Below are 144,179 nucleotides of genomic sequence, written 5' to 3' on the forward strand. Positions count from 1 at the left end.
CCTCCTTGTTCACCTGATCTGAACCCCATTGAGAACCTGTGGTCCATCATCAAATGTGAGATTTACAAGGAGGGAAAACAGTACACCTCTCTGAACAGTGTCTGGGAGGCTGTGGTTGCTGCTGCACGCAATGTTGATGGTGAACAGATCAAAACACTGACAGAATCCATGGATGGCAGGCTTTTGAGTGTCCTTGCAAAGAAAGGTGGCTATATTGGTCACTGATTTGTTTTTGTTTTGTTTTTGAATGTCAGAAATGTATATTTGTGAATGTTGAGATGTTATATTGGTTTCACTAGTAAAAATAAATAATTGAAATGGGTATATATTTGTTTTTTGTTAAGTTGCCTAATAATTATGCACAGTAATAGTCACCTGCACACACAGATATCCCCCTAAAATAGCTATAACTAAAAACAAACTAAAAACTACTTCCAAAACTATTCAGCTTTGATATTAATGAGTTTTTTGGGTTCATTGAGAACATGGTTGTTGTTCAATAATAAAATTAATCCTCAAAAATACAACTTGCCTAATAATTCTGCACTCCCTGTATATACTTCGGAGCTGCAGAAAGCTCCAGCAGTCTCAGCTGTTAAGTTACAGCCAAGAGCTGAAGTTCCTGAGCTCCTGGCATCTGCCTGCATATGGAACTGGAGCAGGTTCCATATGTTGGCAGATGCCAAATCGTAACAGACGGTGATACTGTGTGTGTCACACTTTTTAACGATCATCTGCTGGTGCCGGCGAGAGATGTGGGTGGGAATTCAAGAGGCAGGTGGGTAGTCCAGCAGCAGAGGGGGAGGGAGTAGGATGGCTCTACTCTACAGAAAAAAAGATAAAAGGGTGAGGGATGGGGAGCTACATTACAGAAAAAAGGTGGGGGGTAGATCCCTAACTAACAATTGTGGGAGGCGGGGAGTTGGGGTGACCACTACACTACAGAAACTTGAAAAAAACAAAAAACATTATATTAAAAAAAGCTTTTTATAGGTACTGGCAGACAGCTGCCAGTACATAAAATGGTAGGCACTAGTTAGAGAGGGAGCCTTAGAGAGCTGTTTGAGAGGGATCAGGGAGGTAGAAGGGTAAGGAGGAATCCTACACTGCATAAAATAGAATATATATATATTGTCACGCCGCCCGGCCACCGCTTTGTCCATTGCCATGGCCGTTGCCATGGGCGCTGCTGTGAGCTTTGGGTGCTGGCGATGATATCATCGCTGCACGCCTCTCTTCCTGATGCCGGTCCGGATTCCTCCTATGGTGCGAATCCTGCAGCTATGTAAGTACCTCATTTACATTCACCTGTGCCCAAGTATAGGTGTTGCTTGGTGTGCTCCTGGGTGCTGTGTTACTTTATGCTGGATTGCCATACTGTTATTGAACTCTGCCTGTCTGACCACTCTGCTCACTTAACCCCTGAACTGCTGGATTGCCATACTGTTATTGAACTCTGCCTGTCTGACCACTCTGCTTGCATAACCCCTGAACTGCTGATTTGCCATACTGTTATTGAACTCTGCCTGTCTGACCACTCTGTTTGTTTAACCCCTGAACTGCTGGACTGCCAAACTGTTATTGAACTCTGCTTGTCTGACCATTCTATTGGTTTACCCCTGAACTGCTACAGTGCTGGATTGCTTTCCTGTTGCCGGACTCAGCCTGTCTTGACCATTTTCTGAAATCTTCTTATTTCCCCGAAGGACTACCCTGTCTACCATGAGTACTGCTTACCTCATTTTACTAACTTAATCTGCTCTGGGATATTTCCTATCATTCCACTTGACGTCTGATAGAGAGATATCCCACGAGCATTACATTATACTTGGGCAATGGACTCAAATGAGGTAGCAAGAGTAGTCACTCTTCAGGGACAGATGCTGGAAACCCATACATACACTTGTATATTTTGGATTCTAAACTAGAGGCTATATCTTCTATGTTCTTCTCACTGGTTGCAAAAAAGAACGCTACTCCTGTTGTTGCACAGCCAGTCCCAGCTGTCAGTGCTGCAACGTACCCTGGACACCTTTGCCTGACAAGTATGATGGTACTACTGATTGTAGGGGTTTTCTTAACCAGTGCAGGCTGCACTTTCACAATGATCCTCACACCTTCCAGTCTCACCAGTCAATGATCAATTTTATTATTTATTTATTTAAAGACAAGGCCCTGGCCATGGTCTCTCCCCTTTTGGAACAGGGCGCTCAACTCCTGAATGATACTGATGCCTTCATTTCTGCATTCTCTTCTGTGTTTGGGACTTCAGGCCGTCCTTCTGCTGCAGAGTACTCTCCCTTGGATCTCCACCAGAGCAATAGAACTGTGGCACAATATGCCATCAAGTTTTGCACTTTGGCACTTGAGACCATCTGGGATGGCAGTGCTCTTAAGGCGGCCATTAGGAGAGGCTTGCATGAGCGCATCAAGGATGAACATACTTATTGTGATGTTCCTTCTTCCCTGGATTAATTCATAACACTTTGTATCAGTCTGTATTCTCGCTTTCAGGAGAGACAAGCTGAGAGAGACAGAACTCGTAGAATCCCTCCCTCTCGTCCTTCTACCCGTCCGGTCTCTAGACTACTCTCTACCCCTTCAGCACCTCCAGTTACCTCTACAGAGGAACCCATGCATCTCTCCTCCCTCAAACCCACAGAATCTGAACGACAGAGAAAAAGGAGATTAACACTGTGTTTCTATTGTGGTTCTAACGCACACCAACTTAAGAATTGTGATATTCTGCTAGGAAAAGTTAATGCTTAGAGGATAAAACTGGGGTACCTCTTAGCATGGTCACTACTAAATCCCCTCACTCTTCTTGGATCCTGGTACCTGTTACCCTTACCTTTCTTCAGAATTCTGTCCACACTCAAGCCTTTACTGATTCAGGGGCAGCTGGAAATTTTCTTGATCACCGTTTTATGATTCAGGCAGGCTTGCCTCTTCTGCAGAAAAAAACAATGTCTCAAAATAACTACTCTGGATGGCACTCCCCTGGGATCAGGTTTAATCCATTTCGAATCAGCATCCCTAACCCTGACTGTGGGAGTCCTACATACCGAACAGTTGCAGTTCAATGTCATTCATTCTCCAGCACAACCTGTCATACTTGGTCTTCCTTGGCTTCGTATACACAATCCACAGTTCGACTGGGCTGAGGGATAGTTGGCCTCCTGGGGTATATCCTGCTTCCACTCCTGCCTTGCTAAGGTTACTCCCCTGCACCGAGTCCAAATAGCCAGTCTACAGACCCCTTCAAGCCTCCCTCAGTATATACAGATTTTACAGATGTGTTTGAAAATAAAACAGCTGATGTGCTGCCACCCCACCGTCCTTACGACTGTAAAATTGACCTCTTTCCTGGAGTCCCACTTCCTAAAGGGAGGACTTATCCACTCTCCAAAGCTGAAACCAAGGCCATGGAGGACTATATCCAAGAGAACCTAACTAAAGGTTTTATTTGCCCTTCCTCTTCTCCTGCCGGGACTGGCTTCTTTTTCGCCAGTAAGAAGGATGGTGGGCTCAGACCCTGTATTGACTACAGAGCCCTAAACAACATCACTATCAAGAATCGCTATTCCATTCCTTTGATCACTGAACTTTATGTTTCGCTCCAAGATGCTCGCTACTTCACTAAGTTGAACCTACATGGAGCGTACAATCTTATTCCTATCTTCCCAGGGCATGAATGGAAGATTGTCTTCAATATGAGATCAGGGCATTAGGAATACCTTATTTGGACAACTGTAAAAAACAGAAACAAAGGCGCCACATGTGTAGATCAATGGATACCAAGATGTAAATCTGGACAAGACACAGGATACTCACAAACGTGAAGGCACTCTCTTGTGCCTGTTAGAGGCAGGCTGGTATTCTAAACAGCAAACCAGCTGGCTGTGTAAACGAATCCCCGTCGTGATGTCCTGGAAAGATGGATGTCCTGCAAGGCAGTCCTTGCCTGGATAGTGTCCTAGAGGTTGGAACAGGGAGAAAGGCTAGACAGCCTCTGGGTTACTTAGAAGAGATTGATGCACACACCAGACTTAGTGAATCATAAAACTAGCATTTATTATACAAAATAAAATAGCCAGTAATGTAGCACATTACAGCTGGTGTGTTAAAATCAAATCTCTTATGGTATATAGAGAAATAAAGCGACGCGTTTCTCGGGAGTGACCCCGTTTCCTCAGGCTTGTATGCTCTATCTATGTCTTAATCACCCTTAAATAGGCCTAAGTAACCACATGTTCACAATAAACACTCCCCTTCCTTCCTTTAATTAAACCAATCAGAACCTTCCTTTCCCCCCACTCCCACTTGTTGCAGTGATTAGTAATTATTTGCTAGATAAATTTCTCATTAACAATATACTGTTTATTCCCTCTTATTCTTGTTATATATATACACAGGTGATCGTGAGATTTATTAACAAACTTGTTTTTGCGATCGTGTAGAAAGTTACAACCGGGATTATATAAACAGATGATGTGATGTATGTCTGACCCACCAATGATAACGAAGAACTATGGGGCTTGTCTTAAAATCTGAATCCGATTGGTGGGAGTCTATTTAATCATAAACTACATTTCCCATGATTCCTTTAAACTCATTTTGTGTGATCATATAGAGAGTTACAACCGGGATTATATAAAACCACCATTTAATCATAAACTACATTTCCCATGTTTCCTGTGAACTCATTTTGTGTGATCTTATAGAGAGTTGCAACCGGAATTATATAAACAAATCATGTGATGTATGTCTAAACCACCAATAGTAATGAAGAACTATGGGGCTTGTCTAAAAGTCTGAATCCGGTTGGTTGGAGTCTATTTGTTGATGAACAACATTTCCCAGGAATCATGGGAAATGTTGTTCATCAACAAATAGACTCCAACCAACCGGATTCAGACTTTTAGACAAGCCCCATAGTTCTTCATTACTATTGGTGGTTTAGACATACATCACATGATTTGTTTATATAATTCCGGTTGCAACTCTCTATAAGATCACACAAAATGAGTTCACAGGAAACATGGGAAATGTAGTTTATGATTAAATGGTGGTTTTATATAATCCCGGTTGTAACTCTCTATATGATCACACAAAATGAGTTTAAAGGAATCATGGGAAATGTAGTTTATGATTAAATAGACTCCCACCAATCGGATTCAGATTTTAAGACAAGCCCCATAGTTCTTCGTTATCATTGGTGGGTCAGACATACATCACATCATCTGTTTATATAATCCCGGTTGTAACTTTCTACACGATCGCAAAAACAAGTTTGTTAATAAATCTCACGATCACCTGTGTATATATATAACAAGAATAAGAGGGAATAAACAGTATATTGTTAATGAGAAATTTATCTAGCAAATAATTACTAATCACTGCAACAAGTGGGAGTGGGGGGAAAGGAAGGTTCTGATTGGTTTAATTAAAGGAAGGAAGGGGAGTGTTTATTGTGAACATGTGGTTACTTAGGCCTATTTAAGGGTGATTAAGACATAGATAGAGCATACAAGCCTGAGGAAACGGGGTCACTCCCGAGAAACGCGTCGCTTTATTTCTCTATATACCATAAGAGATTTGATTTTAACACACCAGCTGTAATGTGCTACATTACTGGCTATTTTATTTTGTATAATAAATGCTAGTTTTATGATTCACTAAGTCTGGTGTGTGCATCAATCTCTTCTAAGTAACCCAGAGGCTGTCTAGCCTTTCTCCCTGTTCCAACCTCTAGGACACTATCCAGGCAAGGACTGCCTTGCAGGACATCCATCTTTCCAGGACATCACGACGGGGATTCGTTTACACAGCCAGCTGGTTTGCTGTTTAGAATACCAGCCTGCCTCTAACAGGCACAAGAGAGTGCCTTCACGTTTGTGAGTATCCTGTGTCTTGTCCAGATTTACATCTTGGTATCCATTGATCTACACATGTGGCGCCTTTGTTTCTGTTTTTTACAGTTGTCCATATAAGAAAATTACATCACTTGTGAAGTGAAGACTGAGAGCTGCCTTCTTCATTTTTCCCTTGTTCAGACGGACTTTATTTGGGACTTTTTATTTGCACCATTTATTGGACTTCTTCCAGTATAACGTGTGTATTTTTACATATATACATTTGTATTTTTATTTTTATTGTCTGATCTACATATCATATTAATTTTCCAACCTAGTTTATATATGATTTTAACAATTTATATATGATTTTAACACTAGGACCACCCATACCACTTGCATAGTAAGCGCCTCCTATAGGTTATCTGTGACACCCAGTCACAGAGTTTCCAGTTTGTAGTACTCATTAGGAATACCTTGTAATGCCTTTTTTTTTACTGTGTAATGCCCTTGCAGTCTTTCAAGCATTTGTCAGACATGTCTTCCGTGACCTCCTCAATTGCACTGTCATCGTCTATCTGGATGACATCCTTATTTTCTCCTACACCCTTGAGGAGCATCATGAACACATAAGGCAGGTACTTCTTTGCCTCAGAGACAATTCTCTGTTAGCCAAACTGGAGAAATGTGAATTTGATCAAGTTCAGATCCAGTTCCTTAGTTATGTCATCTCAAAGGGATCCTTCTAAGCTAACCGCAGTTCTGGAATGGCCTCAACCCACCTCATTAAAAGAACTACAGAGATTCTTGGGGTTCTCCAATTATTACCGCAAGTTTATAAAGAACTTTTCCAAAGTAGCTGCTTCATTGTAGACCATCATACCTTCTGACCATCATACTGTTATCTGGGTTGTGGTGGATCGGTTCTCCAGACCTGCTCATTTTATACCCTTAAACAAGCTACCCCCTGCCCAAGAATTATCATCTCTTTTTATGTTACATGTGGTACGACTTCATGGCATTCCCGTGAATATTGTTTCCGACAGAGGTCCTCAATTCATCTCTACCTTTTGGAAAGTTTTTTGCAAATTGATTGGAATGGGCTGACTGAGAGAGCAAATCTCAGAGCTTATTTTAATTCTTTTCATACCAATTGGTCTCTATTGTTGCCCTTAGCCGAACTGGCAAAGAACACTTATTGGCACTCTTCTCTACGATGTTCTCCATTTCAAGCCACAGCAGGATACCAACCTCATGTCTTTCCGCTCAGTCAACAGGAGTTCCTGCTGCAGACCGACATGTTATTAAGCTCACTACTCATTGGCAACGTATTCACTCTCAGTTACGTTCAGCTGTCTCCAGATACAAGAGGTTTGCTGATCATCATCGAGCTACTGTTCGTGCCTTTTCGGAAGGTTAACGTGTCTGGGTCTCTACTCTAAATGTTCATCTACGTCAACCCAGTCATAAATTAGGGCCCTTACAAAGGTATATTGGCCCTTACAAAGTCCTTAAAAGACTGTCTCCTGTTGCCTACAAAGTGGCCTTGCCCAGAACCCTTTTTTCACACCCAGTCTTCCATATTTCATTACTCAAGCCCTACATCAAGTACAGATATTCTCAGCTTCTCCTCCTCCGCTCTTGGTTCATGGTGACCCTGAGTATGAGGTTGCTAAGATCCTGGACTCCAGATACAGGTGCAGGCAACTGCAGTACCTCGTGCATTGGAAGGGTTACTTTGTGGCAGATCGTTCCTGGGTTCCTGCCCGTGATGTGCATGCTCCATCTTTGGTCTCCAGGTTCCATGCTGTTCATCCTTTGAAACCGACTCTGGTTCCCGGAGGGGGGGGCTATGTCACGCCGCATGGCCGCCGCTTCATCTGGTGCCATGGATGTTGTCATGGACGCTAAGGTGAGCTTTGGGTGCCGGCAATGACGTCATCGCCGCATGCCTCTTTTCCTGATGCCGGTCCGGATTCCTTCTGTGGCGCGAATCCTGCAGCTATGTAAGTACCTCACTTACATTCACCTGTGCCCAAGTATAGGTGTTGCTTTGTGTGCTCCTGGGTGCTGTGCTACTTTATTCTGGAATGCCATACTATTATTGAACTCTGCCTGTCTGACCACTCTGCTCACTTAATCCCTGAATTGCTGGATTGCCATACTGTGATTGAACTCTGCTTGTCTGACCATTCTATTGGTTTACCCTTGAACTGCTACACTGTTGGATTCCTTTCCTGTTGCCAGACTCAGCCTGTCTTGACCATTCTCTCTCTGCCTTCTTCTTATTGCCCTGAAAGACTACCTTGTCTACCGTGAGTACTGCTTACCTCATTTCACTAACTTACTCTGCACTGGGATATTTCCTATCATTCCACTTGATGCCAGGATAAGAAGACTACTGACCAAGTTTGGTCTGATAGAGAGATATCCCACGAGCATTACATATATAATTTTAAAAATTGCTGTAAATTTTCATATTTGCAGAATGTCTGCCAGTACTTAAGATGGGGATGACCAGTGGGGGGTGAAGGAGGGAAGAGAGCTGCTTTGGAGGGATCAGATAGAGATCAGGGGTGAGAAGTGTCAGGTGGTTGAGTAAACTCTACACTAAAGCTAAAATTAACCTTACAAGATACCTGATTAACCCCTTTACTGCCAGGAACTTCAGACATGTGGTACACAGCTGCAATTAGCAGCCTTTTAATTACCATAAGCCATGCATGTCTGCTATTTCTAAACAAAGGGGACCACAGATAAGATTTTACAATCATCTGTGTCATGATTGCACAAGCGGTGTGTAAATAATTTTAGTGCCGTCCTGCTGTCACAAAATTCCCAGGTAAATCAGAACACTTGAAATACGGTTTTTATTTAATAAATATATATATATATATATACATACATAAAATGCAATACAATGTAACTCATGTTAATCAAGTTTTATCTGTATTAAACTCCTCAATTAAACAATGCTGTCATCATGCTACTGGATCATCCCCATTTAAAATACATGAGCATTAATATAATATTGAGCCCCCTCCCCCCATTAGGCTATAAAAGCTAAAACTCTTCTGGGAAGGTTTAACTCAAGATTATGAAGTGTGTCTTTGGGAATTTGTGCCCATTTATCCAAAAAAAAGAATGATGTCAGGCACTGATGTTGGACAAGAAGGTCTGGCTTACAATTCTAATTCATCTCAAAGGTAATGGGCTTGAGGTCAGGCCTTTGTAGAGATCACTCCAGTTCCTTCACACCAAACTCATAAAACCATGTCTTCATGGACCTCGTTTTGTGCAGTCATGCTGTAACAAGAAAGAACCTTACCCAAGCTGTTGCCAAAAAGTTGGAAACACCAAATTGTCTAAATTGTCTTTGTAATCTGTAATATTGGAACTAAGGGAACTAGCCCAAATCCTGAAAAATATCCCCAAACCATTATTCCCCATTCACCAACTTTCACATTAGCCACTCCCAGATTCTTTCATAAGACTGCTAGATAGTGAAATGTGATTAATCTCTACAGAGAACGAACATGTTTCCACTGATCCAGAGTCAAGTGGCAGCATGAGCCTAAACTTGGCATTGCACATGTTGCAGTGAGACTTAAGTGCAGCTGCTAGGTAGTGATGTCGTGAACCTAAAAATTTGGGTTTGCGAACCGCGAATGCGAACTCCCGCAAAAGTTTGAGAACCGGCGAACCGGGGGAACCGCCATTGACTTCAATGGGCAGGCAAATTTTAACACCCACAGGGACTCTTTCTGGCCACAATAGTGATGGGAAAGTTGTTTCAAGGGGACTAACACCTGAACTGTGGCTTGCCGGAGGGGGATCCATGGCAAAACTCCCATGGAAAATTACATAGTTGATGCAGAGTCTGGTTTTAATCCATAAAGGGCATAAATCACCTAACATTCCTAAATTGTTTGGACTAGCGTGCTTTAAAACATCAGGTATGATGTTGTATCGATCAGGTAGTGTAAGGGTTACGCCCGCTTCACAGTGATATGATATGAGTGGTGGCACTGGGCAAGTGGGCCTGGCACACACGCTGGCAGGCAGGCAACTGTAATTAGATTACACAAGCAGACTGATGTTTCACAGTCCAAAAAGTTTTTATTTTTTTAAATGTACACTTACAATACTATTAAACAAGATATGAGTGGTGGCACTGGGCAAGTGGGCACAGTATACGCTGTGAGCCTGACACAAAAAAGCAGACTGATGTTTCACAGTCCAAAACGTTTTTTTTTTTTAATGTACACTTAAACTACTATTAAACAAGATATGAGTGGTGGCACTGGGCAAGTGAGCACAGTATACGCTGTGAGCCTGACACAAAAAAGCAGATTGATGTTTCACAGTCCAAAAAGTTTTTATTTTTTTAAATGTACACTTACACTACTATTAAACAAGATATGAGTGGTGGCACTGGGCAAGTGGGCACAGTATACGCTGTGAGCCTGTCACACATGCTGGCAGGCATTCAACTGCAATTAGATTACACAAGCAGACTGATGTTTCACAGTCAAAAAAGTTTTTTTTTTAAAAATTTACACTACTGTTACACCAGATATAAGTGGTGGCACTGGGCAAGTGGGCACAGTATACGCTGTGATCCTGGCACACACGCTGGCAGGCAGGCAACTGCAATTAGATTACACTAGCAGACTGATGTTTCACAGTCAAAAAAGTTTTGTTTTTTTTTAAATTTACACTACTGTTACACCAGATATGAGTGGTAGCACTGGGCAAGTGGGCCTGGCACACACGCTGACAGGCAGGCAACTGCAATTAGATTACACTAGCAGACTGATTTTTCACAGTCAAAAAAGTTTTTTTTTTTTTATTTACACTACTGTTACACCAGATATGAGTGGTGGCACTGGGCAAGTGGGCCTGGCACACACGCTGGCAGGCAGGAAACTGCAATTAGATTACACTAGCAGACTGATTATTCACAGTCAAAAAAGTTAGTTTTTTTTAAATTTACACTACTGTTACACCAGATATGAGTGGTGGCGCTGGGCAAGTGGGCCTGGCACACATGCTGGCAGGCAGGCAACTGCAATTAGATTACACTAGCAGGCTGATGTTTCACAGTCAAAAAAGTTTTTTTTTAAATTTACACTACTGTTACACCAGATATGAGTGGTGGCACTTGGCAAGTGGCTTGGCAGGCAGGCAACTGCAGTTAGATTACACAGGAAAAAAAAAAAAAGCAGACTGATGTTCTAGCCCTAAAAAGGGCTTTTTGGGGTGCTGTCCTTACAGCAGAGATCAGATGAGTCCTGCAGGACTGTAGTGGACACTGAATACACTAGCCTAGCTATCAATTTCCCTATTAAATCAGCAGCAGCTACACTGTCCTTCCTCTCACTAAGAATGCAGCTTCCAAATGAATCTAAAATGGATGCTGTCCAGGAGGTAGGAGGGTCTGGGAGGGAGTGTCTGCTGCTGATTGGCTGGAATGTGTCTTCTGACTTTGAGTTAGGGGGTCAAAGTATTACTCAATGATGACGAATAGGGGGCGGATCGAACATCGCATATGTTCGCCCGCTGCGGCAAACGCACACATGCTATGTTCGCCGGGAACTATTCGCCGGCAAACTATTTGCGACATCACTACTGCTAGGTCATGAAGCTGCTGACACGCAACTCTTGAACTGATCTTACTTACAGAGGACATTTGTAACTCTGTAGTGGGTAATGCAACAAATGATAGACCATTTTTACTTGTTACGTGCTTCAGCAGTCCGCGGTCCCACTCTGTTTACGCGGTATGTGGCTGGAATGTTGTTGCTCCTAAACGCTTTAATTTCATATTTAAGAGGCTTTAAAATGCCTTTTAAACAGCACTCAAGACACTTTTAAATAGTGTGTTCCTGGACAGCAAAACAATGGAAATTTTGCTAATAAAATTAGATGTGTTTAAAACAAGATTTTTTTCTTTAAATATAATAAAGTAGTTGGATTTTTTTAGGATTGTAGAATTTAACAATATTTTTGACCTCTTAGCAAATTGGTATGATGTTTTGCATATAATGTGAGTTTAATCTGGTAATAATCTAAGACTCATGACTCCTGTTGTATAATTCTAAGAATTGTCATAAAAAAACATAATTTCATCAATTTAAGCTACCAGAAACAGATATTTACTGTGTAGCTTCCACTGAAGTTATAAACTTATATGATGATAAAACATTATACAACTATAAAATACCAAGGAACCATATTTTACAAGAAAAAAAAAAAAAAAAAAAAGTTGATCAGTAACTTGACTTTGTGATTTAATGCTTAAAGGAAAAAGAGGTGTGGTGCATCAAAGTATTTTTGTACATTTATTTAAACATAGACTTTCCCTGACTTTCTTTTTTAATTCAACTTAACAGAATAAAAAAAAAGAAGCAATATAATATTTTAAATGACCTGTACTACTTCTCTCATCGGTTCATCTAGGAAAATGATTAAAGGGACATTACATTTTTCTTTTCTTTATGGCTCCTAAAAGAGGGTATTTTTTTTTTAACTGACTGTCCTGAACTCTAAAATAGTGTTCATTCCGGTAAGCTGGGGAGAGCAGCATAATATCTATGGAATGGGTGTTAATTAACTATTTGCATTTGGTTTGTAATTAATGTTAATTTGTTAACAAACCAGGGATATTTGTTTTGTTTCCACATGCACCCCTAAATTAAAAGAATAAATACTTTAGAAATTTGCATATAAAAAAAGAGAGAAGCGCTCAACCTGGGAAGGAACAATAGCATAATAGCCTGTTCTATGGCTAGTTACTACCATAGGAGCAACCTCTTTTTGCTGAGCAAAAAGAGGTTGCTCCTTGGGTGGTAATTAGCCATAGAACAGGCTATTATGCTATTGTTCATTCCCAGGTTGAGCGCTCTCTTTTTATTCATACTGATGAAATTCGCCAGCATTCATTTCTTTCCTTTAAATCATTAAAAATATGTACCTTTAGCGCACTGCCTCCCTTACCAGCCCCTTTAGTATAGGCCCTTAGAGCTACTGTGTTAATCCTCCTATTAGTGCAGCTGGGGCCATGGCCGCCATCAGGGGGTGACAGGGGTGACTCATGTCAGGGGCCCAATGGGCCAGGGGGGCCCCATGAGGCAGTGGGAACTACAGCAGAGTGCTAATTGAGCATGGGTAATGTTATTACAAGGAGTAAAGTATTAGAATTTGAGAGGATTTCTAAATGTGCACTAAACCACTATGCACAGTGTGAGACAGACTTGACACTTTGTTTGTACAGTGTGTGCCTGAGTCAGACAGCATTGCAGAGGAGGTAGGACTTACTTAGTAAATGTATTTTATTTCTTTGTGCAATTTCGGATTGTAACTTCAGTGTGGTAGTAGTTGTATGGTGGGGCCAGAGGTCCATAAAAACTTTTTTTAGCAGCAGTGTATTTATGATTATTTGACAATGCTGTAGAAATTCTATATTTAAAGCCATGCAGAAATGTTTCCTCCTCAATACACAAATGGTAGGTGCCCTTTTGGAACATATGCGTTTTTTTATTAATATATATATTAATTAAATTCCAGTTTACTGCCCCTTTATGCAGGACTTTCCAGATGCAAGGAGGCATTTTATTTAAGATTTTTACATCTGCATAAAATGTTATACTCTCAGAATAAGATTGCTCAGTGTTTGAAATGAGAGAGGTTAACTTAAAACTGTTCAGTTTACACTACAGCTGACTTAATTTTGAAATACATACAAACAAGCCTAAACCCTGCATTTAACCAGATCTAATGGTATGAGACTGAGTACCACAGCTTATGGTTCCACCAAGACCATATAGAGTACAGCATTTTAAAAATCCATAAGTACAGCTGACAGATGGGAACATTTGTACACTATATTTGAAGTGGTGCTCTTGGTTGGGGAAAAAAACAACCATATGTCAACCTTTTAAAAGTACTTTTCTTCATCTAGCCATCTACCCAGATCATTAATGTACAATTTTGAATTCACAGAATTATTTTTGTTTGTACATTTAACAATATGATTCTTTAAAAAGTGATCTCTTAATTTCTGCAATTTTTTTATCATGCATGCCACACACTGTTGATTCAGGGGATGCAATGTGCAGAAATGTTACTTCCTGTGAGTGTTTCTGTGGGTGTCTGTGTTTATGTCTTTGTGCTTTTGCTTGTGTCTCTATGAGTGTGTATGTATTTTTTTTCTGTGGGTCTCTCTGTGAGGGTGGGTGTGTATGTCTTTGTGCATTTTCTGTGGATGTCTGTGAGGGTGTGTGCGTATGTCTTTGTGTATTTTCTCTGGATCCCTCTGTGAGGGTGGGTGTGTTTGTCTCTGTGCTTTCTGTGGATGTCTCTGTGAGTGTGTGTGTATGTATGTTTGTCTGTGTTTTCTGTGGGTGTCTCTGTGAGGATGTGTGTATGTCTGTGCATTTTGTGTGGGTGTCTCTGTGAGAGTGTGTATGTCTTTGTGTGTTTTCTGTGGATGTCTCAGTGAGGGTGTGTGTGTATGTATGTCTTTCTGTGTTTTATGTGGTTGTCTCTGTGTGTTTGCGTATGTTTTTGTGTGTTTTTTTGTGGGTGGGTGTATGTCTTTGTGGGTGTATGTGTTTTCTGAGGCTGTCTCTGTCTGTGTTTCCTTGGGTGTATGTGCAAGTTTGTGTTTGAGTTTGTGTTTGTGTGTTTATGTGTGTCCATTGTCTGTTTCTTTTTAGGACATTTTGACCTCACATCTTTCTACATACTTTGAGACTAATGAGACCTTTCTGGAAGTCACCAATCCATCATTTAACATTTAAATTATTGTTTAGGCAGTTCAGGGCCCTTCCTTTCAGCCACTGCATGCTGTTGTCATCATTTAGTTGGCATCTTCCTTGACAAAGAGATAATCAGAACTCTATATTTTGTTTTGTAAATCTCCTTTTTTGACAAAACTGTAGTCTACCTCATTACTTGTCAGGTCAATGTAAACAAGTGCTGAGTGTCTGTTTGGGTGTCTGTGTCTGAGTGTGTTTGTGTGTTTCTCTGCGTGTCTGCTAGAGTGTCTATATGTGAATCCTTATGTGTGAGTGTGTGTGTTTCAGTGTATGAGTGTGTCTGTGTGTTTCTGTGTTTGTGTGTTACTACCTACTTTACAACATTTCCAAGTTTGACTATACTTAAAAATAAAGTGCATATACGTTTTAGTCACTTGGTCAAAAATTGCACTTCAAGGGGGGGGCCTGATCAATGGTTAAGTCAGACCCTGGCTGGGGCTATGTGAAAAAGAGGAGCGGAATACCACACATTTCAGCATGCTAATGGTGAGTATAAAGCTACAGGGGAATCAGCAGCTTTGGAATATTTTGATTTGTTTAACAAAAACTAATGCAAATGCTTAACTAATATTCAGTGTCCATTTTGTTTAAAACAAAACAAATACTGAATAGCATGGGCAACGAATATTCGGAGACTCTAATTTGCCTGAATATATGTTTTGAAAAATTCAGCCGAACCAAAAGAGGTGATGATAATTTTTTACATATAGAACTTTAACATTCTGTGACATACATCGATATATACAGCACAACATATATATATATATATATATATATATATATATATATATATATATATATATATATATATATAAAAAACACAGAAAAAGTCCAGCACTCACTCACAAGCTTTCAACTAAGATAAAAAGCAGCAATGGAAGAGTTAGTTACCGCATCTGGCCAAATGGGAAAAGACCAGGTACCTCGTCAAGGTCTCTTCCAAAAAACCTGGGTCCCTAAACAGCCGCACAATGCAGGCTCACAATCAAACAACTGTGAAAAAAAGCAACTGTGAAAAACGGCCTGAGAGACCCCACCCGTGTTTTGTATATGTTTGGGGAGATTACATAAGCCTGTGCACCCTCCATTTTTTCACAGTTGCTTTTTTTCACAGTTGTTTGATTGTGAGCCTGCATTGTGTGGCTGAAAAAAATGGAGGCTGCACAGGCTTATGTAATCTCCCCAAACATATACAAAACACAGGTGGGGTCAGCACTCTCAGGCCGGACCGGGTACACATCCTATGACCCTGCAACATGCACAGCCCTGGGTGCAAACCAGCACTCTCAGGAAGCTGCACTGTCACCAGAGCCACATGCAGTTAACCCCAGTCAGGCCTGGGTGCAAGGCCCAAACAGGGAAAATTACAAAAAAATAATACATTAATATAACACACAGAAAAATTCCAGCACTTACTCACAAGCTTTCAACTAAGATAAAAAGCAGCAATGGAAGAGTTAGTTACCGCATCTGGCCAAATGGGAAAAGCCCAGGTACCTCGTCAAGGTCTCTTACAAAAACCTGGGTCCCTAAACAGCCAAACAATGCAGGCTCACAATCAAACAACTGTGAAAAAAAGCAGCTGTGAAAAACGGCCTGAGAGACCCCACCCGTGTTTTGTATATGTTTGGGGAGATTACATAAGCCTGTGCACCCTCCATTTTTTCACAGTTGCTTTTTTTCACAGTTGTTTGATTGTGAGCCTGCATTGTGTGGCTGTTTCGGGACCCAGGTTTTTTGGAAGAGACCTGGGCTTTTCCCATTTGGCCAGATGCGGTAACTAACTCTTCCATTGCTGCTTTTTATCTTAGTTGAGAGCTTGTGAATGAGTGCTGGACTTTTTCTGTGTGTTATATTAATGTATTATTTTTTTGTAATTTCCCTGTTTGGGCCTTGCACCCAGGCCTGACTGGGGTTAACTGCCTGTGGCTCTGGTGACAGACTGCTGGTTTGCACCCAGGGCTGTGCATGTTGCAGGGTCATAGGATGTGTACCCAGTCCGGCCTGAGAGTGCTGACCCCACCCGTGTTTTATATATATATATATATATACACATACATACATGTGTAAACACATCATCACACACACTCACACATATTAATAATATGAGACATGATATTCTTGAATGATACTGTCACACACAGGTCTAGATTATAAGTGAAGAGCAGGGTGCACTATCAATATCACGTGACTGCACTCAGAATAACGCACAATCTAATATTACAAATCCATGGTAAAACAGAATAACCAGAGAATGTTTAGTGCAGCCGACAGCTCTTTAGCATGCAGTGTACTTTAAATGGATAACGTAGCCGCTCTAAACATTGCTCATATTACAAGGTTTGTTATCTTTAGCACTCAGCTTTATAACGCAACCCCTGAGGGACCTTAGAAATGTTTATGAATCCAATCCAGTGTCTGAAGCCATGAAGTTGTAACTCTGGGAGCAGAATATAGCTCAATATCTCTACAAATGGTGGAACTAAAATGCAGCAGCTCCATATTCCAATACATAAAGGGCAAAGACTTTCATATCAAGTGACACCTATCTACAGCTTCCACACCAATATACTTTATAGTTTAACGTGCTGATGGGTTATGCTGGGGTATGTGGAGTGTGCATAATATAACAGTATGGATCCCAAGTACTCACCGTATCTCACACCTATGTGCTTAACTCTTTCAGACCTCACTCTCTCCCTATAAGCCTTTTCTATTGCCCATTCTCTTTCTTTATTTAACTTACTTTCTTTCTCTCCATCTCTCTATCATCTCTGTCTCTCTATCCCTTTAAAATTTTCTTATCTAGTCTCTGGTTTTTCTCCTTTTTAAAAAAAATCTAACATTCTCATTCTTACCCCTCTCTCCCTTCTCCATCTTATGAAATTAAAGGGACAGTCTACTCCAGAATTGTTATTGTTTAAAAAGATAGATAGTCCTTTTATTACACATTCCCAAGTTTTGCATTACCAACACTGTTATATTAATATACTTCTTACCTCTGAGATTACCTTGTATCTAAGCCTCTGCAGACTGCCCCTTTATTTCAGTTCTTTTGACAGACTTGCATTTTAGCCAATCAGTGCTGACTCATTAGTAACTTCACGAGCATCAGCACAATGTTATCTATATGACACACATGAACTAGTGCTGTCCAGCTGTGGAAAAATTTCAAAATGCAGAGGCGGCCTTCAAGGGCTTAGAAATTAGCATATGAGCCTACCTAGGTTTAGCTTTCATCAAAGAATACCAAAAGAACAAAGCAAATTTGATGATAAAAGAAAGTTGGAAAGTTGTTTAAAATTGCATGTCCTATCTGAATCATTAAAGTTTAATTTTGACTAGACTGTCCCTTTAAACCAAGGGTGGGCAGACTTTTGTAAGGCAAGGGCTACCTCTAATTTTATTCCAAGTGACGTGGTCACCTAACTAAAAAAAAAAACAAAAAAAATAATAATAATAATAATAATAATAATGTATTTTTTCAAAAAACACAAAGAATAGTCCAGCACACACTGTATTTTTGCTACAAATAGGATCTGCTGGCTGAAAATTGTATTTTTGCCATAAATAATACAGCTTTAAAAATCAGCCGCGCTCTTTAACAAATACAGTCGCGATCTATCTTTACTTACTGCGAGAGCTCTCTCTTTAGGTCACGCTGGGACCATCAAGCAACCTTATCTGTGTACTGCGCCTGCGTATGATAATTAATCTCACAATCAAGACGGCTCAAGACTCATTCTACAAAGTAATTTTATTGGCCTGACGCCATGTCGGGTTGATTAGGGGGCAGATCTTGTAACCAAAGCTGGGGCAGCGAGTTCAGCTACAGCCGCGTCACGCATGCTAAAGTACAGTGCCCATACCGCCGTCATAGACTCAGAGTCATAGCCGATTTCAAAAGTCTGCAAAAGAGAAATATTTCTCACATACCTACAATGACGAGGCTCTGCACTCAGAATATAGAATCTAGATTCTGAGTGAAGAGCATCGCCGCCATAGATGTGTGAGAAATCTTTCTCTTATTATGCAGACTTTTGAAATCTTACAGGCGGTCACCTCAAAATTCACTTGCGGTTCACTGGTAGACCGCAATCTACGTCTTGCCCATCCCTGCTTTACTGCAAACTGGAGATATATAAAAGGTGAATGCCAACATCTCATCCAATCACACATAATGATTTTTAGTCCCTTTGTACTAGCACACTTATCTATCTATACACAGCATGGGTTCAAAATCAAAGATTCAATTACTCTCTTTGCCTTATGATTGGCCTAATTCACCTTTATATTGACCCAGACTGGTTGAGACGCATATCTCTGAAGAAGCGCATGTACGCATGCACGAAACGCGTCAGGTTGGAGCTTACCCGGTGTGTTGTAAAGCCTGCTCCTGAATAAACCTACTCTGATTTACCATGAGTTCCAGCGTCTCCTTTTCCTCATCACACCTGCTTTATACACTCATAAAGACTTTGTATAAAAATCCAGCATACTGATAATTTCATTGTTGCTCCTTTTTGTACCAGACAAAATGCCATTCCTATAAAAAGCGGCTTAAATTAATTGAGTACAAAATACACCATACATCTGTATACTTATAGATATGTTTGGTATATTTATTGATATGTTTGGTATTTCAGAATATTAATAAATGTTTGAAACAATTGATTTAGATTAGATTTTAATGAATTAGGAAGTGAATATTTTATGATGAGATTAGAGCATACACAGTAATGTTATTGTTAACTCTACAAAGATTAATAGAATGTTTATTATTCACAGATTGGTAGAGGAAATTACATAACAATAGGGATAATGTATTAACAGACTTTTAAAATTAATTGTTAATTCTTAATGGATGTATCAAAATAACTTTTTTTTTTTTTAAAGGGATTATCTACTCCAAAATGGTCATTGTTTAAAAACATAGATAATCCCTTTATTACCCATTCCCGAGTTATATTAATACACTTTTTACTTGTATAATTAGTGCGTATCTAAGCATCTGCAGACTCCCCCTGATATAAGGGCAATTTCTTTTCTATTGACTTGCATTTTAGCCAATAAGTGCTGTGTCCTGCATAACTCCACGGGAGAGAGCACAGTGTTATCTATATGACACACATAAATTAGCAGTCTCTTGTTGGGAAAAGCTAATAAAAAAGCATGTGATAAGAGGTTATCTGTAGTGGCTTAGAAACAGGCAGACATGTAGAGGTTTAAATGTAATAAAGTATATTAATATAACAATGTTGGTTGTGCAAAGCTGGGGAATGGGTAGAAAAGGCGCTATCTATCTTTTTAAACAATAACAATTGTACAACTTCTCTTGAGCTCTTATTTACCCAAGAACTTGTTATTGGACATTGAGCTAAGGATTAGTAATACAGCAATACATATGGTTATTTCATGAACATTGTAAATTAGTTGGTTTTAATGCCAATAGCCACACATTTTTGTTGTTGCTGTTGTTGTTTTTTTTAAAGGGACAGTAAAGTCATAATTAGACATTCAAGATTTAGACAGAGCATAACATTTTAAACAATTTTCCAATTTACTTCTATTGTTTAATTTGCTTCCTTTTCTTTTTATCCTTTGCGTAAAGCTTTATCTAGGTGAGCTCAGGAGCAGCAAAGAACCTAGGTTCTAGCAGCTGATTGGTGGCTGCATATATATACTGATTGGCATTGGTTCACCCATGTGGTCAGTTAAAAACCAGTAGTTCATTGCAGCTCCTTTAACAAATTATACCAAGAGAATGAAGGAAATATGATAATATAAGTAAATTGGGAAGTTATTTAAAATGATATGTTCTACCTAAATCATGAAATAAAAATGTGGGGTTTCATATCCCTTAAAGTTTCTATAAGGTTCCATAATAAATAAGACTGGAGAAACAGAGGATTCTATTCTAACCTTAGACAATCTTGGGTAGATTTACCTTCAACTGCACTTTGTTTATCTTTGCAGTTTGAAATTAACAATTGTTTAGTGTTTACGCAAAAGGACATAACCATGAAATATATTGCAAACAGATTTCACAGCAGAATATAGAGAATATTAGTAGCTTCCTATATTTATTTAACATTTAATACCAAGGCAGAGCAGTGACATTTAAAAGAAATGATGAAACCAAATAATAAGGATAGGTGATATGGTATCTGTATATTTATTTTTATTTAAAATTTTATTATTATTATTCTTTATTTATAAAGCGCCAACCGATTCCGCAGCGCTGTCCATGGGTAACAAAGATAAAAGCACAGTACAATATGAGACACCAGACAAAATTTAACAAACAAATACAGGAGGAATTGGGAGCCCTGTTCCGGTGGGAACTTACAATTTAAAATGTATCATATTAATCATAACTTTTTTAAAATGTATAACTCCATAAGAGCATTGTAATAGCTCATAATAGTGCACTTTTCAAAATCATTGTTATATATTTTTAAGTTGTTTGAAATAAAATACTATGAGATATATTTGGTAGAGTTTTATAGTGAACTAAAACTATTCTGTACTTCCCATCTACCATATGGTAATATGTTTTACTTGATTGGAAAGATTCATGATCCTTTCTGTTACCTAATTTCTGTAATCTAAATAATTTTATTTTGTCTGCATATAGATTCTTTGTGTATATTTTATTTATTCTGATAATAAATGCTTATCTAAAGGTAACAGCACACACATAGACAAAGACAGACTCTCAAAATTGTGTGATTTCTGATAAGGACATAGTGGAGCAATAATAAAACAGTCTAATGTGCTAGAGTATTATATTATTACATTTCATGTACAGAACTATTTCCACTAAGGGTTTAAACACATTGTTAAAATCAGCAGCAGACCAGCAATGCATTCCAGTGCAACTTTTGAGCCAATCAGGGTTTATAACCACCAACCAATCAGCAGCCATATAAAAATAAGATTTAAAGGAACATTATGGTCAAAATTTAAATGCACATAGATGAATTACATCTTAGAATAGAAACATATTTAAAATATACATATATTGGCAAAAATGCTTCTACTAAAAGTCATTTTTCTCTGCACGTGCATGTGACACATAGCTAGATATTTTCAGTGCAGCAGCAATATAAATACTGCAGCTGCACAGAGTGCCAGTGGGGCTTATATCTAGTCAGCAATTAACACATTGAGTCATTACCAGATGGTATAAACACCTTAGGCTCTCTGAACAAGTTCTGTGTTTAAAATGCTGTTGCACGGTGTATACTCAAATACACTTTTGAAACAGCTATAGCTTTTATTAGAAACATTTTTGCTAATACATTTATATTACAAAAATGATTCTATTTAAAAGTGAAATGCATCCATGTGGAGTCCATTTTTGGCTGGAAAGTCCCTTTAACACATCTTGCAAAAAAAAATAATTGCTTGTCTCATTCCCCCTAAAAAGGCCTAAAAGAAAATGTATCCCAAACAAGCTGCAAATCAAATAGCTGATTTAGGCAATTTGCAGTATTTTGAAAACCTAGGTTACAGATTTTACTTCTTGGCCTTTCTAGGGATTGTGGAACAAATGCTATTTTTACACATAAATGATTGGTTAACCTGTGCATGAGGTAATTTATGTCTGTCTCTAAGAGGCCATAGCAAATAATCAAGATAAACAACATTAAAAAATTTTTTAATTTCTAAGCAATTGGAAAAAAAAAAATGTTGTAGCTAAATCTTTTGCAATGCAGTGAATAATTACTGAATCAGAAAAAAATGGTGACCTTTTTGTCCCTTTATATAATAGTGCAATAATAATGTTCTAGTACAATATATTTTTTTTTATAATATGGCCCTTTTAAGGGATAGTCTAGTCCAAAATAAACTTTCATGATTCAGATAGAGAATATCATTTTAAACAATTTTCCAATTTACTTTTATCACCAATTTTGCTTTGTTCTCTTGGTATTCTTAGTTGAAAGCTAAACCTAGGAGGTTCATATGCAAATTTCTAAGCCCTTGAAGGCCGCCTCTTCTCTCAGGGCATTTTAACAGTTTTTCACTACTATAGGGTGTTAGTTCATGTGTGACATATAGATAACTCTGTGCTCACGCACGTGGAGATCCAGTGAGCCAGCTTTAGCTAAAATGGACATCTTTCAAAAGAAATGAAATAGGGGGCAGTTTGCAGAGGCTTAGATACAAGGTAATCACAGAGGTAAAAAGTGTATTCATATAACTCTGTTGGTTATGTAAAACTGGGGAATGGGTAATAAAGGGATTATCTATCTTTTTAAACAATAACAATTCTGGTGTAGACTGTCCCTTTGAGAAAAATAGAATGTGAAACAATGTAGGTAACATGACCCACCAATCCTAGTATAGCATTTTACAATCTTATAATACAATATTTACCATAATATATGTATTATTTCAATTAAATAAATGTGTTTTCTGTCAAAAATAAACAATACGAAATTTAGCTTTTATAAAATGCATACGTTTGTTGATAACATTTCTTTAAAGTTGGTTGTAAAATAAATCCTACAATAATTTTTTTTCAAGATTAATCACACTCATCAAAGCAAAATGAAATGTTATAGAAAGGAATCTGGACGCAGTGGATCAGAATATAAATAATAATGGGTAAATACTCTGTGCTTTAGTAACCAAGGTATATCATTCTCTATGATGGGTCTGTATATTGCACATATTTGTTATGGTTTGTGTGTTTTATATTCTTTATTCATTTTTTGTTCATTCATTTCTGTTGCTCAGTGGTTGCATTTTAGCATGTTGATAAACATGTCAATGTCAAAGGGAACTTTCATTGTTTTTATACAAGAAAATAGCTTAACAAAAGGAAGCCAGCAATCGTCAGAAGATCCAGACGAGCATCTTTGCCTGAAAAACAAAAACAAAAAACTATTCAACTTACTGACTCGCGAGATTGTAAGACAATATACAACCAGCCAAATGTTAAATACAATAACATGCATTCATTTATATACCAATAAGAAATGTATTCTTAATAATTAAACTTCATTTTCTTTTTGGTCATGTTTAGTGGGGTTCTCAAAGTAATACGGATATTTGGCTGACAAAAGCTTTGTTGATGGAAAGAATGCTGAAGAGTTATTGGGGTCTCAGAGGACACTACAGGAAGGCCTTGCAGCTCATTGCTCATAAAAATAAAGGGCAAGATTACAAGTGGAGCGCCATTCATCGCTCCCACTAGCTAGTTAACTTTGTTAATGGAGGCTTTTTGCACACGTCAGGTAGTGCATATATTGCAAGTTGAAAGTAAAAAGTTTTCACACGATAACCCATCAAACGCAAGAAGTCGAACTTTGAATATTGTGAACGAATTAATGAATTCCCCTATAGACTTCAAAGGAGCACAAGAAGTGGGGAAAAAAAACTTGCGTGCAAACCTGATTGCGTGCGCTAACCTGACAGGAAATATTAACATTGCACATTCCAATATTCTTCACATAGCAGACTATGTTCTACTTATTCTAATATATATACTGGTTTCTATATATATTTGTGGTTTTTTTTGTAAAATATATTAATAAAGATATATATATATATATATATATATATATATATATATATATATATATACAGTCGTATGCAAAAGTTTAGGCACCCCTGACAATTTCCATGATTTTCATTTATAAATAATTTGGGTGTTTGGGTCAGCAATTTCATTTTGATCTATCAAAAAACTGAAGGACACAACAATATTTCAGTAGTAATATAAGGTTTATTGGGTTAACAGAAAATGTGCAATATGCATCAAAACAAAATTAGACAGGTGCATAAATTTGGGCACCCTTGTCATTTTGTTGATTTAAAAACCTGTAACTACCTTGCACTGATTAATTGGAACACACAATTGGTTTGGTGAGCCCATTAAGTCTTGAACTTCATAGACAGGTGCATCCAATCATGAGAAAAGGTATTTAAGGTGGCCAATTGCGAATTGTTGTTCTCTTTTGACTCTCCTCTGAAGAGTGGCAACATGGGGGACTCAAAACAACTCTCAAATGACCTGAAAACAAAGATTGTTCAACATTATAATTTAGGATAAGGCTACAAAAAGCTATTGCAGAGTTTAAGCTGTCAGTGTCCACTGTGAGGAACATAGTAAGGAAAAGGATGACCACAGGCACAGTTCTTGTTAAGGCCAGAAGTAAAATATTGGAGAGGCAAAGGCAAAGGATGGTGAGAACGGTGAAAAACAGCCCACAGACCACCTCCAAAGACCTACAACATCTTGCTGCAGATGGTGTCCCTGTGCATCATTCAATAATTCAGCGTATGGGAGAGTGATGCGGAAGAAGCCTTTTCTGCACACATGCACAAACAGAGTCACTTGAGGTATGCAAACGCACATTTGGACAATCCAGCTTCATTTTGGATGAAGGTGCTGTGGACTGATGAAACAAATATTGAGTTATTTGGTCATAACAAGGGGCATTATGCATGCTGGCAAAAGAACACAGCGTTCCAAGACAAACACTTGCTTGCCACAGTAAAATTTGGTGGATGTTCCATCATGCTGTGGGGCTGTGTGGCCAGTGCCGGTACTGGTAATCTTGTTAAAGTTGAGGGTTGCATGGATTCCACTCAATATCAGCAGCTACTTGAGAATAATGTTGAGGAATCAGTCACAAAGTTGAAGTTACGCTGGAGCTGGATATTTCAACAAGACACCGACTCAAAACACTGCTCAAAATCTACTCTGGCATTTATGCAGAGGAACAAGTACAATATTCTGGAATGGCCATCCCATTCCCCAGACCTGAATATCATTGAAAATCTGTGGGGTGATTTGAAGCGGGCTGTCCATGCTCGGCAACCATCAAACCTAACTGAACTGGAGATGTTTTGCAAGGAGGAATGGTCCAAAATACCTTCATCCAGAATCCAGACACTCATTACAGGCTATAGGAAGCGTCTAGAGGCTCTTATTTCTGCTAAAGGAGGCTCTACTAAATATTGATGCAATATTTCTGTTGGGGTGCCCAAATGTATGCACCTGGCTAATTTCATTTTGATGCATAATGCACATTTTCTGTTAATCCAATAAACCACATTTCACTACTGGAATATTACTGTGTCCTTCAGTTATTTGATAGATCAAAATGAAATTGCTGTTTCAAACACCCAATTATTTTAAATCAAAATCATGGAAATTGTCAGGGGTACCTAAACTTTTTGCATACGACTGTATATATATATATATATATATATATATATATATATATATATATATATATAGATAGATAGATAGATAAATATACCATATTCCTCTACATGAAGAAAATTGGAATGTGAAATATTTACAGTAAATACATAGTTACAAAGTTTTACTTTTATTATATTAATATTGCATAAATATGATTTTTCATGTTTTGAGCTACTTGACTGCAAAGATCTCAATGCACATATAACAGGTAGCCCTCAGTTTACGCCGGGGTTAGGTTTCAGAAGGAATGGTTGTAAATCGAAACTGTTGTAAATTTCAAAATTTTTAAAGCTTTGAAATGAAGACTTTAAATGCTTAACAGCATTATAAACCTAATAAAATAATCACACAATACAGACTTTACTTGCATTTTTCTGCAAACAGTTCTTTCTATGCATTCCAATCTGGACTGATTTATAGACAGGAAGATCTTGTTCCTTTGCAAGCTGCTCGATAGCTCATGTCTGGTAAACTGATTAATTTCAGCTTGCTTGGCTTGCATATCTTTGGTGCAACACAAGCGGACAGCTCCACCTACTGGCTATTTTAATCAATGCATATATATATATTTATTTACGTATACACATGCATTAATGTGTTTATATGAGTATATATTTGTCTGTAAATACATATATACAATACACATATAAATACATGAATACACATGTACACACACACATGTTTAGACATGTATATGTATGTAAAGTATATCTCTGTTAAATTCCTTTGTCTGCCCTTTTTTTTTACCTGTGACCTCATATCTTTGAGCCCATATAACTTTTTAAACAATTTTTTTAATATTTTTTTTATCAGACAGTGTTGTTATGAGTGCTACTGTACTGTTCATTGTATTTTTGATGTGTTTTGTGCAACTTTTTTGATTCATAACAGTTAACCAGAGCTCTGAAGTTGCGCTATCCGGATGAGTTTTAAATTCAATTGCCCTCGAGCAAATGTGTTTACTTTAAACTTGTAATATGCATGCTACTTCCAATACTCACAAAGACCCACAATAAACCTTTTTGTGCTCCCGCACAAGAATCAGAGAACCACTCATAATCCATTCAAAATTGGCAAAAAAAATATTGGTATAATGGACTCCAAAATGAATGGCACCATCAAAATGGTGAATTTAAATAATGCTGACTATGTAATAACATACTCGACTAAATTACAAGTGGAGCGCAAATGTTTGTGCCCAAGCGATAAGGGGTATATTGTGAGGGTTTGCGATCATCTAGCTTAGCGTTCGTATTACAAGTTAAAAGAAAACGTTATCGCAATCTACGCTAAAATGATTTCCGCAACTTCAGAGTTCTGGTTAACTGCTTTGCAAAACTAAAAACTTGCACAAAACACATCAAAAATGCACTCCAAAGTACACTTACACTCATAATAACACTATATAATAAAAATATTACAAACAAATATTGTACACAAAAGTTATAAAGGCTCAAATATATGAGATCACAGGTGTTAGTCATGCATATATATTTTTAAAATGTGTATATATATATATATATATATATACTGTATATGTGTGTATCTATATTTGTGTACATATGTATTTACATATGTATAAGTTCATATATGTATTTACAGATATATACACATATAAAAACACATAAATACATATCGCCTAGATTTAGAGTTTTGTCTGTAAAGACCCGCGGTGCTAACGCTGCTTTTTTTTCCAGCGCACCCTTAAGACAATGCTGGTATTTAGAGTTGTCTGAGGGGCTGCGTTAGGCTCCAAAAAGGGAGCGTTGAGCCTAATTTACCGCCACTTCAACCCTCAATACCAGCGTTGCTTACGGTAGCGGCTAGCTGGAAAAACGTGCTCGTGCACGATTCCCCAATAGGAAACAATGGGGCAGTTTGGGCAGGAAAAAACCTAACACCTACAAAAAAGCAGCGTTAAGCTCCTAACGCAGCCCCATTGTTTCCTATGGGGAAACAGTTTCTAAATCTGCACCTAACACCCTAACATGTACCCCAAGTCTAAACACCCCTAACCTTACACTTATTAACCCCTAATCTGCCGCCCCCGCTATCGCTGACACCTGCATTACACAATTAACCCCTAATCTGCCACTCAGGACACCGCAGCAACCTACATTATACCTATATACCCCTAATCTGCTGCCCCCAACATCGCCAACACCTACATAATATTTATTAACCCCTAATCTGCCACCCCCAACATCGCCGCTACCTTACCTACACTTATTAACCCCTAATCTGCCGACCAGACCTCGCTGCTACTCTAATAAATGTATTAACTCCTAAAGCTAAGTCTAACCCTAACCCTAACACCCCCCTAAATTAAATATAATTTTAATCTAACCAAAAAAAAAAAATTATTAACTAAAGTATTCCTAATTAAAACTAAATACTTACCTGTAAAATAAACCCTAATATAGCTACAATATAATGAATAATTACATTGTAGCTATTTTAGGATTTATATTTATTTTACAGGCAACTTTGAATTATTTTAACTAGGTACAATAGCTATTAAATAGTTATTTACTATTTAATAGCTACCTAGTTAAAATAATTACAAAATTACCTGTAAAATAAATCCTAACCTAAGTTACAATTAAACCTAACACTACACTATCAATAAATAAATTAAATCAATTAACTACAAGTACCTACAATTAAATAAACTAAACTAAATTACAAAATAAACAAACACTAAATTACAAAAAATAAAAAAAGATTACAAGAATTTTAAGCTAATTACACCTACTCTAAGCCCCCTAATAAAATAAAAAAGCTCCCCAAAATAAAAAAAATCTACAATTACCTACAATTAAATAAACTAAACTAAATTACAAAAAATAAAAAAAGATTACAAGAATTTTAAGCTAATTACACCTACTCTAAGCCCCCTAATAAAATAACAAAGCCCCCCAAAATAAAAAAAAATCCCTACCCTAATCTAAATTAAAAAAGTTAACAGCTCTATTACCTTACCAGCCCTTAAAAGGGCTTTTTGCGGGGCATGCCCCAAAGAAATCAGCTCTTTTGCCTGTAAAAAAAAACACAATACCACCCCCCAACATTACAACCCACCACCCACATACCCCTACTCTAACCCAAACCCCCCTTAAATAAACCTAACACTACCCCCCTGAAGATCTCCCTACCTTGAGTCGTCTTCACCCAAGAGGACATCCAGACCAGCAGAAGTCTTCATCCTATCCGGGCAGAAGAGGATATCCGGACCAGCAGACATCTTCACCCAAGCGGCATCTTCTATCTTCATACATCCGACGAGGAGCGGCTCCATCTTCAAGACCTCCGGCGCGGAACATCCTTCCTGCACGACGACTAGACGATCGGAACAGCCATTAGAATGCGAGCTCAATCTGATTGGCTGATTGGATCAGCCAATCCGATTGAACTTGAATCTGATTGGCTGATTCAATCAGCCAATCAGATTTTTCCTACTTTAATTCCGATTGGCTGATAGAATCCTATCAGCCAATCGGAATTCGAGGGACGCCATCTTGGATGACGTTACTTAAAGGAACCTTCAATTGTCATCTAGTCGTCGTGCAGGAAGGATGTTCCACGCCGGAGGTCTTGAAGATGAAGCCGCTCCTCGTCGGATGGATGAAGATAGAAGATGCCGCTTGGATGAAGATGTCTGCCGATCCGGATGTCCTCTTCTGCCCGGATAGGATGAAGACTTCTGCTGGTCTGGATGTCCTCTTCTGGTCCATCCGATGAAGACTTCAGCCCGGTTGGGTGAAGACGACTCAAGGTAGGGAGATCTTCAGGGGGGTAGTGTTAGGTTTATTTAAGGGTGGTTTGGGTTAGAGTAGGGGTATGTGGGTGGTGGGTTGTAATGTTGCGGGGTGGTATTGTGGTTTTTTTTACAGGCAAAAGAGCTGATTTCTTTGGGGAATGCCCCGCAAAAAGCCCTTTTAAGGGCTGGTAAGGTAATAGAGCTGTTAACTTTTTTAATTTAGATTAGGGTAGGGAATTTTTTTTATTTTGGGGGGCTTTGTTATTTTATTAGGGGGCTTAGAGTAGGTGTAATTAGCTTAAAATTCTTGTAATCTTTTTTTATTTTTTGTAATTTAGTTTAGTTTATTTAATTGTAGGTAATTGTAGGTACTTGTAGTTAATTTATTTAATTTATTTATTGATAGTGTAGTGTTAGGTTTAATTGTAACTTAGGTTAGGATTTATTTTACAGGTAATTTGGTAATTATTTTAACTAGGTAGCTATTAAATAGTAAATAACTATTTAATAGCTATTGTACCTAGTTAAAATAAATACAAAGTTGCCTGTAAAATAAATATAAATCCTAAAATAGCTACAATGTAATTATTCGTTATATTGTAGCTATATTAGGGTTTATTTTACAGGTAATTATTTAGTTTTAAATAGGAATACTTTAGTTAATAAGATTTCATTTATTTCGTTAGATTAAAATTATATTTAATTTAGGGAGGTGTTAGGGTGAGGGTTAGACTTAGCTTTAGGGGTTAATACATTTATTAGAGTAGCGGCGAGGTCTGGTCGGCAGATTAGGGGTTAATAAGTGTAGGTAGGTAGCGGCGACGTTGGGGGGGGCAGATTAGGGGTTAATAAATATTATGTAGGTGTCAGCGATGTTAGGGGCAGCATATTAGGGGTTCATAGGAAGAATGTAGGAGGCGGCGATGTGCGGTCGGCAGATTAGGGGTTTAAAAAATTTATTAGAGTGGCGGTGATGTGGGGGGCCTCGGTTTTGGGGTACATAGGTAGTTTATGGGTGTTAGTGTACTTTAGAGCACAGTAGTTAAGAGCTTTATAAACCGGCGTTAGCCCAGAAAGCTCTTAACTACTGACTTTTTTCTGCGGATGGAGTCGTGTCGGTAGAGGCTCTACCGCTCACTTCAGCCAAGAGTCTAAATACCAGCGTTAGGACGATCCCATTGAAAAGATAGGATACGCAATTGGCGTATGGGGATCTGCGGTATGGAAAATTTGCGGCTTGGAAGTGAGCGTTAGACCCTTTCCTGGCTGACTCTAAATACCAGCAGGCGGCCAAAAGCAGCGGTAGGGGCCCTTAACGCTGCTTTTGACTGCTAACCCCAAACTCTAAATCTAGGCGTATGTTTGCATAAATAAATATAAATATATATATATATATAAGTGCATTGGAGCACTTTACAGTTAAACATGTTAAAGAATATTTATGCAACATTCATTTTTAACTGTATTTAATGTTAATTTTTGACATTCCAATGTTCTGCACATAGAATATGTTCTATGTTTTTTAAATAGATATTCCTATATATATATACATATATATGTGTGTATATATATATATATATATATATATATATACAGTATATATATAGTATCAAAATACCATCAGATACATGTAAAAATATTTTTTTATAAACATTGGAATGTGAAATATTCATATTTTCATGTTGGTTTAGCTCAAATGAGAATATGCAATTGTGTTTGTGTGAGAAGTGCTGGATTCAAGTGAAGTACAAACTATTGAGGTTTAGCTGTAAGTTCTTTTTGGGTGAGGGGTTGTTTTAGTATAGGGTTTTTTTAATGGTGATTTAGAGGCCTACTGATATAGCAGGTTAGTTTGCGGTTTATGGGTTAATGTTGTAGGGGGGTTCAATGAGTAGGTGGATGTGGTAGTTTAAGGCTTATTAGAGTAGGGTGCTTATTTGATGGAGGTTAATGCTCAAGTATAGGTGGGTTTTTTTTAACTTTGCTGCTAAATTGAATTAATTGGGGTAAATATGATATCACAAATGTGATATCCTCTGATTAACTTTTTTGCATGCGTACATTTTTTACTTTCAACTTGTAATACCTGTGCTACCCTATGTGTGCATGACGCGAGCAGTAATTACTGCTCAAAATATAATCTAGCCCCATATGAGTGCTGGTTAGGACTAAGGGTTTGAGATGGTAATAGGACAAGGGTTCAAATCAGGTTTAGGGTTAAGTCTATGGTTAGAGTTAGGGCTATTACTTAGGTTAGAGATAGAGTTAGAACTAGAGTTGGAGATATGGTTAGAGTTAGGGTTAGGACTAGAGTTGGATATAGGGTAAGGGTTAGGGCTATGACTAGGGTATGAGGCGGGGTAACAACTATATTTTGATCAAGATATAGGGCTTGATTAAAGGTTAGGTCAAGGACTAGGGTAAGACTTAAGACTAGGTTAAAGGTTAGGGAAGTATTATGGTTGAAAGTAGAGTTTGCTCTGGGGTTAAGGCTAAGGCCAGTGCTAGAGTCATGGGGGTCAATTTATGGAGCTTGATACCCCATGAAGTTATGAAGCAGCGGTCTAAAGATCGCTGCTCCATAACCTGTCTGCCTGCTCTGAGGTGGCGGACAGAAATCAACCCGATTGAATACGATCGGGTTGCTTGGCATCCCCTGCTAGAGGCCGATTGGCTGGGAATCTGCAGGAGCCAGTATTGAACCAGCATTTATCGATGTGCAGCAGACATGATACGCTACATTGCATCATGTCGGCTCACACTTTAGTAAATTGACCCCATAGTATCGATTAGGGGTAGGGATATGATAACATTTAGAACCAGGCCTAAGGCTAAAGTTAGTGTTAATGTCTTTAGCTTCCAGAGAGAGCTGAGGTCTGATATGCAAGGAGTTAAAATGACCATATAAAAACTAGACACACATCTCAGATCCCAAAATTCTCATGCTTATTAAAGGGACACTGAACCCAATTTTTTCTTTCATGATTTAGATAGAGCATGACATTTTAATCAACTTTCTAATTTACTCCTATTATCAATTTTTCTTTGTTCTTTTGCTATATTTATTTAAAAAGCAGGAATGTAAATCTTAGCAGCCAGCCCATTTTAGGTTCAGCACCATGGATAGCGCTTGCTTATTGGAAGCTTACATTTACCCACCAATAAGCAAGCATAACCCAGGTTCTCAACCAAAAATGGGCCGGCTCCTATGCATTATATTCCTGCTTTTTAAATAAAGATATCAAGAGAACGAATAAAAATTGATAAAATGAGTAAATTAGAAAGTTGCTTAAAATTACATGTTCTGTCTGAATCATGAAAGTAAAAAATTGGGTTTAGTGTCCCTTTAATCTAGTATCAGTGTGCCTTTAATACATCTAAATAATATCATGGATTAAGCATAAGTCCCATGATGCACAGTTCAGAATAATAAAAAATATTTGTTAATACTCACCAACGCCATCTTTAGTAGTAGCTGTGACAACAAAGACAGATATTAGAAAATGTAGTTGAAAATAAAAAAGAGAAAACAAAATAATTGTGATTGGTTGATTTAGATCAGAAGTGAATAACTGGCGACCCATGGGCCACATGCGGTCCTCAAAGCGGCCATGATTTAATAAACATTTAGCAAGGTCCTTGTTAGTTAATTGATTCCTGTATCAGCCAAAGAGTATGTAAACATATTCTTTGTTCTTAGCTAGTCATAACCCCATTTAAAAAAATAAAAAAAAAAAAAAAAAAAAATATATATATATATGTATATATATATATATATATATATATATATATATATATATATATATATATATATATATATATATTGAATGATTCTGCTGTCTTGAAGTAGTAGGACTAGCTACTGGTTTAACTTTATTTAAGTTTAAGCTGCTGTCCAGCTGACCTGAAACCATTTCCCATAGGAAATTGCAAACAAACAGATGTTTGTTAACAAACTAATTCTGAACGTCCTCTTTAACTATTATTGCATACTTCCAAGCCGACCCTCATTCAGTGGGATTGCCACAGGTTGGGGGATTTGGCCTACTTCAGCCTTAGATTATCCCTGGTTTAAGGGATTATAATAGCCTCGAATATAAAGAAAAGGAATATAAAAGGCTCCTATCGCTGTTTGGGCTGCACAACGTGCAATGGCCTAGTGGGTACTAAAGTTTTCCATCACCCACACACCAACCGAATATTTTCTATTCGACACTCCATAACGTCTACCACCACTCACGTTATATACTTATTGTTTTGTCCATGTTCCTGCTTCTACATAGGGAAGACCTCTGGCACACTTCGTGAGCGTATGGCCAATAACCGCCACGCCATAAGGACAGCACTTAAAAACGGTGACTCTGAACAGCCAGTGGCGCGACATTGCGCTAAGAAGGCACACTCAGTGTCCTCCATCCGCTATATCCTAATAGACCACATACCCCCACTGGATCGGGGGGGTGACCGGAACAAGCAACTCTTGAAACGAGAGGCCCAGTGGATGTTCAGATTGGGCACAATACAGCCAGGTGGCCTGAACACTATGCCGGACTTTAAGAGCATTATGTGATCAACAACTGGGGTGCCACATACTTGGGGTATGCCAGGTGGACATTGTGGCTCCGTCTTGGCACACATTCCACTCTCCCCTAGATGTAGGGGAGGGTGTTGTGCACCTAACGGCATGGTGTAAGGGGGGACATCTGTCTCCACCTTCTCCGTGGAAGCCTGGTCCGCTGGGAGCCATTACCCACTGCTTTAATTTGCACCACCAGTCTTAAAAATGGACATAAAAAATTATTTCACCCACTTGGACAAATCCCAAAGGTGGACAGTATCCACATGAGCTATATGTCCTTTTGACCATTACCATAACTACCTCTTTTTGCAGATCCTCGTTTGTTTTACAATTATGTTTGAGGATAGAATTTGAAAATAAGGCTTTTTTCCTTACACGATCTTGTGCATAGCCATTTACATTTATATGTGGCCGATGCAAGCTACAATCCTTTAATGTCCAAATCGAATGCATATAAAAATGGTGCCCCAGCGTTATAACAGCACAGCCCTACAATATTACATATATTATATATATTCCTTTTTCTGTATACTGTTCCCATTCGATATATTTATTTATTTGCACATACATTGTAGCAGCACACATGCTAAACGTCATCCTGCTTCAATACACTGGTGATACATTGTAAGACACAGCACCCATATCTGCAACATTGTATTTGCTTCTCATTTACCATTTGCCACTCTAATCATCTGTACTGTTATAAGGTCCAACTTTTTAACTTTTTAAATTTTTTAAGTTTTCAATGATTATTTTCAATATGCGATATGATCGTATACAGTTTGATAGTACGCTATTTCTGACACTAAGAAAATTGTGGTCCCACACAGCTGACACGTAATTATAAATTCCACATAAGTTGTGACACTTCCGGGTAAACCGGATTGTATATGATCACCATGGTGACTGTCTCCATGCCGACTGGACGCAGTAACATTTGACACCATATATTCATCACAAAATTTTACAGGCACTTACGATAATGTGGCACATTTTTTGTTATAACAAGTCTCTACATTAGTATGTCACTCTAATACGTTTAAAATTGTAGAGTGTATAATTTCATATTAATTTTATGTTTGTTGATCTAATCCGCAAACCGGAAGTGAGGCAATGCAACTTCCGGTTTCGGGTTACACTGTGGAACGCAAGATGCGTTCCAAATTCAAAAAAATTGGCGCACTTTTCCTTTGGAGACACTCAGGTTGATGTGATGTAATTGATATGTAACACTATAAATGAGTTGAATTTTGTTTGTTTTACGTGCTGATGAAGGGGTTGTGAACCCCGAAAACGTTCCATTAAATTGGTTTCTTTTGCAAAAAGACCTGAGAGTGCATTCTCTTGTTTTCTATATATATATATATATATATATATATAGATGTATATATATATATATATATATATATATATATATATATATATATATATATTGAATGATTCTGCTGTCTTGAAGTAGTAGGACTAGCTACTGGTTTAACTTTATTTAAGTTTAAGCTGCTGTCCAGCTGACCTGAAACCATTTCCCATAGGAAATTGCAAACAAACAGATGTTTGTTAACAAACTAATTCTGAACGTCCTCTTTAACTATTATTGCATACTTCCAAGCCGACCCTCATTCAGTGGGATTGCCACAGGTTGGGGGATTTGGCCTACTTCAGCCTTAGATTATCCCTGGTTTAAGGGATTATAATAGCCTTGCACAAGAATGCCTGGACATGCCCGTATAGTTTACCGACAGCCCAGACATTCCCATAATACTGCCGACAATCTACCTGTGACCCTTCCCCTCTTACAAAATAATGATGATGTGCCATTTTTAACCTCCTGGAATCTTAAAGAGACAGGAGGTTTGTTATTGAATGAAGAGCGAAAACTACTTTATTTTTGTGATTAACGATTCATCCAAAAAAAAATTCTGTCTGTGTACAAGAGAATAAGAAGAGTTCAAGAGAATACAAAAATCACCATAAGATGTTTTCTCTTACTGGTGAAACAGCTAGCAAATTGTAATAGGGATATAACTATAGGGAACAAAAAAGGGGCACTTACCAGGGGCCTGTGATGTGCTAGTAACTGTAAAAATAAAACGATTAAAAATTAGTTTCAATATATCGTAACCATAATAATCATAATAAAATCATAATAATCATAATATAATCATAATAATCATAATATAATCATAATTGTTTCAATGCATTATAATGTAAATTAAAACAGGATTGGAATTATTTTGTTGTCAAAAAAGGCACTTGACTAAAAGAGTGATTTCTGTCTATGTTGCAGTTAGGCGTACTGCACCTTTAAGGAGTAGTATCAATTAGGCTTTAATTGCAGTTGTCTATATTAGCTCTGTGTTTGTAGGATATGGTTGATTGCGTATTGAGTTACTGAACCTTTTACTCTGGAAGTTACTACTTGGACATACTGAGTTGACTTCTGTTCCCGGACTAAGCTTTTTAATTAACCTTTTGTTTTAAATGACTTGGTACTTGACTTTGACTTGTTTGTGGACTCTGCATTTATTAAATGATTTTGTGCTGCTTTTTCCTGTGAGGCCTTGACCCGAACTGTCTGACTAAGATTATCTTTACCCTGGGTATTTCTATATCAGAAAATCTGCATTAAGAATTTTTTTGGAAGCTGCATTCGTCTGAATAGTGACTAAACTTATACAAAGATATGTCTTTCTTTGATATTTGAATTTAAAAACTCATAGTTACTTTTGAGTAATAGAGAGTTTTGAGCTACTAAATTTAGTCTCATTGCTCTCTTACCCCGACCAGTCCCAAGCTTGGGAATTGCAGAACAATTGCTAATGTTTCTGTGGTGGATCTGCACCAGTCCAGGTCATGAATGGGTGCTCCAGGGACATTATCAGGTATTTATGGGTAGCTTTACAGTCCTCCATATAAATGAAAATGAAAAAAAAGTGGAGGGAACACAAGAGTGGTTTGAAACCACAACCATGTGTTATGGTTGGGAGCTCTGAAGAAGAAGTCTTTGCAAAACTTCAAAAGACGACAACAGAGCAGGGCATGCTCTATAATTACCTAGGTGGCATTTAACAGGGGTGGCACACTATTAAGGAGAGCATAATCTGGCTAATAGTGTTTTATGGGATATTAGGTCTATATGGGGTCCATCAGATGGATATCAGCATGTTCTCAAGTAAAATTTAAATCTGCTGAACATTTCACTGGTTGGATTTACATTGTAGTGGGTAGAGAGTTAAGGGCACAACTTTTTACTTGGACCCAGGCAGAAACTGGAGAAAAGGATTATTTAGTGATACAATGAACTAAAGTAAGATACTTATTAAATTTGATATGTGACACAGTGTATGTCAACAATAATAATAAAAAAGCTTACCTGAAGTATGAGTACTGAGAAAATTAAATCACTCAAAATCATCAATCTCCAATCACTGTCATACTAGTTATTAATTATCACTAAATATTACATTTAATATATCCTGTATCTCTATAATTATACTTAACAGATTTCTACAAGGAATTTACATTTAACAATGTAACAAAAATTACACCCAGCTCAACTAGGTGAAAAACAGGAAAAAACATGCTTTATAAGACCTTTCTCCCATTGACATCCAACCCGACACGTCAAAACCTCTCTATCCACCTTCCCCCCACATCACAATTTATAATAAATGTATTAACCTCTAAACCGCCATGCCCCACTACCAAAACTAGCAATTAAAACTATTAACCCCTAATCCGTTATGCCCCCACACAGGGCCGCCATCAGGGGGTGACAGGGGTGACTCCTGTCAGGGGGCCAATGGGCTAGGGGGGCCCCATGAGGCAAGAACTAAAAAAAAAACAATTTTTTTTTTTTTTTACATTTTGGCAGCCACCAGTGGGTACTACAGCAGAGTGCTAATTGAGCATGGGAAATGTTATAACAAGGAGTAAAGTATTAGCATTTGAGAGGATTTCTGAGTGTGCACTAAACCACTATGCACAGTGTGAGACAGACTTGGCACTTTGAAGAGTGTGTGCCTGAGTCAGACGGCAGATCACTTTCATTTGTAGAGTAGGTACGAATTACTTAGCAAATGTTTTTTATTTCTTTGTACAATTTAAGATTGTAACTTCAGTGTGGTAGTAGTTGTATGGTGGGGCCAGGGGTCCATAAAAACACATTTTTTTTAGCAGCAGTGTATTTATGATTATTTGACACTGGTGTAGAAATTCTATATTTAAAACTATGCAGAAATGTTTCCTCCTCAATACACAAATGATATATATTACATTCCAGTTTACTGCCCCTTTATGCAAGGACTTTCTAGATACAAGGAGGCATGTTATCTAAGATTTTTACATCTGCATTACATGTTATACTCTCAGACTAAGATTCCTCAGTGTTGGAAATTAGACAGGTTAACTTAAAACTGTTCAGTTTACTCTACAGCTGACTTAATTTTGAAATACATACCAACAAGCTTAAATCCTGCATTTAACCAGATCTAATGGTATGAGTACCACAGCTTATGGTTCCACCAAGACCATATAGAGTACAGCATTTTCAAAATCCACAAGTACAGCTGACAGATGGGAACATTTGTACACTATATTTGAAGTGTTGCTCTTGGTTGGGGAAAATGGGGAAAATATCAAACAAACATATGTCAACCTTTTAAAAGTACTTTTCTTCATCTAGCCATCTACCCAGATCATTAATGTACAATTTTGAATTCACAGAATTATTTTTGTTTGCACATTTACAAATATGATTCTTTAAAAAGTGATCTCTTAATTTCTGCATTTTTTTTTATCATGCATGTATGAATGTTTCCTCCTGTGAGTGTTTCTGTGGTTGTCTGTGTTTATGAATTTGGGCTTTGGGTTGTGTCTCTATGAGTGTGTATGTATTTTGTTTCTGTTGGCATCTCTGTGAGGGTGGGTGTGTATGTCTTTGTGCATTTTCTGTGGATGTCTGTGAGGGTGTGTGCATATGTATTTGAGCTTTTTCTATGGGTGTCTCTGTGAGGGTGGGCGTGTGTTAATCTTTGTGTATTTTCTCTGGATGCCTCTGTGAGGGAGGGTGTGTATGTCTGTTTTCTGTGGATGTCTCTGTGAGGGTGTGTGTGTGTGTGTGTGTGTGTATGTCTGTGTTTTCTGTGGATGTCTCTGTGAGGGTGTGTATTTTCTGTGGGTGTCTCTGTGAGGGTGTGTGTGTATGTCTTTGTGTGTTTTCTGTGGATGTCTCAGTGAGGGTGTGTATATATGTCTTTCTGTGTTTTCTGTGGGTGTCTCTTTGTGTGTGTGTATGTCTTTGTGTGTTTTCTGAGGCTGTCTCTGTTGGTGTTTCCTTGGGTGTATGTGCAAGTTTGAGTTTGTGTGTGTCTTTGTGTGTTTTCTGAGGCTGTCTCTGTTGGTGTTTCCTTGGGTGTATGTACAAGTTTGAGTTTGTGTGTGTGTGTCCATTGTCTGTTCCCTTTTAGGACATTTTGACCTTACTACTGATTATTCACATCTTTCTACAGACTTTGAGACTAATGAAACCTTTAAATTAACCTTTAAATTATTGTTTAGGCAGTTCAGGGCACCTTCCTTTCAGCTACTGCATGCTGTTTCATCATTTAGTTGGCATCTTCCTTTACAAAAATATAATCAGAACTCCATATTTTGCTTTCTAAATCTCCTTTTTTTACAAAACTGTAGTTTACCTCATTACTTGTCAGGTCAATGTAAACAAGTGCTAAGTGTCTGTTTGGGTGTCTGTGTCTGAGTTTCTTTGCGTGTTTGCTAGAGTGTCTATATGTGAATCCTTATGTGTGAGTGTATGTGTGTGTTTCAGTGTATGTTACTACCTTTACAACATTTCCAAGTTTAAATAGACACTTAAAGGGCCACTAAACCCAAAATCTTTCTTTCATGATTCAGATAGAGAATAGAAAGTTAAACAGCATTACAATTTACTTCCATTATTTATTTTGCTTCATTTTCTAGATATTCTTAGTTGAAGAAAAAGCAATGCACATGGTGAGCCAATCACATGAGGCTTCTTTGTGCAGCAACCAATCAGCAGCTAGTGATCATATCTAGATATGCTTTTCATCAAAGAATATCAAGAGAATAAAACAAATTAGATAATATAAGTAAATTAGAAAGATGTTTATAATTGCATTTTCTTTCTAAATCATAAAAGAAAAAATGTGGGTGGCATGTCCCTTTAAGATTAAAGTGCATATACATTTTAGTCACTTGGTCAAAAATTGCACATGTCAAAGGAGGGGGGGGGGGGCCCTGATCAATGGTTAAGTCAGGGGCCCCAAAATTTCTAGTGGCGGCCCTGCCCCCACAATGCAAACTAGCTATTAAAAATATTAACCCCTAATCTGCCATGCCCCCACAACGCCATCTAGCTATTAAAACTATTAATCCCTAATCTGCCATAACCCCACAATGCAAACTAGCTATTAAAACTATTAACCCCTAATCCGTCATGCGCCACAACGCAAATAACTAATCACTAAGCCCCCTAACCTAACATCCACTAAATTAACCCCCATTACATTAATTTAAAACATACTAAATTACAATTAAAATAAAAATCCTAACATTATTTAAAAATTAAACCTAAGATTAAATTACAATAATTAAATCTGCCCATACAAATGCCCCTTTAGGGGCAATGGGTATTTTAGGATTTTTTAGTGTTAGTTTTTTTTTATTTTGGGGGGGTTTGGTGGGTGGGGGGTTTTACTGTTAGAGGGGTGACTTAGTATTTTTAAAGGTAAAAGAGCTGTTTAACTTAGGGCAATGCCCTTCAAAAGGCCCTTTTAAGGGCTATTGGTAGTTTAGTTTAGATTAGGGGGTGTTTTTATTTGGGTTTTTTTTTTTTCATAGGGATTAGGTTTAATTTTTTTTATTTTGGATAATTTGGTTTATTATTTTATGTAATGTTTAGACTTCTTTATTTTTTGTAATTTTAGATTAATTTAAATTTATTTTATTTATTTTTAAAGTAATGTTACGGTTCTATTTTAATTTTAACTTACGGCTAGATTACGAGTCTTGCGTTAGGTGGGGTGCAGTGCTAACGTGCAGTTTTTTCTCACCGCTCACTTACCTGCAGCGCTGGTATTACGGGTTTTTACAAACCTGGCGTTAAAAGGCAAGAAGTGGGCGTAGAGCAAAATTGTGCTCCATACCGCACTCCAATACCAGTGCTGCTTAAGTCAGCGGTGAGCTGGTTGTACGTGCTCGTGCACGATTTCCCCATAGACATCAATGGGGAGAGCCGGCTGAGAAAAAGTCTAACACCTGCAAAAAAGCAGCGTAAATCTCAGTAACGCAGCCCCATTAATTCCTATAGGGAAACACATTTTATATTTACACCTAACATCCTAACATGAACCCCGAGTCTAAACACCCCTAATCTTACACTTATTAACCCCTAATCTGCCACCCCCAACATCGCCGACACCTGCATTATACTTATTAACCCCTAATCTGACGCTCCGGACATTGCCGCCACCTACATTATATTTATTAGCCCCTAATCTGCTGCCCCAACATCGCCGACACCTACATTATATTTATTAATCCCTAATCTGCTGCCCCCAACATCACCACCACCTACCTACATTTATTAACCCCTAATCTGCCGCCCCCAACATTACCGCCACTATTCTAAATTTATTAACCCCTAAACCTAAGTCTAACCCTAACACCCCTAACTTAAATATAATTTAAATAAAGCTAAATAAAATTCCTATCATTAACAAAATTATTCCTATTTAAAACTAAATACTTACCTATAAAATAAACCCTAAACTACATTGTAGCTATCTTAGGGTTTATTTTTATTGTGTGTTAAGAGATATTAGGTCTATATGGGGTCCATCAGATGGATATCAGCATGTTCTCAAGTAAAATTTAAATCTGCTGAACATTTCACTGGTTGGAATTACATAGTAGTGGGCAGAGAGTTAAGGGCACCATTTCTTACTTGAACCCAGGCAGGAACTGGAGAAAAGGATTCTTTAGTGATACAATGATCTAAAGTAAGATACTTATTAAGTTGGATCTTTGAAGCACTGTATATCAACAATAATAATAAAAGAGCTTACCTGAAGTATAAGTACCTGAAAAAATAAAATCAGTAAAAAATCATCAATCTCCAAACACTGTCTACTAGTTATTAAGTATCATTAAATATTACATTGAATATATCCAGTATCTCTATAATAATACTTAAACGATTTATACAAGTGATTTACATTTAATTAGAGAATTGATAATGGACAAGGACATAAAGTCATGGTTAAGGGCTAAGGTCCTGTTAAATGAATTTGTAAAGAGCAAAAATTGGTTGCTTTGAATTTAAGAAAACATAGACAATTATCCTAGTAGAACAGGACATACATGTGAAAATAGAGACAATTGTAAAATAATGTAATCTGAACACAGAGTAATTGGAGTTGTATTACTCTTTTTTTTATCACGCGCCACATGCTATCTAGGCTCCCTGGAGCAGTTTTCCTTGCAGTAAATTTCATTACTTTCTATGGGAGACATCTTGCAACTCACACTGACAGTCCCCTTTTTAAGAGCATTCACTGAGGGTACCCAATGTGAGTCTCAGTGTGGCTTTTTAATGCTCCATCTTGTGACATTTAGACCATCTGGACCTCATATGAAGATTAGCAAGAAGATATTACTCCATGCCTGTGAAATTTAAAGGGATATAACACCCAAAAAATGTGTTTATGATTACACATTTAAAACAGTTTCCAATTTAATTCTATTATGAAATTAGCTTCATTCCCATTGTATTTTTTCTTGAAGAAATATCTATGTAGATGTCTGGAGCACTATATGACAGGGCATAGTGCTGCTTTCTAGGGGTCTTGCATATGGATAACATTCTTGCAAAACTGCTCAAGACACGTATACACTCCTAAGCTTACCTTCCTGCTTTTCAACAAAAGATACCAAGAGAACAAATACAATTTGATAATAGGAGAACATTTGGTGAATTTAAATAATGTTGACTATGTAATAACATACTCGGCTAAATTACAAGTGGAGCGCAATTGTTTGTGCCCAAGCAATAAGGGGTATATTGTGAGGGTTTGCGTTCATCTAGCTTAGCGCTCGTATTACAAGTTTAAAAGAAAACGCTATTGCAATCTACGCTAAAATGACTTCAGAGCTCTGGTTAACTGCTTTGCAAAACTAAAAAGTTGCACAAAACACATCAAAGATACATTCCAAAGTACACTTACACTCATAATAACACTATATAATAAAAAATATTACAAAAAAATATTGTACACAAAAGTTATAAAGGCTCAAAGATATGAGATCACAGATGTTAGTCGGGCATATACATTTTTAAAATGTGTGTATATATATATAAACTATATATATTAAAATTAATAAATACATGTAAAAATATTTATTTATAAACATTGGAATGTAAAATATTCATATTTTCATGTTGGTTTAGCTCAAATGAGAATATGCAATCGTGTTTGTGTGAGAAGTGCTGGATTCAAGTGAAGTACAAACTATTGAGGTTTAGCTGTAAGTTTTTTTTGGGTGAGGGGTTGTTTTAGTATAGGGTTTTTTAATGGTGGTTTAGAGGCCAACTAATGTAGCAGGGTAGATTGCGGTTTATGGGTTAATAGTGTAGTGGGCTTAAAAGAGTAGGTGGATGTGGCAGCTTAGGGCTTATTAGAGTAGGGTGCTTATTTGATGGGGGTTAATGCTCGAATATAGGTGTTTTTTATTTTTAACATTGCTGCTAAATGGAATTAATTGGGGTGAATATGATATTGCGAACGTGATATCCTAAAGATTAACTTTTTGCATTTGTACATTTTTTACTTTCAACTTGTAATACCTGTGCTATCCTATGTGTGCATAACGCGAGCTGTAATTACTGCTCAAATTATAATCTAGCCCCATATGAGTGCTGGTTAGGACTAAGGGTTTGAGATGGGAATAGGACAAGGGTTCAAATCAGGTCTAGGGTTAAGTATATGGTTAGAGTTAGGGCTATGACTTAGTTTAGAGAGAGAGTTAGGACTAGAGTTGGAGATATGGTTAGAGTTGGGGTTAGGACTATGGTTGGAGCTAGAGTTAGGACCTGAGTTGGATATAGGGTAAGGGTTAGGGATATGACTAGGGTTAGGGCTATGACTAGGGTATGAGGCGGGGTAACAACTATATTTTGATCAAGATATAGGGCTTGATTAAAGGTTAGGTCAAGAACTAGGGTAAGACTTAGAGACTAGGTTAAAGGTTAGGGAAGTATTATGGTTGAAAGTAGAGTTTGCTCTGGGGTTAAGGCTAAGGCCAGTGCTAGAGTCATGGGGGTCAATTTATGGAGCTTGATACCCCGTGAAGTTATGAAGCAGCGGTCTAAAGATCGCTGCTCCATAACCTGTCTGTCTGCTCTGAGGTGGCGGACAGAAATCAACCCGATTGAATACGATCGGGTTGATTGACACCCCCTGCTAGAGGCCGATTTGCTGCGAATCTGCAGGAGCCAGTATTGAACCAGCAGTTCACAAGAACTGCTGGTGCAATGATAAATGCCGACAGCACATGCTGTCGGCATTTATCGATGTGCAGCGGACATGATACGCTACATTGTATCATGTCCGCTCACACTTTAGTAAATCGACTCCATAGTATCGATTAAGGAGTAGGGATATGATAACATTTAGAACCAGGCCTAAGGCTAAAGTAAGTGTTAATGCCTTTAGCTTCCAGAGAGAGCTGAGGTCTGATATGCAACGGGTTAAAATGACCATATAAAAACTAGACACATATCTCAGAAGATCCCAAATTCTCATGCTTATTAATCTAGCATCAGTGTGCCTTTAATACATCTAAATAATATCATGGATTAAGCATAAATTCCATGATGCACAGTTCAGAATACAGGGAGTGCAGAATTATTAGGCAAATGAGTAGTTTGACCACATCATCCTCTTTATGCATGTTGTCTTACTCCAAGCTGTATAGGCTCGAAAGCCTACTACCAATTAAGCATATTAGGTGATGTGCATCTCTGTAATGAGAAGGGGCGTGGTCTAATGACATCAACACCCTATATCAGGTGTGCATAATTATTAGGCAACTTCCTTTCCTTTGGCAAAATGGGTCAAAAGAAGGACTTGACAGGCTCAGAAAAGTCAAAAATAGTGAGATATCTTGCAGAGGGATGCAGCACTCTTAAAATGGCAAAGCTTCTGAAGCGTTATCATCGAACAATCAAGCGTTTCATTCAAAATAGTCAACAGGGTCGCAAGAAGCGTGTGGAAAAATCAAGGCGCAAAATAACTGCCCATGAACTGAGAAAAGTCAAGCGTGCAGCTGCCAAGATGCCACTTGCCACCAGTTTGGCCATATTTCAGAGCTGCAACATCACTGGAGTGCCCAAAAGCACAAGGTGTGCAATACTCAGAGACATGGCCAAGGTAAGAAAGGCTGAAAGACGACCACCACTGAACAAGACACACAAGCTGAAACGTCAAGACTGGGCCAAGAAATATCTCAAGACTGATTTTTCTAAGGTTTTATGGACTGATGAAATGAGAGTGAGTCTTGATGGACCAGATGGATGGGCCCGTGGCTGGATTGGTAAAGGGCAGAGAGCTCCAGTCCGACTCAGATGCCAGCAAGGTGGAGGTGGAGTACTGGTTTGGGCTGGTATCATCAAAGATGAGCTTGTGGGGCCTTTTCAGGTTGAGGATGGAGTCAAGCTCAACTCCCAGTCCTACTGCCAGTTTCTGGAAGACACCTTCTTCAAGCAGTGGTACAGGAAGAAGTCTGCATCCTTCAAGAAAAACATGATTTTCATGAAGGACAATGCTCCATCACACGCGTCCAAGTACTCCACAGCGTGGCTGGCAAGAAAGGGTATAAAAGAAGAAAATCTAATGACATGGCCTCCTTGTTCACCTGATCTGAACCCCATTGAGAACCTGTGGTCCATCATCAAATGTGAGATTTACAAGGAGGGAAAACAGTACACCTCTCTGAACAGTGTCTGGGAGGCTGTGGTTGCTGCTGCACGCAATGTTGATGGTGAACAGATCAAAACACTGACAGAATCCATGGATGGCAGGCTTTTGAGTGTCCTTGCAAAGAAAGGTGGCTATATTGGTCACTGATTTGTTTTTGTTTTGTTTTTGAATGTCAGAAATGTATATTTGTGAATGTTGAGATGTTATATTGGTTTCACTGGTAAAAATAAATAATTGAAATTGGTATATATTTGTTTTTTGTTAAGTTGCCTAATAATTATGCACAGTAATAGTCACCTGCACACACAGATATCCCCCTAAAATAGCTATAACTAAAAACAAACTAAAAACTACTTCCAAAACTATTCAGCTTTGATATTAATGAGTTTTTTTGGGTTCATTGAGAACATGGTTGTTGTTCAATAATAAAATTAATCCTCAAAAATACAACTTGCCTAATAATTCTGCACTCCCTGTAATAAAAAATATTTGTTAAAACTCACCATTGCCATCTTTAGTAGTAGCTGTGACAACAAACACAGATATTAGAAAATGTAGTTGAAAATAAAAAAGAGAAAACAAAATAATTGTGATTGGTTGATTTAGATCAGAAGTGGATAACTGGCGACCCATGGGCCACATGCGGTCCTCAAAGCGGCCATGATTTAATAAACATTTAAATTGATTAGTTAGTTAATTGATTCCTGTATCAGCCAAAGAGTATGTAAACATATTCTTTGTTCTTAGCTAGTCCTAACCCCATTTAAAAAAAAAATATATATATATATATTGAATGATTCTGCTGTCTTGAACTAGTAGCACTAGCTACTGGTTTACCTTTATTTAAATTGAAGCTGCTGTCCAGCTGACCTGAAACCATTTCCCATAGGAAATTGCAAACAAACAGATGTTTGTTAACAAACTAATTCTGAACGTCCCCTTTAACTATTATTGCATACTTCCAAGCCGACCCTCATTCAGTGGGATTGCCACTTGTTGGGTTTTGGCCTACTTTAGCCTTAGATTATCCCTGGTTTAAGGGATTATAATAGCCTTGCACAAGAATGCCTGGACATGCCTGTATAGTTTACCAACAGCCCAGGCACTCCCATAATACTACCCACAATCTACCTGTGACCCTTCCCCTCTTACAAAATAATGATGATGTGCCCTTTTTAACCTCCTGCAATCCTAAAGAGACAGGAGGTTTGTTACTGAATGAAGAGCGAAAACTACTTTATTTTTGTGAATAATGATTCATCCAAAACAATTTTTCTGTCTGTGTACAAGAGAATAAGAAGAGTTCAAGAGAATACAAAAATCACCATAAGATGTTTTCTCTTACTGGTGAAACAGCTAGCAAATTGTAATAGGGATATAACTATAGGGAACAAAAAGGGGCACTTACCAGGGTTCTGTGATGTGCTAGTAACTGTAAAAATAAAACAATTAAAAATTAGTTTCAATATACCGCAATCATAATAATCATAATATAATCATAATAATCATAATATAATCATAATTGTTTCAATGTATTATAATGTGCATTAAAACATGATTGGAATTATTTTGTTGTCAAAAAAGGCACTTGGCTAAAAGAGTGATTTCTGTCTATGTTGCAGTTAGACGTACTGCACCTTTAAGGAGTACTATCAATTAGGCCTTAATTGCAGTTGTCTATATTAGCTCTGTGTTTGTAGGATATGGTTGATTGTGTATTGAGTTACTGAACCTTTTACTCTGGTAGTTACTACTTGGACATACTGAGTTGACTTCTGTTCCCGGACTAAGCTTTTTCATTAACCTTTTGTTTTAAATGACTTGATACTTGACTTTGACTTGTTTGTGGACTCTACATTTATTAAATAATTTTGTGCTGCTTTTTCCTGTGAGGCCTTGACCCGAACTGTCTGACTAAGATTATCTTTACCCTGGGTATTTCTATATCAGAAAATCTGCATTAAACAATTTTTTGGAAGCTGCATTTGTCTGAATAGCGACTAAACTTATACAAAGATATGTCTTTCTTTGATATTTGAATTTAAAAACTAATTGTTACTTTTGAGTAGTAGAGAATTTTGAGCTACTAAATTAAGTCTCATTGCTCTCTTAGCCCGACCAGTCTCAAGCTTGGGAATTGTAGAACATTTGCTAATGGTTCTGTGGTGGATCTGCACAAGTCCAGGTCATGAATGGGTGCTCCAGGGACATGATCAGGTATTTATGGATGGGTTTACAGTCCTCCATATAAATGGAAAGGAAGAAAAAGTGGAGGGAACACAAGAGTGGTTTGAAACCACAACCATGTGTTATGGTCGGGGGCTCTGAAGAAGAAGTCTTTGCAAAACTTCAAAAGAATACAACAGTGCAGGGCATGCTCTATAATTACCTAGGTGGCATTTAACAGTTGTGGCACATAATGAGAGAATATTCTGGCTAATTGTGTTTAAAGAGATATTAGGTCTATATGGGGTCCATCAGATGGATATCAGCATGTTCTCAAGTAAAATTTAAATCTGCTGAATATTTCACTGGTTGGATTTACATTGTAGTGGGCAGAGAGTTAAGGGCGCCATTTCTTACTTGAACCCAGGCAGGAACTGGAGAAAAGGATTGTTATGTGATACAATGATCTAAAGTAAGATACTTATTAAGTTGGAAGATGAGTTTGAGTTGTGGTCAGTAGCCCAATGGTGTTTGTGGGCAAAGCTGTGATTGGAAGGTCAGAGCTGCAGTGTTAAGTGTGCAGGGAGATGAGTCTGTGTAGGGCATAGTTGGAACTGGTGGTCCATGGTTTTGTTCAGCAAACTAGAACATTAACCTGGAAGGGAAATTATTGTCAAAAGCTCCAAATCAATGAAAACCCCACAATCTACAGGTCAGTTCGGAGCTCTGCATTATTTCTAGGCTCACAAACCAACCAGGACAAAATGACCACTAGATCATTTTTGTGTCATCATTTTCAAAGGCTCACTTTATAAAGACTAAACATAAATCTTAGAAGATCACAACTTTTCATGCTTATTAATCTAGCGTCAGTGTGCCTTTAAAGTGTAATGGTATAATGGTTTAATCATAAGCCCCATGATCTACTCAGTTCAGTATAATAAAAAATATATGTTAATACTCACCAATGCTGCCTTTAGTAGTAGCTGTGACAACAAACACAGATATTAGAAAATAATTGTGATTGGTTGATTTAGATCAGGAGTGGATAACTGCCAGCCCAAGGGCCACATGGGGTCCACGAAGTGGCCATTATTTAATAATAGTTTAGCAAGTTCTTTGTTAGCTAATTGATTCCTATGTGAACCAAAAAGTATGTAAGCTTCATTTTGTTTTGTACTTAGCTAGTCCATACCCCATAAAAAAATAAAATAAATACATATATATATATATATATATATATATATATATATATATATATATATATATATATATATATATATATATATATATATATATATATATATATATATATATATATATATATTACAGATGACTCCAACTCATATTGCTTTTCTTTTCAAGAACATTTATTATCAACTTTTCAGCCCCAACTTGGGCCTTTGTCAAGACATACAGACATAATGTGCAAACATTTATATCTTACAAATTAACTATACCACGCCCACATACCAGGTGCAACTAGCTGCAATTTGTTTTAGGTGCATCACATCACTGCCATCTAGTGGAAACAATATGTGTTGCAAAAATATTTTTTGCCTCATCAGGTAAACTTCCTGTAATTGATTCCTTCATTTTTCTTGCTGGAAAGATAAAATGTAATGAGACTAAGTTCATACTATAATACACAAAACATATATACATCACTATTTACCTTAAACAACTATCTTTTACATGGCAATACTGATGTTAAGATATAGTAAAACATTAAGAAAGAGTACTCCTATCTAAATTTCAAAGACAATTACAAATGTGTATTCAAGCCCCTAGGGTATACTGTGTCAAGCTCAGAGATCCACTTAGCCTCTCTTAGTAATAGGATCCTTTTCCTATCACCCCCTCTCTTTGGTGGTGGGATATGATCTATTGGACAGCATCTCAGGCTTGACACAGGGGGCCCACGGTAAAGGAAATGTTTTGCAACAGGCTGGTCAGATTCACCCTTCTCTATAGCTAGTCTGATGCTGGACCTGTGTACAGCAATCCTTTCTTTGAGCATACACTTGGTCTCTCCAATGTAAACATCCCCACACTTGCATTTGATAAGCTAAACCACGTATTTTGATTCACAGTTAAGAGCATATTTAATGTGTTATCTCCTTTTTGTATGGCTGTGTGTGAATGTGTCATGCAAAATAAGGTTGTCAAATGTCACACAGCCATGGCATTTGTAAACAGCCGGTTTTCTCTGTAAAAAATGTTGTTTACGCGATTCATATTTTTCAGTGGGGTCAGCCTGTACTAGAATATCCCTAATAGACCTTCCTCTCCTATAAGAAAATATAGGAATTTTCTTAACAAGGGAGGAAAGTCTAAAATCACTCTGGAGAACCACCCAGTTATCACAGGTAGCTTTGTGTACTTTCTAGCTGTCAGTAGTTCTCTCTGTCTGTAATACCTGTTCTTTACTCTCAATAAGAATCTAGTCTGGGTAACCCTGTTGAGAGAATCTTTCAGCCATATAATCTATTGCCATTCTCAACCGCATCATCGTCGGCCAGTAAATCAGAACAGGCGTCTGAACAGGGGCTTTTACAGCGCAACATTGTCAGGAGGCAGACGAGGACCGAAGAGAAAACGTACCAGAAGAGGGAAAAAGAGAGCGTGGAAGGGTGACACGCAGCAAAGTGATCAGACCAGAGCATGTCAAGAAAAGGTAATCTTTTTTTTTTTTTTTAATTTTTTTATTGAGGTTAGAAATAAGGCATACAAACTTCTTGAAATAAATAGAAACAACAGTTACAAAGCGATATCATGATAAAAACACAAGATATACATCATGCCATACAATCTCTGAGCCTTACAGTGAATATGATAGGCCACTTTTGGGCCTCATATGAAGGATTGAAAAGGTAGAAGGCTCTGTGGAATAATGGAGACCATTCATGGATCTCTACAAATAAACCTCATTTTTGAAAAATAAGTGAAAAAGACACATGGAACATGGTGTAAACATTTGCTGTTTAGCAATAAATTGGCGGGGACAGAGATAATGTCAACATGTAGCTTAACTGCTAGTTAGTTAGGAGACCTCTAAGCTAATATAAAGGGAAAGGAGGACCAGGATAATAGAGTAATGCCTTGAAAGGCTAAATATTCTAAAGAAGTTGCTCAAGCATTAACTGAGGTTAGCTTTAGATTACTGTTAAAGGGCCTAAAATATAGTATATTTATCCCTTCACTGAGGGTTAGGTTAAGTTATACTGTTTTACTGGATAGCACAGGTTGGAAACTGATTGCAGTTTATACTTCCAATAGAGTACATAGTAAAGTCATGTTCTGGACCACTATCGCGATCTGGCAAGGCCCTAGATATATGAAGTTTCATTATGTTCCAGGTCTTCCCATAAAGAAAAAAAAATAATAATAATAATGTACCTCCTAGCATGCCATAGATAACACAATTACTATATAGCTCTGGACAGTGCTACTGGAGCAGGTCCAGACAACATTTCTGTAGGCATAAAATAAAGTGAACCTCATTTTTCCTTTTAATTTGAGGGATGGGAGGGTTCTCCTTTGAGCTTAGAGGTATCCTTTGGGCCTCGCCTTGCTAGTAATGAGTTACATATATTGAGGAACCAAACTAACATTACCAATGATTGTCCTAAAAGTTATAGAGCATATGGAGAGATATGTTACCTCTATTCCATTCATACAATGAAAACTAGAATATACATAAACTTAAGCAGAATAATAATTCTTATGTTGTCCCACAGTTATTGTAGGTATCATATAAGCCCTGCTAATGATAATGAGCACTATAAGGGGGGGGGGGGAGTCCAACCAATTTCATAGTTAAAACTGTCAGCCAAAGCTGAGCATGATCCCATATATAACAGAGTTGCATTATAAAACCAGGAGAGCTTCATGTTTCCAGAGAAAGTATATAACTATATAGGTTGTAGTATGCCTTGCCAACATATTTCTATTGATCCCATAGGTACACTTGGAGTATAACACATCAGTTAACCTATATAATATAAACAGTGACGTTCACTAGCTCTTTTTAATGGGTAAGCTGAGGGAGTGGGTCCTAACATTTCCCTGGGGGGGGGGGGGGGGGGGAGAATAAGCCACTGCTTTAAACCTGTATGCAATTAAACATAGGCAGGGTATCTGAGTTAATGCACCAGGCCTATTTATATGAGTATAATCATGTAACTTGCAAGCCCCATATTATGTATACCCAGATAATCTAAAGATTGTAGGGAATATTATAAAGAATATATGTAAAAAAAGGCATACATAACTGTACCAGCAGGTAGAATTGTTATACATGTGTCTAGGCCACGTAGTACAAACAATTTAAGCAGATGAACACATGCTTGTGGTAGTTCCTTGATGTAAGTTAGTCCCAAAAGACCACCTTTTAAACCTTAAAAAAAAAGAGCAATATAGTCTCTAGACCTGTTAAAATATCAATCTTTCACTATTGTTATACTTACTGCCATTCCCTGTGGCAACTGAAGAATGCTCTGCCCTATTTGCTGCATCAAACATAACAAGAAGCACAACAATTATATCGATGTCTTGCAAGGTAAATATAAATGCATTTGGCCTTCTATGTAGGCTAAGACTCCCCTCTAGTGGTGTGATTTAGCAATGACATCTTATTATTGGAGCAACAGAAACGTTACATAACAGTTACTGTCATATTGTCTTATACTAACTAACTATACTACAAATAAAGTACAATCCAAACTGTCCATGGTAGAAAATAAGTTGCTGTAGATTACAGCACAGAGAGATTTATAGGAGGATTTAAAGCCCCGTAGCAACTTGGTAAGGCAATGTAGATACCTCATCCTATTCCAGATCTCTAAAATCGAGTCAGCTGTCCAGCCTTTGGAAACTTAGTAAAGGATATATTATTAGTAATAAGACCCAAAACATAATATACATAGTCCTGACTTTGTAATTTAGCTGCAGCAGTCTGTAAAAGCAACTAATTACCAGTCTCTCCCGGATAAAGTAAAGCATTTTCAGCCGACTCCAACTTTGAGGCCAGTGCTGATGCGGACAAGTCTCTTGTGAATCTTCTCTGCCGGCCCATAAAAATGCCTTTTGAGGGATCGCTCTCTGTGTCTCCCACGGCATGCTGTTTCTGAGTAGGGAGCTTCCAGGGTTAGTGGGATTGCCCTAGGCTCTGTGACACCCCGGGTACGTTGGCCGCTGTCAGAGAGCTCAGGTGAGGCTGGTTTTACTAGAGCCGAGACTTTTAGTGGCGTGCAGGACAGCTTCACACCTATGTATTTCCCCTTTTTTATGCGGAAGCTGCAGTCCAGAGCTCCCAATGATCGCAATAGGTGTGAGGCTTTGCGGGCTTGTCTCCTCCGGTATCGCCACTTCATGCGCGTCACTCCAGGGGCATATAAAGCAGTACCTCTCGTTGCGGCTTCAGCCTCCAGATGATTGAACTCGCTGCTGTGTCCAGAAATAGGTGTGTTCCCACTGCTATGGACGGTAGCCACTGTACTCTCCTCCTCCACTGCGCTAGGCTCCTGGAAATGTATAGCTGTGTCTGCTTCTTGTGGGTGCTCCGCCATTTTCACGTGGCTGTATAGATCATATCTAAATGCCCTCTCTATGTCGCTGCAGAGTTGCTCTCTATAAGACTCCAGGATGGAGCTTATCATATCGATAATCTTACTGTGTTCCATTGCTTGTGTAGTAGTGTCTTGAATTTTCAGTGATAATACACTGCTTACCCGGCCTGTAATATACCGGGGGGGGGTAGTTGAAAGCCTCTCACTGAGGAGTCTGCCTTAGGCCTCAACGCTCCGGATCAGTAATCTAAGGTGGAATACCCAATATTGTTATATGAGTCGATTCAGCTGAGTGTGTAGTTTCAAAATTTCAGGTTGAGGTAGGTGGATGACCCTCTTAGACATCAATAAAAGGCGAATTAGTGATGTTCCACGCAGAGCAACTGATATTGCATCCATTCAAGGTGCTGCCCAGAGACACGCCCCCAAGAAAAGGTAATCTTTAACCTTTCTGTACATGAACTGACATGGGAAGAGGAGAAGGTTCTTGATCGAGGGCTTAATTTTGTCCCCAAAACTAGGGGTTACAAGATGAGGAATAGCATTGACATTTACAGGTTTGGACATAATCTGAGGCTGCAGGACTTCTTCTTGGATAGGAGGGAAACTGCTCAGAATACCCAGAAGGATCATAAAAGTAAAAGTAAATTTGATAACCACCCCGTAACCCCCATATAGTGACATTCTTGAATATGGTTGAAAAAGATTCAGGTAATCTGAATAAGATTCCATTTAAATTTAGACCTAATTTGGAAAAAGGAGAGTGGGAGGCATTGTGTACACTTCAGAATAATGTGAAGAGTGATGTGAAGAATTATATCAGGCTTGACAGAAACCCTACTCATGAATATAAAACGGAACTTGATAAGATCTTACAGATGGGGTTGCAAAATGGGTTGATCACAGAGAGTGAGAGGGGTTTTATGAGCACGAAATACCCTAAGAGCCTTGTATTCTATGGGCTTCCCAAGATCCATAAGTCTCTCACAGCCCCCCCAGGGAGACCCTTTATCTCAGCTTTGGACTCATTAAACCAAGCAGTGGCTAAATATTTAGACAACCATCTACAGGGCTGTGTGAAAAAAATCCCATCTTATATTAGGGAATCCAAACATTTCATAGAACTGTTGGAAGAAGCAAAATATTGTGGGGAAAATACCCTATTTGTAACCAAGGATTTGTCTAATTTATACACGTGTATCCCCCATGAGGAAGGTATTCAGGTGGTCAAGGACCTACTACAGGGAAACACTGACTTCAATGGTTCTCCAGTAGAATATATTGCCTTGTTGTTATACTTTGTGTTGCATAAGAACTACTTTAAATTTGAGAATGATATATACTTGCCGTGTATTGGCAAAACTATAGGCCTCTGGTTATCAAGGTCTGTCGGACCTGATCCGATAGTGCGGATCAGGTCCGACAGACTTCGCTGAATACAGCGAGCAATACGCTCACAAGAGCTGCTGGTGCAACGCCGCCCCCTGCAGACTTGTGGCCAATAGGCCGCCATCAGGGGGTGTCAATCAACCCAATCGTACTTGATCGGGTTGAATTGCGGCGAAGTCTGTCCGCCTGCTCAGAGCAGGCGGATAGGTTATGGAGCAGCGGTCTTTGTGACCGCTGCTTCATAACAGCTGTTTCTGGCAAGCCTGCAGTCTCGCCAGAAACACGGGGCATCAAGCTCCATTCGGAGCTTGATATATATGCCCCATAGGCTCACGTGTGGCCCCAAGCTATGCAAATATACATATATGCACTTCTATGAACAGAAGCACCTTCTCAAAAATTCCTTGTTCATGCAACATGGCAGAAAATACTGCAGGTTCATTGACTAAGTGTTTTCCCTGTGGTATGGGGAGGAGGGGTCTCTGGTTGAACTAATAGAAAGCTTGAATAGTTTTTCTAACACGATTAGATTTGTACCAAAATGGGACTCCACAAAAATAGAATCTCTTGATGTAGAATTATATAAAGAGAATGACAGAAATTGAGAGCAGGGTGTATAGGAAACTCACAGACAGAAACACCATAGTGAAATATGATAGCTTTCACCCACAACATCTCTTAAAATCTATGCCAAGAGCCCAGATATTGAGGGCAGTAGATCTGACTTCCAAGAGTGAGGAGTTGAGAATGGAAATAGATGATATGGGTGAAAGATTCTCTCAACTGGGTTACCCAGACAAGATTCTTATTGAACAGGTATTACAGACAGAGAGAAATATGGTTAAGAGACAGGCCAGTGATAGACTATTTTTGTCACTGACTATACTATTGACAGCTGGAAAGTACGCAAAGCTATCTGTGATAACCAGGGTTCTGCAGAGTGCAATAGGCTTCCCTCCCTTGTTAAGAAAATTCCTATATTTTCTTATAGGAGAGGAAGGTCTATTAGAGATATTCTAGTGCAGGCTGACCCCGCTGAAAAATATGAATCACGTAAACAACATTTTTTACAGAGAAAACCGGGTGTTTACAAATGCCATGGCTGTGTGACATGTGACAAACTTATTTTGGGAAACACACTCACACACAGCCATACAGGAAGGACATATTGCATTAAATATGCTCATAACTGTGAATCAAAATACGTGGTTTATCTTATCAAATGCCAGTGTGAGGATGTTTACATTTGAAAGGCTGAGTGTTTGCTCAAAGAAAGGATTGCTGTACACAGGTCCTGCATCAGACTAGCTATAGAGAAGGGTGAATCTGACCAGCCTGTTGCAAAACATTTCCTTGACTGTGGGAATCCTGTGTCAAGCCTGAGATGCTGTCCAATAGATCATATCCCACCACCGAAGAGAGGGGGTGATAGGAAAAGGATTCTATTACAAAGAGAGACTAAGTGGATTTTTGAGCTTGACACAGTATACTCTAGGGGCTGGAATATATATTTGTCATTGTCTTGTTTTCTTTGAAATGTAGATAGGCGTACTCTTTCTTAATATTTAACCATATATTAACATCGGTATTGTCATGTACAAGAAGGTAGTTTAATGTAAATCGTGATGTATATAAGTTTTGTGTATTATACAATGAACTTAGTCTCATTACATTGTATCTCTTCCAGCAAGGAAATGAAGGAATCAATTACAGAAAGATTACCTGATGAGGCAAAAAAAAAATTGTAACACATATTATTTCCTCTAGATGGCAGAGATGCGATGCACCTGAGACAAATTGCACCTCGGTAGCACCTGGTATGTGGGTGTGGTATAGTTCATTTGTAAGGTATAAATGTTTGCACATTTTGAGGCCTATTTAATAAAGGTCTGTCGGACCTGATCCGACAGTGTGGATCAGGTCCGACAGACCTCTCTGAATGCGGAGATCAATATGCTCTTCGTATTCAGCATTGCACCAGCAGTTCAATGCCACCCCCTGCAGATTCGCAGCCAATTGGCCGCCAGCAGGGAGGTGTCAATCAACCCGATCGAGTTGATTTTCGGCGATGTCTGTCCGCCTGCTCAGAGCAGGCGGACAGGGTTATGGAGCAGTGGTCTTTAGAAACACGGGCCTCAAGCTCCATTAGGAGCTTGATAAATGGGCCCCTATGTCTTTATGCTATCTTGACAAAGGCCCAAGTTGGGGCCGAAACGTTGATAATAAATGTTCTTGAAAAGAAAAGCAATATTAGTTGGAGTCATCTGTAAAATATGGAAAATTTCTGACTACCTCCGGAAAGTTTTGATAGTGTGCAAACCATATATGGATATATATATATAATGTATAAATGTATATTATTTATTTATTAAATAATTCCGCTGGCTTATAGCAGTAGCACTAGCTACTGGTTTAACTTTATTTAAGTTTAAGCTGCTGTCCAGCTGTTCTGAAACCATTTCCCAGAGGAAATAGCAAACAAACAGATGTTTGTTAATAAACTAATTCTGAACGTCCCTCTTAACTATTATTGCATACTTCCAAGCTGTCCCTCATCCTGTGGGATTGCCACGGGTTGGGAGGTCTGACTTGCTGCAACCATAGATTACCCCTGTTTTAAGATATTATATAAGCCTTGCTCAAGAATGCCTGGACATGCCCAGATAGTCTGCCGACTGTCCAGATACTCCCATAATTGTGCCCACTATCAATATGTGACCCTACCATTTTCAATATGGCCCCTACCACAAAATTATGATGAACCCTTTTTAACTTATTGAGTCCTGAAGAGACTAGAGGTATGTTATTGAATGAATAGCAATATTTTTTTTTCGTGATTAATGATTCATCCAACACAATTGTAGACAATAAGGTGTCAATTTATCAAAGTGCGAGCAGACATGATCTGATGTAGCGTATCATGTCCACCGCACATCAATAAATGCAGACAGCATATGCTGTCAACATTTATCATTACTCAAGCAGTTCTTGTGAACTGCTTGTGCAGTGCCACCCCCTGCAGATTCGTGGCAAATCGTCCGCTAGCAGGGGGTGTCAATCAACCCAATCGTATGGATTGGGCAGATTGAAAATTGCAGCCTCAGAGGCAGTGGACAAGTTATGGAGCTGCTGTCTTTAGACCGCTGCTTCATAACTACGGTTTTCGGCGAGCCTGAAGGCTCGCGCGGAAACAGGAGCATCAAGCTCCATTCGGAGCTTGATAATTGGACCCCTAAAACTTTACACTTATTGTGTTACTATTTAAACAGCTAATGAGTACTGCTGTCTAAGGCTGATTTGCTTTTTTACTGTCAACACATTCACTAATGGAAAGTGATCAGTAATTTGATTCTGATTAACTCTGATTTTAGTACAACTTTATAAAGATGTATTTTATTTTCACATTTAATATTACAGTAGTTGCCAATAGTAGGTGGCCAGCGATTTGATTTTATTCCATTATCACACTTATTGATAACAACTAATTTATTTTCCCTGAAAACTGGTATATTTATCCCAGAGATATTAACAAAACTGCATTTTCTAATTTATATGCCAACCTAGTTTTCTACCTTTCAGGTTTAAAAGATCTTTAATTTTTCAAAAACAAATAAATATCTATTAGCTAGATAATACAGTATAACAGATTTCACATAGAAGGCCTGATGGTCTAATATAGAGTTAAATTACAAGAAATTGGATCAAAATAGGTTATGAAAGTAAAGTTTGTTTTACTATGCATAACTAAATATCTTATATACAATCTCAAGGTGTTTAGTGTGCCTTTAACTAAATATTACAGAATTTCTGTACCTACTGCTGATTCTTATATATGATAGATGAGCAATTACCAGTAGTTTTTAGTGTAGTAGAAACTGTGAAAATAAAATTCAACATTAATGATCTGCACTCTAGATTTGCATATTATATTCATGATAATTTGTAATACTAAGCTGAACGTATTGTACAAAAAATCTATTCTGTTTAATTTGTTACATATTTGTAAACATTTAAAAAAACCCGCAGATGATAACTATTAAGATTACATTCTTATGTCTCACAGATGGAAAGGTTCCATAATTGACAATGTGGTGGAAAGGTTTAATCACTGTCAACTTGGGTGGTAAGGTTCCATTATTAACAATGAGGTAGTAAAGTTTTATCACTGACAACATGGTGGAAAGATTCCATTATTGACAACATGGTGGAAAGGTTCCATCATTGGCAACAGGAGTGGAAAGGTTCCATCATTAATAACATGTGTGGAAACGTTTCATCATTGACAATATAAGTGGAAAGGTTACATAATCGACAACATGGGTAGGGAGATTCAATCATTTACAGTGTGTGTGGAAAGGTTTAATCTTTGACAACATACGTGGAAAAGTTTCATCTTTGATAAAATGGTGGAAAATTTCCATCTTTGACAATGCGGTGGTAAGGTTCCATCTTTGATAACATGGTCGAAAAGGTTCAATTATTGACAACAGGAGTTGAAAGGTTCCATCATTGACAATATGGTGGAAAGGTTCCATCATTGATAATATGGGAGAAAATGTTTCATCATTGATAAAAGGGTGGAAATGTTCCATCATTGACAACGCAGATGGGAAGGTTTCATCATTGGGCAATAATAAATTATTATCAGTTATTAGTAGAGTGATAACAAATTCCACCGATATATGGTATGCAAGGTAACATTTATAAGGAACAAGTGGGTAGAGGACTCTACCAAGAATTGCATTGTTGTGAATCAGCTATTATAAAGTTTATCTATTAATAGTTGGGCTCGTATGCTTACATGCTAAGAGGTTCAAAGGGATAACAAAGGAGGGGAAAACTGAGTTTAGAAAAAGCTAGTGTATATTGTATGCAACCCTGAACAGTAGAGTATTTAAAATAAATGCACATTCTAGGTGGCCTCCATCTTGCAACTTTACAATTAGCAAACCTTTTGTTGCTTTTACTTGTTTTTACCTGCTCTTGAAAAAGACGTTGTAAACGTTGAAACACATTGAGCTGGTAAAATATTGTTCACTCTTATCGAAATTTAAGTGCTTTTTGCATTTTTTGCTGTGACATTGCTGGAATTTGAAATCTGATGGAGTAAGTTACTACTTATTTTATATAAAGGTTATCTCACTTTCACTTCGTTGGCGGATTGATGAGACATAGAACACTCTGCACCCAGGACCTGCACAAGCTTTAGTGCAGGTCCTGGGAGGCAAACTGCTAAGCATTTTTAATTTTATTTTTGTTTTAAACTAAATAAAAAACAAATAGTGCAGGAAATGAATATTCACGGAAACGAATTTCCCATTTGGGACAAATATTTTGCCCGAATGTTTACTAGTCAAGCATCAAAAGCTACTTGCAAAGTGAGAAAAGTGCATTTCTAGCCCTGAAAATGAGAAAATCCACAATTATCAGAGTTAAATTACACGAAAATGGATCAACATAAGTAATGAAGGCAAAGTTTGTTTTACTGTGCATAACTAAATATCGTATATACAATTTCAAGGTGTTTACTGTCCCTTTAACTAAATGTTACAGAATTTCTGTAACCACTGATGATTCGTATATATGATACAAAAAACAATTAGCACTTACCACCAGTTGTTGCTGGTGTAGTAGAAACTGTGAAAACAAAATGCAACATTAATGATCTGCACTCTAGATGTGCATATTATATTCATGATTATTTGTAATACTAAGCTGAATTTATTGTACAAAAAAAACAATTTTTTTCAAAATTTTACGGATTTTTTTAGCATTTAATTCATTTTTTCAAATGGTAATTATTAAGATTAAAGGGGCAGTCAAGTCCAAAGAAAACTTTAATGATTTAAATAGGGAATGTAATTTTAAACAACTTTCTAATTTACTTTTATCTCCAATTTTGCTTTGTTCTTTTCGTATTCTTAGTTGAAAGGTAATTCTAGGAGGTTCACATGCTAATTTCTTAGACCTTGAAGACTGCCTCTAATCTGAATGCATTTTGACCACTAGAGGGCATTAGTTCATGTGTTTCATACAAATAACATTGAGCTCATGCACGTGAAGTTACCCTGGAGTGAGCACTGATTGGCTAAAATGCAAGTCTGTCAAAAGAACTGAAATAAGGGGGCAGTTTGTAGAGGCTTAGATACAAGGTAATCACAGAGGTAAAAAGTGTATTTCTATAACAGTGTAGGTTATGCAAAACTGGGAAATGGGTAATAAAGGGATTATACTTTTTTTAAACAACAAAAATTCAAGTGTTGACTGTCCCTTTAAGTTCTTATGTCTCTCATGGATCGAAAGGTTCCAACATTGACAATGTAGTGGAAAAGTTCCATCACTGACAACTTGGGTGGAAAGATTTCATCTTTGACAATGTGGTGGAAAGGTTTCGTCATTGACAATGTCCAAGAAAAGTTCCATCATTGACTACGTGGTGGTGAGGTTCCATTATTGACACTATGGTAGAAAAGATTAATCATTGACAACATGTTGGTAAGGTTCCAAATCAATTATCACTTACCAGTTGTTGCTGGTGTAGTAGAAACTGTGAAAACAAAATTCAACATTAATGATCTTCACTCTAGATGTGCATATAATATTCATGATCATTTATAATACTAAACTGAACTTATTGTACGAAAAAAGCAATTTGTTAAAAATTGTACAGATTTTTAAGCATTTAATTAATTTTTTTCAAATGGTAATTATTAAGATTAAAGGGGCAGTCAAGTCCAAAGAAAACTTTCATGATTTAAATACTGAATGTAATTTTAAAGAACTTTCCAATTTACTTTTATCACCAATTGTGCTTTGTTCTCTTCATATTCTTAGTTGACAGGTAATTTTAGGAGGTTTATATTCTAATTTCTTAGACCTTGAAGACTGCCTCTAATCTGAATGCATGTTGACCACTAGAGGGCATTAGTTCTTGTGTTTCATATAGATAACATTAAGCTCATGCACATGAAGTTACCCTGGAGTGAGCACTGATTGGCTAAAATGCAAGTCTGTCAAAAGAACTGAAATAAGGGGGCAGTCTGCAGATGCTTAGATACAAGGTAATAACAGAGGTAAAAAGTGTATTTCTATAACAGTGTAGGTTATGAAAAACTGGGGAATGGTTAATAAAATTCTGGTGTTGACTGTCCCTTTAAATTCTTCATTTCCTTGACTGTGGGAATCCTGTGTCAAGCCTGAGATGCTGTCCAATAGATCATATCCCACCACCGAAGAGAGGGGGTGATAGGAAGAGGATTCTATTACAAAGAGAGACTAAGTGGATTTCTGAACTTGACACAGTATACTCTAGGGGCTTGAATATATATTTGTCATTGTCTTGTTTTCTTTTAAATGTAGATCGGAGTACTCTTTCTTTTTTTTATTAATAATTTTTTATTGAGGTTTTTGCATAAAATATACATACAACACAGAACACCTTTTTGTCAAAAGAACGTAATACAAACACAATTAACCGAAACAATTCGGTCTCTATATAATACATTGGTGAAAGGTTAATGAGACCTCATTTTTTAATAGTGTATCATGTATAGCAGGCCAGTTAGAAACCCTATTTTAGGCCCCATGGACCAAAAATATAGAAAAGAATAGATGTCTGATGACCAGAAGTCTAGCTCTTTAAGAGCTTCAAAAGGAGCGTGAATACGCATGTAGTGGGGCGGGGAGGAGGAGATTCAGCGGGTAAGCACCGCTATGTGTAGTAGGGAGAGGGTGGAGGGCGGAGCCTTATAAATATGAAAGTACTTTAGGAAACTTGGTGAGGACTCTTAGTGTTGTCCATATAGTAAAGTAGATAGGCTATGACACCGTGTTATCCATCTATGTATTATTAGTCATGCATGAGCATAATGGGGGTATATAAAAGGGCAATTTAATATTAAACATGTAAGTTAAATAATCTATTGGTAAACAAATAAAATATAATGTATTAGCTCCTTAATTAGCTGAGAGAGAGAAAGAGGGCTATGGGAAGATGGGTATTTTATACTTAAAGGGGGATAAAGTGGAGAGTAGGCCGTAGGGTTATAAAAGTGCACGTTAGGAATGAATATCAATATTATGCAATAATCAACATAATATCTATATCATAATAGCAAGAACTCTGAAACTGAGTATACTAAGGAGTATATATAATAAAGAACTTGGTGGGTAGCGTATCAGGGTTAAGCCCAACATCGGTCTTTGGAGGGGCATGGGCAAGTACAGTCTTACATAAATACAAATCAATCACCATCATGAAGGATTGCCTTACAACAATTAACGCTAGAGTCACATTTGATACAGGTTAGAACTTAGGAGCAGTTGGCCTATTCCTATTCTTAAATGGGACAATGTAGTAGCAAGTTTTCCAGGTAGGGGCGTGAGGAAGACAATGTGAAATGCAAGTCCATAGAGGATATTATCTAGTCCTCCACCTCCAGACCATAGTTGCATATACAGCCAATTCCCTGTCTAATGTGGATTATAGGGAGAGCTGCGGCAAGTAGGAGTCTTAGATAATGCAGCTAGTGCATATTAAGGATTTTATGTAATAAACTGCTTGTGTACTGACTATTTATACTATATGATAGCCCGCTCAGATATCGCCTTGAAAGGTGGCATATAATACTATATTATATAGAAGGTGGTAGTGTTGTGTATAAATATGGAGTGCCAAACGTGGCAATACATGTTAGTATTTAATATATGACTGTAGTGCAGTAACTGATTCAAACTTAATACTCTTAAAATAATCTAACAACAGTGCTATAATTTCCCCCATGACAAGTATATTATCTCTGATTTACGCTGACTGTGCATGAAGTTCATTTTTACAGCCCTGAAGTGACAGTGCGCATAAGCCTTTACATAAGTTATATTCATAAGGCACAAGTCTTAATAGTAAACAGGTCAATATATAACAGCAGTAAGAGGGGGTGAGTGCCTCTGCCTATATGGCTAGTGTAGGCTAAAGAACAAACTTGGGTATGACATATTGATTATTCTATACAAGCTAAGCCAGTATTTTAGCTAGTCCACTCAAATAAACAAGTGTTCAAGTGCAATATGGGTATTAGAGAATGCAGCAGCATGTGTATAATTACTTTTCATCAAGTAGTTCTATAGCCTGTTGCTAGTTTAGAATAGACCTGGGGAGGAAAACTTTAATTCAGCTAAAGGAATATATAAAAACCGAAGTATACCAATAAACAAGCATGAGGTACAATATGTTGGGCACTCTTATCAAACTGGTCATCATTCACCAAAATGCCCCAACAGTAAAAACCTGGCGTCTGAATCAGGTTACATATACAAAATTATTTGCAAGACATTAAAACATTTGATGCCATCCTAAAAACATTTGCTTGGGGCATCTGTCTTCTCAAGTAACCTATCAGCAGTGGTTTACACCTAGTGTCTTGTCTACATAATCTATGTATATTAAAGCATTTACCCAGATATATTATGACATATAGATATATATAACACTTGATATACAGGGGGATTATACTATGATTAAACGCATCTAAATATGACTTTCTTAGGTACCGAGTTCAGCAGACTCTGTGTAGACTTAGACTAAGAAGAGAGACTAATAAAGCTGTTCGTTTTTTTTTTTCCATATGTAAAGAATAGCAGTATGTCTCTTTTAAAACTCGTATCTAAATACCAATTTAAACTATATTAAGGGTCTGTTGGTGTGCATATATTGAGATTGAGTGCACATATTGTCTTAAGGCAGCTGGTGGTATTGTCTATACAATCTGATCTCTTCAGACATAATAACCGAACTGAGCTGCCAGAAACTCACAAGAAGGCCATCTTCTAGCCCACTCCAGTGGCTGCTGCGACACCAAGCTCCGAGTGCCACACTGGGTCATAAAAAACCCAGAACCGTGGAGCAGAGACCTTCTTAACTTCACCACAGCCCAAGGTCTGGTGCACTCCGTCTTCCATGCGGTGAATCACTGTGCCGTCTGCGATGGCTTTTATTTGTGTATGTGCCCCTATTGATATGGCTCTCCGCTGTTGTAGTCTGGCCCCTATGGCCATCCAGGCTCCCGCCGCTCTCAGATCTTGGTCGCTCCGAAGTAATAGTCCAAAGTAGACTGTATTAGTAGCAGGAGCCTGTGGTGCCGAGGGCTGTGGGATCTCCGGCAACTGCGTAGAAGGAGCCTTCTCTTTCTTCAGGTCGTCCTGACCTTTTATGGTAACAGCTGCGTTCCGGGTTTGAGCGACAGCCTCTGTGCTAGCGTCGGAATAGATGGGCCACAGGAGCCGGTGGTGTTGGACTGAGCCGCACTGAGGCAAAGTCTGGAGAAGCGAGTCGGTTTTTACTGACCGATCTGACGTTTCACAAGGCACTCCCGCCATTACCACTGCCAGCGTGTCAGATAGGTCTGAGAAGCAATCATCCGCCTGATGTATCAAACCCTGCAGTAGAGCCTGTAGGGTCCCCTGATTTCTCTTTATATGAGTCATCGTAGTCCTGTAGTTGATAGATAGCTTTTGTGTAGTAGTTGTATCTTTCACACCGGGAGAGGGCGGCGAGGATCTTGTGTATGTAGGCCTCACTGGCCTGATTTAGGTTATATTCTCAATAAAATCCACAAAGCCAGATATTGTCCTGATCAGTAGTTTCTCATGCAAGTGATAGAATCAGATTTTCTCATATCTGTTAGCTAGTTTTCTGAAAAAGTCAAGGTTTATGAGATCTCTAACTGGAGCTGATAATATATGCGTCCTCTCCCGGTGGTGCTTGGCCACGCCCCCCGGAGTACTCTTTCTTAATATTTAACCATATCTTAACATCGGTATTGTCATGTACAAGATGGTAGTTTAATGTAAATAGTGATGTATATAAGTTTTGTGTATTATACAATGAACTTAGTCTCATTACATTGTATCTCTTCCAGCAAGGAAATGAAGGAATCAATTACAGAAAGATTACCTGATGAGGCAAAAAAAAATGTATGTGGGTGTGGTATAGTTCATTTGTAAGGTATAAATGTTTGCACATTTTGAGGCCTATTTAATAAAGGTCTGTCGGACCTGATCCGACAGTGTGGATCAGGTCCGACAGACCTCTCTAAATGCAGAGAGCAATATGCTCTCCATATTCAGCATTGCACCAGCAGCTCTTGTGAGCTGCTGGTGCAATGCCAACCCCTGCAGATTCACCGCCAATTGGCCACCAGCAGGGAGGTGTCAATCAACCCGATCGGGTTGATTTTCGGCGATGTCTGTCCGCCTGCTCAGAGCAGGCGGACAGGGTTATGGAGCAGTGGTCTTTAGAAACATAGGCTCTCAAGCTCCATTAGGAGCTTGATAAATGGGCCCCTATGTCTTTATGCTATCTTGACAAAGGCCCAAGTTGGGGCCGAAACGTTGATAAGAAATGTTCTTGAAAAGAAAAGCAATATGAGTTGGAGTCATCTGTAAAATATGGAATATTTCTGACTACCTCTGAAAGGTTTTCATAGTGTGCAAACCATACATGGACATATATATATTTTTTTATTTTATTATTTATTAAATAATTCCACTGGCTTATAGCAGTAGTACTAGCTACTGGTTTAACTTTATTTAGGTTTAAGCTGCTGTCCAATAGTTCTGAAACCATTTCCCGACTGTCCAGAGACTCCCATAATTGTGCCCACTATCAATATGTGACCCTACCATTTTCAATATGGCCCCTCCCACAAAATTACGATGAACCCTTTTTAACTTATTGAGTCCTGAAGAGACTAGAGGTATGTTATTGAATGAAGAGCAATATTTTTTTTTTCGTGATTAATGATTCATCCAAAACAATTGTAGACAGTAAGGCGTCAATTTATCAAAGTGCGAGCAGACATGATCTGATGTAGCGTATCATGTCCACTGCACATCAATAAATGCAGATAGCATATGCTGTCAACATTTATCATTACTCAAGCAGTTCTTGTGAACTGCTTGTGCAGTGCCACCCCCTGCAGATTCGTGGCAAATCGTCCGCTAGCAGGGGGTGTCAATCAACCCAATCGTATGGATTGGGCAGATTGAAAATTGCAGCCTCAGAGGCAGTGGACAAGTTATGGAGCTGCGGTCTTTAGACCGCTGCTTCATAACTACGGTTTTTGGCGAGCCTGAAGGCTCGCGCGGAAACAGGAGCATCAAGCACCATTCGGAGATTGATAATTGGACCATTAAAACTTTACACTTATTGTGTTACTATTTAAACAGCTAATGAGTACTGCTGTCTAAGGCTGATTTGCTTTTTTACTGTCAACACATTCACTAATGGAAAGTGATCAGTAATTTGATTCTGATTAACTCTGATTTTAGTACAACTTTATAAAGATGTATTTTATTTTCACATTTAATATCACAGCAGTTGCCAATAGTAGGTGGCCAGTGATTTGATTTTATTCCATTATCACACTTATTGATAACAACTAATTTATTTTCCCTGAAAACTGGTATATTTATCCCAGAGATATTAACAAAACTGCATTTTCTAATTTATATGCCAACCTAGTTTTCTACCTTTCAGGTTTAAAAGATCTTTAATTTTCAAAAACAAATAAATATCTATTAGTTAGATAATACAGTATAACAGATTTCACATAGAAGGCCTGATGGTCTAATATAGAGTTAAATTACAAGAAATTGGATCAAAATAGGTTATGAAAGTAAAGTTTGTTTTACTATGCATAACTAAATATCTTATATACAATCTCAAGGTGTTTAGTGTGCCTTTAACTAAATGTTACATAATTTCTGTACCTACTGCTGATTCTTATATATGATAGATGAGCACTTACCAGTAGTTTTTAGTGTAGTAGAAACTGTGAAAATAAAATTCAACATTAATGATCTGCACTCTAGATTTGCATATTATATTCATGATAATTTGTAATACTAAGCTGAACGTATTGTACAAAAAATCTATTCTGTTTAATTTGTTACATATTTGTAAACATTTAAAAAAAACCGCAGATGATAACTATTAAGATTACATTCTTATGTCTCTCACAGATGGAAAGGTTCCATAATTGACAATGTGGTGGAAAGGTTTAATCACTGTCAACTTGGGTGGTAAGGTTCCATTATTAACAATGAGGTAGTAAAGTTTTATCACTGACAACATGGTGGAAAGATTCCATTATTGACAACATGGTGGAAAGGTTCCATCATTGGCAACAGGAGTGGAAAGGTTCCATCATTAATAACACGTGTGGAAACGTTTCATCATAGACAATATAAGTGGAAAGGTTACATAATCGACAACATGGGTAGGGAGATTCAATCATTTACAGTGTGTGTGGAAAGGTTTAATCTTTGACAACATACGTGGAAAAGTTTCATCTTTGATAAAATGGTGGAAAATTTCCATCTTTGACAATGCGGTGGTAAGGTTCCATCTTTGACAACGTGGTCGAAAAGGTTCAATTATTGACAACAGGAGTTGAAAGGTTCCATCATTGACAATATGGTGGAAAGGTTCCATCATTGATAATATGGGAGAAAATGTTTCTTCATTGATAAAAGGGTGGAAATGTTCCATCATTGACAACGCAGATGGGAAGGTTTCATCATTGGGCAATAATAAATTATTATCAGTTATTAGTAGAGTGATAACAAATTCCACCGATATATGGTATGCAAGGTAACATTTATAAGGAACAAGTGGGTAGAGGACCCTACCAAGAATTGCATTGTTGTGAATCAGCTATTATAAAGTTTATCTATTAATAGTTGGGCTCGTATGCTTACATGCTAAGAGGTTCAAAGGGATAACAAAGGAGGGGAAAACTGAGTTTAGAAAAAGCTAGTGTATATTGTATGCAACCCTGAACAGTAGAGTATTTAAAATAAATGCACATTCTAGGTGGCCTCCATCTTGCAACTTTACAATTAGCAAACCTTTAGTTGCTTTTACTTGTTTTTACCTGCTCTTGAAAAAGATGTTGTAAACGTTGAAACACATTGAGCTGGTAAAATATTGTTCACTCTTATCGAAATTTAAGTGCTTTTTGCATTTTTTGCTGTGACATTGCTGGAATTTGAAATCTGATGGAGTAAGTTACTACTTATTTTATATAAAGGTTATCTCACTTTCACTTCGTTGGCGGATTGATGAGACATAGAACACTCGGCACCCAGGACCTGCACAAGCTTTAGTGCAGGTCCTGGGAGGCAAACTGCTAAGCATTTTTAATTTTATTTTTGTTTTAAACTAAATAAAAAACAAATAGTGCAGGAAATGAATATTCAGGGAAACGAATTTCCCATTTGGGACAAATATTTTGCCCGAATGTTTACTAGTCAAGCATCAAAAGCTACTTGCAAAGTGAGAAAAGTGCATTTCTAGCCCTGAAAATGAGAAAATCCACAATTATCAGAGTTAAATTACACGAAAATGGATCAACATAAGTAATGAAGGCAAAGTTTGTTTTACTGTGCATAACTAAATATTGTATATACAATTTCAAGGTGTTTACTGTCCCTTTAACTAAATGTTACAGAATTTCTGTAACCACTGATGATTCGTATATATGATACAAAAAACAATTAGCACTTACCACCAGTTGTTGCTGGTGTAGTAGAAACTGTGAAAACAAAATGCAACATTAATGATCTGCACTCTAGATGTGCATATTATATTCATGATTATTTGTAATACTAAGCTAAATTTATTGTGCAAAAAAAACAATTTTTTTCAAAATTTTACGGATTTTTTTAGCATTTAATTCATTTTTTCAAATGGTTATTATTAAGATTAAAGGGGCAGTCAAGTCCAAAGAAAACTTTAATGATTTAAATAGGGAATGTAATTTTAAACAACTTTCTAATTTACTTTTATCTCCAATTTTGCTTTGTTCTTTTCGTATTCTTAGTTGAAAGGTAATTCTAGGAGGTTCACATGCTAATTTCTAAGACCTTGAAGACTGCCTCTAATCTGAATGCATTTTGACCACTAGAGGGCATTAGTTCATGTGTTTCATACAAATAACATTGAGCTCATACACGTGAAGTTACCCTGGAGTGAGCACTGATTGGCTAAAATGCAAGTCTGTCAAAAGAACTGAAATAAGGGGGCAGTTTGTAGAGGCTTAGATACAAGGTAATCACAGAGGTAAAAAGTGTATTTCTATAGCAGTGTAGGTTATGCAAAACTGGGGAATGGGTAATAAAGGGTTTATATTTTTTTAAACAACAAAAATTCAAGTGTTGACTGTCCCTTTAAGTTCTTATGTCTCTCATGGATCGAAAGGTTCCATCATTGACAATGTGGTGGAAAGGTTCCATCACTGACAACTTGGGTGGAAAGATTTCATCTTTGACAATGTGGTGGAAAGATTTCATCATTGACAATGTCCAAGAAAAGTTCCATCATTGATTACGTGGTGGTGAGGTTCCATTATTGACACTATGGTAGAAAAGATTAATCATTGACAACATGTTGGTAAGGTTCCAAATCAATTATCACTTACCAGTTGTTGCTGGTGTAGTAGAAACTGTGAAAACAAAATTCAACATTAATGATCTTCACTCTAGATGTGCATATAATATTCATGATCATTTATAATACTAAACTGAACTTATTGTACGAAAAAAGCAATTTGTTAAAAATTGTACAGATTTTTAAGCATTTAATTCATTTTTTTCAAATGGTAATTATTAAGATTAAAGGGGCAGTCAAGTCCAACGAAAACTTTCATGATTTAAATACTGAATGTAATTTTAAAGTACTTTCCAATTTACTTTTATCACCAATTGTGCTTTGTTATCTTCATATTCTTAGTTGACAGCTAATTTTAGGAGGTTTATATTCTAATTTCTTAGACCTTGAAGACTGCCTCTAATCTGAATGCATGTTGACCACTAGAGGGCATTAGTTCTTGTGTTTCATATAGATAACATTAAGCTCATGCACATGAAGTTACCCTGGAGTGAGCACTGATTGGCTAAAATGCAAGTCTGTAAAAAGAACTGAAATAAGGGGGCAGTTTGTAGAGGCTTAGATACAAGGTAATAACAGAGGTAAAAAGTGTATTTCTATAACAGTGTAGGTTATGAAAAACTGGGGAATGGTTAATAAAATTCTGGTGTTGACTGTCCCTTTAAGTTCTTATGTCTCTCATGGATGGAAAGGTTCCATCACTTGACAATGTGGTGAAAAGGTTCCATCACTGACAACTTGGGTGGAAAGATTTCATCTTTGACAATGTGGTGGAAAGGTTTTGTCATTGACAACGTCCAGGAAAAGTTCCATCATTGACAACATGGTGGTGAAGTTCCCTTATTGACACTATGGTATAAAAGTTTTATCATTGACAACATGTTGGTAAGGTTCCAAAACAATTAGCACTTACCAGTTGTTGCTGGTGTAGTAGAAACTGTAAAAGCAAAAAATTCAACATTAATTTTCTGCACTCTAGATGTGCATATTATATTCATGATAATTTGTAATACTTAGTTGAACTTATTGTACAAAAAAGCAATATTGTTTAAAATTTTACAGATTTGTAAACATTTAATTTATTTTTTCAAATGCTAATTATTAAGATTAAGTTTTTATGTCTCTTATGGATAGAAAGGTTCCATCATTGACAATGTGGTGAAAAAGTTTTATTACTGATAAAATGGGCAGAAAGGTGTCATCATTGACAATGAGGTGGAAAGATTCCATGACTGACAACTTGGGTGGAAAGATTTCATCTTTGAAAACGTGGTGGAAAGGTTTGGTCATTGACAATGTCCAGGAAAGGTTCCATCATTGACTACGTGGTGGTGAGGTTCCATTATTGACACTATGGTAGAAAAGTTTTATCATTGACAACATGTTGGTAAGGTTCCAAAACAATTAGCACTTACCAGTTGTTGCTGGTGTAGTAGAATCTGTGAAAACAAAATTCAACATTAATTATCTGCACTCTAGATGTGCATATAATATTCATGATAATGTATAATACTAAACTGAACTTATTGTACAAATAAAAGCAATTTTGTTCAAAATTGCACAGATTTTAAAGCATTTAATTCATTTTTTTCAAATGATAATTATTAAGATTAAAGGGACAGTCAAGTCCAAAGAAAACTTTCATGATTTAAATACTGAATGTAATTTTAAACAACTTTCCAATTTACGTTTATCACCAATTTTGCTTTGTTCTCTTCAGATTAAAGGGACAGTCAAGTCCAAAGAAAACTTTCATGATTTAAATACTGAATGTAATTTTAAACAACTTTCCAATTTTCGTTTATCACCAATTTTGCTTTGTTCTCTTCATATTCTTAGTTGACAGCTAGTTCTAAAAGGTTTATATTCTAATTCTTAGACCTTGAAGATTGCCTCTAATCTGAATGTTGAATCAAAATTCAACATTAATTTTCTGCACTCTAGATGTGCATATTATATTCATGATAATTTGTAATACTTAGCTAAACTTATTGTACAAAAAAGCAATATTGTTTAAAACTTTACAGATTTGTAAACATTTAATTTATTTTTTCAAATGCTAATTATTAAGATTAAGTTTTTATGTCTCTTATGGATAGAAAGGTTCCATCATTGACAATGTGGTGAAAAAGTTGTATAACTGATAAAATGGGTAGAAAGGTGTCATCATAATATATTTATAAATATCTTGATGTTACTAAATATATAGTTACAATATTTGAGAGGTAACAACCTTTAAATGTTTACACCAAAGATTCTGTAAATAGTATCGCTAGGATACAGATCTATTCCAGCACAGTAGTTTTTAAATCAATAGGCTGTCCACAGCCGGGTCAGATAGTAACAGTTTGTGTGAGAGTTCCCAAGTGCCTTTTAACTCTCTGCTGCTTCGTCCGATGATGAGAGTGTCCTCTTTAAAAAAGCGGATCCTCCCCAAGTGGTCTCTGAAAGAATGAAGTTTGGACAAGCGCACAAGAAAGCACACCTAGTGAAGCCTGTTTACAACAAAGAATTCACTGTATACAAGTATAATTAACCACTCACGTGATTTAACCTCATCCAGTATGAGGTATAGATTAGACACTTTTGTTATAGTTGATGTCTCCTTCCACTCTCCTTATATTCTCCCCACTGTGGTCCTTCTGTTCCTCTCCAGCTGGTTGACAGGTTGTATATCCCCAAACGTGGAGATAAATGAACTTGAAGGGTTAATCCACTTTATAATTCCAGGGGTTTATAAGGGAAGTGATTGTTCCAGACTTAGTGTATATATATAATGAAACACACTTTATTCGAACCAGATTAAAATATGTACATATACACTTAACAAATACAACTCAAAAAGTTAAAAGACAATGGCCATATAATTAAGCAGCACGAACGGAAAGAACTGGCATATGTAATAACATACCTGATGTTATGCCGTTATTTTGCTGCTAATGAATATATTTAAAAACAATATGTACACTGTGTGCTAGTACTTCCAGATCACACAATCTTGTATGTAATGCTGGCTACTAAATCGCACCGGTTCTGCAGTGTTACAAACTGTGCTTGTGGCAGGGGCAGAGCCTAACGCGTTTCACAACACCATTGGTTGCTTCATCAGAGGTAGGGCCCGCCCCCCTCCTGACTGATCTATATAGCGTGTCAGTGCTCATTTCAATTAGACTGGTGCCGCGTCTGCCATATTTTTTACTGGCAAATGCCCTTCCCTGACATTTAATAAAGAAATCCTTTTTAGGATGAAATAATCAATAATTATTTATGAGACATTTTCTCAAAATCATGTGCAAGCTTCTTGTTAAACTGCCTTGGTATAAAATTCTCCATTTTAAAACGGCAATTATTCAAAACTATATAAAAACCATTCCTGTTTGCAATAATAAAAACTTTCCAAGAAGTCTTCGGTATGTTATTCTAATAATATATCACATGCTTATATGTTTAAAAGTCTAAAAGTGGCTAAGAAAAAAAAGGCTAAAAAAGGATCTAGAACAATACATGTTTTGGTTAACTATTACTAAACAGCTCTTTATCTATGTATTTCCTTATTAGTTAAACGTTTTTAAAGGGAAAGAATTGGAAATCAGTGATTGCAAAGTATTCTTTTCTTTCTAATCTAACAGACTTAAAACTATTTAAAATTATTTAATAGCTATAAATAATAATGACCTCCAATTTTTGGGGGCCATAGGTGCAATTATGTTTTATATGTATGTATATATATATATATATATATATATATATATATATATATATATATATATATATATATATATATATATATATATATATATATATATATATATATTACAGTAAAGCATATTCTAGTATGGAGGTTTAATCTTTACTGAATTTTTGTAATTTTTTTTAAAATATATATAAACATAAACATACATATACAGTGTAGCTCTATATGCTTATTTCTAAAATCCACAGGGGCTAGAGGAAGACTGTTAAATCTATATCTTTATTTAGACCATTTGGCTCTAGGGTATTTAGTGTGTAAATCCAACAGGTTTCCTTTTTTCTGAGTTCTAGCAGTCTACTACCACCTCTACTGTCTGTATTCACCTGTTCTATTGCTTTTATATAGAACTAATTTTTATCTTTATTATGTACCTGACAAAAGTGTTGGATGAGAGGAGTTTTTAGAGTGCCTGTCTCAATATTTTTAATGTGTTCCAGACACCTGGTTTTTAGGTTCCTTTTGGTGCGCCCTATGTATCTCAGTGGATTTTTGCAGGTACACTCTAACATGTACACCACATAATCCGATTTGCAATTGAGCAGTCTTTCAATTGGAAATTTTTCGGACTCCTCTGTTTTAATTGCAAATTTATTATATATTTTGAAATTATGTGTATGCTCGCAACAGACACAATTTTTTCTAAAGCATTTATAAAATCCCTTTGGTGCCATTGTTATTTTATTTGTTTGAACTTTATTTTTCTTATTTCTAATAATATTAGGCAAAATAGACTTCAAATTTTGGTTCTTTTTATAGATCACATCAGGAGTATTTCCAATAGCATCTTTTAGTAGTGGATCTTTCTGTAATACCCCCCCAATGTTTTTTTAAAATATTATTTATTCTCCACTGTCCCTCATTGAAAGTTGTAATGAATTTGACTTTACTCTTAGTGATTTTCCTATCAGTTTTGGTCTTTGCGTGATGTACTAGAAAATGTCTGTCTAGCGTCTTTGCTCTCTCATATGCTCTTTTTACAACTCTGTCTGGATATTTCTTTTCTTTAAATTTTTGTTGTAGTATGTCTGCCTCTTTTTCAAAGTCCCCTAAATCTGTGCAATTCCTCCTTACTCGCTGGCATTGCCCATATGGTATGTTCTCTATCCACTTTGGATGGTGAGCACTCCTGACATCCAGATATCCATTTGTATCTGTCTGTTTTCTAAACAGTGTGCTCATAATTTTACCATCCAAAGTGGACAGAGTAACATCTAAGAAGTCAATATGTGTATCACTTATTGTCTCTGTAAATTTAAAATTCATATTATTAGTATTTAAAATATCCACAAAACTTTTCCATTCTTTTTCCTCTCCTTCCCAAATTATCAAAATGTCATCTATAAATCTGCACCAAAACTTTACTTGACCATATTTATATCCTGCTCCCTCATAGATCATGTCATCTTCAAAAGCCCCCATATAGAGGTTAGCAAAGTTTGGCGCAAATTTAGTGCCCATCGCTGTTCCCGTTTTCTGTATATAGAATTTTTCTTCAAATTGAAAGTAATTTTTCTCTAAGACAAACCTTATTGAATCCAAGATAAACATTTTTTGATTATCTGCAATTTTATCAGTCAACTCTATAGAATGTTTTATAGCCTGTATACCTTGTTCGTGAGGATGGATGTGTATAGAGCTGTTACATCTAAGGTGGCCCACTTATAGGTTGGCTTCCATTCAATACCTTCTATAATTTGTAATAAGTGTGGTGTGTCTCTGAGATATGATCTCAGTTCCAATACCATTGGCTTAAAAAAAAACATCTACATACTCCGATAATCTTGATGTGAGGGAGTCTATGCCCGAAATTATTGGTCTACCCGGTGGTTTATCTAGGCTTTTATGAATTTTGAGCAAATAATAATATATAGCCATTTTTGGTTCTTGGTTTGCTAGATATCTCCATTCGCGTGTATCTAAAACTTTCTCTTGGTAGCCATAACCGAAGACTTCTAGGAAAGTTTTTATTATTGCAAACAGGAACGGTTTTTATATAGTTTTGAATAATTGCAGTTTTAAAATGGAGAATTTTATAACAAGGCAGCTTAACAAGCAGCTTGCAAATGATTTTGAGAAAACGTCTCATAAATAATTATTGAATATTTCATCCTAAAAAGGATTTCTTTATTGAATGGCAGGGAAGGGCATTTGCCAGTAACAAATATGGCAGACGTGGCACCAGTCTAATTGAAATGAGCACTGACACGCTATATAGATCAGTCAGGAGGGGGGCGGCCCCACCTCTGATGAAGCAACCAATGGTGTTACGAAACGCGTTAGGCTCAACCCCCTGCCACACGCACAGTTTGTAACACTGCAGAACCAGCGCGATTTAGTAGCCAGCATTACATACAAGATTGTGTGATCTAGAAGTACTAGCACACATTGTACACATTGTTTTTAAATATATTCATTAGCAGCAAAATAATGGCATAACATCAGGTATATTATTACATATGCCAGTTCTTTCCGTTCGTGCTGCTTAATTATATGGCCATTGTCTTTTAACTTTTTGAGTTGTATTTGCTAAGTGTATATGTACATATTTTAATCTGGATTCGAATAAAGTGTGTTTCATTATATATATACACTAAGTCTGGAACAATCACTTCCCTTATAAACCCCTGGAATTATAAAGTGGATTAACCCTTCAAGTTTATTTATCTCCACGTTTTGGGGATATACAACCTGTCAACCAGCTGGAGAGGAACAGAAGGACCACAGTGGGGACAATATAAGGAGAGCGGAAGGAGACATCAACTTTAACAAAAGTGTCTAATCTATACCTCATACTGGATGAGGTTAAATCACGTGAGTGGTTAATTATACTTGTATACAGTGAATTCTTTGTTGTAAACGGGCTTCACTAGGTGTGCTTTCTTGTGCGCTTGTCCAAACTTCATTCTTTAATATATATATATATATATATATATATATATATATATATATATATATATATATATATATATATATATATATATATATATATATCAGGGACGTGCAGTCATAGGAGGCAGGGGAGGCACTGCTTCCCCTGCCATATGGGGCCAAAGTTTAGTTAAATTTTAATTAAGAAAAAATAAAAAAAAAAAAAAAAATTTTTTTTTTCACCCATGTAATGCTATGGAGAGGCATCATACAGGACTGCATCTCTTCATAGCAACATGGATACATTTCTTCAATAGCAGCAGCGCCACCCACTGGTGGTAACTTAAAACTACCTGAAGCAAAAATAATGACCAATAGGAGGCATCGCTCATGATGCCTCTTAGGGAGAGAGCCAATCAGAGAAGTAAAACTCTTCTTGGCATTATTAGTTATGCAGGATGCAGGGCTGGACCTGTCTGATGTTCACTGACTTCCTGTTACTGTCTGGGACCCTCCCACTAGCACAGGCTTCACTACAAACAAGAGGGGAGAATAAGAACTGCAGGAAGAAGTGCACAGTAAGGGATAAAGTTTATAGCTTTCCTCATTCTGTTAAATGATAGTGTTAATATTAATGCTTTTATTGTGATCTGTAAGCTTTCTACTTATTAACAATGTTGTCTGTTGTGACTGTGAGGAGTGCTGGTAATGATAATAGCTTCCCACATTTTGCTGGCAGTTTATTTTAACTTTTTATTGTGAATATTTTGTTTTTAATGTGATCTGGTAATTTGCTTTTAGTTAACATTGACTGCAGAGCATGCTTTATTACTACAGCTCTCAGTAAGTGTTGTCACTAGCTGGTGCCCTTGTGCAAAAAAAAAGAAAAGCTAGTGCCTTTTTTATGCAGGAACCTCTCCTGGTCTGTATAATAAATGATGCTTTATTACTACAGCTCTCAGTAAGTGTTGTCACTAGCTGGTGCCCTTGTGCAAAAAAAAAGAAAAGCTAGTGCCTTTTTTATGCAGGAACCTCTCCTGGTCTGTATAATAAATGATGCTTTATTACTACAGCTCTCATTAAGTATTGTGGTGTCACTAGCTGGTGCCCTTGTGCAAAAAAGGAAAAGCTAGTGCCTTTTTTATGCAGGAACCTCTCCTGGTCTGTATAATAAATGATGCTTTATTACTACAGCTCTCAGTACGTATTGTGTTGTCACTAGCTGGTGCCCTTGTGCAAAAAAGGAAATGCTAGTACCTTTTTTATGCAGGAACCTCTCCTGGTCTGTATAATAAATGATGCTTTATTACTACAGCTCTCAGTACGTATTGTGTTGTCACTAGCTGGTGCCCTTGTGCAAAAAAGGAAATGCTTGTGCCTTTTTATGCAGGGACCTCTCCTGGTCTGTATAATAAATGCTTTATTACTACAGCTCTCATTAAGTATTGTGTTGTCACTAGCTGGTGCCCTTGTGCAAAAAAGGAAATGCTAGTGCCTTTTGTATGCAGGAACCTCTTCTGGTCTGTATAATAAATGATGCTTTATTACTACAGCTCTCAGTAAGTATTGTGTTGTCACTAGCTGGTGCCCTTGTGCAAAAAAGGAAATGCTAGTGCCTTTTGTATGCAGGGACCTCTCCTGGTCTGTATAATAAATGATGCTTTATTACTACAGCTCTCAGTAAGTATTGTGTTGTCACTAGCTGGTGCCCTTGTGCAAAAAGGCAGCCCCGGATGGAGCGAAGTTGGAAGGAGGGGCTTTTGACCCCATGGCAGGCCTGAAGCAGGGATAGGTGGTTGTGGCTTTGGGGGTGGAGCCTCGGCAAGGTTAGCGTGGTGAGGCAGGAAGTCAGGTGCATCTTACTTCCGGACCGGTTAGGAGCAGGAGCAGCTCAGCGCGGTACCGGCATGGAGAACCTGACGGAGCTTTTGGCGGCGGCGGCAGCTCTTTCAAAAGAGCGTGGTCCGGGTTGGTTGCTGGACCAACTAAAAGAGGCTGGTGCCCTTCCAGTAGCAGACACTGGTGTTGGGCAGAAGGAGAGGCCGGTGAGGAGATCCAAGGCCCCGGTTCGGCTGAGCCCTGAGGTAACGGCTCGCAGGTCTAGTGGGGCCCAGGGTGGGGGCCCTCGAAGGGCAGCTGGCCGGCCAAGGAAGGCAATTGCTAAGTCGGGTATGGCTGTGGTTGGTGGCGAGTTGGTTGAGGATGGTGCGGCAAGGACAGGACCTGTGACGTCATCGCTTATGGCGGATGGCGGACAGGCGAATGCTGCGCAGCCTGGAGGGTCTGGCGCTCATACTTTGGTGGCATCGGCCATTCAGGGTCAGGGTAAGGCTCCTGGTCACAGGGTTAGTCCTCATGAGGGGTAGTTAATTTGGCCCTGGGAGTGGAGTGTGGCGGTAGCCATTTTGAGAGAGGCCTGTGGCGTTTGTGCACACATTTTTCTTGAGGTGGGGGGGTTCAGCTTTTATGTTAGGTTGGTTAGGGGCATATTTTATATGTTTTTGTTGTATTTGTTTCTTATTTTAAATATGTTTAATGTATTTTGTTTTTTGTTTTGGGCTATATTTTGTCACTGCTTTTCTTTATTTCTTTAATCCCTCTTATTAATGTTTTAATCTTCCTTTGCTCTTTTGCCTTTTTTCCTGTTTGTTTCTCTCCATTTTATTATTTATTAAAAGTAAGCATTATGTTTTTTCGTTTTGTTTTTTGTGTTTGCTGTAATTTTTTCTTTGTCCAGCAGGTGTCGCTCTTGTATTTGAATGCTTGTTTTTTATTCATTTGTAACTTTTCTTTCCTTGTCTTTTAGGTTGCTGTTTTTCCCTAGGTTTGCTTTTCATTCCTTTTATTTTATTGTTTCTATGTTTGTCGTTGTTTCATGTTGCTTTATTGTTTATTTATGTTGTTTACCCCCCTTCCCCCCCCTCCTTCTTTCTCCTTTGTCTCATTTTTTTATCTTTTAGGTTTATTTCATATCATTTTGTTTCCTTTTCAGACTGTTTTGCAGTGTCTTAGGCATATTCCCTGGCCTCCTCTTTCACTTGACCTAAGTCATTTAAAAAAAAAAAAAAAAAAAATTGAATAAAAATAAAATAAATGAGTCATTTTATTGTGTTAACCCTCCCCCCCCCCTTTTTTCGTCCTCATTCTCTAATCCCCCCCCCTACCCTTGCCCCCATCCTCAGCCCCCCCCCCTTCCTTGTTGTGGTGGGTGGGTGTGGGGGGGTTGTTTGTTGTGTCTTTTGTGCTAATAATTTCTTTTCTTAGTAGTGGAGCCTGTGATTGCTAATAGTGGTCCGTTGGTGGCTGAAGATGGACTAACCCGTCGCGGCAGTGTCAGGGAGCACGACGGCGACTCCATCAACTTGGAGGACGTTTTAAGTGACTTTGAAGAGGAGGATCCGGGCGAGGGCACATCATCTGGAGTTACGGCAGCTGGCCAGGTAGGAGAGTTGGATACTTTGGCGCAGCTGTTACGTTGTTTATCACCGCATTTAAGCAGGCATGGGGGGCAGCTTGGTGTTTCGGCCGCTACTGGCCGGGAGACGCCAGCAGGTGGGCTAGGCTGCAGAAGGCAGGTGGTGCTAGCATCTAATCTGTCGTTTCAGGAGGATGGGATCAGCAGGGCAGCGGCTCCATCGCGGGATGCTGGTTACAGGCGGGGTAGGTCTCGTTCGCCGCTGCCTAGAAGAAGGAGGGACGCAGAGGCACGTTCATCGCCTACATGGGCTGGCTTGGACAGATCACCTCGAGGCAGGAGCAGAGAACGGAGGCGGCGGGCCGATACCAGGAGGAGGTCGTCTTCAAGAAGGAGGCGTTCGGCTGGCAGAGACGATCGCCGTCGTACGGCCAGGCCTAAGGGGTCTACTCCAGTGGTATCTACGGCTGCTGCTTCAGGACCTGTCACAGCGCCTTGCGAAGCAGGTGAGGTGCAGGGTGTGGGGACGCCCATTGGGCCGGGCGGGGGTATGGTTAAACAGCAAACTTTATTGCAAGGTTTGAAAGACTTGATTGCGAGTGTGGAGAAGAGTGATTTTCGTTCGGGTGATCAAGGAGCCGGGGGAGCTTGGGCCTCTCCGGCCTTGGGTGAGGTAGAGTCGCAGCCAAGAGTCTTGTTGACGGCGGGCTCGTCGGGTGGTACTCCTGCCGTTGGGTCGGTTAGTGTAGTTGGTGGACTCAAGGTTTCTGAGGAGGCTTTTCAGCGTCCTTGCCTTTGTTCTATTGGCCCTTTGGGGTTACACTTGCAATCGGAAGTTAAGGAAAAGATCTGGAAACGGGAGTTCTTGGAAATCTTTTCCCTGCTCCCTGTTGATCAGTTTGTAGACTTTAAGGATGACCCAAAAGGGGATTTGGGTAAAAAAGAGGAGGATGAGAGAAAAAAGAGATATCGGAGGTTGCCAAAAACATTGAGTAATTGGTCCAGGTCTTTTTGTATTTTGGCCAGTGTCACTACGGAGAGGTTTCCTGAGCAGGGTTCGGCTCTCTTTTGTTATCACAATGAGATTTCCTCTGCATACCGTACGTATGGCGGGCTAGCATGGTGGCGTTATGACGAGCAGTTTCGTCAGCAGCTTGCCGTGCGGCCCTCCATGCGTTGGGATGATAGAGATATGGGTATCTGGCTTGAAATCATGACCCCCTTACGGTCGGGGCAGTCCTTTCGAGTTGGGGGGGCCGCCATTGCCGGCGGCGCTGGTGCCAATACCGCTGTCTCCGGTAGGAAGGGGTTGTGCTTCCAATACAACGAGAGTCAATGCCGATTTGGTCTCTCATGTAAATACAAACACGAGTGTTCAGGGTGTGGTGGAGTGCACTCCTACTCCAAATGTTTTAAGAGAGGGCAGGCGGGCGCACGCCCAGGTGAAATGGCTATACAGAGCCAAGACTCCAGTGAGCATAGAAAAGATGGTGCCTTGGCTAAGGCAATACGCTAAGGTTCGGGGTAAGGCAGGCGCGGCCGAGTTGTTGCTTACTGGTTTTAGCTCGGGTTTTTGGATACCTTTTTTGCCGGGGGAGGGCCAACGTTTCCTGGGTAACTTGAAATCAGCCAGGGCTCACCCTGAAATTATTCGTGATAAATTGGCTAAGGAGGTGGCTCTGGGCCGCATGGCGGGTCCTTTTACTGATTTGCCCATGCCCGATTTGCGGATTTCTCCTTTAGGGGTTGTGCCCAAGAAAAGTCAGGGCCAGTTCCGGATGATTCACCACTTGTCCTACCCGAAGGGATCATCTGTGAATGATGGTATCGGCCCTGAATTGTCAGCTGTCTCCTATGCTTCTTTTGACTCAGCGGTTCGTTTGGTCCGGAAGGCCGGTAAGGGGGCGCTTTTAGCAAAGGTCGACGTAGAGTCAGCTTTTCGTTTGTTACCTGTCCACCCTAAGTGTCATCACTTGTTGGGTTGCACCTTTGATGATGCCTTTTTTGTTGACCTTTGCCTACCAATGGGATGCTCTATTTCATGCTCCTATTTTGAATCCTTTAGTTGCTTTATTGAATGGGTTGTTAAGCGTCTATCAGGCTTAAAATCGATTGTTCATTACTTGGACGATTTTCTATTTGTTGGCCCTCCTCAGTCGGAGATATGCGGTCGGTTGTTGTCAACCTTTATGCATGTTGCAAGGGATTTTGGTATCCCGATAGCGTCCGAGAAGTCAGAAGGCCCGACGTCGGTCCTGTGCTTCTTAGGGATTCAGATTGATTCGGTTTCAATGGAGTGTAGCCTACCTAGGGATAAAGTAGTTGATTTAGTCCAAGTCTTACAGATGGCTGTTGGTCGCAATAAACTGACATTGCGTGAGATGCAGTCCATTGTAGGTAAATTGAATTTTGCGTGTAGAATTATCCCTGTCGGTCGGGTTTTTTGCAGGCGGTTGTCCCTGGCGACTGCTGGGGCGACAGAGCCTTACCATCACATTCGAGTAACTAGTTTGATCAGGGAAGACCTGAAGGTGTGGCTCATTTTTCTGTTGGAGTACAATGGCAAGTCTATCATTCAGAAGGTGGTGTTGGGATCTGAGCTGAACCTTTTCACTGACGCTTCCGGCTCATATGGTTTTGGAGCCTATTTGGGTGGTAGATGGTGTGCTGATGTGTGGCCCGAGGCGTGGATCAAGGCTGGTCTAAATAAGAATTTGGTTTTCCTGGAATTGTTCCCTTTGTTAGTGTCATTAAAGTTATGGGCATCAGTGTTGAGAGACAAGAAAGTGATCTTCCATTCGGATAATATGGGGGTAGTTATGTCCGTTAACAATTTGTCAGCCTCCTCCCCTCCTGTTATTTCTTTATTACGCCTGTTTGTTTTGGAGTGTCTGAGGCTGAACGTGTGTTTTAGGGCGGTACATGTCCCTGGTGCATCTAATGACATTGCTGATGCTCTCTCACGTTTACAGTGGGACCGTTTCCGGGCCCTGGCCCCAGAAGCTGCTGTGGAAGGGGATCGCTGTCTGGCGGATTTGTGGAAGGCGGTATTCCCAGGCTGATGAATTTGGTGAGGTCGGCTTTAGCCAAGAGTACTTGGAGGGCATATGGACAGGTATGGGGTGAGTGGCAATTTTTCTTGGAAGCAGGTGGGTATTCTTTTTCGGAAGTCGACTGGTCCAGGGCCCTGGTTGAGTGGATGGGGAGTTGGAGCGAGTCCCGGTTTTCGAAAGCAGTCGTTAGGAGGCGTTTAGCGGCTTTGGCTTTTTTGTGTCAGTTACTGGGCTTCCAGGATATCACAAAATTGTTTGTGGTTAGGATGGTTGGACGTGGTTTGTGTAGGGGCCCTTTGGTTGTGGACAGTAGGCGACCAGTAATTTTTTCTGTTTTACAAAAGGTAGTAGGAGTTCTACCCTCGGTCTGCGCGGATTCGTTTGAAGTGGCTTTGTTCCGTGCGGCTTTTGTGTTAGCCTTTTTTGCAGCCTTTCGGGTCTCTGAAGTCGTTGCTCCTAATAGATTGGACAGGGGTGGGATCCAAGTGGGCGATGTTGTTTCCGACGGCCGGCAAATTGTCATCTGGCTCAGGCGGTCAAAGACAGATCAGTTGGGAAGAGGTCGTTTAATACGGCTGCAGTGTATTGGGGGCCTTTGCTGCCCAGTCGGGGCTGTGGGGGAATTTTTGCAGATTAGACCAGCTGGTGACGGTCCGTTATTGATTCATGCTGGGGGTTTGTCATTATCGAAATTCCAGTTTGTTGCGGTGTTCCGAAAGGCTTTGACATTAGTTGGTTTTCCTGCTGGAGAATTTAGTTCCCATTCATTTCGTATCGGTGCTGCTACTGAGGCGAGAATGTTAGGTATGAGTGATAAAAGGATACAAGGAATTGGGAGGTGGTCATCAGGAAGGTTTAAGTCTTACGTGCGCCAGTACTTAGCTCTATAAGTTGTGTTTTGTTTTAGGTCCAGTTGAGTGTTGGTTTATCGGCCACTCTTACATCTACTGGGCACGACGAGCCGCTGCAGCGAAGAACGATGGTTGCCAGCTGGGTTTGCCTGTGGAAGAGGTGGTGTTGAGGTGGTTCGGGGTTAGGGGTTTGAAGTGGGACCAGGTATTGTTGCAAGTAGTTGATTATTCAAGGTTGTTTCGTCCTCCAGGGATTCTGGTAATAGATGCTGGAGGTAACGATTTAGGCTACACGGCACAGAGAGATCTGGTGTCAAAGATGAAAAGGGATTTGTTGCGTTTGTGGGAATTGTTTCCTCAGATGTTGGTTGTTTGGTCAGAACTTGAGCCTAGGGTGGTTTGGAAGGCAGCTTGGGATAGTAAGCGGTTGGATACATCTAGGAGGAAGATTAACAGGGTGTTGAGTAGTTTTGTTAGGCAAAGGGGGGGAGTGTCTATACGGCACGTTGAGTTTGAGGGTGAAGCGGGTAGATGTTTTTTCTTGGGTGATGGGGTCCACCTTAATGATATAGGTATGCAGCTGTTCAATTTTAATTTGAAAGATGGGGTTGAAAAGGCCTTGAGTTTTTGGCGGGGCTCGGACAGTGTCCGTGCCAGTGGCGGTGTTTTTGATGTTTAGAACTTTAAGATTTAATACGGGTACCTCCTGTGGTTTCAGGAGAGGTTAGCAAAATGTTGACTTGATAAAGTTTACAAGAGTTATTGAGCCCCTACGGGGCAAGCACTAATGTTTGTTACTTGGTAACCAATACGGTTTCAAGTGTTTAATTGTTATTTATCTATTACATGTTTATAATAAATCGGCTGCGGCCTTTTCAACCCCAAGTGATTGTGTTAGTCTTTTATTTAAAGGGGGGTTTTTGGTTTCAGGGTGAAGAGTGCCTAATTATGGGGTCAAGGCAGCCCCGGATGGAGCGAAGTTGGAAGGAGGGGCTTTTGACCCCATGGCAGGCCTGAAGCAGGGATAGGTGGTTGTGGCTTTGGGGGTGGAGCCTCAACAAGGTTAGCGTGGTGAGGCAGGAAGTCAGGTGCATCTTACTTCCGGACCGGTTAGGAGCAGGAGCAGCTCCCGCCTTCCCTTCCCTGTTTTGTTTACGGCAGGGGAGTTCTTTTGGTGGTGTTTTTGATGTTTAGAACTTTAAGATTTAATACGGGTACCTCCTGTGGTTTCAGGAGAGGTTAGCAAAATGTTGACTTGATAAAGTTTACAAGAGTTATTGAGCCCCTACGGGGCAAGCACTAATGTTTGTTACTTGGTAACCAATACGGTTTCAAGTGTTTAATTGTTATTTATCTATTACATGTTTATAATAAATCGGCTGCGGCCTTTTCAACCCCAAGTGATTGTGTTAGTCTTTTATTTAAAGGGGGGTTTTTGGTTTCAGGGTGAAGAGTGCCTAATTATGGGGTCAAAGGAAATGCTAGTGCCTTTTGTATGCAGGAACCTCTTCTGGTCTGTATAATAAATGATGCTTTATTACTACAGCTCTCAGTAAGTATTGTGTTGTCACTAGCTGGTGCCCTTGTGCAAAAAAGGAAATGCTAGTGCCTTTTGTATGCAGGAACCTCTTCTGGTCTGTATAATAAATGATGCTTTATTACTACAGCTCTCAGTAAGTATTGTGTTGTTACTAGCTGGTGCCCTTGTGCAAAAAAGTAAATGCTTGTGCCTTTTTATGCAGGAACCTCTTCTGGTCTGTATAATAAACAATGTACTTTCCCTCCTGTAAAACAGTCAGTGCTGAGTGCACTCCTATGTCACCCAAGATATAAGGCGAGATCTACTGGGTCCAGACAATTCTGAGTATCTTAGTTATGTGCACTGAAAACTAAAGAGAACAAAACTGTGCTGATTTTGTTACTATGTATGTGGATTAGATAGACTGATTGATTTAAGGTCAGTACTTCACTCTGTCATCCTAATGTTGTTTTCCTTCAATACACTTTTTTTTTACTGTAGTTTCCCATGCTTTTGGGTTTTCCTGTTTATAACACCTCACTTTTTATTGTCTTTCTGTAATATGATGATCTGTCTGTCATTAATTGAAAAGCATAGTTTTTATATTTTTAGTATTAAAAATATTATTTTATATGATATATTATTATTATTAGTGGTTTTCATATTAAATCCACAAGTGAGCGGTGATATCTCTCATGAAATGTATGGGGACAGGGAGTCTTGCATCTTGCCTGGTATATTGTGGCATTTAGCTGGCATTCATGTGAGTAGGGGAACTGATTGGCAGATTTAATATGGTATATGATGAGTGGCATAAATGAGGGAAGGGAGTTATGTGGCAGAAAACTGTAATATGTGGTTGTAAAAGGCCCTTAATCTTAATCAAATGTAGTGTATTACTGGCCCACAGTAAGTAGGAGCAGGGGGGCACTCCATCTTGTCAAGTACAACTGGCATATAATAATAAAACATTTTAATCAACTATTATATATTTAACTCATGTAAAAGTCACGTGGAAGTGTGTATGTGTGTGTATCTGAGTGTGTGTGTGCTTGTCTGTATATATTTGTGGATTAGCCAGCCTCTTAGTGTGTATTCCTGTGGGTGCTTGTGTATGTGTGAGTGATGATGTATGTGGCTTCTTGTCTGTGCTTTTTGGGTGCCTGTTTGTGTGCAAGTGGTGCCTGGTTTTGTGTATGTTGGTTCCTATGTGTATATGGTATCTGATGGTGCTTGCGTGTCTGTGCGTGTCTGTCTGTGTGAGTCTTCTTGTATATCTGAGTGTATATTTCTGTGTGTGATTCTGTATGTGTCTGTTTCTGTGTGTGTCACTGTGTGTGTCTGTATGTGTTAGTGCCTCTGTATGTCCTAGTGTGTTTCTGTGTGTATGTGAATCTATGTTTGTGAGTTTGTTTCTATGTATGTGTGGGGGCCCTGATTAATGGTTTTGTAAGGGGCTGTAAAAGGATGTCAGTAGTATGCTAGGGCTATACTTTGATGTTAGTAAAAATAAATATATATATGTTTTTTTCCATTGAAATTCTGTTTTTATAGCCTTATTTCTATCATTTCTTAGGTGCTTTACTTCCCTTGTATTTTAACTATTAGATATAGAATTTCATAGTGGGCAAGGTTTTAGTACTTGGGCCACTGAATTGTACTCGTCCCCTGGTTCCAAAATTGCCAGTCATCCCCTGCATTTTTATGCATTAGTTGCATTAGGGAGTTTCTGGTTTTAACATGTGGTCAGATTGTTTGGAAGCCTTGTTTGTCTGCTTGCAAGTATTTCATCCTGCCTGGGTCAGAATTCAGTCTACACCAAAATCGCTATTATTTAAAAAGATAGATAACGCCTTTATTACCCATTCCCCAGCTTTGCACAATTAACATTGTTATATTAATATACTTTATAACCGTTTATCCTCTAAATTTCTGACTGTTTAAGCCACTACAGACAGCCTCTTATCACATGCTTTTTTATTAGCTTTTTTACAACAAGAGACTGCTAATTTATGTGTGTCATATAGATAACATTGTGCTCTCTCCTGTGGGGTTGTGCAGGACACAGCACTAACTGGCTAAAATGCAAGTCAATAGATAATAAATAAATAGCCCTGAGATAAGGGGACTGTCTACAGAGGCTTAAATACAAGATATTAGATACTATTCTAATCGTCATTGTGTAACCGGCTAATTTAATCGTAAATTTAAGTTACCTCTATTAGGTTCATATATGTGCTTCTCAGGCCTATCATAGCCACTGCCTCACTAGCCTCTGAGCTCACTGCACGTCACTGATATACTGTATATATATATATATATATATATTTATTTATTTAAAATTAATTATAATATTCCACAAATACCCTGTAGTTTTCTAACTACAGAAAAAGACTGAACATATATATTTAAATCATTTTAAGGTCTTCTTCTGCAGGTATGTCTAAAATGATGCAATGGGCTAACTCTCATTTGGTATAGCAGAATTTTTTAAATTCTCAAAATAAACCTCAAAAAAATAAAAATACGAAAAGAATAGAAGGTAAGCGCTGCCAAGCATTAACATAAAAAAAGTTTCAAATTGTAAATAAATATATATACAATAAGTGCAATGGACTCAACAATGGATGTAATATATACAATGAAAAATAAAAAATAATAAAATAAATATAACAAAAATCACAATACAATAAATAAACACATAGGTTAAAGAACAAGATGAGCAAAAATAAATGCAAACTAATCCAGATCTTTCTTATCTTCTCAGACAAGTTCCCCCTAAGGATGTGCACTTACTTGAATAACCCTCAATCAATATGAGGTAAGCAAAGACGTAATCGCCAACAAATCCCACTGTCTTAATAGATAGCCATGTCACTGTGAGAACGGATCCTTCTTCTGAACTAGGCCCATTTTTGGTATATTTTATGCCACTATTTGGCCACCAAATATTATCATATAAACTTTGGGTTTCTCGCTGAAATTATTTACACAGTCATAAGACAACTTAAAAAAAAATATGTAGTGTAGGGTTCCCCTTCTCCCTCCAACCTGTATTATTTTGTGTAGCGTAGGGCCCCATCCTTCCATCTCCCTTCAAAATCAATTTTCTATAGCGTAGGGATACCCTTCCAACCCATCCACCTCCCTCATTTCCTACCACACCTCCAATTGGCACCGACAAATGATCATTACAGACAGTGACACAGACAGAGTCTCTGTCTGTAATGATCGGCGATCTTGCTTCATATGATAAGGGAGTGTGATCAGTGCCCTGTTACCCAATGTAGTTAGATGCCTGCAGCCCACAAACAGCTAGTCTCAAGACTGTATGGGCTTCCAAAAGGTCTAATGTGGATCTACATTATGCAGTAAACTTGGCCTATAGAATATAGAGCAATGCAGCCACTGCAAAAGCATATACTCTGTATTGTGCATGGTAAACACAATATGGTCTGTCAAGAAAAAAATAACACTGCTCTGTGAATGTGCACCACTTCTGTTTCAGAGTGCAAGAATACTTAAGCTACAAAATGGTGCCAATGAGTGTGAAGATGCGGAGCTTCACTAGCCAGCACCTACAAAGGGTTAAACCAAGAGAACAGCTTTGACGAGAGCTGCAGGTACAGGAGAAATAACAATAGTATGATAAGTATTTACCCTGCTACTGTAGGTGTACTTATTGTTTTGATTTTCCTTTGAGAGAATTTAACTGGGGTTTTTCCAATAGATAAAAAAAATGTCTAGGGGTGGAGCAGACCAATGACCAGCATGGCCCTTAAGCAGAGAGCTCTGTGTATCGACAAAGTTCCAGGGCACCTCCTAGCAGTATAGGCAACGATTTAACTAAATAATATAAGGGGACCAAAGCCTAAACCCCTTCACAACCGCCCAATGTATTCATACTGAATATCCTGTATGCGGAGGAACCGGGGCGGAGATCACTTACCATGCACCACGCTGTGAAGCCGTAGAAACAAAAACAAAAACGGATAAAACAAAAGCCTCGCCGCACTTGTGCCTCTGTAACCCAGCATCTGTAGTCGGTGGTTGCAGGACACGGCGACCGCTGACTCAAGCAAAGCTTGCAGCAAGGCTTACAAAGAGGCCGCAGCTCCGGATTGTCAAGGCGCCATTTGCAAGGTGTCATAGTACACAGATGTGTAGCTAGTGAACGCTGGGCCAAACGTTATCAGCAATGGTGACCACGCTGAGGGATCTTCCAGCGTATGAGGCACTGACGGCAGCACTGGTAAGAGAGGGGCATTTTCTACCACAATCCAGCACACAATAGCCCCATAAAGCAGCGCTAGGGATGAAAATTGGAACAGAACATTTTTATTAATGAGAGTTAGACCCTTAAAGGTGTAGTCCCTATATGATAAAACCTCATACTAACTGAATCAGAGGCATCTGCATCTACATACTCATATGAGTTGCACCTTCTATAAAGGTCACACCTATACGCCTGCTCTTGAGGGCCTCGGCCTATATTCATAAAATCTGCAACAGCCCCCCTGAAGGGTGCACGACTTGGGCCCTCCATCTGCAGATCTGGAACCCCTCATATAAGGGCACTTACAAAAGGCAAAAACCTACCTGACACTACCTATCCTGAAGGGACAAGCCTCACTTATAGGACCATTTGTCCAGGTCCCTTTGAAACCACATTGATTCCCCATTTTATTATATTCCTCCGAAATGGCCTCAAGAAGACCCCCCAGACAGGAGAAGCATCTAAAAAATACCCAAAACACTGCTAGAAAGCTAAACAATTTCTTCAAAATAATAGAAACCTCTTCAACGGAGGAAGTGGAGGCAACAGATCAGGACCCAGAGGCTCTGGATGCAAGCCCTCATTCCTACACATCACAAGATAAAGTCCCGCTCACTAAAGCAGACCTTGTAAACCTACCCACTAAGGATGATTTTGCTGCATTTCTGACGTAAGTAGGGAAAATTATAAAAGATGGCCTCACAGAGGTCAAAAAAGATATTTCTGATCTGGGCGCCAGAGTGCTATACCTTGAAGAATATGTCGGACAAGTTAACACAGAAATGGAATCCCAACAATGCACCATTGAAACGCAAGATAAGATAATACACCAGATGCAGACTCATCTTGAGGATCTGGACAATCGTGGTAGACGAACCACACCAGAATTAGGGGAGTCCCAGAAACAATAACAACTAACCAAATAGTTCCATATCTGCAGAGACTCTTTCACTTTCTCCTACAAATGGAGGACCCCCAAAACCTGCCTGTAGAAAGGGCACACAGAGCCTTGAAACCTAAACCTCCTGAAGGTAGACCTCCCAGAGACATTATTTAAAAATTTCAGATCTTTAATGATAAAGAAAAGTTTATAGAAGCCTCAAGGAAAGCAAAAAATATCACATTCGAGAGTAATAACACCCAGGTCTACACGGATCTCAGCCCTATCACACTGCAAAAAAAAAAAGCAAAATTCTTGACCAATCACTTGCAAAACCTAAAAATACCATACAGATGGGGATTCCTATTCTGTATAAAGGTTCTTAGGGGACACAAGTGTTGCTCTACAGCTCACTAGAATATGTTGACATGTTTTGTAAGCAGCTTGGCATTGCACAACCACAACTACCTCAGCTTCACTCTCCACCAGTGTCCAGAGACCATTTGCCCGTCAATGCACCACAGACACTGCAGGTTCGCCAGAAACAAAAGTTATGAAGCAGCGGTCTAAAGACCGCTGCTCCATAACCCTGTCCGCCTGCTTAACGATCAGGTTGATTGACACCCCCCTGCTGGCGGCCGATTGTGAGCTGCTGGTGCAATGCTGAATATGGAGAGCGTATTGCTCTCCGCATTCAGCGAGGTCTTGCGGACCTGATCCGCACTGTTGGATCAGGTCCGCAAGACCTTTGATAATTCGGCCTCCATATATGTGTTAACCAACTGGGGCTCACTGTGTCCCGTGACTCCTATATAGAGTCAACACCATAGTCTGACCACTCTATGGTGTCTCTGATGTTGGAATCACTGGAAATGCCTATACGTGGAGATTAGATAATACTATCTTACTTTAGCCTACTATAGTGAACAAAATACAATTATATTTACAAGATTACTTTTCTCATAATAAAGTGCCCCAATTATTACCTACAACAATATGGGAGGCACATAAAGCTGTCATCAGAGGGGAATTTATTACAAAAAAATCTATTTTAATTAAATCCTATAAACTAGAATACACTTGCTTGCTAAAGACATTACACAACGCGGAATCCGCACATATGAGCAACCCCGCAGATTCTGACTGCCCCGAAATGCTTAGAGTAGCCAGGCAAGAGATGAATAACCTATTAAACAAAATAGCCCATAGAAAAGCCTTTTATCGTAAGAGACTTTACTTCACTGAAGGAAAAAAGGCTGGGACCCTACTAGCTAGATCTCTCAAGAAGAAAACCCTTGCCAATGTCATTCAAACCATTAGAACTCGGGAAGGGGAGGAAACCACGAATTGCACTAAAGTAGCCAATTCATTCAGCACTTCTTATAACACACTATATAATATCCCACCCACCGAGCACTCTTCCAACGTAGCTGAGATTGATAACTACTTAGAAAACTCACAACTCCCCACATTATCTAACGAATTAGCAGAGGCCTTAGATGAAACTATATCTACCCAAGAAATATTGTTAGCAATAAAAGAGACCCCCTCTCAAAAAAGCCCAGGGCCAGGTGGCTTAACAAACATGCATTATAAACAATTTAGACCTTGACTCCCCATCAAGCAAACCTCTTTAATTACCTTGACAATGAGGGTCAACTCTCTGCACAACTACTTAAAGCCCACATTTCAGTTATCCCTGGGAAACCTGTAACAGAACCGAGCAGTTATCACTAGGGGTGTGCATCTTCACTGGTTTCAAGATTCAATTCAATTACGATTATCCTGTCAACGATTCGATTCGATTCCACGATGCATCACGATGCATCACGATTACTGCCCATGATTTTCATGAACATGTTCTATTCCATAATTTTATATATATATATATATATATATATATATATATATATATATATATATATACATGAGTCATGTGATCAAGCATACTAATCACTTTAATCACATAGTGGAAGTTCCAGTTTTTTAAAAATTGGAGAAGGTTGGGCATCAGGATATGAGAGGTTGAGTAGTTGGGTATCAGGATGTGTGAGGTTGAGTGACTGGGCATCAGAAGCTTAATTTTTGAACGCCCATGTTCAACGCAGCTGTTCGTTCCTGGTAGAAAGCTTCTCTCTTTGCATCCAAAGAGATGTGTGATCAGGATGTGTGAGGTTGAGTGACTGGGCATCAGGATGTGTGAGGATGAGTGACTGAGCATCAGGATGTGTGAGGTTGAGTAACTGGGCATCGGGATTTGTGAGGTTGAGTGACTGGGCATCAGGATGTGTGAGGTTGAGTGACTGGGCACCAGGATGTGTGAGAAATCACTACTAGATATATTTGGATGATTGGTTCAGTAAGTATAAACAGTGTGTGTGCGCTCGCACGTGTATTATATATAACTGGTGAGAAGATGTGTCATGGACTGTCAGACGGTTCTACCTCTTTCACGGGTGGGAACTTCTTCTTACACTCCATGGACAGGCCCCGCAGATCACTCTGCATATTCTCCAGCAGCTTCTTGACGGCCTTGGGGGTGCTGGTCCTCAAGGACATGTCTCTAGGTTACAATCTTCCTCAAACCAGGAGAAAAGTCTGGATCCGGCACTATGTGCTTGGTAACGTGCCACCTTTCCTGACTTACTACAGATCAGTGCAGTGACATCCCCACTGTGTTTGAGAGCTTTCAGACCCTCTACTCCACCATCAACCAAGCTCCCACAATCCCCAGCACTGTCATGGCCGCTTCCGTAAACACAAGTGGCGAGACATAGTGCGCTTGCGCAGACAGCCTGTCATTGTCGTAATCTGCTCAATTGACAGCTGTAATTATGTCTGTATCCTGGGATCGTAAAGGAAATTCCTAGAAGGGAGACACGGCTGAACAAACCAGTCTACACACTTACACAGTGAACTGTGGGAGTGAGAGAGAGGAGTACCCTGAATCGATTATGGGCTTCACTGCATCAATGCAGCATTGTTAAAGACTGCATCGTGATGCATCGGCTTAACGATTATTTTCTGCACACCTAGTTATCGCCCAATCTCACTGCTTAATAATGACATAAAAATGTATGCAAAAATTCTAGACAGAAGAATTAATTTAGTGTTGTCCTCTCTTATACAAGCAGGTTTTGTACCTCTCAGAGAAGCAAGGGGCAACACTATCATAGTCATGTATCTAATAGAATACACAACAACATATAAAGTCCCATCTGTTTTAGAATCCATTGATGCAGAAAAGGCCTTTGATCAACTAAATTGTACATTTCTCAAACAAACACTATATCAATTTGGATTTGGAGAAACCATAATAAAAATATTTCACCTCTATAATAAGCTATCAGCCAAAGTCAAAGTTAACGGAGTATTGTCCCACAGTTTTCAAATCTCAAATGGCACTAGGCAGGATTTCCCTGTCTCCCAACTTTATTTATATTGACAATGGAAGCCTTAGCCGCACATATTAGACAGAAAGACGCTATCAAAGGGTTAGTGATAGGGCAAAACTAATACAAAGTTGCTATGTATGCGGACGATGTTTAATCACATTAACTTTCCCAGCTACTTCCTTACCAGCTTTTCTGGAAGAATTTGAGACCTTTGGTACATTATCAAATTTTTTAATAAACCAACAAATGAATATTTTGTCACATGGGGAGTTCATGTCACTCAAGAAAATCTGCCCATATAGGCTACAAGCGAAAAGTCTTAAATACCTAGGAATGACCTTGTCTCCCCATATATCACAGTTATGACTTAAATTATAAACCTCTATTACGCTCAACTCAAAAAACTTTCAATGCGTAGTGAGAAAAGCCCCGCTCTTGGTGGGGTAGAATTCAGGCCATTAAAATGACAATCTTGCCTAGAATCCTTTACATCATTCAGACTCTCCCAATTGCCCTTCCTAAGACATATATCCAACAGCTCCAACACTGCCTTGCCCGAAATAGACTACAGTTGGCCATGTACGGAGCTTTTACCTCATGGCTTAAATACTCCCAGATCCATAACTTCTTGAACAATACTAATCTTAAACCCAACATAACCAGGCCACTTACCCCTTTTGAGCAATAATGCACATCACATGACCCACCGAGGGGTTCCCTCTCTATTTCAAATAGAATTATAGATTCTGCACTCTCAACTCCCACCCCTACACATGTTATATTATGGCACAAAGAACTTCCTAACACATTAGCTAATGAAGACTGGAAACAAATTTACATCAACACCGGCAGATTGTCTACCTCACCACATATACTTGAGCTAAATTTTAAACTCCTTCTCAGATGGTACTTGACCCCAGCTAGATTACATAAAATCTACCCTTCATCATCCCCGCTCTGCTGGAGAGGCTGTAATATAAAAGGTACCATGTTACACATGTGGCAGACATGTCCTAGGTTAACACATTTTTGGACTAACTAATGGCTAGATTACGAGTTTTGCGTTAAGGTAAAAAAGCAGCGTTATCAGGTCCTAACGCTGCTTTTTTACGCCCGCTGGTATTACGAGTCTTGCAGGTTTAGGGGCACCGCACACTTTTTTGGCCTTAACGCAAATCAACTTACGTAAATTTCGTAAAGGCTTTTTTCAATGGGACTTCCATAGTGCCGGTATTACGAGTCTGCCTGGGAGGTCATAAAGTGAGCGGTACACCCTCTACCGCCAAGATTCCTAACGCATTTTAAAGTCAGTAATTATGAGTTTTATGCTACAAAGTTGTAGCATAAAACTCATAACTAAACTTCTAAAAAGTACACTAACACCCATAAACTACCTATTAACCCCTAAACCGAGGCCCTCTCACATCGCAAACACTAAAATAAAATTATTAACCCCTAATCTGCCGTTCCGGACATCGCAGCCACCTACATTATACCTATTAACCCCTAATCTGCTGCCCCCAACATCGCCGCCACCTACATTATACTTATTAACCAATAATCTGCCATCCCCAACGTCGCTGCCACTATTCTAAATTATTAATCCTTTAAACCTAAGTCTAAAACTAACCCTAACACCCCCTAACTTAAACATAATTTAAATAAATCTAAATAAAATTCCTATCATTACCTAAATTATTCCTATTTAAAACTAAATACTTACCTATAAAATAAACCCTAAGCTAGCTACAATATAACTAATAGTTACATTGTATCTAGCTTAGGGTTTATTTTTATTTTACAAGCAAGTTTGTATTTATTTTAACTAGGTAGAATAGTTACTAAATAGTTATTAACTATTTAATAACTACCTAGCTAAAATAAATACAAATGTACTTGTAAAATAAAACCTAACCTAAGTTACACTAACACCTACCACTACACTACAATTAAATAAATTAAATACAATTAGCTAAATTACAAAAAACAAACAAAAACTAAATTACAGAAAATAAAAAACAAATTACAAGATATTTAAACTAATTACACCAAATCTAAGAGCCCTATCAAAATAAAAAAAGCCCCCCCCCCCAAATAAAAAAACCCTAGCCTAAATTAAACTATCAATAGCCCTTAAAATGGCCTTTTGCGGGGTATTGCCCCAAAGAAATCTGCTCTTTTACCTGAAAAAGAAATACAAACAACCCCCCCAACGTCAATCCTATTGGCTGATCCAATCAGCCAGTAGGATTGAGCTCGCATTCTATTGGCTGTTCCAATAAGGGGGTTGGCATTGCACAAGCATTTCACAAGAAATGCTTGTGCAATGTTAAATGCCAACAATGAGCTCGCTTCCATTGAGCTGTTAAAAATGGAGTCGTAAGCTACCAAAGCGGCCAACTGCTAAAAGTAATTTACAGCTCCATTTTAGTACCAGGTTTCCATTGAAAAGGTTTCCGCTTTGCGAGTTGTCGCTCTTTTCGTGTACGTGTAAGTTAGCATTGTGTTATCGCTTCCACCCAATGCCAGATTTCTAAAACATTAATAGGTTACTATGGTAATCTGGCCTTACACTACACTCGATTGCATATACATATATCCCTCAACCGCCACCCCCCACCGCAATATCTAATGTATTAACCCCTAATCCACCAACCCCCATACCGCAAAGTATCTATCAAAGTTATTAACCACTAAACCGCCAATAACCCACATCATTATTAACCTAATAAATCTATTAACCCCTAAACCGCCAAACCCTACAACGCAAATAACTAATCACTAAGCCCCCTAACCTAACCCCCCCTAAATTAACCCCATTACATAAATTAAAATAATCCTAAATTACAATTCAAATAAAAAACCTAACATTACTTTAAAAATAAAAAAAACTAAGTTTAAATTAAGCTAAAATTACAGAAAATAAAAGTCTAACATTACATAAAATAATAAACAAAATAATCAAAAATAAAAAAATAAACCTAATCCCTATGAAAATAAAAAAAGCCCCCCAAAATAAAAACACCCCCTAATCTAATACTAAATTACCAATAGCCCTTAAAGGGCCTTTTGTAGGGCATTGCCCTAAGTTAAACAGGTCTTTTACATTTAAAAAACACTAAGTTCTCCCTAACAGTAAAACCCCCCACCCACCAAAACCCCAAAATAAAAAACCTGACACTAAAAAGTCCCAAACTACCCATTGCCCCTAAAGGGGCATTTGTATGGGCATTGCCCTTAAAAGGGCATTCAGCTCTTTTATTGCCCTTAAAAGGGAATTCAGCTCTTTTACAATTGCCTATTAAATCCCTAATCTAAAAAATAAAAAAAATTATAAAAATAAAAGCAAAAACCTAACTCTAACCCCCAGATAGGTACTCACAGTTCCTGAAGTCCAGTAGTGAAGTCTTCTTCTAAGCGGTGACCTCTTCTATTTTCATCCAGGACCGCGGAACTGAAGACCGGCGAGTGCGGAACTGAAGACCGGCAACCGCAGAGCCATGGAGCGTGGAGGAGCCTCTTCGTATGATTGCTGCGTACACTGAATAGCGAATTTGAGGTACGCGATTAAATATGGCGTACTCTGCATTCCTATTGATTGATTTGATTCTTCAAATTTAATTCAGCCAATAGGATGAGCGCTACTGATCCTATTGGCTGTTCAAATCAGCATTTTGTAATAGAAGTAAATTGGAAAGTGTTATATATATAGTAGATTTATCAAGCAGCGGATGCTGCAATCTACCCCCGAAGTTTCAGGTCTGCCTGAAACTTTAGTTAAGAAGCAGTGGTCGTAAGACTGTTGCTCCTTAACTCATCTGCCACCTCTGAGGTGGAGGGGGGCATTATCTTGATCAGGATTATTGTCACCCCCTGCTAGCGGCCAAACAAAACACAACGTTAGACAGCTACACGCCAGAGGTTTATTTTATGAGTGGGAATTTGTTATATTTGAACTGTTAAATAATTAAAAGGTCTTAAAAGCCAAAGTTATTGAATAAAATGTTTAATTAAAAACTCTTTGAACATATACTAAGGCCTCTATTTATGAAAGTCTGGCGGACCTGATCAGGTTCGCCATACCTCGCTGAATACGGAGAGCAATACGCTCTACGTATTCAGCATTGCACCAGCAGCTCACAAGAGCTGCTGGTGCAACGCCGCCCCCTGCAGACTCGCGGCCAATCAGCCGCCGGCAGGGGGGTGTCAATTAACCCGATCGTACTCAATCGGGTTGAATTGCGGCGATGTCTGTCCGCCTGCTCAGAGCAGGCGGACAGGTTATGCAGCAGTGGTCTTTGTGACTGCTGCTTCCCAACTGCTGTTTCTGGCGAGCCTGCAGGCTCGCCAGAAACACGGGGCATCAAGCTCCATTCGGAGCTTGATAGATAGGCCTTTAAGAATGCATGAATCTTTTGATAGGGGACAACATACTAAAGTATGCTTAGGAGCAAGCACATGTCTTGAAAACTCTATGGCAGCAGTGTCTACAATTAAAGTGCTGAAAGCACATGCACACTCCTCAGACTACCTTAGTAGAATCATGACAAATTCATTTTGACTTCTTGTTCTTTTAAAGTAAATAGTCTTTGCTGTCAAAAGTGAGAAACCTGCAGACAAATAAAGAAACATTACAGCTTGGCAATGTTAAAGTGAAGGTTAATTTTCATGTAAAAGTGCCCATTTTTTAAAAAAAACTATTAGAAACAGGGGCACTTTCATTCATGAAAATTGACATAGCACCGTATTTTAAAAATACTTACCTTGTTCTTCTGAAACGCCGGATCTCCGTTCTGAAACAATGCCCCGTCTGCTTCTTCCTGGTTTACTTAGCCAGCAATGACGAAACCGTCTTCCTCCAATCACGGCGTTGCCTCAGGCAATGATTACCCCGGGGGGGAAGCCGGTATTGGAGGATGCCGGAATCGTCATTGCTGATTTATGAAGAGGCTTGCGACGGGCTGGTGAAGCACTGGAGTGGCTTCAAGAAGAAAAGGTAAGTATATTTTAAAAAAACAGCGGAAATGTCAATTTTCATGAATTAAAGTGCCCTTGTTTTTAATAGTTTTTTTAAAAAAAACGGGCACTTTAACATGAATATTGACCTTCAGTTTAAATGAAAATGTAGCACAAACAAATTATAAGATAAAAAAAGCTTATACTTTAAAGGGATACTGAACCCAAATACTTTATTTTATGCAAATTTATACAGGTGCTGAACCAAAGATACATTCCTACTTTTTCAAATAAAGATACCAAGAGAACAAAGAAAAATTTATATTAGGAGTAAATTATGAAAGAACAAATTTGAGTTTAGTGTCCTTTTTAACAGAAAACTCAACAGGATAAAATATGTGGATGAACTTCTCAGCAAGTGAATACATATGTGGCTAGATTACAAGTGACGCGCTAACAATTATGCGCAAGTAAAGGGGTTTATCGCGGGTGTTTGCACTATCAGGGTTTTCACTCGTATTACAAGTTGAAAGTAAACGTGATCACTTGAGCGCAATTCAAGTCAGGTTAACTTTTTAGTGAAACAGAAAAGTGTTACAAAGCACATAAAAAATATATTACAAAATACAGTTACAGTCATACTAACACAATCTAATAAAAATTATTAGAAAAAAATATTAAACATAAACATTATAAGGGCTCAAAGATATGAGGTCTCAGGTGTTCAAAAGGGCTGTAACATAGAGATACAGACATATACTTGTTTAAATATTTATATGTATATATATATATATACGTTTATATATACAGTATATATGTTTATATGTGTGTACATATTTATTTATGTATTTATATGTGTAAATATGTATTTAAATACATATACACATATAAACACATGAATATATATATATATATATATATATATATATATATATATTTATACATACAAACAGAGAGAAGCACACTGACAGGAACGAACAAACGGCTCAATACCATTGTTAGCATGTTCTATGGCAATTTACCACCTGGATGCATCTTCTTTTAGCCCAGTAATGCTTTTCACAGAGTAGAACTTCCCTGTAGCATATCAGTCTATATATATATATATATATATATATATATATATATATATATATATATATATATATATATATATATATATATATATATATGCATTGGAGCCCTTTGCAATTTAATAGATGAAAACATAAAAAAACATATTTATGCAATATTCATATTTAATAAAGTGTTAAACTCTGTATGTACTGTAAATATTTTTTTCCCATTCCAATGTTCTGCACATAGCAGAATATGTTCTATATATTTTAAAATAGATATTCCTATGCATATCTGTATATATCTTTACTTATATATAATCATTTATATATCTGGGTATAAATAAATATATATATATATATATTGATCGGAACAGCCAATAGAATGCGAGCTCAATCTGATTGGCTGATCGGATCAGCCAATCGGATTGAACTTGATTCTGATTGGCTGATTCCATCAGCCAATCAGAATATTCCTACCTTAATTCCGATTGGCTGATAGAATCCTATCAGCCAATCGGAATTCGAGGGACGCCATCTTGGATGACGTCATTTAAAGGAACCGTCATTCGTCATTCAGTCGTCGGCCAGGATGGATGTTCCGCGGTGGAGGTCTTCAGGATGCTGCCGCTTCGCTCCGGATGGATGCCGCTTGGATGAAGACTTCAATCGGATGGAAGAACTCTTCTGCCCCGCTTGGATGAAGACTTCAGCCGGATCATGGACCTCTTCAGCCCCCCGCTTGGGCTTGGATCAGGACATCGGAGGAGCTCTTCTGGACCGATCGGTGAACCTGGTATGGTGAAGACAAGGTAGGATGATCTTCAGGGGCTTAGTGTTAGGTTTATTTAAGGGGGGTTTGGGTTAGATTAGGGGTATGTGGGTGGTGGGTTGTAATGTTGGGGGGCTTGGGTATTGTATGTTTTTTTTTACAGGCAAAAGAGCTGTATTTCTTGGGGCATGCCCCGCAAAGGGCCCTGTTCAGGGCTGGTAAGGTAAAAGAGCTTTGAACTGTAGTAATTTAGAATAGGGTAGGGCATTTTTTTATTTTGGGGGGCTTTGTTATTTTATTCGGGGGCTTAGAGTAGGTGTAATTAGTTTAAAATTGTTGTAATATTTTTATTATGTTTGTAAATATTTTTTTATTTTTTGTAACTTAGTTCTTTTTTATTTTTTGTACTTTAGCTAGTTTATTTAATTGTATTTATTTGTAGCAATTGTATTTAATTAATTTATTGATAGTGTAGTGTTAGGTTAATTGTAGGTAATTGTAGGTAGTTTATTTAATTAATTTATTGATAGTGTAGTGTTAGGTTTATTTGTAACTTAGGTTAGGATTTCTTTTACAGGTAAATTTGTAATTATTTTAACTATTTTAGCTATTAAATAGTTCTTAACTATTTAATAGCTATTGTACCTGGTTAAAATAAATACAAAGTTACCTGTAAAATAAATATAAATCCTAAAATAGCTATAATATAATTATAATTTATATTGTAGCTATATTAGGATTTATTTTACAGGTAAGTATTTAGCTTTAAATAGGAATAATTTATTTAATAAGAGTTAATTAATTTCGTTAGATTTAAATTATATTTAACTTAGGGGGGTGTTAGTGTTAGGGTTAGACTTAGCTTTAGGGGTTAATACATTTATTAGAATAGCGGTGAGCTCCGGTCGGCAGATTAGGGGTTAATAATTGAAGTTAGGTGTCGGCGATGTTAGGGAGGGCAGATTAGGGGTTAATACTATTTATGATAGGGTTAGTTAAGCGGATTAGGGGTTAATAACTTTATTATAGTAGCGCTCAGGTCCGCTCGGCAGATTAGGGGTTAATAAGTGTAGGCAGGTGTCGGCGACGTTGTGGGGGGCAGATTAGGGGTTAATAAATATAATATAGGGGTCGGCGATGTTAGGGCAGCAGATTAGGGGTACATAGGGATAATGTAAGTAGCGGCGGTTTACGGAGCGGCAGATTAGGGGTTAATAATAATATGCAGGGGTCAGCGATAGCGGGGGCGGCAGAATAGGGGTTAATAAGTGTAAGGTTAGGGGTGTTTAGACTCGGGGTACATGTTAGAGTGTTAAGTGCAGACGTCGGAAGGGTTACCGCATAGCAAACAATGGGGCTGCGTTAGGAGCTGAACGCGGCTTTTTTGCAGGTGTTAGGTTTTTTTTCAGCTCAAACAGCCCCATTGTTTCCTATGGGAGAATCGTGCACAAGCACGTTTTTGAGGCTGGCCGCGTCCGTAAGCAACTCTGGTATCGAGAGTTGAAGCTGCGTTAAAAATGCTCTACGCTCCTTTTTTGGAGCCTAACGCAGCCTTTATGTGGACTCTCGATACCAGAGTTATTTTTATGGTGCGGCCAGTAAAACGCGGGCGTTAGTTTTTCGGGTCGTTACCGACAAAACTCCAAATCTAGCCGTCTGTTAGACAAGAAATACTATTTCGAATTTGAATGTCACCTTTGAATCGAATATCGCATTCCAATTTGAATATTACATTTAAAAAAACACAGTATTAGACTAGAAATACTATTTCAAATTCGAATGTGACATTCAAATTCGAATATTACATTTCAAAATTGAATGAATAGATATTTAAACATTCTATTATTCGAACGAATATTTTCAAATTTTATTGAAAAATTCAAAAACGAAAATTCAAAAATAGAATGTTAGAATGTTATATAAACATTCAAAATTCGATTCGAATGAACGAATGTATCAAAATTCATTTTAAATTTCGAATTTTTAGAGACATTCGCCCATCCCTACTGTTCACCTTTTAAAATAGCATGAGAATACATGATTGGATAAAAACCAAGGACTACAAGTCAATTCCTAAGTTACATTTAAAGTGATACCCCTAATACCTGAAAGATATGGGACCGGAAAAGACAAAGTACAATGTACAAAATACAAAATGCAATAGACAAATATTGAAATTGAAATTATGTCAATCTAGTGATAGACATCGGGTTACTATAGAGACATATTGCATAATGTTGTCACAAGCAGAGTATCAGAGAGAACAAGCATCACAACAGGAATTTCATAAGCATAAGTAGTGTGTATATAATGCATATAGTATAGTATATTGGCCATAGGGAAACCCTATATAAAGAGACGACCTAATAAACAATGCATCAAAAATATAGCTGATATGTGTATATACTTATGCACCAATGTGCTCTTAATAGGACCTGTGTGAAGGATATTTTGTTAGTGTTTAGATGTGAGAAATGTATGAATACATTTCTCACACAGAGTGAACATGAACATCTAATGAACATAAAAAGTGAAAATCCACATACAGGGGTATAGAGGTGTATATATATCAGGCAAAGTTCTGAAAAGATGTGGTAGACTAATCTGGACCTAGAACACATGAAAAAATAACAGAGTAATGAAATTATAAAATAGTAAATAGAGACTAGAGAATGTGAGAAACTCACTTAATCAGATCCATTGAATATGGAAATTCCCACAAGCATCTTGTACATTATTATAGATGTTATTATTCTGATCTGCTTAGGTACCGAAGGTGAATTTCTTATATTTGTTACTAACTTAAATAATAATACAATTGGCTTACAATTCACTCATAAGCTAAAAGGTAATGAGATATATTTCCCTACAAGGTACAGTAGCAGGGAATATAGTAACTAATATTTACAGGAAACCATCAGCAGGTAATGCCCTTTTACACGTCAAGAGTTGCCACCCCAAGCATGTTCCCTTTGCGGTGGCCAAGCGACAATTTATTAGAGTCAAGAGGAACTGTACTCAAATTTGCATATAAAGAGAGAAGCGCTCTACCAGGAATGAACAACCCCAGACGATCGTTTCGGCCTTTTATGGGCCTCGTCAGTGAGGTGCAGCCACATTCCTCTAAGCACACTGAGCAATGAGTCCACGTCTGGTTTCCCCCATCACCCTTAGGGAGACCTCCCCAGGGTCATAAAAATGTGCATACAAAGAGAGAAGCGCTCTACCAGGAATGAACAACAGCTCAGTAGCTTGTTCTATGGCGAGTTACCACATAGGAGCAGCCTCTTTTAGCCCAGTTGTGCTTTTCACAGAGGAAAACTTTCCTAAAGCATATCAGTCTGATCCCGCCAAGTAAGGTCAGTCCAGCCCAGAAATACCAGGCAATTCTCCTCTGAGCAAGGAACATGACAACCCCAGACGATCGTTTCGGCCTTCTATGGGCCTCGTCAGTGAGGTGCAGCCACATTCCTCTAAGCACACTGAGCAATGAGTCCACATCTGGTTTCCCCTGTCACCCTTAGGGAGACCTCCCCAGGGTCATAAAAAATTGCATACAAAGAGAGAAGCGCTCTACCAGGAACGAACAACAACTCACTAGCTTGTTCTATGGAGAGTTACCACCTAGGAGCAGCCTCTTTTAGCCCAGTTGTGCTTTTCACAGAGGAAAACTTTCCTAAAGCATATCAGTCTGATCCCGCCAAGTAAGGTCAGTCCAGCCCCAAATACCAGGCAATTCTCCTCTGAGCAAGGAAAATGACAACCCCAGACTGTACTCAAACTCATACCTTTTTAGAGCAGTCTGATCAACTAAAAAAGAGATTGAAACAAAGAGGATACTCTGACAGTGTAATAACCAGATCAGAAAGACAGGTAGCTAGTACCAACAAAACCACTTAGAAACAAGCGTTCAAGGGGGGTTACATTTGTAACCGAGTTCAGCACTCAGTATACCCAGATCTGCAATATAGCATCTTAGCTGCAGACGATAAATTGGTCAACTGTGTGAAAAATGAGTTACGCTGTTCTTACAGAAGAACAAAAACATTAGCTAATATTTTATCTCCTTCCACAATACCAGACCTGAACAAAAACAACTAGCTCATGGTTATATAGCCCTTTGTGTGTTAATCATGAGCTAGTTGGTTTTTTCACGGCATATAATGCACACAAACATGTTGAGTGTGTGAATACATTATGGTTTCAAACAGTTTTGGATCAGAGGTGGCAGGGGAGGTATTCCGCATAGAAAGCTGTTTAAAATGTACATCCACTTAAGTGATCTATGTCTAACCTGTGTATCATGTCATTTACAGTACATAGGACTTACGACTAATGAGGTCAAGGTTTGCATCAGAAATAACTTATCTACCATTCAGGCAGGTGAAGCGACCACCCCATTAGTACAATATTTTGCCCGATGCCACCACAAAAGTACCACAAGCCTAAGATGGCAAGGGTTATATGCCCCCCGCGGGGAGGTGATCGCAATAAGCTTTTGCGAAAGAGGGAGATGTTCTGGATTTTTAAACTCCAAACCAGAGTCCCCACTGGACTTAACTCTGCATATGACCTCATAAATTACTAGAAGTAAGGTATGGGGTCATGCTTACAGTTATTATTATTTTTTTATTTCTTGATCTGCTGGTAGCATCTCCTTCTTTCGTCAATAGCTTAATTCAGAAAATATTAATAGAATTCTGGTATTCAATGGATCTGATTAAGTGAATTTCTCACATTCTCTATTCTCTATTTCACTATTTTATCATTGCGTTACTTTGTTATTTTATCATGTGTTCTAGGTCCAGATTAGTCTACCACATCTTTTCAGAAGTGTGCCTGATATATACACACCTCTATACCCCTGTATGTGGATTTTCACGTTTTAGTGTTTATGTTCATTAGATGATCATGTTCACTCTGCATGTGAGATATCCTTCACAAAGGTCCTATTACGAGCACATTGGTGCATAAGTATATACAGCTATATTTTTGATACACTGTTTATATTAGGTCTTCTCTTTATATAGGGTTTCTCTATGGCCAATATACTATATTATATGCATTATATATGCACTAACTATGCTTATAAAATTCATGTTGTGATGCTTGTTCTCTCTGATATTCGGATTGTTGACAACATTATGCAAAATGTCTCTATTGTTACCCGATGTCTATCACTAGATTGACATAATTTCAGTTTCAATATTTGTCTATTGCATTTTGTATTTTGTATATTGTACTTTGTCCTATCCGGTCTCATATCTTTCAGGTATTAGGGGTATCACTTTAAATGTAAATGTAACTTAGGCATTGAATTGCAGTCCTTGTTTTTTAACCAATCATGTACTCTCATGCTATTTTAAAAGGTGAACAGGTGTTTAATCCTCAGCTATAATTACGGCTGAATAGCCGATAAATGTTAGCAGGTTTACTGCATACTGTCGTTGTGTGACCCATGGATGTAATTTTATCAAGTTGTTGAAATAAAGATGCTGCTTTTAAACTGTCACCTGCCATTGCTTTTCCTTTGACTATATTTCATACAGGACGGCAGGGATGGATTTTTGGCTCTTGGTTCCTAAATTACAGCTGATTGCCTATGGTTCCAGACTGCTGAGCAGCCGATTGGATTAGGCGGAGTCACATGCTCTTTCAACCCTCCTCTTGCATAGTGGGACGCCGAAGTACTGTCTTAAGAAGCAGAGTTACAAAGTACTCACAGGATCTTTTGAAGGACAAGGACAGAGCCCAGGTCGGCAGCGTTGAGTGAGGGTCTGTGTGACCGTCTGAGCAGATGTTGCTTTCACTACCGCTTGGATAGACCACTGAGGCTCACATGTCATTACGTCCTTTTGCACAAGCATATCCAGCTTTTACACTACTGATGTGTTTAGGGGTTTAAAGTGACTTAGGTCTCTCATAGATTAATTTGACCGGTTTAGCTGTCTCTGGAAATTAGAGACTTTTCACTCTTTTTGCATTTAATATTCTTAAAATTATTTACTAAAAGGATCAGTGAACTTTTCTCTCTGTGTTTATATATATACTGTATATGTATGTATTTATAAATACATATATCATATTCTGCAATGTAAAGAACATTTGGAATGTGAAATATTCATATTTTCATGTGAGGTTAGCACACTTGAGAATATAAGATTGGGTTTGCGTGCGAGTAGGGAGTTTTCCACTTTTTTTGCTCCCTCTATCGACTTCTATGGGGGAATATGTTATCTTTTGCATAATATTGTAGGCTCGGCTTTTACGCTCGTTGGTTTAGGGCACAAGTGAAAACTGTTTACTTTTAACTTGTAATACAAGCGACAGCCGACACCCGCAAAAAGCTTACTTCTAGTTAACGCTCAAGTGGGAACGTTAAATAATGCTCCACTTGTAATCTGGCCCATATTTGGTAGAGATGTGCCTTTGATTGGCTTATCTGCACATATGCCTTTCTGTTTGTGCAATGGAAATGAGGTTTAACAAATTTGCTCCTTTAACAGAATGAAGCAAATTTGATAATAGAAGTAAAATTGAAAGTTGTTTAAATTCACATCCTCACACACATCACATCTAAATCATGAAATAAAAAATGTGGGTTTAATGGCTCTTAGTGTTAAAGGGCCACTAAACCCAAAATCTTTCTTTCATGATTCAGATAGAGAAAATTTTTTAAACAACATTACAATTTACTTCTATTGTTTATTTTGCTACATTTTTAGATATCCTTAGTTGAAGAAAAAGCAATGCACATGGTGAGCCAATCACACGAGGCTTCTATGTGCAGCAACCAATCAGCAGCTCCTGAGCATATCTAGATATGCTTTTCAGCAAAGAATATCAAGAGAATAAAACAAATTAGATAATATAAGTAAATTAGAAAGATGTTTAAAATTGCATTCTCTTTCTAAATCATGAAAGAAATAGTGTGGGTGTCATGTCTCTTTAAGCTTTTGCACAATCCAAAATACCTCTTTAGAATGTAGTGCTTTTTGAAGCCTAAATTGAATTACTATAACTTACTAGTTGGCATTAATAAACATGAAATGATATCGAAATAAAGGATTTAAGTACAATATAGACATAATAAGTAGGTAACAATAATTTATTAATAAACAAGGATTTTGTTGAAAAATTACATAGAGTTTATGACAAGGGTCTGGACTTGGAAGGGTTTAAACATTTTGTGCATGTGTGTATGTATGTATGGATCTGTGTAATCTACTAGAGCAGATTATTTTGCATGGAATCTGTTTAGAGATTAAGGCCTCTAGTTATCAAGCCGTCAACCTCAAATACGTTGGAATTCCACAGCGTATTTGTGGCAAGGCTGATTCGCCTAAGTTATCAAGCCCTTTACACCGGCAAAAGTAGAATTTTGTGACGTAAGCTTCGATCTGCCGGACTCAGTCCGGCACAGATCGATTCTTACATCACTCCAGATGTTCCGCACACAAGTTCGGCACAATCTGACTACTTTTGGGAGTTATCAAAAAACTAGCAGGTATGCTCGGCACTTTTCCGGCCCAGCGTACCTGGTTTTCAATCCGCCGCCCTGGAGGCGGTGGATCCGATAGGAATCAATGGAGTCTGACCATAGCGAAAGTTCATGTTCGCTGCTGCCTGACATCCCATTGATTCCTATGTGAGATGTCTGCACCTAACACCCTAACATGTACCCCGAGTCTAAACACCCCTAATCTGTCCCCCCCCTACACCACCGCAACTAAATAAAGTTATTACCCCCTAAACCGCCGTTCCCGGAGCCCACCGCCACTCTAATAAACTGATTAACCCCTAAACCGCCGCTCCCGGACCCCGCCGCCACTCTAATAAACTGATTAACCCCTAAACCGCCGCTCCCGGACCCCGCCGCCACTATAATAAATGGATTAACCCCTAAACCACTGCTCCCGGAACCAACCGCCACTCTAATAAACTGATTAACCCCTAAACCGCTGCTCCCGGACCCCGCCGCCACTCTAATAAACTGATTAACCCCTAAACCGCTGCTCCTGGACCCCGCCACCACTATAATAAATATGTTAATCCCTAAACCGCCACTCCCGGACCCCGCCGCCACTATAAAAAATATGTTAACCCCTAAACCGCCGCTCCCGGACCACGCAGCCACTATAATAAATGTATTAATCCCTATCCTGCCCCCCCTACACTAATTATATTGTAGCTATTTTAGGGTTTATTTTTATTTTACAGGCAAATTTCAATTTATTTTAACTAGGTACAATAGCTATTAAATAGTTATTAACTATTTAATAGCTACCTAGTTAAAATAAAGAGAAATTTACTTTAGCTACCTAGTTAAAATAAAGAGAAATTTACCTGTAAAATAGAAACTAACCTAAGTTACAATTACACCTAACACTACACTATACTTAAATAAATTATTCCTATTTAAAACTAAATACTTACCTGTAAAATAAACCCTAAGATAGCTACAATGTAATTAATAATTACATTGTAGCTATTGTAGGATTTATATTTATTTTACAGGTAACTTTGTATTTATTTTAGCTAGTTAGAATAGTTATTAAATAGTTATTAACTATTTAATAACTACCTACCTAAAAGAAATACAAAATTACCTGTAAAATAAATCCTAACCTAAGTTACAATTAAACCTAACACTACACTATCATTAAATTAATTAAATAAATTACCTACAAATAACTACAATTAAATACAATTAAATAAACTAAATTACAAAAAATAAAAAAAAACTAAGTTACAAAAAATAAAAAAAATAAGTTACAAACATTTCAAAAATATTACAATAATTTTAAGCTACTTACACCTAATCTAAGCCACCTAATAAAATAACAAACCCCCCAAAATAAAAAAATGCCCTACCCTATTCTACATTAAAAAGTTACCAGCTCTAATACCTTACCAGCCCTTAAAAGGGCCTTTTGCGGGGCATGCCCCAAAGAAAACAGCTCTTTTGCCTGTAAAATAAAAGTGCCTGTAAAATAAAAATACAACCCCCCCAACATTAAAACCCACCACCCACATACCCCTAATCTAACCCATACCCCCCTTAAATAAACCTAACACTACCCCCCTGAAGATAATCCTACCTTTAGCCGTCTTCAGCCAGCCGACCACCGATGGAACCGAAGAGGAGATCCGCAGTGGCCGAAGTCTTCATCCAAGGGGCGCTGAAGAAGTCTTCCATCCGACTGAAGTCATCATCCAAGGGGCGCTGAAGAAGTCTTCCATCCGATTGAAGTCATCATCCATGCGGCGTCTTCAATCTTCATCCATCCGGAGCAGAGCAGAGCCATCTTCAGACGAGCCGACGCGGAGCCATCCTCTTCTACTGACGGACTAACGATGAATGATGGATCCTTTAAGTGACGTCATCCAAGATGGCGTCCCTCGAATTCCGATTAGCTGATAGGATTCTATCAGCCAATCAGAATTAAGGTTGGAAAAATCTGATTGGCTGATTGAATCAACCAATCAGATCGAAGTTCAATAGGATTGGCTGATCAAATCAGCCAATCAGATTGAGCTCGCATTCTATTTGCTGTTCTGATCAGCCAATAGAATGCAAGCTCAATCTGATTGGCTGATTGGATCAGCCAATCCGATTGAACTTCAATCTGATTGGCTGATTCAATCAGCCAATTAGATTTTTTTTACCTTAATTCTGATTGGCTGATAGAATCCTATCAGCCAATCGGAATTCGAGGGACGCCATGTTGGATGATGTCACTTAAAGGAACTGTCATCCGTCGTTAGTCCGTCGGTAGAAGAGGATGGCTCCACATCGGCTCGTCTGAAGATAGCTCTGCTCCGCTTCGGATGGATGAAGATTGAAGACGCCGCCTGGATGATGACTTCAATCGGATGGAAGACTTCTTCAGCGCCCCTTGGATGATGACTTCAGTCGGATGGAAGACTTCTTCAGCGCCCCTTGGATGAAGACTTCGGCCGCTGCGGATCTCCTCTTCTGTTCCATTGGTGGTCGGCTGGCTGAAGACGGCTAAAGGTAGGATGATTTTCAGGGGGGTAGTGTTAGGTTTATTTAAGGAGTGTTTGGGTTAGATTAGGGGTATGTGGGTGGTGGGTTTTAATGTTGGGGGGGTTGTATTTTTTTTTACAGGCAAAAGAGCTGTTTTCTTTGGGGCATGCCCCGCAAAAGGCCCTTTTAATGGCTGGTAAGGTAATAGAGCTGGTAACTTTTTAATGTAGAATAGGGTAGGGCATTTTTTTTATTTTGGGGGGCTTTGTTATTTTATTAGGGGGCTTTATTAGGTGTAAGTAGCTTAAAATTGTTGTAATATTTTTGAAATATTTGTAACTTTTTTATTTTTTATTTTTTGTAACTTATTTTTTTTTATTTTTTGTACTTTAGTTAGTTTATTTAATTTTATTTAATTGCAGTTATTTGTAGGTAATTAATTTAATTAATTTAATGATAGTGTAGTGTTAGGTTTAATTGTAACTTAGGTTAGGATTTATTTTACAGGTAATTTTGTATTTCTTTTAGCTAGGTAGTTATTAAATGGTTAATAACTATTTAATAACTATTCTAACTAGCTAAAATAAATACAAAGTTACCTGTAAAATAAATATAAATCCTACAATAGCTACAATGTAATTATTAATTACATTGTAGCTATCTTAGGGTTTATTTTACAGGTAAGTATTTAGTTTTAAAAATGAATACTTTATAATGATAGTGTAGTGTTAGGTGTAATTGTAACTTAGGTTAGTTTTCATTTTACAGGTAAATTTCTCTTTATTTTAAATAGGTAGCTATTAAATAGTTAATAACTATTTAATAGCTATTGTACCTAGTTAAAATAAATTGAAATTTGCCTGTAAAATAAAAATAAATCCTAAAATAGCTACAATATAATTATTATTTATATTGTAGCTATATTAGGGTTTATTTTAAAGGTAAGTATTTAGTTTTAAATATGATTAATTTAGTTAATAAAAGTTATAATATTTAGATGTATTTAATTAATATTTAAGTTAGGGGGGTGTTAAGGTTAGAGGTTTAGGGGTTAATAATTTTATTATAGTTGCGGCGTTGTAGGGGGGGCAGGATAGGGGTTTATAAATTTATTATAGGTGGCGACGGTGTAGGGGGGGCAGATTAGGGGTTAATACGTTTAATAAAGGTGGCGGCGGGGTCCGGGAGCGGCGGTTTAGCGGTTAAACAATTTATTTAGTTGCGGCGGGGTCCGGGATCGGCAGGATAGGGGTTAATAAATTTATTATAGGTGGCGGTGTTATTGGGGGCGCAGGATAGGGGTTAATAGGTATTATGTAGGTGGTGGCGGGGTCCAGGAGCGGCGGTTTAGGGGTTAATTAGTTTATTAGAGTGGCGGTGGGCTCTGGGAGCGGCGGTTTAGGGGTTAATACATTTATAAGAGTTGCGGCGGGGTCTAGGAGCGGCAGTTTAGGGGTTAGTAACTTTATTTAGTTGCGGGGGGCTCCGGGGGCACCGGTATAGGGGGTAGAACAGTGTAGTTTAGTGTGGGTGCTTAGTGACAGATTGTCAATAAAGCTGTCAAAAAGCCGAAGAGCAGCGAGATCGGATGAGTGATAACTATCACAGTCTGCTTCTCATCACCCTGTACTTTGTGTGCGGCTTTTTGACAGATTTATTGATAACTTTTGCGAGATTTTTCAGGTCCACAGCGGCGATGGTAGGCGAGCTTAGGCGGGCGTATTGGGCCGGCGAAGGCAGGTAAGTACACACGTTGATAACTAGAGGCCTAAGCATTATCCGTCATGAATTTTAGTTCAAACCTCTCTGGAAGTTTATTACGTTGGGGAAATGAATCAAATCTGACAATGTTAGTATGGACTAGACTATTGCACCTTTAGCAATAATCAATAACTTTAGACTTGTAAGATGAGCTCCCACATTGAAGTGGTATAAATTGTGCTCTAGCAATGTTAAATTTACTTCCTTCATTTTTTAGCTCAGCTTGTAATCTAGTCTGGTGTGTTTAGTGTTTGATTTGGAAATCATTTTTACTTTTTTACATCTATAATATCTGTTCCACCAATTGAAATACCTTTTAAACACATTAACAGACCTTGCAACTGTCACTTTTTGAAATAGGGACAGTCCCTGATTCTAAGCTCTGTCCTGCTGGCTGTGAAAAGCGCCTTTACATTGACGTCTATGGGAACTGTGTTCCGAGTAAATATATATATAATCATATGCATATATATTTTAAAATGCTGCAATCGCTGCGCTACCTATCCCTTTCTCTGCGCTTAGGTTCTGATGCCGTGTATGACGGCATCAGAACGAGGCTCCCATTGAATCCTATGGAAGTGCGCTCTTGTGTGCACAATGCTTCCTAGCAATGCAAACGCAAACACTGGTATTACTGAGTGGAGTGCTAATATTGGTTGTACACAAGTGATATTTAGCGTTCCACGTGTAATCTAGCCCAATATAGACACTAGCCTCCCTTGAGGCATTAGAAGAAGCACACTTTTTAGTGGTATTTTAAAGCAAAAGCAAGCGCAATAAATATTGAATTAGTATTGCAGTGTTGTTTAATTTTCCTTTAAAATGAGAAGCATGTTTCATATTTTGAACTGATACAAATATATACGTGCAACATCAGGTCAGGGGCCATTGTATACTAACTACACAAAAGTACATTACTGATTGCTAGATCTTCAAAGAAATGTAACCATTGGACATTGTCTGATTTTATAACTGATTCCTTCACATAAAGAATGAAGATTCAGCTTAAAGGACCACTATATACACTTCATGCTCCTCCCTCTCATTGTGGGTGCTGCCATTTTGGAACCTAGTTTACACTGCAGGTATCTGAAGGAGAGTTGCTGTACATGTGCAAACACAACAGCACTTGGAAGCAGTCAAAGCTAGATTTCAACATGGTGGAACCCATGACTAAAGGGAGGTGGGACATAATCTCAATATAATGCTAATAAACTGTATTTAGGTCTAGATTAAGAGTGGAGCGCAATATTAGTGGAGAGCAATATTAACGATCCACTTAGTAATACCAGCGCACTATAATGTGCACTGGCATTGCAAGTGAAGTGCAATTTCTACGAAGCATTGCGTTCACGAGTTTCCAATGGGAGCCTCATTTAGATGACAACGCTCAGCGAAGGGGTAAGTAGCACAGTGATGGCAGCATATTTTTAAATATATACAGTATATATATATATATATATATATATATATATATATATATAAAAGCTTATATTCATATATATTTATGTGCTAACATATAACACATAAATATATATGTATATATTCATATATTTTACTGGGAACACATAGTTCTCATAGACTATTTCTAACACCGCACACCTGCCAACTTTAGCACCATAATACTGCCTAGTGCAGTTGTTTGTTATTTTTTAAAAAATGGTAATTTTTTTTACATATAAAAACTATCATGTCCTCTATTTTGAGGACATTTGGGGCACTTTTAGAAATTAACCAGAAATCGGATCTCTGGTTAATTTTCAGAGCACTAATTGCTACCGCGAGCTTGCGGCAGAAATAACCAGCCACTTGTAATTGCTAATTATCACGCTCCCGCAAATGGGCAAATTTGCCAATTTGCTGGCACCCGATAATTTAGCTCTCCACTTGTAATCTGGCCCTTAGTGGCATATTTATCATCCTCTGTATGGAGCTTGATAACCTGTGTTTCCGGCGAGCCTTCAGGCTCACCGGAAAAAGAAGTTATGAAGCAGCGGTCTAGTGGCTGATTGGCCGCAAATCTGCAGGGGGCGGCACCAGCAGTTCACAAGAACTGCTGGTGCAATGATAAATGCCAACAGCGTATGCTGTCAGCATTTATTGATGTGCAGCGGACATGATCCGCTATATCGGATCATGTCCGCTCGCACCATCATAAATAGACCCCTAAGTGTTTAATCTGGTCTCTGACTGACCACAGCAGAATAAAATGTGGGTTGATGACTTTAATCTATCCTCAGACTGCTCTACTTTTGCTAAACTCAGCAATTTGAGCCAACAAAATCAGAAAATTAAAAGATTTGCACGCTTATCTTTTGCTTGTATATCTCTGTAATGCAGTCTTTAATTTCTGATTTATGCAAGCCTAAGCATAAAAACAATTGCATAGACATGTTTTATTTAATTCCCTCATAGCCATTATTAACTTATAAACTTCCACAGCTAATAGGACTTGATAACCCCCACACAACACTTTTCCACTTGTTATCGACTACCCCAAAAACTTTTCAAATGGAACATTGGCTTTGCACATGTACAAATGTTCCAACCCCTCTATACTGGATGGCATTAGGAGGCATTGTCACCAAACAGACTGCTACAGCAATTAAACTAAAAAAATAACAATAATACCCTAATAAAAATTATCCTAATCGACCAATATATATATATAATACCCCTGATCAAATCCTTTAAAGTGGCATTAACACATGTCTCTACTGGTTAACTGCACACATGTCACCATGTAGGATCACTATGAAATCTTTATCTGACAAAAACAAGTGCAAGATAGTGATCAACCCCATAGCTATATACATGCAAATGTGCAGTAATAAAATGTTTTAAATGTTATAGATTTTTTTGTACTTTTATGTCTAATACAGTATTTAAATCTGCTAGATCCTATACCGTGTTGCAGAACACAAGTTGGATCAAGAATAGGGGCAGTGTTGCCTAATTTAAATATAGATAGCTGCTCAGATGGGTGGATGGACGGATAGACTGACAGATGGACAGACAGACAGATAATAGACAAACTGACAAATAGATATAGACAGACAGATGATAGATGATAGATAGATGATAGATAGATAGATAGATAGATAAATAGATTATAGATGAAAATAGTTATTTACATACACACAAACACATATATATATATATATATATATATATATATATATATATATATATATATATATATATAATTAAATATATACATATATATGTATATATTGTATAGATACATGATAGATAGATGATAGATAGATAGATGATATGTACACAATAGATAGTAGAAGATAAAAAGATAATAGATGATCATTAGATAGATAGATGATGACAGATAGATGATAGATAGCTAGATAGATAAATAGATAATAGAAGATATAGAGAATATAGATAGATAGAAGTTAGATAGATGATAGATAGAAGATAGATGGAAGATAAATAGATAGATAGATGATAGATAGATAGATAGATAGATAGATAGATAGATAGATATGTTGGAAATGGAAGTTCAGGACACTGTTATATTTCACAAAGCCATCTACATTTTCTTCTCCGACTAATCTTTTCTTTGAATGCATCATTCTATCTATCTATCATTTATTTAAGGCTAGATTACAAGTGGGGCAGTATTATTTTTTTCGCAATCGCAGAAACTCAACTAGAAATAATCTTTTTGCGCTAGCCCAGTTGCGTTCGTATTACAATTTTCAAAAAAACTTATTTTGCGTTAGCGTTAACCCAAATAGCGTGAAAAAAAATAATTTTCCACGTGCGCGTGCATGTATTCCCTCCCATAGAAATCGATAAAGAGTGGAAAAAAATACCTAACAAACACCTCGCAAACACCATCGCATTGTTGCATTCCCCATAGAAGTCAATGGAGAGAAAAAATTGTTGAAAAAAACACCCATCGCGCAAACAACATAGCATATTTGCTTTAGCAAATGTGAAATATTTACAGTAAAAACATTGTTAAAATCTTTTTTATATATGAATATTGCATGAATATGTTTTATCATGTTTTCATCTACTTATATATATATGTCTTTATATGTGTACAATTGTGTATATGTGTATATATATATTTTTATATGTGTATATATGACTGTAAATACATATCTACACATATAAACACATTAATATATATGTACACATTTATAGACATATATATACATACATATACATCTTTAGCAATGTATATGTATGTGTCTTAATGTTAAAGCCATTTGCCTGCCTTTTCTTCTAACACCCGTATCTCATATCTTTGAGCCCTTATAACTTTTTGGTGCAATTTTTTTTAAAATAATTTTTATTAGGCCGTTTTTTAATGAGTGTAACTGTACTCTGTACTGTATTTTTTAAGTGTTTTGTGCAACTTTTGTGTTTCGGAAAACAATTAACCACAGCTCTAAGATCGCGGTAAGGATTGAAGCATAAATGGCGATTTTGCTCAACTTGTAATATCAGCGCAATGAAAAAGGCTCGATATCGCTTGCGCAAAACCGTTTGCACCTCACTTGTAATATAGCCCTTAGGGGGCGATTTAACAACCCCCAAATGCAGCCATATGTTGCTGTTTCCACGCGAGCCTTCAGGCTGAGCAGAAACTGGAGTTAAGAAGCAGCGGTCTTAAAACCGCTGCTTCTTAACTCGTCCACCACCTCCAAGGGGGCGGACTGCAATCAGTCCGATCGGATATGATCGGGTTGATTGACACCCCCTGCTAGTGGCCGATTGGCCGCAAATCTGCAGGGGGAGTCATTGCACAAGCATGTCACTTGAAATCCTTTGCAATGATAAATGCAGACAGCGTATGCCTCAGTATGCCTTCATGAAAAGGAGATAAGGAACCATGATAAATCAGCCCCATGTTTGAATTATGAAAGTTTAATTTTGACTTCCATGTTTCTTTAAAGGGACACTAAACTCAATTCTTTTCTTTAATGATTCAGATAGAGCAGCAATTTTCTAATTTACTCCTATTATCAATTTGTCTTTGATCTATTGCTATTTTTATTTCAAAAGCAGGAATCCAAAGCTTAGGAGCCGGCCCATCTTTTGTTTAGAACCTGGGTTAAGCTTGCTTATTGGCTAGCCAAATGTAGCCACCAATAAATAAGTGCTATCCAGGGTGATGAACCTACAACGGGCCGGCTCCTAAGCTTTACATTCCTGCTTTTTAAATAAAGATAGCAAGAGAACAAAGTAAAATTGACAATAGGAGTAAATTAGAACGTTGCTTAAAATTGCTGCGCTGTCTGAATCGTGAGAGAAACAATTTGTGTTTAGGATCCCTTTAAGGTTCAGTTTCCATGTTACTTTAACGTCTTATTTAGTACAATCTTACTATGACATTTATATTAGTCTAAAAACAAACTACTGATATATCAGCTGCAGTAAATGTAATGCTGTACTATGTATGAAAGAGTATTGTGTGGAATTGCATTAAAAAATCACTTACCAGGGTCTGTAGTGATGTCTGATGGAACTATACCATGTAAAGCGCAAGCCAAAAATAATATCACAAGTAGCTTCATTTTCCCTGATATATAAGATCAACTTCTTTCATTCATTTAGTGAATCTAAAAAACAGTGTGAAAAGAATTATAATTTAAAGTCTATCTCTCTATTATCAATCTATCATCTATTTATCTTTCTTTCGTTCTTTCTTTCTTTCTTTCTTTCTTTCTTTCTTTCTATCTATCTATCTATCCATCTATCTATCTGTCATCTATCTATCTATTATCTATCTATTACCTATCTATCATCTATCTATCTATTATCTATCTATCAATGTATCTGTCTGTCTATCAACATATCTATCTATGTATCTATCTATGTATCTATCTATCTCTTTTTACATACCTTACTCTTAAGGTATGTACGTTTACACGATGTCGACAACTGACAAATGTCTAAAAATCAACTCTTCTACCATATATACTGTACATGTTTCAAGTTGTATGTAAGTTATTTCCTTATGACTTTACCAATTAAACATTGTGAGGGGGTCAATAACAGAACAATCTTTTGTAATTGCATATTTACGATGACAGACATTGGACTTTTATTGTTAAAGAAGACATTACAAGGGCATGGCAGTTAAATTGTTCAGCAAGGTATGACATTTATAATGTTAATGATTTACATACATTGTGAAGAACTATTTTCTTTTGCATAATTGCTAAAATGAACTTTTCTTTCAAGATTCAAGAGAAATAAAGTTCTCTTTTCTAAACAAGAATGGTTAAATGTATGTATATATATATATATATATATATATATATATATATATATATATATATATATATATATATATATATATATATATACATACACACACACACACAGTAATCAAAATTATTCAACTCCCATTGCAAATCAGGTTTATTGTCAAAATGTACAGACTTTCAGCTGTTTGCAATGAACAAATCAAACAAAAGTAATTGAAATAGCTTGATTCAACAAATGCTTCAAGTGGTTTGCAAAATCCAACTGAAAATGCAACTTTTAATGAATTCTGCAGTGGTTACAATATCTGGACGAGGCAGAAAAAGGAAGCTTTCAATGGCTGCAACAGATTTCTGTGAATGCAGGTTTAAAAAAACTCTCAAGTGACTGCAAAAGATATGCAGCAAGGCTTGATGGCAGCAGGCACTGAGGTTTCAGTTTGCATAGTAAGGCACGTACTAAAGGCAGAAGGTTTCCATGTCAGAACTGTAAGACGTAAACAACTACTGACCCAAAACAGGCTCCAATATACCAAAAATCATATAAATAAGCCACAGAAGTTTTGGGATTATGCTCTGTGGAGCGATGAAACAAAACTAAAACTTTTTGGCCTCATGGATCAGCAGTATGTCTAGAGGAGTAAGAAGAATGAAGCATATGCTGAAAAGAACACTCTGCCTACAGTTAAGCAAGGTGGTGGCTTGGTGATGCTCTGGGGCTGCTTTTAATCCTCTGGAACTGGAAACCTGCAGCGTGTGAAAAGCAAGATGGATTCATGCCGTTTATGAGGAAGCTGAAGCTTGGGCATCATTGGACCTTCCAACAGGACAATGATCCCAAACATACCTCAAATTCCACCAAGGCTTGGTTGCAGAAGAAGTCCTGGAAGATTCTACAGTGGCCATCATATTTATATGACTTGAACCCCATAGAAAATCTCTGGTGGGATTTGAAGAAGGGGGTTGCAGCAAGCAAACCTAAGAATATTACTGAATTGGAAGCCATTGCTAATGAGGAATGGGCTAAGATTCCTCAGGAATGCTGCTAGAAGCTGGTGTTTGGCTATGAATCTCATTTGCAGCAGGTCATAACAGCAAAAGGGTGCTCTACTAAGTAATAAAGATGCTTGCGATGAAAGGGTTGATTCATTTTGAGACTGCAAAATTCATTAAAAGTTGAATTTTCAGTTGAATTTGGAAAAAACACTTGATGCATTAATTGTGTTGAGCTATTTCAATTGCTTTTGTTTGATTTGTTCATTGCAAACAGCTGAAAGTCTGTACATTTTGACAATAAACCTCATTTGCAATTGGGGTTGAATTTTTTTTATTACAACTGTATAGTTCCTGGGCTCATTTCTGGTGTGGTGTATACCTGCCTACCAGTAAAGATTAGTGAGTTTTTCTTTTCAGCAACTGAGTGATATTTCATTGGGAAATGGTTATCTAGAAACATTTTCTTACAATATTAAAGGAACACTCAAGTAAAAATTAAACTTTCATGATTCAGATACAGCATGCAATTTTAAACAACTTTCCAATTTACTTTCATTAACAAAATGTGCACAGTCTTTTTATATTTACAGTTTTTGAGTCACCAGCTCCTACTGAGCATGTGCAAGAATTCACAGCATATACGTATATGCATTTGTGATTGGCTGATGGCTGTCACATGATACAGGGGGAAAGGAAATAGACATAACTTTGCAATGTATTTAACAAAAATCTACTACTCATTTGAAGTTCAGACTAAGTGCTATTGCATTGTCTTCTTGTCATGCATTTGTTGATTATGCAAATCTACTGTATTGACTGGTCCTTTAATCAAAATAGGTATGCAAAAAAGTTAAAGGAATAGTCTAGTCAAAATTAAACTTTCATGATTCATGTAGAGCATGCAATTCTATGCAGCTTTCTAATTTACTCCTATTATCAATTTTTCTTTATTCTCTTAGTATATTTCAGGTAGATTACAAGTTTTGCGCTATAGAGAGTATTTAACGAATGCAACAAAAGTTGCGTTATTTCACTTTCCATACCTTTACAAGTTTTCAAACAGCCGGCCTGTGCATGTGATATGGTTGCATTGAGCTTCATACCACACAAAATACAAGCACTGTTTTGACGTGCTTGTGTACGCTTTCCCCATAGACATCAATGGGGAGACAGTGTTAGAAAAAAACTAACACCTGCGATTACGGAATGAACGCAACCCCATTGATGTCTATGGGAAAAAAAGTTATGTTTAAACCTAACACACTAACATAAAAACCACGTCTAAACACCCCTAATCTGCCGCCCCTGACATCGCCAACACCTACATAAAGTTATTAACCCCTAATCTGCCGCTCCCAACATCGCCGCAACTATGAAAATTCATTAACCCCTATCCCGCCGCTCCCCGACACCGCCGCCACTATAATAATTCTATTAACACCTAAACCGCATGCCCCCACAACAAAATATACTTAATGAAACTATTAACCCCTAAAACGAAAGCCCCCCACATCGCAATAAACTAATTTAAAATAGTAACCCCAAAACCTATGGCCCCCCTAACTTTATATTAAAATTACAATTTCCCTATCTTAAATTAAATTAAAACTTACCTGTCAAATTAAAAAACCTAAGTTTAAACTAACAATTAAACTAATATAACTATTAAACTAAAATTAAACTAACTACCAATTAAAGAAAACTAAAATACACATTAAAAAAATCCAAACACTACTATAAAAATTACAAAGTATCTAATTACAAAAAATAAAAGATACTAAATTACAAAAAATAACAAACACTAATTTTCAAAAAAAAAAAAAAAATTATCAAAAATAAAATAGTTTTACACCTACTCTAATAGCCCTATAAAAAAGCCCACCCAAATAATTATTTTTTTATAATCGGTTATTTGTAGAGTGCCAACAGATTCCGCAGCGCTATAAACAAAGGGGGAGTACAACAAAACAATTATAGGGATCAAATGGGTAGAGGGCCCTGCCAAGAGTTGCACTGTTGTAGTCAGCTCTTAAGAAGGTGATCTACAAACAGCTGGACTGATAGCAATGGAGGAGAGGAACTGGTATTAGGAAAGTTTAGCGTAGGTTGTATGCGTCCCTGAACAGTAGAGTCTTTAGGGAGCACTTGAAGCTTTTAAAACTAGAAGAGAGTCTTGTAAAGCAAGGCAGAGAGTTCCACAAGATGGGAGCCAGTCTGGAGAAGTCCTGTAAACGGGAGTGTGATGAGGTGACAAGAGAGGAGGTGAGTAGGAGGTCATGAGCAGAGCGAAGGGGACGGGAGGGAGAGTATCTGTAGACAAGGTCTGAGATGTAGGGGGGAGCAGTGCAGTTGAGGGCTTTGTATTTCAGAATGAGAATTTTGTGTTTGATCCTAGAGGCAAGAGGAAGCCAGTGAAGGGATTGGCAGAGAGGTGCAGCAAATGAAGAGCGACGTGTAAGGAAGATGAGTTTGGCAAAGGCATTCATTATGGATTGTAAAGGAGCTAGGTGGCAGGTGGGGAGACCAGAGAGGACAGAGTTGCAGTAATCAAGGTGGGAAAGAATGAGAGAGTGGATTAAGGACTGAATGTGAGGAGTGAAAGAAAGATCTGAGTCAAATGTGACCCCGAGACATTGGACGTGCGGGGTAGGGGTAATGATGGAGTTGTCGACAGTAATAGAGAGATTGGGGGTGGAGAGTTTTGAGGAAGGGGGGAAAATAAGAAACTCAGTTTTGGAGAACTTTAGCTTGAGGTAGTGAGAGGACATCCAGTTAGAGATGTGAGAAAGACAGTTAGTGACACGGGTTAGCAAGGAAGGAGATAGGACTGGTGTAGAGAAGTAGATTTGGGTGTCGTCGGCATACAAATGATATTGTAAACCTTGGAACTTTATTAGGGAACCTAGTGATGACGTGTAGATTGAGAAGGGGACCGAGGACAGAGCCTTGCGGTACTCCGACAGAAAGTGGTGACGGGGCAGAGGAGGCCCCAGAGAAGGCTACACTAAAGGTAGGGTTTGACAGGTAGGAAGAGAGCCACGAGAGGGCTGTGTCACAGATGCCGAAGGATTGGAGGGTTTGGAGCAAAAGAGGATGATCAACAGTGTAAAGGCTGCAGACAGATCAAGGAGGATAAGCAGAGAGAAGTGGCCTTTTGATTTTGCTGTAAGTAGGTCGTTGGTAACCTTAACAATTGCTGTCTCTGTGGAGTGATGGGGACGAAATCCAGATTGCAGTGGGTCAAGGAGGGAGTTTATTGTAAGGAAATGGGATAGGCGTGCATAAACTAGTTTTTCGAGAAGCTTTGATGCAAGAGGGAGGAGGGAAATAGGGCGGCAGTTGGATAAAAAAACCTAGCCTACAATAAACTACCAATAGCCCTTAAAAGGGCCTTTTTGTGGGGTATTGCCCCAAAGAAATCAGCTCTTTTACCTGATTTGAACAGCCAATAGGATTTCACTAGCTCTCATCCTATTGGCTGATTTGATTTTCCAAAATCAAATCAGCCAATAGGAATGCAAGGGACGCCATTTTGAAAATGCTCCCTTGAATTGAAGATTCAGTATACGGCGGCGAAGAGGATGCTCCACGCCGGATGTCTTCAGGATGGACCCGCTCCACGTCGCCGGGATAAAGATAGAAGACGCCTCCGGGATGAAGATAGAAGATGCCGCCTGGATGAAGATAGAAGGCGATGCCTGGATGGATGAAGACCTCGCCGCCTGGCTGAAGACCTCTAGCCACCTGAATGTCCGGACTTCAGGAACTGTAAGTGGATCTTCGGGGGTTAGTGTTAGGATTTTTTAAAGTTTTTTTTTGGGAGGGTTTTTTTTAGTTTAGGGTTTGGGCTTTTCTTAAAGGAGCTGAATGCCCTTTTCAGGGCAAGCAAAAGAGCTGAATGCCCTTTTAAGGGCAATGCCTATACAAATGCCCTTTTCAGGGCAATGGGTAGCTTAGGTTTTTGTTAGAGTTAGGTTTATTATTTTGGAGGGTTGGTTTGGTGGTGGGTTTTACTGTTGGGGGGGTCTTTGTGTTTTTTTTTTACAGGTAAAATAGCTGATTTCTTTGGGGCAATGCCCCACAAAAGACCCTTTTCAGGGCTATTGGAAGTTTATTGTAGGCTAGGGTTTTTTTTTATTTTGGGCCTTTTATTGTTATAGGGCTATTAGATTAGGTGTAATTCTTTTTTATTTTGATAATTTCGTTTGTTATTTTTCGTAATTTAGTGTTTGTTATTTTTTGTAATTCAGTATTTTTAATTTTTTGTAATTAGATACTTTGTAATTTTTATAGTAGTGTTAGTATTTTATTAATGTGTATTTTAGTTTATTTTAATTGGTAGTTAGTTTAATTTTAGTTTAATAGTTATATTAGTTTAACTGTTAGTTTAAACTTATTTTTTTAATTTGACAGGTAAGTTTTAATTAAATTTAAGATAGGGAAATTGTAATTTTAATATAAAGTTAGGGGGTGTTAGGTTTAGGGGTTACTAGTTTAACCCCTTAATGACAAGTGACGTACCAGGTACGTCCTGCAAAAACTTGCAGTTAGTGACAATGGACGTACCTGGTACGTCACTTGTCTAAGAGAGTGCTGGAAGCGATCGCAATCGCTTCCAGCAGCTCTCAGGGTATTGCAGTGATGCCTCGATATTGAGGCATCCTGCAATACCCTTAGAAAGCATCCGATGCAGAGAGAGCCACTCTGTGGCCCTCTCTGCACCGGTAGCGATGCGACCGGTTCGTTGGTGGGTGGGAGCGCAACAGGGAGGCGGGTGGGCGGCCCATCGCTACCCGGCATCCGGCTCCTGTTAGTGCAATGTGCACGCCGGGTGCCGGGAGCGTGCGGGTGCGCGCGCACGCCCGCGATCACCTAAACACACTGACACCAATGAGTGGGAAGAGGGGGGGAAATATATATATATGAGGATCTGGGAGGGGGAGGGGGTTGGGGTATTGTGGGGGGCTGCTACACTACAGAAAAAAATAAATTAGTAATAAAAAATAATAATTAAAAACACTTTTTTGGGGGGCAAATTGGGTACTGGCAGACAGCTGCCAGTACCCAAGATGGCGGCAATTAGGTAGGGGAGAGGGTTAGATTGCTGGGGGGGGGGGGGATCATGGAGGTTGGGGCTAAGGCAGGAGTCCATCACAGCTAAAACATTTTATTTTTTTTTATTAAAAAAAATAAAAACTCCTTTTATTTAGTACTGGCAGACTTTCTGCCAGTACTTAAGATGGCGGGGACAATTGTGGGGTGGGGGAGGGAAGAGAACTGTTTGGGAGGGATCAGGGGGTGGGATGTGTCAGGTGGGAGGCTGATCTCTACCCTAAAGCTAAAATTAACCCTGCAAGCTCCCTACAAGCTACCTAATTTAACCCCTTAACTGCTGGGCATAATTTACGTGTGGTGCGCAGCAGCATTTAGCGGCCTTCTACTTACCAAAAAGCAACCACAAAGCCATATAAGTCTGCTATTTCTGAACAAAGGGGATCCCAAAGAAGCATTTACAACCATTTGTGCCTTAATTGCAGAAGCTGTTTGTAAATAATTTCAGTGGGAAACCTAAAGTTTGTGACAAAATTTGTGAAAAAGTGAACTTTTTTTTTTATTTGATGACATTTGGCGGTGAAATGGTGGCATGAAATATACCAAAATGGGCCTAGATCAATACTTTGGGTTGTCTTCTAAAAAAAAATATATACATGTCAAGGGATATTCAGGTATTCCTGACAGATATCAGGGTTCCAATGTAACTAGCGCTAATTTTGAAAAAAAGTTGTTTGGAAATAGCAAAGTGCTACTTGTATTTATGGCCCTATAACTTGCAAAAAAAGTAAAGAACATGTAAACATTGGGTATTTCTAAACTCAGGACAAAATTTAGAAACTATTTAGCATAGGTGTTTTTTGGTGATTGTAGATGTGTAACAGATTTTGGGGGTCAAAGTTAGAAAAAGTGTGTTTTTTTCAATTTTTTCCTCATATTTTATATTTTTTTTTATAGGAAATTATAAGATATGATGAAAATAATGGTATCCTTAGAAAGTCCATTTAATGGCGAGAAAAACGGTATATAATATGTATGGGTACAGTAAATGAGTAAGAGGAAAATTACAGCTAAACACAAACACTGCAGAAATGTAAAAATAGCCATTGTCATTAAGGGTAAGAAAATTGAAAAATGGTCCGGTCATTAAGGGGTTAAATTAGTTTATTGCGATGTAGGGGGCTTTCGGTTTAGGGGATAATAGTTTAATTTAGTATATTTTGTTGTGGGGGGCTTGCGGTTTAGGGGTTAATAACTTTATTATAGTGGTGATGATATCGGGAGAGCGATGGAATAGGGGTTAATAAATTTTATTAGTGGCGGCGATGTCGGGAGTGGCAGATTAGGGGTTAATAACTTTAATATAGTGTTTTGCGATGCGGGAGTGCTTCGGTTTAGGGGTTAATAGGTAGGTTATGTGTGATGTTAGTGTACTTTGTAACAGTTTAGTTATGAGTTTTATGTAACAGTTTTGTTGCGTAAAATTGATAACTACTGCTCTCAGATGGCGGTACGGATCTTGTCGTTATAGGGTGTAACACAAGCTATTTAGCCTCACCGCAAAACTCATTATGGCAGCGCTATGGAAGCCCCGTGAAAAATGTCATTTTTACGAGTCTGGGACTGACGTTGCGTTACAGGCTAAAAGGCTTGCGGTACAGATATACCGACAAGACTTGTAATGACTGGGTTGCTGTTTTAACACTGAAATGACCATTTTTTCAGCATTAAAAGATGAACGCACAACTCGTAATCTACCCGTTTATTTGAATTTAAGCATAGGAGCCGGCCCATTTTTGGTTCAGCTCTTAGGTAGTGCTTGCTGATTGGTGACTACATTTAGACACCAATCAGCAAGAGCTACCCATGTGCTGAACCAAAGCTTAAATTTTTGCTTTTTCAAATAAAGATACCAAGCGAATGAAGAAAATAGGAGTAAATTAGAAAGTTGCTTAAAATTGCATGCTCTATCTGAATCATAAAAAGTTACATTTTTACTAGACTATTACTTTAACTTATTAATTTGCTGTTCCTTTATTTTTCCAATACTAATTATTTTAGTATAATTTTCCCTTAATTGCATGTGGATAAAAAAAACTGAATCTTTTGAAATAAGTGAGACCAATGGGCTAGATTCATAAATGCTCAAGAAGTTGTTGAAGGACGTTGTTCTAAATATGAAGTTATGTTTCAATTTCTTTGAGCCTCTCTTTACCTATCTTTCCAAACATTAACAGCTTTACAGCTTTAACAGCTAGGATCTGCTGCATTGTAACTACTCCAGCGCTAAGACAAGTTGTGTGATGCTACGGTTTTACATCAACGGCTGATGCTCTTCCAGTTTAGACTCAAAACTGTGCCAGGCCATCCTTCTGAAGTGAAAGTTAAGGGAAATATGTGTAAATATTAAAGCAGCTTTGGATTTGGCAGAAATCCAAATCTAAGCAGCCAGACGTGAATGAGCTTTTATTGGGCTCATCACATAGTTCACATTACCCCTGACGTTACAGGGAATCCCGACATGCGCACTGCTTTAGAACACACAGGGAGCGAGCAGGCTATGGAAAGGAAATGCACAGGCTATGGCTTACGTTCGTATACCCACAGGCAACCTGGGTTTGGCAAGTATATTGCAAAATGGGATCTTTCATTTATAAAAAAAAATATACATACACGCTTCTACGAAAATAACACAGATGGCATATATTACATTGCATACTAAACAGGATAGCCCCCTAAAGAAACAGGTGTATAATGTCCCTTTAAGCACACTATCATAAATAGGAAAAGCTGAAGTAATTGTTTTATGTAAAAACGTAATATCCCATACTGTTAATCTTGTTTCTAGACCAAAAACCTCACCAATTAAAAAAAAAAAAAGTACAGAGAATCACCATTAAAGGCTACGGGAATTTTTGTAGATAAATTAGTTAGTTTTTTTTTTCTAAAGGATTTTGATTGACCCAGAAATGTTTAATGAACAACTCTACAGTATAATGCATATAAATTACATACACTGTTAGCGTATATTGTATATCCTAGAGATGGGTGTTATCTAACCAAGATATCCACTGTGCTATTCTCAGTCAGCTGCTTTGTGGTTGGGTTAGCGTGCTTGCTTCCCGCGCTGCACACTATTTAGGGCAGTCAGTCTTTTCTGTATAGTGCTCATGTGTTGGATTTAATCCTGGGTGCTCTACGTTGTTCTAATCTTGTTCTCGCTTCCACCTTAAAAACATCTCTAAAATTAGACACTTCCTTACACAAGACATAACTAAGATTTTAATCCACTCTCTCATTCTTTCCCGCCTAGATTACTGCAACTCTGTCCTCTCTGGTCTCCCCAGCTGCCGCCTAGCTCCTTTACAATCCATAATGAATGCCTCTGCCAGACTCATCTTCCTTACACGTCGCTCTTCATCTGCTGCGCCTCTCTGCCAATCCCTTCACTGGCTTCCTCTTGCCTCTTGGATCAAACACAAAACTCTCACTCTTACATACAAAGCCCTCAACTGCACTGCTCCCCCCTACATCTCAGACCTTGTCTCCAGATACTCTCCCTCCCGTCCCCTTCGCTCTACTCATGACCTCCTACTCTCCTCTTCTCTTGTCACCTCATCCCACTCCCGTTTACAGGACTTCTCCAGACTGGCTCCCATCTTGTGGCACTCTCTGCCTCGCTCCACAAGACTCTCTTCTAGTTTTAAAAGCTTCAAGCGCTCCCTAAAGACTCTACTGTTCAGGGACGCATACAACCTACGCTAACCTTTCCTAATACCAGTTCCTCTCCTCCACTGCAATCCCCTGAACCCCCTTAGCATGTAAGCCTAAGAGTCCAGCTGTTTGCAGATCACCTTCTTAAGAGCTGACTACAACAGTGCAACTCTTGGCAGGGCCCTCTACCCTATAATTGTTTTGTTGTACTCCCCCTTTCTTTATAGCACTGCGGAATCTGTTGGCGCTCTACAAATAACCGATAATAATAATAATAATACTATTTTGTTTTTGGATTTCTGTTATTTACATCTACTTGTATTTGAACCACGTTTGCACTCTGTTTTGGCTCTGATTCCTGCTTGCTTGTTACTGACCTTGGCTGGACTTTGACCCCTCTCTGGATTCTGGTTGAAAGTGAACATCCCTGCAGCACAAAACCATGACATTCTTATGGATAAAAAATCTCTTCTTTTTAAATAATGAGAATAGTGTAAATTAAAATTTAACTAATGCAAATATTAAAGGGATACTAACCCCAAATTTTTTTTTTCTTTCATGATTCGGATAGAGCATGCAATTATAAGCAACTTTCTAACTTGCTCCTATTATCAAATGTTCTTCATTTTCTTGCTATCTTTGTTTGAAAAAACAGGAATCTAAGCTAAGGAGACGGCCCATTTTTGGTTCTCTCACCATAAATAACACCTTCTATGCAAGGTGGCAGTATTCTTTTTAACACCTGATTTGTGATATGCGCTCTAGCAGTAAAAAAATTGTGACCTCTTGATAACATTTGGGTGTCTCGAAGTACCAATTGTGCTCCTCTTGAAGTCTAGGCCTTAGTGCTGATTAGATGTTTGAATTATATTAAAACAATACTCATTGTTTACAATATATGCTTGGAATAAATTACCTAAATACTCAATATTGTACATGCAAATGAAATATTATAAAAAAGTGACTTTAAAGGGACATTATAGTCATTTTCTGCACTAGAATCAACTTCAGGTTTATACAAACGCATTTTGAATGGCAATCCATTTTCTATTTTACAGTGTTTTAAAGAAAATCTTTATATAAAGAAAGTTTATTTCCTTTGCCCTCAGAATAGAAGCAAATGTAATCCAATAAAACTGACCTGTTCTGTAGCACATGCGCACATCTGCCTGCCGGTCCCTTATTCTACTTCAACTGAAAATGTGCATATGTAAATAGTGCGTAATCAGCCAATCAGAAGTGGGGCCAGACTCTCTCTGTGATGGGCAGCTCAGCTGTAGCTATGGCAACAGGAAAAATCATTGAATTATATAGACCATTTCAAAGTATTCTTGAAACTTCCTTTCTTTTGGTCCTGTTAGATGTGCCACCACTCGAAACCCTTGCATGGGATTCCATGTCATGCCTATGGCACTCAATCAATCACAGCCTCCTCACCCCTCACTCAGCTGCCTGTAAAGTCTACTGTGCCACTTGATTGACAAGTAAAATATCAGTGTTGTTTGAGGCACGTCTATGGCACTCACTCAATCACAGCCCCTGCAGCATAGCACTGATTTCAAAAAGCATCCAGTAGCTCCTTTATAATTAAAGGGACACTGAACCCAAATTTTTTCTTTTGTGATTCAGATAGAGCATGCAATTTTAAGCAACTTTCTAATTTACTCCTATTATCAATGTTTCTTCATTCTCTTGATATCTTTATTTGAAAAAAAGGCATCTAAGCTTTTTTCTTGATTCAGACTCTGGACAGCAGTTTTTGATTGGTGGATGAATTTATCCACCAATCAGCAAGGACAACCTAGGTTGTTAACCAAAAATGGGCCGGCATTTAAACTTACATTCTTGCATTTCAAATAAAGATACCAAGAGAATTATGAAAAATTGATAATAGGAGTAAATTAGAAAGTTGCTTAAAATGTCATGCTCTATCTGAATCACGAAAGAAAAAATTTGGGTACAGTGTCCCTTTAAGTATAAGCCACTCCATACATTAAGAAGGTTTGTGGGTATTATAGATGTTTCCCATAAAGGCTGCAATATTAGTGTACTTCATCTCTTCATATGCTTGCACGGTACAGTGTTTATTTCAGCTTGTTGCAAGGGTGTAACAGGGCTTCTAAAAAAAAAAAAAAAAATATGTCAACCGTGCGGATGCAAGAGTACTCCAGAGAATAATCAGTAAGTTATATCTGATTGGTCTGGGAGTTGAAGGGAAAAAAAATGCAATTTTGAGGGTATTTGACATCTTTATCAAAACAGATTATTTTTGAAGATTTAAAGTAAGAATTTTAGTATAATTAAATAAAATAGTTATACGTTTTTACGTTTTTATTTCATTGTTTGATGTTTGCACACTAAAGTTTATTTGCATGCATGCCAAAGGACTAATTATTATGGTCCTTTAAATCAGTTTACCCATAATAACATTTACCTATAACTGTGGTCTTTTTCAACCTGTTAGAAGCGTCTTGCATGGCTTTTTTTGTGGCATTCCACTGCATGCACTATACACATCTTATGGAAATTGCATGCACGGTTGTATTTTCAGTTGGATTTTGATTGGCTGTACCTACTGGCTTCTGGATAGAAGATAAAGCCAGGGTGGTCAAATGAACCAGCATGAGAATTTACAATGGGGGTTGCAGAATTAACATGTGCTATAATTGGTGGTTTTGTAGCTTCCCATCATATGAGAAAGCCCTTGGCAGAGACTCCCTATATAGTAATCATGGCATGCTATTTTATTTTATGTTTTTGTTTCTTTGAGGTGTGGAGTGTATGGACTTTACAATGCCTTAAATTTCTTAAAAGGGTGGTTTTGAGTATTTAATTCTGTATTATTTGCCTTTAATTATATCTTAGATGGATAACTTACAAGAAAAACTTCCTTTTAATCTAAAAATTAACCTTGAATCTGTTATCTGGCTGGCTTCCCCAGCAATCCAAGCCTGCATTTTTTTCTTTCTTTTTTTTCTGCTGTGAGCAGTACAGCCAATTAGACGCTTACCACATGCACCGTTTCATTGCACTGTGCTTGCAATCAGCTCAGCGTTTTCCGGATTCTGCATATAGACATCCGCCCTTACTCCAGAGCACCGATTTAAATAATGAATCAGGATGTGTATGTTATTGTGATGCACTGTTTATTTTTGTGAAGCAGCATAGAAAAATAGCAGCACCACTAACTCAGTGTATTTTTCTATGCTGGATATATTTGAGGTGGAGGTGCTTAACCCCAGTAACTTGATTATCTTTTCTTTCATGTAATTGGCAACAGTCCATGAGCTAGTGACGTATGGGATATACATTCCTACCAGGAGTAGCAAAGTTTCCCAAACCTCAAAATGCCTATAAATACACCCCACACCACACCCACAATTCAGTTTTACAAACTTTGCCTCCTATGGAGGTGGTGAAGTAAGTTTGTGCTAAGATTTCTACGTTGACATGCGCTTCTCAGCATTTTGAAGCCCGATTCCTCTCAGAGTACAGCGAATATCAGAGGGACATGGAGAGTATCACCTATTGAATGCAATGATTTTCCTAACAGGGGTCTTTTTCATAGGTTCTCTGTTATCGGTCGTAGAGATTCATCTCCTACCTCCCTTTTCAGATTGACGATATACTCTCATATACCATTACCTCTACTGATAACTGTTTCAGTACTGGTTTGGCTATCTGCTATATGTGGATGGGTGTCTTTTGGTAAGTATGTTTTTATTTCTTAAGACACCTCAGCTATGGTTTGGCACTTTATGCATTTATATAAAGTTCTAAATATATGTATTGTACTTATATTTGCCATGAGTCAGGTTCATGTATTTCTTTTTGCAGATTGTCAGTTTCATATTTGGGGAAAGTTAATATTAAGAAATATTTAGTTTAGTCCTTTTTTTTCAATTGACTACTTTGTTTCAAATTGCGGGCTGACTTAGGCTCGCAGGTGCGTCAAATGCTACACTTTATTGCATCATTCTTGGTGCAAGAATTTTATAGCGCGAAAGGCACGTCCGTTGACTCAAGTTCGTCATTTCAAGCGTCGTAATTGATGCAGAGGTTTCACACAGGGTTGCGTCGTTAGTGACGCAAGGGTGTCATTTCCGGACATGGTTGGCGGCAAAAAAAATTTCAGTTACGTTGTGCGTCATATTGGCGCCAAATTTTTATAATTATTTATTGCCCCATTGCTTTTGCCTCTTGCCTTTTTCTATGTCAGAGGGCTATGCTATTTGCATTTTTTCCCATTCCCGAAACTGTCATATAAGGAAATTGATAATTTTGCTTTATATGTTGTTTTTTCTTTCACATTTTGCAAGATGTCTCAATCTGATCCTGCCTCAGAAGTTTCTGCTGGAACATTGCTGCCTGACATCGGTTCTACCAAAGCTTAGTGCATTTGTTGTAAAATTGTGGAAATTATATCTCCTAATGTCATTTATATTAGTTGTCATGATAAACTTTTACATGCAGATAGAGTGTCCATCAGTAATAGTACATTGCCGGTTGCAGCTCCTTCAACTTCTAATGTACATGATATACCTGTGAATTTTAAAGAATTTGTTACTGATTCTATTCAGAAGGCTTTGTCTGCATTTCCACCTTCTAATAAGCGTAAGAGGTCTTTTAAAACTTCTCATAAGGTTGCAGCGGCAGACTGACAAATCTGGCCCGAAGGCCCGACCTATAAAAGGGGCACTGCTGCCCCATGCATCATAGCTGGCTTTTTTTTTCTATTAAAAAAATGTATTATGATTTTTTTTTTTGCCTTATGATTTATTTTTTTTGTAGGGTGGGGTGGGGGGGGCTCGGCAGCGTGTTGTGACTTGTATGTTTTTAACTTAAGCAGGAGCAGCCGGTTACCCAAGTCCTGTGTGTCTCACATCACTCCACTCAGCTCCACTGTCTTACTCTGACTGTGATGATTGACTGGAAATTAATATGTGGACCGGCCGGTGTGTATATCCGGAATCCAGTCCACATTTTACACTCCCACCTCCTGCCCTGGCTCTGGACTGTCTGGCTGCTTAGCTCCGCCTCCACAAGCCGTGCGCACACAATTTTAACTGCGCATTAGGCCAGGTGTGCCACCGTGTGTGGCCACATGATAGAGGGAGCCAAGGAGGAGGACAGGACACATTGAGAGTGCTGAGTCAGGACGGCTGAGGCGGCAAGCAACGACGACGAGTCAGTCGACTAAGCCAGCTGAGCCAGGTAAGGTAAGTAAAGCAGGTCGAGCCGGTTGCTGCAGGAGGGGGGGGGCAGGGGGCTCAGGCTTTACTACTTACACATTTTATTTGTAATGTCATTTGCTGCTATTAGCAGGAACAGGAGACAGCCAAAGAATTGTCTGATCAAGATCTGATTAGATCAAGTCTAATAAGCCCAACATTTAAAAAGTGAATAAATTAAGCCAAGACTTATCTGTATTATCCATTGGGATTTTTTTTTTTTTTTAAGAATACAAAGAAAAAAACTAGGCACAAACTGAGAAGCTTTTTCCATCCCACACTGTTCTAGCACAATATTGGATGGTTTATTCTATTTTGAATTGTCTAATTGCTTTTATATGTTAATTATACAACATGATCTGCTGGTTGCTCTGAAAGTTTGAACGATGAAACTCCACAAAACCAACAAGATTATAGAAAACGATAGCTGTCAGACCCCATTTTTCCTTGTAAGCAGAGTTCAAAGCCAGGGGAAATTTAAATGATTAAAAATATTTAAGAATGATAACACTCCATTTTTACATAATTACATTTTGCTGGAATTAATAACAGTTCACTCAAAATTGTGAAAGAACCTTAAATGGAATATGACCTCTGATGATGATTTAAGATCATAGAGAGACTTAGTGGCAGTGCAGATGATTGTGACATTATTTTTTTTTTAAGCCCTGAAGAATGTGGTTGGCAAGGTAAATTTGTGCCAAACGGACCAGAAGGCAGATTTATCCACAAACATGCTGTGGATAAATCTGTCTTCTGGTCAGTTTTGCACGAATCAACCTTTCAATGCCAACCGCATTCTTCAGGAATTAAAAAAAAATAATCACACAATCATCTGCACTGCCAGTGTTTTCAGTATTCACTTGAAGGCACTTTTTTCAGCTTTTTTAATATATCTTCTGAGTGACCCTTGACAACATTTAGTATGACATGAGCCTTTATGGCAGCTAATCATCAGAGCCAACTTTAAACCTCCTTGAAAATCAAGATAGCACACCTAGTTGTGGTTTAGTGAAGAGGTAGGCTCTTGATAGATTGTTATTTTCAATATATCATTTCTCCCCCCTTCCCTTTTTTTTCTGTGCATCTACAATTCAATTCCTCCCCATTGCAAGTGATACTTTATGTGGATTTCTGATGCATTGTAATTCAAATCCCTCTTCTTATGTACATTATATTTATGTCTACACTGGCAATATGCACCTTCAAAACCATGTTCTTTTGGTGATGTTTGTTTTTGAATAATTCCTTCTTATGTGTGTGAAAATCTTAATAAATAATGTATTTAAACAAAAGAAAAATCAAGATATTGGGCACAGAGGAATATATCACTTAGCAACATCAACAGAGAATAGGGTATAAATGAATGACTGGTATAACTAGAGGCAATAGCTGGATGTACCTGCGGTGCCAGCCATTTTATTTTGAGAAAAGGAAGTGAGGAATTTATAGCATCTAGTTTGAGGATGAGGTGCCTGAGAACCTTCCTCTTATGCAATCCACAATACACAGAAGTACTTTGTTTACAATTTCAGAATTTTATAATGTGTATCCTTTGTGAAAGAACATAGAGTCCCCCCAAGTGATATATTCCTCTGTGCCCAATATCTTGATTTTATTTTTTTGGTTTAAATACATTTTTATTAAGATTTTCACACACATAACAAGAAGGAATCATTAAAAAACATCACCAAATGAACATTGTTTTGAAGGTGTATATTGCCACCAGTGTAGACATAAATATAATGTATATAACAAGAGGGATTTGAATTAAAATGCATCAGAAATTCACATAAAGTAAGTATCTATCACACTTGCAATGGGGAGGAATTGATTTGTAGGTGCACAGAAAAGAAAGGGAAGGGGAAAAAATTATATATTGAAAATCTATCAAGAGCCTACCTCTTCACTAAACCACAACTAGGTGTGCTATCTTAATTTTCAAGGAGGTTTTCAGTAAATCTGGCTCTGATGATTAGCTGCCATAAAGGCTCATGTCATACTAAATGTTGTCAAGGGTCACTCAGAAGACAAATAAAAAAAAACAGAAAAAGGGCCTTCAAGTGAATACTGAAGACTGGCAGTGCAGATGATTGTGACATCATTTTTTTTTATGCCCTGAAGAATGCAGTTGTTTTGTTACGTGAAATTCAAATATATGTTATCACAAATGTGGACTGTAACTGTTATATAATTTAAGTCCATTAGTGGATTTTTTGTGAAGCATTAAGGAATTAAGGAATACCAATGGATATGTGTCAGCAAGGAATATTTTACAAAATATTTAGCACTTGGTGGCAATTTGTGTGTCTTATGTCTTTGTATTCATATTTCATGTTGTAATGGTGCATTGTATCTATTCAATAGTGTTTATACCTTTATATTTTAGTACCTGAGATATATACAGTATATATATATATATATACAGTATATATAGATAGATAGATATTATATATATATATGTAATCATTTTTCCTTAACCTCATTTAAACAAGTACTAGAATGATATATAAATTATTGTGCTACAAATTTTTAGGCTAGTTATTTTTTAACATGTACAGTGCTCTACAGAATTGAAGCAGAGACATAAAGAAGGGACAGGACTCCAAAGGGATATAAATTATATCCCTCTGGAGTCCAGTCCCTTCTTTATGTCACTGCTTTAATCCACTGCTATGTGTTACTGCAGCTATGAGGGATAATATCACTGCTATGTGTTACTGACAGCTATACAGGATAATATAACTGCTATGTGTTACTGCAGCTATGAGGGATAATATCACTGTTAAGTGTTATTGACAGCTATGAGGGATAATATCACTGTTATGTGTTACTGACAGTTATGAGGGATAATATCACTGTTATGTGTTACTGACAGCTATACGGGATAATATCACTGCTATTTGTTACTGCAGCTATGAGGGATAATATCACTGTTATGTGTTACTGCAGCTATGAGGGGTAATATCACTGTTAAGTGTTACTGACAGCTATAAGGGATAATATCACGGTTATGTGTTACTGACAGCTATGAGGGGTAATATCACTGTTAAGTGTTACTGACAGCTATGAGGGGTAATATCACTGTTAAGTGTTACTGACAGCTATAAGGGATAATATCACTGTTAAGTGTTACTGACAGCTATGAGCGATAATATCAGTGTAATGTGTTACTGACAGCTATGAGGGATAATATCCATGTTATGTGTTACTGACAGCTATAAGGGATAATATCACTGCTATGTGTTACTGACAGCTATGAGGGATAATATAATTGCTTTGTGTTACTGAGAGCTATGAGGGATAATATCAGTGCTGTGTTAATTACAGCTATGAGGGATAATATCACTGCTGTGTTTTACTGACAGCTATGAGGGATAATTTCACTGTTATGACATGCAGTATCTGTAATATGATAGTTTAATTTTCTCTTTCTGTCCTTTTTAAAAGACCATATAACTCCCTTATTTAAAATTTTCTTTTCAACCAAGCATCACATGACCCAGGGTAAGTTAAAGGCTCTTTTATTTGTATCCTCAAAACCAAACTACAGCTGTCCACTAATATACTGGACAATCTGTAATGGGCACAATGATAGTTGGGTAACACAATGTCCCACCTAACAGCAACACCCCTAGCTCCAATGTTAATCCCATGATGTATATTTTTGATAACTAATAAGTAATTTTACCCCTTGGCTGCCAGTAACATACAAATGAATGATTTTACCTCATTGGCTGCCAGTAACAAGTAAACAGAAGTGATTGTAATCCCTTGTCTGCCCCTCACTACTTTCTGCTCCATACAGTAGTGCATATAGGCAGGGGGCATTTTTTTTTTTGCACAAACACTTGTTAATTTACAATATTTAGCTCTTATTAAAAATGTTTAAAGAAATAATTGACACTTCATATGGCAATTAAATACTCTGAGGGGGAGGGGCATATTAAGTGGGAGGGGCATGTGCAGTGGGAGGGGCAATCGGGTAGAGGAGGGGCAGAGGAGGTAGGTAGGTGGAGCAAAGAGGAGGAGGGGGGCCCTCCCAGTATTGCTTCATACTTTAAAAAGGAAGACATTCTTCCAAAACTTGTCATCTTATAAATGTATAGTTAGTCCAATAAAAAAGTATCATTGCTCAATGCAATACTCTTGTTATTTTGATATTATTTTTGATGAAAAAAAAATCAGGTTTTATATAGAAAGTTGGCTATAAGGTCTTCTCTTTAATAACGATAAATATTTAATACATTTAAAGGATCTTTAAACTGTTGGGTACAACTACTATAGCAGGGCTATTCCCCTTGCTTTTCCTCCTGTGCCTGAAGCTGTCTGAAAATCTGTTCTCTTATTTTAACGCCTGCTGGTTGATGAAGCTCTGCATCTTTACACTGCCATATTGGAGCTTAAAGGAACATCATACCCAACTGTTGCAGCATAGCTTAAAAAGCTGGCTAGGAAACATCACCTTAACATCTCTATGTAAAAAAAGGAAGATATATACCTCATTATTTCTTAAGCATTCACACCCCATTGTAAATAAACTTTAAGCAGCCAGTCAGGATACTAGGCCCAGGACTGGTGAGTGTCATGTCAGACACAGTCATGTTTTTTCCATAGGATGTTTATTAGGAAATCTCAAAATATTTCAGTGAGATCACATGAGATCACAGTAAAGCAAAGTGTGACATTAGCACTGCTGATTTTCTATTTTTTCCAACTTGTAGCTGGACAGCAGCTGAAGTATAACTGTTACCAGAGCACATACTTGTGTAAGCTGCAGAAATGTTGAGGTAACATGTCTTCCTTTTTTTACATAGAGGTGTTAAATGGACACCGACACCAAATGTTTTCTTTCATGATTCAGATAGAGGCCTCTAGTTATTAAGGTCTGTCGGACCTGATCCAACAATGCGGATCAGGTCCGACAGACCTCGCTGAATACGGCGAGCCAATCAGATTTTTCCTACCTTAATTCCGATTGGCTGATAGAATCCTATCAGCCAATCAGAATTCGAGGGACGCCATCTTGGATGAAATCATTTAAAGGAACCTTCATTCAGTGTTAGGATATCGGAAGAAGAGGATGGCTCCGCGTCGGCTGGATTGAAGATGGACCCGCTCCGATTGATTGAAGATAGAAGATGCCGCTTGGATGAAGACTTCTGCCGCTTGGTGGACCTCTTCTGCCCGGATTCGATGAAGACTTCTGGCCAGATCGGATGAAGACTTGTGCCGGTCCGGATGTCCTCTTCTGCCCCATCGGTGCCCGGCTGGGTGAACACGGCTCAAGGTAGGGTGATCTTCAATGGGGTAGTGTTAGGTTTTTTAAAGGGGGGATCAGGTGGGTTTTAGAGTAGGGGTGTGTGGGTGGTGGGTTTTAATGTTGGGGGGTATTGTATTTCTTTTTTTTTTACAGGTAAAAGAGCTGATTACTTTGGGGCAATGCCCCGCAAAAAAACAATTTAAGGGCTTGTAAAAGAGCTGGTTACTTTGGGGCAATGCCCCGCAAAAGGCCCTTTTAAGGGCTATTTGTAATTTAGTGTAGGGTAGGGAATTTTATTATTTTGGGTGGCTTTTTTATTTTATTAGGGGGAATAGATTAGGTGTAATTAGTTTAAACTTCTTGTAATTTTTTTTATTTTCTGTAATTTAGATTATTGTATTTAATTGCAATTAATTGTAGGTAGTTTAGGTAATTTATTTAATGATAGTGTAGTGTTAGGTGTAATTGTAACTTAGGTTAGGTTTTATTTTACACGTAAATTTGTATTTATTTTAGCTAGGTAGTTATTAAATAGTTACCTAGTTAAAATAAATACAAAGTTCCCAGTAAAATAAAAATAAATCATAAGATAGCTACAATGTAATTATTAGTTATATTGTAGCTATCTTATAGTTTATTTTACAGGTAAGTATTTAGTTTTAAATAGGGACTGCCCCTTTTTTACGATCATTGCACCGGGGCAGCCCTGCGAGTGTCAGCGAGAAAAAGAAGGTTTGAGCTGGCGAACAATATATCATCGAGCCCAATATGAGAAATTAAGGTTTAATCCAATAAAAAATGCACAATCAGAATTATACAGATTACTCAATGATGCAAAAGGTGAATCACTCATAACACTGAAGGAGTTAAAATTTATGTTTGTATATTTTCCTGTGACCCCGGTCTTTTACACCATTCCAAAACTCCATAAGAATGTCTCTCACCCACCAGGACGCCCCATTGTTTCAGGTATTGGGAGTCTCACAGAAAAAATAGGGCATTATGTAGATGAATTCCTAAGACCATTCCTGTCGACCCTTCCATCCTATGTAAAGGACACACTAGGGCCCATATTTATCAAGCTTTATTAAAGACCGCTGCTCCATAACCCTGTCCGCTTGCTCTGAGCAGGCGGACAGGAATCGCCGGAAATCAACCCGATCGAATACGATCGGGTTGATTGACATCTCCCTGCTAGCGGCCGATTGGCTGCGAGTCAGCAGGGGGCGGCATTGCACCAGCAGCTCTTGTGAGCTGCTGGTGCAATGTTAAATGCGGAGAGCGTATTGCTCTCCGCATTTAGCGAGGTCTTGCGGACCTGATCCGCAGTGTCGGATCAGGTCCGCAAGACCTTTGATAAATTGGGGCCAAGATCTCCTTAAAAAAACTTGATGGTATTGCAATTTCAGACAACACCATACTGGTTTCTCTGGACGTGGAGAGTCTGTATGCCTCCATCCTGCATGAAGTGGGACTTAAAGCAGCTAGTCATTTCCTTGAATCCCGAGGTATAAAGTATGAGAAACATACTAAATTTGTAATTAGTCTGTTGAAATTTATTCTGCAAAACAATGTCTTCATGTTTGACAAGCAATTATATCACCAGTTAAAAGGAACGGCAATGGGTGCAGTTTGTGCACCCACTTATGCATGTCTTCACCTTGGAGCATGGGAAATGGAAGAAGTGTTTAACAAACATGGAGACTTTGTAGATAAATATATTGATCTTTGGATGATATCCTCATTTTCTGGAATGGTCCCTTAAGGATTTCATTGAAATTCTCAATAAGAATAATCATAAAATCTTTCAAACATTTGAAGCCAATGAAAAAGAACTACATTACAAATATGAAAAAAAATGTAAAAGGCGCTCCAATGGTGCAGAAGATCACAACAATTGTTGGAAATTGTATGAATACATCACTCTACAGAATGATACTCACAAAAGCGGCACACTATGTGGCAGTGCAAGTCAGGCAGGCTGGATAGATCAGAGCCCACCAGCTGGATCACTCCAGATTGTGGATATACCAATGGTTGCTGCTAAATTACATGCAAGGAGGGAGGGGGAAGGTACCCCAATACTGCCTGAAATCACTACAAAATAGAGAAAATTCCCAAAAACCCTCCAAAGAATATACTCACAAAAGTGGCGCACTATATTGCAGTGCAAGTCAAACAAGCTAGGTTAATATGAGCCCACCAGCTAGCTCACTCAGGCAAACAGGTACCAGATCCACAGTTGAAATAATAGTAAAAAAAAAACGCTCACAGTTTAGGATAAAACCAAAATAACCTCTATGCATATGGATTCACTGCCTGAGGAAAGAGTTCCATAAGCACTTTTAAATATATTTTTTTTGCTCCAATAAATAGTCCTCTATGCATAGAGGTTATTTTGGTATTTATCCTAAACTGTGAGTGTTTTTTTTTACTTGTATTTCAACTGTGGATCTGGTGCACTGCTTTTGTGAGTATCATTCTGTAGAGTGGTGTATTGATACAATTTCCAACAATTGATTGTGATCTTCTGCCCCATTGGAGTGGCCTTTTCTGTTTTTTCATATTTGCAGTTTCTCCACTTTGTTACAAGAAGAGCTGATCCTGGTGTATCTCTCCTTAACCATCGACGGAAGCCTCTAGAGGGCGCCTTTGTCCTGAGGGACCATCTTTGATGGACTTTATTTGGTGATTTCTAGACATTAAAATAACAAAAATTGGCTCAAAGATTTTCACAAAAAACTATAGAAAAGCTACGGCTACAAATAGTTTACTTGAGGCTTCAAGTGCCCATCCAAAGTCGACTATAAATGGTATTCCGACAGAACAGTTTCTTCGTCTTAGACGAAATTGTTCTTCACGAACCAAATATGAAAAGCTTGCTGATTTGATGGAAAAAGATTTTTAAAAAGAGGTTACTCCAAAAAAAAATGTTCAAAGAGCCAGGGCACGAGCTAGAACAATGGATAGAGGAGACCTATTGTATGGATCAAAAGCTTGATAGCAAGAAGGGCTCCAAATTTGAAAGATTTGCTAGTAAGGAGCAATTATGTGAAATCAAATAAAACAGATAATTGGTTATTCGCACATAAAACAATTGGAAATTTCCCATGTGGAAAATGTGTGTACTGTCCATTTATGAGAAGAACAAAAACATTCTGTACTGGAGGAAAATCCTACAATATTAGACACTTCATTAATTGTGATACTTTTGGAGTAGTCTACTTACTTTCCTGTTCTTGCCCTAGATTCTATGTACGGAAAACTAAGAGACAGATAAAAGATAGAATTAGAGAGCACTATGATGACATTCTGGGAAAAAAAGATACTAGGGCAGCGAGACACTTTCTTGAATTTCAGGAAGCAAAAACTGACTGTTTGCAGTTTGTTGGGATTCATAAAGGTATTATTTCAGGAAGAGGAGGGGATCAGGACAAGTGTTAACTGCAAAAGGAGTCAAGATGGATGTTTATCCTGAAAACCCTTTCTCCAAATGGGTTAAATGAGAAACTTGAGTTTGCAAGTTTCCTCTGAATTCCAACCTATTTTCATGTGCCTTTAATATCTATTGAATGCTGCATTAATATATCATGTTTTTATTTTTGAAAGTTAACAAATATATTCCTCTCCTAAAAATGATAAAGCTAGACATAACATATTGGATTATCCGTTTTGATTTTCAAAATCTAGGAAGTAAACAAGTACTAAATATTGTATTCCTTACATAAGATGTCCTGGTAACTCAAGGTTGTATTCTTTTTTGAGCAAATATAACAATACATTTGGTATAGATTCTCAAAATGTTGTGGTTATATAAATATCCACATTTGGTGAAGAGGACTAAGAGGGAGTTTACGGATACAAATGTTGAAATCACATGTATTCTGATTACAATAAATTGTGTCTTGGTATAAATCTATGCTAAAGTGTATAAACATTTGTGTTACAATTAGTAAATATCTGCTTAAGTCTTGTTAAATGTCCAGCGATAAACCATATTTTTCAGGTTTAGTATTAATACAGAGAGCGCCATTGTTCTATAGTTACTATATCTCGTATATTTGAGAGGGCCGCAAAATTATTTTGAATGTATCTAGTTTATTCAATTGCTACAATTTGTTACTAAACATAAGCAACAAAAAAGAGGTGGAGCCTGTGAAATAAAGGTGATGTGCTCCATTCAATCAGTAGACCTGATGAAGCCCAAACTTTTCACGCTAAGGATTATGGGTGAAACGTGCGAAGGCAACTAATGGATTGCTCACAATATCCTGTCTAAAGAACAAGCAGCTTCCTTGATAGCAGTGT

The 144,179-nt window shown here is 38.2% G+C and overlaps 1 protein-coding gene across 7 annotated transcripts; it reads right to left on the reverse strand.

Annotated features, from left to right (window-relative positions):
- Nucleotides 1-20,841: 20,841 nt before the first annotated feature.
- Nucleotides 20,842-119,288, reverse strand: LOC128641776 (integumentary mucin C.1-like). 7 transcript variants are annotated; one of them, XM_053694297.1, is made up of 17 exons: nt 119,251-119,288; nt 118,847-118,967; nt 72,246-72,269; nt 71,744-71,767; nt 70,862-70,885; nt 69,950-69,976; nt 68,189-68,212; nt 61,906-61,929; nt 60,993-61,019; nt 59,234-59,257; nt 49,389-49,409; nt 47,666-47,689; nt 46,761-46,781; nt 42,346-42,360; nt 36,297-36,320; nt 33,119-33,139; nt 20,842-23,551 (listed from the first exon to the last, which is right to left on the reverse strand). In XM_053694297.1, exons 2-17 carry the CDS (start codon nt 118,920-118,922, stop codon nt 23,484-23,486), a joined length of 468 nt encoding a protein of 155 aa, XP_053550272.1. In that variant the 5' UTR covers nt 118,923-118,967; nt 119,251-119,288; the 3' UTR covers nt 20,842-23,483. The 7 variants fall into 7 exon arrangements, with proteins under 7 accessions (XP_053550272.1, XP_053550274.1, XP_053550273.1 ...); XM_053694299.1 differs by lacking the exon at nt 70,862-70,885; XM_053694298.1 differs by lacking the exon at nt 59,234-59,257.
- Nucleotides 119,289-144,179: the final 24,891 nt, after the last annotated feature.

Source organism: Bombina bombina, chromosome 11 (genome assembly GCF_027579735.1).
Source record: "Bombina bombina isolate aBomBom1 chromosome 11, aBomBom1.pri, whole genome shotgun sequence".
Taxonomy (NCBI): Eukaryota; Metazoa; Chordata; class Amphibia; order Anura; family Bombinatoridae; genus Bombina; species Bombina bombina.

Bases quoted from the DNA above. Each gene is read 5' to 3' on its own strand.
- LOC128641776 (XM_053694297.1), bottom strand. From the start codon at position 118,922: ATGAAGCTACTTGTGATATTATTTTTGGCTTGCGCTTTACATGGTATA. The intron at 72,270-118,846 runs GTAAGTGATTTT...TTGTTTTCACAG, and splicing joins AGACATCACTACAGACCCTG to ATTCTACTACACCAGCAACA. The intron at 49,410-59,233 runs GTAATTGCTCAT...TTGTTGTCACAG, and splicing joins TACTACACTAAAAACTACTG to CTACTACTAAAGGCAGCATT.